Source organism: Ictalurus furcatus, chromosome 25 (assembly GCF_023375685.1).
Source record: "Ictalurus furcatus strain D&B chromosome 25, Billie_1.0, whole genome shotgun sequence".
NCBI lineage: Eukaryota > Metazoa > Chordata > Actinopteri > Siluriformes > Ictaluridae > Ictalurus > Ictalurus furcatus.
This window is the reverse complement of record NC_071279.1, coordinates 9,607,529-9,719,877: the sequence shown is the minus strand read 5'-3', so window position 1 is coordinate 9,719,877 and position 112,349 is coordinate 9,607,529. Positions and strand designations below refer to the sequence as shown.

The following is a 112,349-nucleotide window of genomic DNA, read 5'->3' as shown; positions in this document are numbered from 1 at the left end:
AAAATATACCATTATTTAAAGCTCAATAGCATTTGAAGGGAATGATGTACAGTCACACAACCAACTGTAAAGTGTTCATCGATGTGTCAGGTATGACGCAGACCTTTTAGATTTTTGAAATTCATATCTAATTTATATATGAATATAAAAAATCTAAGAGGTGTGCATTATAGCTGACACCTAGATGAACACTTTACAGTGGGTTATATGACTGTAAGTCATTCCCTTCAAATGCTATTGAAGTTAGAAACGTGTTTAACAATGTCGTATGTAACTTTAGAGACGGTCCCTTAATTTCCGCATATCCGCGAATATTGAACGTTCAACGTCACACCGACTTTATTCCAGTAAGAATTTGTTCCTATCCGGAAATAACCCAGCTGACTGAATTCATTTAATACTAGGGTAATGAGTTCATCAGATCTTACAGATAAGGACAAGCTTTATGGAGGGAGCTTAAACGCCAAATCACGCTCCATAAAAATTGTTGAGCTGTGTTGAAAAACATATGGATCCGTATTACACCATATGGTTCATTTATTTTTATTTGATTTGATTGTCAGGTTTGTTTTTCATAACCGCTGCGGTTTCATTTTCACAAAGTGTGGGCACCACTAGATGGTGGCACTTGGCTGTCATGTTGGAAACTTCCTGCCACACACACACACACACACACACACACACACACACACACACACACACACAGGTCCTCTAGGCATTGTTGACAACTTAGCTGATTGTACTGCATCCAAAAATCATGTTTTTTGTGTGTGTTATCCAAGTAACTATGCTTGATATGAATCCATGCATTGCTTTCTGCACGGGGTTTCCTTGCCATGAACTTTTACTATTTTTTTTTCTTCTAGCAGTGGTTACCACATACACTATATGGCCAAAGGTTTGTTGCCACCTGACCATCACATCCATATGTGTTTTATATACTTCCCCTTTCCTGTTATAATAAGCTGCTCTCTTCTGGGAAGGCTTTCCACTAGATTTTGGGGCGTGGCTGTGGGGATTTGTGTTCATTCAGATACAGGAGCATTAGTGAGGTCAGGCACTGTTGTAGGGTGAGGAGGTCTGGGGTGCAGTCAGTGTTCCAGTTCATTCCAAAGGTGTTCAGTGGGGTTGAAGTCAGGGCTGTGTGCAGGACACTTTAGTTCTTCCTCTCTAATCTTGGCAAACCATGTCTTCATGGAGCTGGCTTTGTGCACAGGGGCATTGTCATGCTGGAACAGGTTTGAGCCTCTTAGTTCTAGTGAAGGGAAAATTCAATGCTACAGCATGCAAAGACATACTATACAACTGTGTCTTCAACTTTGTGACAAAAGTTTGAGGAAGAACCGCATATGGGTGTGATGGTCAGGTGTGCACATAGTTTTGGCCTTATAGTGTATATAGTAACCTGGTATCAGGCTTTTACAATTTCTTCATTTAAAATTAAAGAAATTAATCTTTTGGCATAACACAATTTAGACAGCTGCTTGATTATAGTTCTGGTTGTCTCTCGCCAGACTCACATGAGCAACCTCCTGGTGTATGCGCAAATACATTTTGCGCAAAGTTAATTTGGTAGAAATGAACACAAATTGTTCTCTGAAATGCTTTTGTTAGGGTGACCATTCATCCTCTTTTTCGGAGATTAAAAAAGCGCCCGGCCGGGATTTCTAAATTTGAGAAAATGTCCGGGATTAGGCTTTAGTTTCATTATGATGTGCTTATGGTCTAATACTGCATCATCCATCCATCCATCCATCCATCTTCTATACGCTTATCCTTCTTCAGGGTTACGGGGAACCTGGAGCCTATCCCAGGGAGCATCGGGCACAAGGCGGGGTACACCCGGGACAGGATGCCAATCCATCACAGGGCACATTCACATACACATTCCCACACCCATTCATACACTATGGACACTTTGGACATGTCAGTCAGCCTACCATGCATGTCTTTGGACTGGGGAGGAAACTGGAGTACCCGGCAGAAACCCCCGCAGCACAGGGAGAACATGCAAACTCCGTACACACATGGCCATACTGCATCATGTGTGTGCATATTTGCATTGCTTTAACCCCTCTCTGTAATTCCCACCTTCTCGCATACCAATTGGTCGATTATAAAAGGCTTGCAGCATCTATTGGCCAAATTCCTGCCTCTCAACCATTAGCCTACTCTCAGTGAACACGTGAAGGCGCAGCACTGTTGTGTACAGCATTTAACAGTTGCTTGTCAAAAGCGGCAAATGACAGCTGTCCTGAGTCGAAACAATGCCCCTGGCCATATAAGGTCATTTTTCATTTCATGTTTTCACATTGCTTCGTATTACATGGTCATTCAAATGTGTAAATGATGGCAGAAGGTCCACTCGTAGCATCTGATATTTAATTTTATTCCATGGACACTCAAAAGAATGTAGGAAAAAATGTCAAACATGGGCAAAGTGAAACCAATTTTATTTATATATGTTTATGTGATGCTAATAGTGTCTCTTTTCAAGTGTATTAAAGTCTGCATTCATAGTAACGATGTTTTGAATGCTATTAATACACCCTAAAAAAAAATTTTTTTTTTAAAGTCCTCTTTTTGGAAAACCAGAATATGGTCACCCTAGCTTTTGTGATGTAATGTTACCTGCATCAGGGACAGTGATCTTTCTTTTATTTATTTATTTTATGAAAACAAATCCAAACATTGAACCTGTTTTTAACCTCTGAAATAAGCTCTAAATAAAAGCATTTTGGATCATATTGCTTTTCTCTTGATTTTATTTACTTATGTGACACTGAAATAATCCAAAAAATAATCAGATTACATTACATTCATATTGTGATACTTGGATTATGTTACTGATAACATTGTAACTGTAACAGAATACATTTTTAAAGTTACCCTCCCAACCCTGCCCGGTATATGCATTACAATATATTCCATCATAACAGTCAACGAAAATTAAGTCCTTTTTTTATTTTGTTTTAAATGCCATACATATATACTGTATTTTTAGAGAATTCTCCCAGTCTTCATATGTCTGGCTTTATGTTCTTTTCATACCAATGTCCCCGCACTAAACCATAATGAATGACAGTCAGATAACGTGTACACGTTATTTACCAGATATTTTATTTATAATACATGTTATGTCATGTTATATATTTAAGAACATTCCTTCATGTCAGGCTGAACTCTGAAACACAATAAACTCATGCTTACGTGATTTCTACCTTTAATATTTTTACCTCAGCATTACTTTTATTATGAAGTAAAGAAAAAAACACTCGTATCCCAAACCATCCTCTATTCCCTATATATACGCACTAAATAGGGTACGTAGTAACCTTACATACACCCTATGTGGAACACTGTGTAGGCAACGTTGATGTATTTGGAATGCGGCCCGTCCTCTGCTTGTCGCCTGAGAGCCGCAGTGCCCGATGGGAGTTAAATTGATTAGGAGGCGACTGACTGTTAGGATACAACATGGCCGCCGCGGTGGGCTGTCAGTAGGGGAGTTGTTTTTAAACTCGGAAGCAGTTGGTTTACTTCGATTAAAGGCAGAGAACAGAGTCCGCGCTCGGGTCTTGCCATGGCTCGGTGTGCCCAGTCCGTGCAGGAGTTCATCCAGGACTCGTTCGTGCCTATGGTGGCGGTGCTGTGCAGTGACGACGCCGAGAGACTGAGCCGCAAAAACAGCCTGAGTTTCCCCGAGCTGCTGCGGCCTTTCTGCCGACTGACCTCGGAAGGTACGAGCTAACGTTACCTCCTAGTGCTTTTGCAGACACACATAGCATCAGCAGGATTTTGTTTGTTTGTTTATTTGTTTGTTGTCCGTGTAAGCACACTTGGCTAGCGTTAGCGCTGTGCTCACTCGGGCAGGTGACAGGAACCGGAGAGAGGGCTACTGTTTGTCCGTAACCGCTCACTGCTGGACTATCTAGTGTGTCAGTGTACAGGAGCGAGCCTGCTTCTAGCGCGCTGAGTGGGAGGCCGGGATGATGTGTACTACTCGGTTTGGGACACAGCCTAGTCCTGAGCGGCCCTCAGTCTGAGACACATGATCGGTTTTGCCGGTTACCCGAGGAGCCGAGCGATATCCGATATCCTTAACTAACTTCTTTAATTTCGGTTTCTTTTTCAGGACTTTAATCAGCCCGAATATTAGCCATGTTAGCTAGCCATGTTAGAACGGCTAAGCTAGCTAATAGGCTGGCTACAGCGTCTTTACCTAATATAAACAGATGAGTAAATCAGTGACTGTATCTGTGTGTGAATTCATACCAGTATCTCTATCCGAATTTAAACAAGAAATGGGCGTGGCCTAAACCCGGACGTGTTTTGTTTTAAATGAAATGTGAGCCCTAGCACTACACCCACAGCAATAGACCCTTTTCACATGACGTCACGCAACTTCTGTTATGACTCGAAGCAGTGTATGGTTACTTCCGCTGGCATAGTGGAACGCTATGGAGTTGACCCAGTCTCTTCTACATCTGCCACAAATGCGTTCTGATTAGTGGTTCTCAACCTGGGTGCCGTATAGAAATTGTACAACTTTGTTTTTTTTTTTTTTAATAAATTGTACCTCTATGTAAGATGGGATTGTGAAAGTTTACACTATGATGTACATGAAAATGAGACATATTAATAAATGAAATCAATTATACAGAGCACACTAAGACACACACCAAACAGAGTATATCTGTTGATATACTAGTGTACAGTATTGTTAGCGACACGCTGATAAAACCTAAGACTATTAAAAATGGAAAAGTTTTTAGATGGAGGACGTAGTCTGTTATCTGAGAAAGTTAATACAGAAATTAAAAGTTAATACAAAAAACGTCAAAAGGGATGCACCCTACACAAAGAGGGCCTCACGCTGAAAAAGTTTAAGAACCACTGGTTTAGATGATGTACAGTGACTTGCAGACAAATTGTTCACTTACAACACGTTCTAAACTTGATTAATGATAGAAATTCTTCATTGAGCAGTACCTGTTTGATTATGAAGGGAAGTGTTTTTGTACTGGCCAGACCAGCTAACGTAGCGAAGGATAACAGTAGTTGTTGGCTTTCTCTTCTACAAATAGAAAGTCTTTAAGTCCTTATTTTTGACTAATTTGCTGTAATACAGACTACAAATTCTTGTTGTTATCATGTGTCCGTGTTACTGATGTTAGCTATAGATTGTGTATTGTTAGATAAAACTCAGTAATGTATTCATGGTTAATTTTGTTCTCTTTCACCAAAACATTGCATTGGAATACAGTTTCGAATGTAGTTGTCGATGAGCTGACAATCAGTATGTTCACATGGACAACAACATTAACCTGATTAAGACAATACTCTGATTAAGAAACTAGCATGTAAACAGAGATTATTGATTACCTTAATCCGGTTAAAGTCATACTCGAAGTAAACACAAATGGAATTAAGACATGTGGAGTATTCCTGTTTTAGTCACATTATCGACGTGCGTTACAGACATGTAAACACCTTAATCACACTATTAACATGTTGAAGTTTTCACCGCATTGTGCGACAGGACACGTACGCACACAGCAGTGCTCAACCGTTTGACGGCAAACAAGAGAGCACTGCTGCGTCCGAAACCGCGTACTTGCATACTATATAATTGGAGTAATACATGTATTTCAGCTACTATATAGTAGGTAAGTACGCGGTTTGGGACGCAGCCCACGGCTTCAAGCAGTCGTCTATTTGCACGTACAGCATGACAAATAATTAACTGCACTCGAAGCTTTTGTAAAATTAAAACTGAAACACCTAAAACTGTATACGGTGCCATAACGAAGACAAACTGTATGTCGATACGTGAAATTCTGGAGGGGACGGCGTGGCGTGGGGACGTAATGATGTGCGCCGTTAATCGATCCATGTTCTATAACATATAAAATGGGAACATGAAAGGAATATTCTAAAAGTGACTCATGTAAACACCTTAATCACAATATTGAGTGCTTCTTGTATACTTTGCCGTTATTGTTTTATTGTATTTTTAAAAATGTTGCTGGTTGGCCTCAAAGTGAGATAAGCATGTCTTATCTACTCCAGTGTCTCTTTGACCGCATGGATGGAGCGTGATCATATGACAACGTGACACAAACATTTGGGCTTGTAGAAAATACAGCCTGCTAGAAATTATATTTTATTGCTCTCCAGGTGCAAGATTTATCTTGTTTATATTTATCTTATTTATATTTAGGAGTCGTGTATAAAATTATATAATATATATAATTACATAGACATCCCCCTGATAAACTAATCCCATCCGAATAGGGCTGAATTTAACCCAGTACGACCCTGAGCAGAGTTACCATGGCTGAATGAATGAACTTTGTAAAAATGCATCATACATCGTCTCATGTTACAGTTATGAATGTGCTCTTTGTTCTGCGAGTGTCATATTTAGCATCTTGCTGCGTGAAAGTACTTCTTTTGTTGTTGTTGTGTCCCTTGTTGCGCACTCGAGTCTCTACCGCATTGTGAAACGTTCTGGCAAGTTTTCTAAAAATAAGAAACGGTGCCCATCCTATTCACACCATATCTGCTCATGGGTTGTAATGTAATTTATTCATATTTGGTTTCATCATTAACAGGGGCTCATCCCAGATTTCAGTTTACCAATGTCCTGTATTTATTGCTAGTGAGAAGCTACAGGTGTGGAGTGTTTGAGAGTGACATCTGGATGACAGACATCTAATTTAATAAATAAATAATTCAATAAACCTCATTTATGCATCTTGCGCATTCAGTTCACTATTTATTTAATTGAGCAACACCAGCACTATCGAAACTGTAACAAAAGCTAGGGTAACTCCCCAAAACATTACGTCAGAACACATCCTTGTGCTCATCTCTCTGATACATCATGTGAACCATCATTGCATCTGTGCAAACATCTGGATCAGAATAGGAACAGCTTCAAAAAAAGTACCATACACCCAACACATGGAACATATAACATGACGGAAATTAAACAGTGGAGCATTTATCTACTTATTTATTACTCATTATACATGTATCTACTTTTTTGCTGCTTTATAATTATACATTTGTCCACTTTTTTATTATTACTTATTATTGTACATTATCCATTTATTACTGAAATGTTAAAAGGCTAGCAAGGTCATTTGCCCATAATTCTGATACTTAAAATATTCTGTCATCATCTTTCATGAATTAATGCTAGGCCTGCCCCAGATTCTGAACAAAGTTTATCATGTATTGATTGGAGGTTACTAAATGAAATCATATCGTATCATAGTAGGTTCTGTAGTATCATCAAATGTCTAATCGTTGCCTTAACAATTGAAATTGTATGTGTATGTGTGGAGGCCTGAGGTTTAATCCTTAATAAATTCAAATTAGGAATCCGTTTCTTGAAGCAGATTAATGAACATAATGCAGGTGTTTTTTTTGTTTTTTTTTATACGACAAAGCATACTTGGGATTCACTGATGCTGCATTTAAACAACACTGTAAAAAGTTCCCTGGTACTAATCAGCTGTTTCCAGACCGAGCTTGTAACTATTAAAGAAATACTGACCATACCCTGAACATACAGTATATGGACACCTTGGACACGTGACCATCACTCCTATATGTGGTTCTTCCCCAAACCTTTGCCACAACATTGGAAGCTCACATTTGTATAGGATGTCTCTGTATGCTGTAGCGTTACAATTTCCCTTCACTGGAACTAAGAGGCTCAAACCTGTTCCAGCATGACAATGCTCCTGTGCACAAAGTGAGCTCCATGAGGACATGATTTGAGAAGATTGTAGTAGAAGAACTTGAGTGTCCTGCACAGAGCCCTGAACTCAACCCTACTGAACACCTTTATGATGAACTGGAACACCGACTAGATCCCAGACCTCCTCACCCTACATCAATGCCTGACCTCATTAATGCTCCTGTAGTTGAATGAACACAAATCCCCACAGCCATGCTCCAAAATCTAGTGGAAAGCCTTCCCAGAAGAGAGGAGGTTATTATAACAGCAGAGGGAGACTAAATCTGGACTAAGATGTTTAGCAAGCACATATGGGTGTGATGGTCTTGTGTCTCACTCATGCACAAGAGTTTTCTGCTCTGAGTGCATGTAAACTCTATGATGTAATGAATTTCCTGGTTTAGGGAGACATCAATATCGCACAAACCTAGTGTTGCTTTTCCTTCTGCTTCCAAACAGCATGAATTGAACTGGGCATGGATAATGCAGGAATGGTTTTTACCAGAGCTCACTGTAGCATCGTTAGAAACTGTACTTGCTGTGAGCAGCCGGTTCCCCCTCCATCACAGAGGAGCTCCATAAGGGTAAAATCCGGAGATTGTGCAGGCCAGTGGAGCAATATAATCTCGCCATCCCCATTCTGTTATGATGCGTGCTCTGTGACATGCTGCATTACGATGCTGGAAGTGTCAACCCGAGTGTGAATAAATCATTGACGCCACATTGACCACACCAACGTGTACTGTTCACACCACACGGGATGGTTGGGTGGTTGGCACGCCAACCTGTTGGCAGAATTTGGCCCATAATACTTTACATTTGTTGCTTCAGATCCTTGTCTCATGTTCATCTTCCACTAGATTAAGGAGTAAACTTCAAATCAGCCTACATGTGACTTGGAATTCATACTGATCATGACACGTCTAAGTGGTGTAACTGACGTTTTGTCTAACCCAACCCGAATGGACTCTGATACTGGAGTGACAGAACATATCCTATCTCTCAGTAAAACTAATGCAGCTCACTTAAAATATGACATAAGACCATTTTATTCTGGTGTGAGTATTGTTACTGTAAAATAGGACTAGGCAATATGACGATTGTATAGGATGTCTTTGTAGCATTACAATTTCTTTCTTTCCAGAAGATTCTTGCTTTCTTTAACTTCTTTCTTTCTTTGTGTATTTTTCAAGTACCAAGTACAGACACTGCATCCAGTTGAATTGATGTGAAATAAATATGTATATGTATGTATGTATGTATGTATGTATATTTTAATAACTGTAAAATGTATTTGAAAATTAAAAAAACATTTATGATGATAAATATATCAAACACATTCTTTACAGTTGTATTTTTCAATGCAACACTGTTTTTCTGGAAATTTATCAAATCTATAGTCCCCTCCAAAGTATAGAAAGGCAAGGCTTATTCCTTTGTTTTTGCTATACACTGAGGACAATTGGGTTTGAGATCGAAATATGAATATTTACGTCTAGACGTGTCAAACAACTTGGAACATGGCACCTTTTTTTGAACCCACCCATTATTCAAGTAATCAAAAATATTGCAACATGTGACTGATGAGTGTTTCTTGTTACCCAGGTGTTCCCTGTTAAATTGTTTGTTTGTTTTTTTTTTCTTTCAATTTCAACAATTAATAGCCCTGAATGTCTGCTGTGTCTTTTGCCTGTGAAGACTGCATTTGTTTATATGTTTAAGGATAAACAAACATGAAGACCAGAGATCTGTCTGAAAAGCAAGCCATTTTGAAGCTGAGTAAAGAGGGAAAATCAACCAGAGGCATTGCACAAACAGTTGGCATAGCCAATACAACAATTTTTAATGTTCTGAAAAAGGAAAAACACACTTGTGTATGAACAACCAGACATGGAGCAGGTCGGCCAAGGAAGACCGGATTGGAATTGACAAAGAAATACAGAGATGAGCCACAAATGTTCTGGAACCAAGATTAATTTCTACCAAAATGATTGAAAGGCCAAAGTGTCAAAGGATCTGCTCATGATCCAAAACATTCAAGAGGTACTGTCATAGCTCGGGCTTGTATGGCTGCTTCTGGAAATCTCATTGATATAAATCATGATGGGAGCAGCAGAATGAATTCAGAAGTCCACAGAAACAATCTGGCTGCCAGTTTACAGAGAAGTGCATCCAATCTAATTGGAAGGAATTTCATCATGCAGCAAGACAATGACCCAAAACACACTCCCAACACGACTAAGGACTTTATGAGGGTGAAAAAGGTGAAGGTTTTAGATTGGCCAAGTGAATCATCAGACTTTAACTCAGTTGAGCAGCATTTCACCTCCTGAAGAGGAGACTGAAGGGAGACACTCCCTGAACAAACAACTGAAAGAAGCTGCAGTACACACCAGGAAAAGCATCACAAAAGGACAATGCACCAGTCGATGTTGTCAGTGGGTCACTGGTTTGCTGCAGTTATTGCAAGCAAGGGATATGCAACCAAATTTTAAGTGTTCTTTACTTTAAGACTGTTTGTTCTTATGCTTCTGCTCACGAAAATGTCGAGTGTAAAGTAAAAACAAAAATGATTGGCCTTGTTGTTCCAATACTTTTGGAGGAGATTTTGTTTGTTCGAAAAACACTTCATAAATGAATTTGCCTTGAGACTCTAATGAACAGCAGTGCTTCTTTCAAATCTGATCACTTGAAGTGTGTGTGTTGAATGTAATTACATTTAGATTTATTTAGAAATGTTTTGGACAGTTGAATGAATAGAAAGCGCACTTCAGTCTTCATTTAGAAGCTATGCTGACAACAACCTTCTTACACTAGAGTATCTGTGATGTGGTTCACTGCTCTTTGTGTGTCTGTGTGCTATTGGCCTAAAGATACATTTTGCCCTGTTCAGGTGTTCAGTTTGTCATGGTAAACATAATTGTATATATATTTTCCCCCCCTGTGATGAGTGTTTACTATTATCGAACACAAAGTCTCATCTATTTGTCACTTCATTAATAATAGAGAAATCTCACTGTTCTACGGTATCATCATCCTGCAGGTCACCTGCGTGACCCCAATAACCAGATCGTGGTGGTGAAGGGGCTGAGGATCAGCGTGACCGGAGTGAACACTCGGCCAGCACACCCCACCGAGCTGCATGGACTCCTGAGCCAGTCCGTGTCAGCCTGTCAGCCTCCCGAAGGACTCGCTGCTAATGTCATCACTGCTGGAGACTACGACCTCAACATCAGCGGTGAGTCACTCTGAGAGAAAGAGTGGCGAGAGAGAAACGAGGGAAGGATGAGGAGAAAGAGACAGGCAACCAGATGTGAGGCAGAGATGTGGGAAACAAGGAAAGGGTGGACCAGGGGAGACCGTAAAAGAGTGGAAGAGAGAAATGGGTAGAGAGGGAGAGCTGGAGAGGCAGGGAAAGATGTGAAGAGAGATGTGAGAGTGGGACATTGAAAGAGGTGGGGATAGAGAAGGGTAGACAGGGAAGAAGGAGATGGGGAAGGAACGAGGAAGAGAGAGACAGGGGAAAAGATGGGACGTGAGGGAGAGAGATGGTGAGAGAAATGAGAGATGTGGAGAAAATGGTTATAAACAGGGAACAAGATGGTGATGGATGGAAAGATGGAATTAGAGCCAGGAAAAGAGATTGTGATTGAGGGGTAGATTAAGGGAAAGACATATAGAGGAAGAGATAAACAAGGTAAAGCTGGGAATAGAGAGTGAGAGAGATGGGGAGAGAAAAGGGAGAGATGGAATTAAAGACAGTAAAAAAGATGGCAATAGATAGATACATAGAGGGAGAGAAACAGGGAAAGAGCGAAGAGGATAGTGTAGGAAAGCAAACTAGAGAGTGACAAGGAAGGGGAAATGGGGTATGTAAGAGGAAGAGAGAGAACAAGGAGGAAATGGAGAAAGTGGAGGGTGTCTGAACAAATGGTGGTGTGAAACAGACAAAAAGAAAGACAGCTGTCTAAGGAGAGATGGAGAAACAGAAGGAAATGAGGAAACAAAGACAAGAGAAGAGACTGCTGCTGTCTTGTAGTTCTTTAAAAAAAAAATCTGGCGTGTGTATGTGGACTAACTATGTGCTGATATTTCTGTGTTAAGCCATAATGTGTGTGACGATAATGACACCTGCTGTGGCGTGTCCCCAAAACTTCATTCCTCCCTACACATTTCAGCCTCCGCATTCTCCAGTCCCCCAACGGACCTCCACTTCACTTATTAACGGGATCCTGATTAATAGATGGGAAGCTCGTCACAAAGTATTCGAGTCCATTAGAGTTACTCCGTGAGCTCATAGTCGTGGATGTCAGTGAGTTCATGTATATGGAAATTAGCATCCATGTGCAAGCAAGTACACTGTGGTAGTTCATTTCAGTCATAGCCTTTTCAGTGGGACAGGTAGGGACAGGCGTAGCAGCACAGCTTCGTATAAGCTACATCGCCAAAACATTGTGGACACCTGGCTGTAACACTCATGTGATTGTTGAACATCCGATTCTAGGTTTATTCCTCCTTTACTGTTATAATAAGATCCTCTCTTCTGGGAAGGCTTTCCACTAGATTTTGGGGTGTGGCTGTGGGGATTTGTGTTCATTCAGATACAGGAGCATTAGTGAAATCAGGGACTGATGTAGGGTGAGGAGGTCTGGGGTGAAGTCGGTGTTCCAGTTCATCCCAAAGGTGGGGTTGAGGTCAGGGCTCTGTGCAGGACACTCGAGTTCTTCCACTCCAACCTCAGCAAACCATGTCTTCATGGAGTAATTACAGGCGTAATTACCCACTGTTTTCTCACCAAACTCCAAGGTCGGCCGATAATTTTAGTTCTGTCCAGATACACATGCGTGTCTGTGACTTGCTGTGTGGGTGTCCCTCACACTGGAATGAAAAAGATATTTGACTGCTTCTACTTGCTGTATTTATTCTTGCACATCAGTGACCCTCCCCCAAATATTAAACACTGTTCATTTGAGAAATTTCCCTCTTTTCCCCCTCGCTTTTAAATCGCTTGTGAATACCTGTGCGGCTGTACACGTTTTACTTTCGCTTTCGAATCAGCAGCAGTTGCTTGAATGGTGGGTTCGTTATCGTTCTTAATAAAAAACACAGCAACAAAACAGTACAGTGACAAACTTGCTTATATTAGACAGAACTTTTGAAACCAAATTTTCCACCATCGTGTTGTCAGTCAGCTCGCCTCACTCTCGACTTCATTGAACTAAATGATTTCTATTACTATAAAAAGTGAAACGACAGTGAGGACGGTGCCGTGGTAGGCAAGTGATGTAATCGGTGTGCAACACCAACACCGACTATCACAGCAAGCCTAGCACCAATAAATAGAGAGGTCTGAAAGAGTGCAAAAAATACATAATAAAGTTCACTGTTACTAAAGTGTTAAAAGCTTTGATGAGGTAAACAGATTATGTGACTGAGTTTGTCTCAATTTCTTAGCACCAAGCAGCTTAAACCGCATATCAGACATTTATGTAGCGCATCTAATTTGTGCAATAATGGGTGTTCTATTAAATAAAGTTTATTAATTAAAGCAAAGCAAGTATACTTTACCTGTGCACACAGTTGTTGACTCATCTCTCCTCAGATACAGCGCTGCAATGGCGGTCCTGCACTCAGTTCTCAAAACACCCACAAGATGGCGCCATTTATTGGCGGATCCGATATTACAAAACAGATAACCGATTATGGAAACATGCTTAAATATCGGGGGAAACTATCTGTAAAACCAATTATGTCAATCCCTAATGTAAAGCTAGCTCCTGCAGGCTGATTAAAGGAGCCATTATACTTGCAGCTACAGGTATAAAGCGTTACTTAATATTGACATACTGTACACACAATATCTTTCAGTGTTCTATAAATAATGTTGTATTGTTGCCAGTTTCTTTAATATATATAATGTTAAAAGCTGCTCAGTTTATACTGTAAATGATTTAATTGTTTATATTCAAACTGCAAATCATTTCCAGTTATTAATTTATCAGCACGTATCATCAGATATTTAAGGAACTGACCGCGTGAACATCTACAAACATCCGAAATCGTATAAAATACAAGCCAACGGAAACTCACTCGTCCTGTGGTCATTTTATCGCTGTCCGCATGTGAGAGTTTTATCACTGAAGACACGAGTAAAAAAAAAAATTATTATAGTGGCTGTCTGCCTGATAAACAATCAAATTAGAGCTATAGAGAGAGATACCAAATTGGGGGGGCAAAACCATTTCTAAATGTCAATGAGAGCTTTTTGTTCTATTCTCATTGTTCTGCATACTCCTCTGCTGAGGAGAAACAACAAATAAAAGCACCAGTTGTCCACACTAGTGATTTTGTCATTCCCCGTTGCTTCTTGGACAGGTGATAGTCACCTGGACTTTAATAGTTAAAACACACCAAATAACCTGTATGCCTAAAAACCTTTTTATTCTGAACTGGCTGTTTTAAATCGGTGTGTGTTTCAGTTTTATCTAACTCAACCCTCTGGCTCTCTGACCCTTTCTCCCCCTCCTAGACCGCTCGGTCAAAGCTAGCGTTCCCTGGTACTCTGACTGGAGAGAAACGCTCAACCAGCTCAGCTCCTCCAAATACTATACAGGTACTTGCTACAGTCTGCTCCGGGGAGAAAAGGGGGAGTTGAATTTAGCTTTAATCACCCACTCCTCATCTCTTCCCCTTTCTTCCTGTAGCAAATCTGTAGCTAACTCTGCTTTTTTTTTTTTTGCTTTTTTTTTCTCCTAGTTCTATCTCTTCTCACCTCGTCTCAAGGTGTTGGTGGCGACCTTAATATGTATTGTAAATATACAGAGGCAAATGACTCATTGTGTGGGTGAAACCGTAATGTGTTTATTAAATAGAGGGCAAATATTGCGAAACAGCTTTAATAGTCTCAATTGATGACACGGTCAGATTTTTGGCCATTGTGAAAGCCGCACAGATTTTCAGGTTGTGTACTAGCTCACTTTAGATGGGAGGAAAATCGATTTGCAAAGCCTTGAACCCATGAGTCATTTCACTCGCTCTCAAACCCGCCTCTGTTCCCTAGCCCTTTCTCTTTCTAGATGTCTCGGTGCTTTAGATCCTGCTTCTGTCTTTGAGACTTTTTTGTTTTTTAAATCACAGACAGAACACATCTGACCGCTCTCTCTTTGTCCTGGTAGGAATGTATCAATTCTACTGTCCATTTTTACAAACCAGGAAAAGCCATATGCTGACGTTTAATAGGGTGCATCGGAGGAATTTTTAGATATTTACAGGGAGCGAATCAGATGTGTTCAAAATGTGATCACATGTTCTTCTATGTAATTGCTCCCCCCCCCCCCCCCCCCCCCCCGGTGAAATGATTATTGCTCTGTTTCTGTAATTGACTTTGCTACAATCACTTGTCTGTTATCTTGATTATTATTCATTTATTCATTTTCTTCACCATTATCTTGCTCCTCTCGTCTTGTTCGAGTACTCCGAACTCAATTTTTGTCAGTGAGCTTTGCATAAATTTTTGCAGAAAACCATGCCAACTGATTCAGACCTCTTTGAGGCATAGCAGAGCTCATTTAATCAGTCCAGCAAGTCAGTCTCATTATTCAGCAGATATGCAACTCTCATTTGTTTTTTATTATTATTATTATTATTATTATTATTATTATTTTGATTGACATTTTCTAGTTAAGTTTGAATTTAAATCTACAGATACAGGTCTGTTGTATTTATAAAGCTCATTATGTCCTCTGGTTTCTTTCTCCTTCCTCAAAATAACTGAAATCTGTGATCTTGTTCCTCTTTCATTAATGATATTCTCTCCTCCTGTGTCCACTGTTCACCCGTGCAGGAGGCTTCACTTCTGCTCTGTTATGCAAAAAAACATTAAGATTGTGTCTGTGTGTGTTTTAGCAACAACGCCATGGTTTGAAGCATACAGAGAGAGTTTTCTACAGTCCATGCCTGCGTCGGATCACGAGTTCCTCAACCACTATGTGGCCTGTATCCTTTATTAGTTTCTCTGTCTCACTCTCTATATATCTCTGACCTGTTTTCTTTTCCGTTGGCTTGCTTTTTCTCACGCCATCCATCACTTTTTTTTTTAATCTTCCCTGCTCTTTCTTGCTTTGGCTCGCTCCCATTCCTTGAGTGTGTGTGTCTGTTCCTTCACTCCAGCACGTGTAGGTATGTTGGTGGTATCGTCTCATGAAACCGTGCCCACCGAGCAGTTTCAGAAGCTCTCTCATGAGCAGCACAGGATCCAGCACAGTGGAGAGTACACCTACCCCAAATGGTTTATCCCCAACACCCTCAAATACTACGTCCTGCTTCACGACATCAGTGATGGGGACGAAAAAAGGTTTGGCTCTCACGCACCTGTCTACACAAAAATAATCCATTTCACATCAGGCCGTATCTCACCACCCTGTGTGGTATTTCCGAATGTTATTCCTTACTTTAATGAGCTTAAACATCTCCTGCACAGGGCAGACTCCATATATGAGGACATGAAGCAGAGGTACGGTACTCAGTGCTGTTACCTGTTGAAGATCAACTCTGGAACTGGTGCTGCTGGGCCAGATGAGCAAATGCCAGATCCCTGGAGTCAGTATTTACAGAAGAACCACATCTACAGCTCTGTGAGTCCACCAGCAACCTTTTGACATTGACACGCATTCCTTAGGCTTAAAGGAATATTCCAGTGCTTTTCAACATAAATTGTATCTACCACATCAGTAGCATTTGGTGAATTGCTACAAACAAGAATGTCATCAACATTTTGCCCTTTACTGAGAAAAATAACTGGAAACCTGTTTACATTCAGCTCACTTTTAGTGGAAGTCTAAGGGTTGCTGAACTCCATAAGCACACTTTTACAACAAATGGGACACATTTCGAAGTTCACAATCATAAAAGGTCTAGGGATAGACATGAGAGAAACTCCTACCATAGATGCACTGTTATATAATCCAACCATAGGAATACGGTAAAAAGGAATTCTAGTTACTCATCCTTTCTCTAAGGGTTTGTGGTATCCATGCGCAATCCAATCCACCCGTGTTGCCACCACAAAGTCTGATTTCTACAGAGTTAGAGCTTACTTTAACAATACTTTTGACTGGATAATTTCTAAGCTTTCTACAGAGCAGTCAGAATCAACATTCCAGCAAAGTAGTGATGCCATATGCTGCAGTATTTACAATAACTGCTGCTTTTATACTGCTATTTTTCCCTTTCTTCTTTTCTGTTGTGACATGTTAAACAACAGAAAATTGAACCAGCATGTTTGGTTCTCACTGCTACACTCACTTGTGTTTGTAATAGCCTGGTAGCTTCCCGCCCAAGCAGATCCGCTCTCCCGAAACGATGGAAAGATTTAGCACCCCCAGCCAGATGACCTGTGCCTGTGAGTTAGGCCCACTGAGATGTTGTGCAGATGGAGTACTGCGATCTAGCAGTCCAGGAACCACTCCTGATTACGCGCTCCTATTATATGGGCTGTGTATGCCCATATAAGCTGCTCCATGAGCTTGCTTTGCATGTGTTCGTGGCCAGATGAGACTGGGGTTGACCTGGGATTTTACCTTAAGGTCATATAACCAAGTTTTGTGAACAGTTGATCTTCTATCATTCTATGGTACTATTTAGACTGCATGTCCAGGGCTGTGGTAGCACAGTGGTTAAGATATTGGTCTACTGAGAAGGAGGTCATGAGATTAAATCCCAGCAGTACCAAGCTGCCACTGCTGGGCCATTGAGCAAGACCCTTAACCCTCAACTGCTCAGTTGTTTAAATGAGAAGTCACTCTAGATAAGGGTGTCTGACAAATGCAGTAAATGTAAGGGCTCCTTTGCTTAACCACAGACAGGCTTACTGGGTGATGGACATCACCACCCAGTCCCTACAATATTTTGCCACTTTGAGCACACTGTCTTCCTATTGTGCAATTCATTGAGGCATGCTTTTTTCCCAAAGTCTGTGCTGCTGCTACTTTGGCATTACTGTACACATTCTCCAGTTTCTACATGGCTAATTTCACCCTCCTACTGCGGTGAACGCGGCACCATGTCTGAACACCATTCCCATGACTCCTGAGATTTATTGGGTTCCTCTTGATCCTGTTATCCATACGATTCTCACTGCCCCTGGTGGTGAGGAGTGGTGTTATAGTAAGCTAGTTATGTATGTAACTGTGGTTCAGTGCATCGTACTTCACTTTGTGGCATTGTTGGAGAAGGTATCCAGGTAATTCAGGGTTATCCAGGGTTCATAGAACTAACTATGGGTAACTAGGGTTTCCCATAAATGTTTATTGACCGCCTCAACAACTGCTCTTAGACGTCCCTCAAAAGTGTTTCGAGTAATCTGGTGTTCTGTCGTAAATACAGGTAAATTCCTGTCATCGGTAACCAGAGATTAGGATGAAATTAGTTTTGCTGGAATTTTCCTCTAACCCAGTTTCAGACTTGCTTGCTACAGCTTTTTGTGTATGTTTAAGTCGTCCTGTGTGTAAATGATACAGGAGCAATACGAAGAAGTTGTGGTGAATAATGTTGGGGAGAACAACATTAACTCTGAAGTGGATGGACTTGACACTTCAGGTGATTTAGCATGGAACACCATTGTGGTTTTTTTTTAAAACCCATTTTTAATTGAGAAAATGTTTCTTTAATATTCTTTTGATGTTCTCCTCACCTTTACAGATGCACTCAGCAACACCCATCCATTGAAACTGGACCAGACAACTGACCCAGGTTATCCTTCCAACCTTCGCGAGGCTGTGAACAGTGTGGACCTGGATCTGTCGAGGTCACAGAAACAGACCCCCACAACATCACAGGCTCATGGTGCCTGCCTAACCCTCAACGACCATGACCGCATCCGCCAGTTCATCCAGGAGTTCACCTTCAGAGGACTGTTGCCACACATCGAGAAAAACATCCGCCAGCTCAATGACCAGGTGTTCTCTCTTATACACATGCACACATACCAACAAAAGCAACAATTTTCATTCATTAACCCTCTCTCTCTCTCTCTCTCTCTCTCTCTCTCTCTCTCTCTCTCTCTCACACACACTGTAGTTGGTGTCAAGGAAAGGGTTAAGTAGGTCTCTGTTCTCAGCTACAAAGAAGTGGTTTGGGGGTGGCAAGGTTCCAGAGAAGAGCATCGCTGAACTAAAAAATACTACAGGACTGCTGTGAGTGTGCAGATATTATGCATTCGCTTGTTTTTAAGAAATGCCCATCTGACCTTTTGACCTTTTTGTGACCTCAGATACCCCCCAGAAGCCCCTGAGCTGCAAATTAGAAAGATGGCTGACCTGTGCTTTCTGGTTCAACACTATGAGTTGGCCTACAACTGCTACCACACCGCCAAGAAGGACTTCCTCTCTGACCAGGCCATGCTGTATGCTGCTGGAGCACTGGTTAGACACACACACACACACACACACACACACACACACACACACACACACACACACACACACGCACGCACATGCACGCACATGCACAGTATATACATGGCTATCTCTGATGCTCTAGCATGTTATAAACCTTTTGTGTGTGTGTGTGTGTGTGTGTGTGTGTGTGTGTGTGTGTAGGAGATGGCTGCGGTATCTGCGTTTCTACAGAGTGGAGCCCCCAGGCCGTACCCTGCCCACTACATGGAGACAGCCATCCAAACTTATCGAGATGTCTGCAAGTATGACGTGCATACGTTTTTTTCTTTTCTTCTTTTTTTTTTTTAAATCAAATTTAAATTCAAAATTGCCATTTTTATGCATGAACAGTCCGTTTAGTAGCAGGTAGCAACAGCAGGCTCGTGTCATCTTTAGCCTGTTGTTTGTGATGTTATTTTAACTACAGAACATCATGTTGCATAGGTAAGAGGTGAATGATCAACTATTTATTTAAATATGATCTATTTAGTTGTAATAACATACAAGTCCGTACAGGATTTCGCGGATTATTTATTTTTTTTGTGATTGTTGCTTCCAAAATTGCTCGATTTGGTTGCGGCTGAGGTTTTTTTTGGGTGGTGTTTTTGCGGAAAACTACTTGAATTGTGGAAATTGCAATCCCAGGAAATTGTTTTGCATGGTCTTTCGCACTATATTGGAAAATGAGACATTTTTAGTTGTAAACATGTTCAACACACGTGAATCGAAGAGGGCTTTAGCTGAATGTGCGTTGTGATGACGTCACATGACTCTTCTTGGCCCGAATCTGCGCAAAATTTGCAGTCGTTGTGATATTCAGAGGAGCTTGCCATTTTTCAAAGAGTTTGCTTGGTTTTGCGTTCATTTCTGCGATCGCAAAATTGCGAAATACTGGAGGGACTGTTTTATAAAGTCAGATTTGGTGTTACATGTTCATAACATGTAACAAGGAAGTGATGGTGTCGTCATCTGGGATATTTATGACCTTGCATTTTGACATTTCCAGCATGGAGAAATAATGTTGGTTTTAGCAGCTCAGAGTTTTGGAGAATCGTGTGAAAAGAAATCCTGAATTAATTGAATTAGGTTTCAATTTGAGTTATTGAGAATGGAGGCAAGCTTAAGATTCTGTCTGTATTGGAGTCTGTTAAACTCTGTAAAGATGAACAGTCATTTGAATATAATAACTTAATAGATTTTTTTAGAAGTAGACTTTATAATCTGTCTGTAGTTTTACACCTTGTGTATGTCTTACAGAAACATGGTCCTGGCTGAGCGCTGTGCTCTGTTGAGTGCTGAGGTGCTGAAGAGTCAGGCCAAATACTCCGAAGCTGCAGCTCTCCTCATCAAGATGACCAATGAGGTGAGATTTTTTTTGTGAAGGTGTAAATATATGTGCATTTGCTAATTACTGAATTCATGCTCAATTAATTCCCAAGTTGTTGTTTTTTTTATTATTTTTTATATAAATGTGTTGTCTGTGATAGGATTCTGATCTGCGGAGTGCGCTCTTATTGGAGCAGGCAGCTCACTGCTTCATTAATATGCGCAGCCCCATGGTGAGGAAGTTTGCCTTCCACATGATCCTGTCAGGTCACCGTTTCAGCAAAGCCGGACAGGTGAGGCCAAGCCGTCTATTCTGAGCACCACTTCAGCTCATAGCTGAACGTCCATCTGGGCCAAACCAAAAGCCGCTGTCCGCTTTAAGGTGGTTTTAGGCTGGTGATAAAATTCCATCGTTCTGCTTCTAGAGCAGGAGACATTTCAAGTGTAGATAGACACATTCTCCAGCACTTGAAAATGGTGCCTGACTGGAACCAAGAACCATCAGTTTCAGGAGTTTGAGTGTAGTGTAAGTTTGTTACCATCACTAAGGAAATCTATGAAATTAAATGTTGTAGCCTTACCTAGTCCGAGGAGCGAACAACACTTATTCTGGTGATTGCTGTAAACTAAATAAGCGCTAGACAGAAAATTGCAATCCAAAAGTCTTTTAATCTGGTACATGCTCAGAATCAGTAGGTAGAATCAGTACAAAGATGTTCAAATTGATTCAGTTTCTTTAACATAGCGCTTCTAACAAAGGACATCGCCGCATAGCAGCTTTTACAGATATCCGGATATCCCAAACGAGCAAGCCGGAGGTGATGGTGGTAAACGGAAAACTCCCTGAGACGACACGAGAACGAAAGATCTTCAGTATAAGCATTAGGGTCATCGTTGATTTCCTTCGAGTTTTAGCTTTACGTCTGTAATATCCAGGTGATGTACTGGAACAGGTGTGTTGTCTTGCGTGAAATCACTGACTGATAATATCTTCGTGCTGTGTCTAGACACAGAGGGTAAAATGTAAGCCTTGTAATGTTTGTCAGATTCTAATGCAGGTTGTTTTAGGAAATTAGTACGTTTTACATAATGATTCTGTTCTCTAGACCTCTGTGTCAGTAAAAAATGGTGCGAGTACTGATTTTTATATCTGTCTGTACTGACATGGCTTTCTTTACATATTCCTTGTGTTTTTTTGTAGAAAACACAGAAAAAGTTTTGGGAATTCATCATTTTCCACCTCATATGTGTTATTCTTATCTTGCTCTCTCGGTTTACAGAAGAGACATGCGTTGCGGTGTTACTGTCAGGCCATGCAGGTGTATAAAGGGAAGGGCTGGACTCTTGCTGAAGATCACATCAACTTCACCATCGGCCGACAGTCCTTCACTCTGCGCCAGCCTGAGAACGCTATAGCCGCCTTCCGGCACATTCTCATCGGCGACAGCAAACAGTCCGCCTCTCAGCAGAGCGCCTTCTTCAGGGAATATCTCTATGTGTACAGGGTAAGAGGTTAATGTCTGTTACATACCAGATGAAAGAAGGTGTATAGGTAATGCCAGTGTCGTGTTTGGTTAGAAAAATGCATCATGTATTATGGCTGCTTGCAAATCTGCAATTTTGGAGAAAATCTGGGATTTATAGGAAAAGGAGAGCCAGAAGGAGAGCCATGTGTTTTGAATACTGGATATATTGAGAATTTAGATTCTACCTGAATTTACTTAAGAGTTCATTCAGCCAGCAGTGGATGATGGAAGTGAGGGTCAGTGTTTTAAACCTCTCTCCATGGGTGCCAAGTTAAACTTATGGCAGGAAGTAAGGAAGTACATCTTTTACACAAATCCCAAAGAGTTATGAACTCTGAATGGAAAACACAGCTCTGTTTTGTACCACGACAGACTGCAGAGATGGAAACTCGAGTCTGTGACTTGGACTCGAGTCGCACTGAAGTCGCAAAAAAAAGACTTGCGACTTGACTTGGACTCGTAAATAACTGATTCGAGACTTGACTTGGACTTGAAGACAGAGACTCTTAAAAAACACTTTGGTTTGGCATTCCTGGTTACGTTCTCTCTCTACTACCCCACATGACCGCGTCCAACACCACATTCCTCATTCATTCATTCATTCATTCATTCCCTATCAGTATGTGCTGCAGCAGCAAATATTGCAACACTTCATCTTTAAACACACCGAGCCAGTGTTATTATATACATGCGTGACTCATCTGAAGGAGCATATTCATCACGCATTGGAAAAGTGCTGTTATATAAATGACCAACAAACAATAACCATATACCCAAGTCTTACCTTGTGATAATCTTTGTGTCATTTCATTTGAAAAGCAATCAAATGCGCGATCAGATTTGTACGAGAAGGAGCGTCTGGAAATAACTGAACGTATTCAGTATGGTGGCAGCAGTGGGATGTGTGTGAGGTGTAAAATCGAATCTATTTTTAATAAATCCACTTTGATCAGGCGTAAGGTTTTTTTTTTTTTTGCAGATGTAATGACGTTATACAGCATTATACTTGGTCGCAGAGGAGGAAGTATCTTTTAAATTTAGAACCCTGGAAATAACACCCTTACTAATCTTTGTAGATTAAATGGCTTTAGATATTTTGTCCACTGTGGGGCACGGTGGCTTAGTGGTTAGCACATTTGTCTCACACCTCCAGGGTTGGGGGTTCTGCTTGTAGATTTATAAGGGCCCTTTCTTTGGAGCAACACGTTGTTTGAATGGGATAGATTTGGAAATACTCTCTACTACTGACTGTCTGACTTTGATTTTCCATTTCTTTATATAATTGAATCCATCACCCTGTCCATTTTGTCCTGTGCTTTCAGGGTGTGAGTCAGACATCCAGTGAGAGCTCTCTGCCTCAGCTGCCCCTGCCCTGCTTACTCTGCACCCGGACACGTGTGTTCTTTGGCCATGAGTGCAGACTTGCCGAGGGTAAGACGTGCACAAATTACATATTTTAGGTCAGGGGTGTCCAGTCTTGTCCGGAAAGGACCTGTGTGGGCGTGTGCACGCGTTTGCGTGAGCGCACGTGTGTGTGCGCAGGTTTTCATTCCAACCAAACAAAAGCCACACCTGAGTCTATTGGAAGCCAAACTCAACTAATCAGGCGTGGCTCCTGCTTGATTGGAATGGAAACCCACACCGGCCCTTTGCGGATAAGATCGGACGCCCCTCTTCTAGCTCTTCTTTGCACACACATATACATGAATATAAACACTCGAGGGCTCAAATTCAAGCAAAGTCCCAGCAAAATTCTCATCTGCTGTCAACATTTTGCCCCAGTGCAGTTTCCAAACAGCCCAGCTTAGTCACAGTATCTGAGCGTGGACAACATGGTGGAAGACAGTTTGTTTTGAGTCAGAGTTTTTTTTTATTTATCTAAATAAACCTCTTCATTAATATAGGAGTATTTTAGCAAGCTAGAAAGCAAAAGTAACACTAAGTGTACATGAACATATTCATTCTTGTATAGCATCAAATAATGGTATACATTATTTCAGACCTGGTATATCGAGAGGAAGTATGATTATGGAAAAAAAGAAGATTTTCCATAGTTTTTCTCTAGTACAAAGAAAACACCTGGTAACATTTGTCAAAGTGGATACTGAGTCAAATGTAATAATAATAGTTGCTACCGGTCAGGGTGTCTTTGTCCAGAGTCAAATATTTTTACCAGTGGAGTGTGTTTTTTTTTTTTTTTTTTTTTGTTGTTGTTGTTGTTTTTTTGTTTGTTTTTTTTTCTGCCCCAGGTTCTCATGCTTTTCAGATCAAGTGACTGTTCGAAGCTTAAGAGTGGGTTGGTAGTTTGAGATGCCGCTGATTGCAGGCATTTGTGTTTTGTTGTTCACAGGGGAAAAGCAAGCAGCCACCCATGTGTGGCTGGATCAGGAATACGACCGAGAACAGTCACAGCTGTGGGCAGAGCTGGAAGAGCAGGTAGTGGCTGTGGTCAACAAGGGCAGCGTGCCCATCAGCTTCCAGCCCACACAATACTGCCTCAGCAGCCACACCGATAACCTGCGCAACCCCCTCTCTGTAGTGGAAGGTAGGACTCCCCTCATGCCTCCAGTGAGACTTTTAATATTTGTTTCACAGCATACCCAACAATCTATATTCTCCAGCTCTATTAAATATTAACACTGCTGGGTGAGAAACCAGGCACAGAAAGTTCCTTTGGTTCGTAAACGCAAAGAGATTGTTGGGATTTGAGTTCATTCAATGGGACGGATTATTCATAGTTTCATAATTCATATATTCATATATTATCACACATTGATAACTTTTATTTCTTGAAGTTGTGGTTAAGTGTTTTAGTGAGTGGTTTTGGCATCTCTTCTGCTGGAAACGTGTGTCTTAAAGTTCCCATGAAATCAAAATGGAAGTTTTATGGCTTTTAGTATAAATATGTCAACCTTAGGGTTATCTATAAGCTAGCGTGCTCCAAAACAGTGATGCAAGTCACATTTGCAAGATATATGCATTCAAAATTTACAGTCTCCCTTTACCACTAATACGGATCAGCAAGTTTGATGACCTCATTCTGCACTTCAGCATCATCAGGTTTTCTGAATCTGGTGTCCTGCCCCCAACATTATAAATAAATCACCTTGCTGAAGATGCCATCATTGAGCGATTGACTATTTTAAAAAGAGGGAGGAGCCACTCGATATGTCCTGCCAATGTTGCAGTTAAATCATGAAAATTCAAATATAAGAAATCTCTCTTACAGTACAGAGGGGGTTGATGTGTATAATGTTGAAGTGGTACGATGCAAGGAACCTTTTTTTAAGCATTTATCCTTTAAATCTGGAAGTATGTATAAATCCATAATGCTGCCAACATGCGCCGTTACATTGTGCCTCTGCAGAGCCCATTATCCTGGAGGTGGTGTTCAAAAATCCTCTGAAGGTTCCACTGGCTTTGTCTGAGCTCTCTGTGCTGTGGAAGTTCACGTCGAATGACTTTTCTGGGCCTCAAGGAGGCACGATTGGACAAACCATCACTAATGAAAATGAGGCACCCACAAGCAAAGTAAGAAAGTCTATAGTTGTCCAGGCTTTGATTTATTAGTGTTTTAATTAGGCCTCCTGTGTTTTAATGTGGTTTCTTTGTTTCAGGCCACAGCACTTAATGACCTTATCAGCACTGAAGTCATTCCAGAGTTCCTTATGAGTCCTGAAGAAACAAAAGTGGTGAGGAGTTTTTGTTTGGTGTATTCGTTCATGTCTCAGAAATGTATTTCTTTTTATTTATTTTTTAAAAAAAAAAAACCTTTATCATTGTGTTAACTATTGATATATATATTTTTTTTTTTTTTTGTTATTTCTTCTCTCCCCTCTCAGGCTCGGCTGAAGTTACTTCCTCATAAAACAGGACAACTGCATGTGCTCGGTGTGGTCTACAACCTGGGCACTGGAGAGGAGGACAATACCGGTGAAGGTATCTAAAGCTTTCACACACTCCCAAGTACACTAATCCTCACATTCAGCCATTATAACTTTTAAAGCTACCATCCATTTCTTCTGATCCTGGATGATGAGATGAATTTTATCTGTAACAGAATAGCTACATGATGCACTTCCTTTTTACATTTATTTATTTGTATTATGGCACACATGCAGTTCCATGTAAACGTGTCACATGCAGTTCAAACGTGTCAGATGTTTTATTGTCTGCTGCAAACCGATACACTTAACACGCATCATTTGATGGTTGATTGATGAATTTTAACCTGCTCCGGTGAAATATTCTGTTTTTAGTATCCATTTCAGTGCTTCCAGAGCATTGTTGTTTCTCTTCTGTGCTCAGCAGCCAGTCGTTTGATGTGTGTCCGTGGGAGGCAGGATCTGGAAATCCAGGGGCCGAGACTGAACATGACCAAAGAGGAGAAGACCTCCGTCCAACACGGATCAGACCGTCGCCTTGAACCGGTCATCACTCCTCCGATGCCCCTGCTGGAGGTCTGTGTGTCTGCGTAGCACAGCAGCAACCTTTAATCCCTAACAGCTTTAGTCTTGTTTGCAGGCTTAAGCTACATTCATCCTGCAGCTTCCAGGCTCCTATTATAGGAGCTCTTAAAAGCTATGACCTTTATCATCTTCTCCCAGGTGTTTTTCATTAACTTCCCCACGGGTTTGCTCTGCGGCGAGATCAGAAAAGCGTGGGTGGAGTTTGTCAACGTGAGCGCCGTTCCCCTCACCGGCCTGCGGGTGGTGTCAACCCACCCAGAGTTCTTCACCTTTGGAAGTGCGACCTCTGACCTCACCCCAGTAACCCCCACGGCCGCCGAACACTGCTCCGCCTACAAGACGATAGTTACGCCCCCGTCTGTGGCCGCAGTGACTCTGGTATCTCCTGCATCGTTTGGCGTGACTGGGGAAGACCGGCCCAAAGTAGCTGAGATTCATTTAACAGGAGGAGTTCTGGGACCCGGCGAGGCACTACAGATACCACTGTGGCTCAGAGGACCTGACCGAGAGGGTGTGCACGAGATCCACTTCCTGTTTTACTATGAGAGTGTGGAGAAAAATGCGAAGCTCAGGTACCCACCAGCAGTGGAAGCTTTTAACCATATTATTATTACTATTATTATTATTATTATTATTATTATTATTTTAATATGCTTGCTGAGAATGACGGAGTTCACAGCTTCGAATGACCACTCTTCACTCTTGTCTCGTCCTCGTTCTCAGTCACCGGGTGCTGCGCCACACAGCCGTCATCTGCGCGAGTCGTTCCCTGAGCGCGAGAGTGACGGCGTGTCGCAGTAACACGCTGCCAGGAAAAGTCAGGAGAGAGGAAAGGGAGGAGGAATGCTACGGCAGCATGCTGGTGTTCGTGGATGTGGAAAACATCAACACTGTATGCCTCTTCCTACAGACACTCCTCATTTTCCCATGCACTAACAGCCTCTGTACATTCTAGTCCATCCCTATGTTTTGATCGCACACCCAAGCACCAGGAAAAAAAACACACACACAGATTTACTATATGCGACACATTGAACAACACTATTTCTTGCAGCATGTGTTTGTTTTTGTTTTTTTGCTAAAATCACTGCTAGTTTCGAATTTTCTTTGGTATTATTCCGATTAAGTATTGTAACACCTCCCTCTGTCTCGCATACAGAGTGAAGCAGGGGTGCGCGAGTTCCACATAGTGCAGGTGTCCAGCAGCAGCAGACAGTGGAGGCTACACAAGTGCATCAATCCTGCCGGAGACAAAGGTCTGAGTCCTCTACATTTTCATCTCCAAAGACCATCTCTAGATCACCAGACATTTCTTCTTTCAGACTGCCTACATATTGAGGGTCATAGTTTTCATACAGTAAATAAAAACATGCAGAATGACCTCTGTGTTGTATTTTGTGCAGGATTTATAGTGTGAGCAGTTTGGCTTGATGCTGGACTGCGGATATGAACCTAACACCTCAGCACTGAGCTGACAGTTCTCGCTTAATAACTGTTACTGGCACCCCTAGTGATTTGTTCTAGTCGAGTCTAGGGGTTGTTTCTTGAGATTACAGTATCGTTTAAAAACAACAACAAAAAAAACAAGCCGGTGGTGAAAATGAAAGGAAATAATTTTTATGAAGTCTGTACACATACCTGACGGTAAAAACTGTCCTTCGGTCTGCTAGCGTGTACATTACTGCTGTGATATCTCCTATCGGACATTAGGGGATAGAACTGTTATTGCTCAGATGGTTTGGGTCCTTGATTATTCCTTTGGACTTACTGTAACAACAGGAAACGTATGTTGTCAGTGTCCCACAAAAAAAAGCACCAATGATCTTCTCTGCGTTCTTCAGTGCTCTGCAATATCCTCCTGAATTGTTCTTTCACCATGTCACAGTAAGCCACTTATAAAGACATTCTCCACTGTACTGCGGTGAAAATTGATGAAAGTATTCGTTTTGTCCATCTATGAAAACAAAAGCTGTTTTAATGGTCATACTTTTGTTGTTAGCCCATTTAAGCTTTTCGGAGATCTGTATTCCAAGGAATTTGAAGCGCTGGACTATTTCTAAATGGAATTAGTGCCATTGAATTAGTATTGCAGGAAGGCATGTGATTTCATGAAGGTTTAGGTGAGTGTGTTAAAGAGCACTCGTTGTACCCATCTCTTCAAGAGTCTCTTGATCCAAAGGCAAAATCGAACAGCAGAGCAATACAACATGCTCAAAACGTGCTTTGATCAGCTGAACAAAACACTTTTCAACTTTAACATCATTACAGAAGAGGGATTTCGTTGCTGAAAAAAATCCTTATTTTCATGATTTTGTATTAATACTCATTACTTACTCAGTCTATTTATTAATCAATATTTGGTGTAGAAAATCAATAGAGAAAATGAAATGTGGAGAGTAGGAATTAAAAACGGCATACAAATACACCGATCAGCCATAACATTAAAACAGTTTGCCTAATATCGTGGAGGTCTCCCTTGTGCTGCTAAAACAGCTTTGACCCGTCGAGGTATGGACTCCACAAGACCTCTGAAGGTGTGCTGTGGTATCTGGCACCAAGGCATTCGCAGCAGATCCTTTAAGTCCTGTAAGTTGCGAGGAGGGACCTCTATGGATCCGACTTGTTTGTCCAGCACACACCACAGATGCTTGATCAGATTGAGATCTAGGGAATTTGGAGACCGAGGCAACACCTTGAACTCTTTCAGGTTCCTCAAACCATCCCTGAACGATTTTTGCAGTGTGGCAGGGTGCATTATCCTGCTGAAAGAGGCCACTGTCATTAGGGAACGCTGCTGCCGAGTTCTCCACATGAATGCCAGGACTCAAGGTTTCCCAGCAGAACATTACCCAGAGCATCACACTGCCTCTGCCGGCTTGCCTTCTTCCCATAGTGCATCCTGGTGCCATCTCTTCCCCAAGTAAACGACGCACATAAACCCAGCCACGCACATGATGAAAAAGAAAACGTGATTCATCAGACCACCTTCTTCCATTGCTCCGTGGTCCAGTTCTGATGCTCACGTGTGCCCATTGTAGGTGCTTTCGGGGGTGGACGGGTCAGCATGGGCACTCTGACCGGTCTGTGTCTACGCAGCCCCATACACAGTAAGCTGTGATGCACTGTGTGTACTGACACCTTTCTATCATAGCCAGCTTTAATTTTTTCAGCAATTTGTGCTACAGTAGCGCTTCTGTGGGATCAGACAAGACGCGCCAGCCTTTGCTTCCCACATTCTTCAGTAAGCCTTGGGTGACTATGACCCTGTCGCCGGTTCATTAGTTGTCCTTCCTTGGACCACTTTTTGTAGGTCCTAACCACTCCGTACGTGGAGCACCCCACAAGACCTGTCGTTTTGGAGATGCTCTGACCCAGTCGTCTAGCCGTCTCAATTTGGCTCTTGTCAAAGTCACTCAGATCTTTACGCTTGCCCATTTTTCCTGCTACCAAGACATCAAGTTTGCGAAATGACTGTTCACTTCCTGCCTAATATATTCTACCCATTGACAGGTGCCACTGTAACAAGATAATCAATGTTATTCATGGCACTGTTGGTGGTTTTAATGTTATGGATGATCAGTGTACACGCTTTGTACGAACCTCAATATGAGCTTTTATTGAGCAAACCTCTTGAGCGCTTAAGGTTGCGAAATCCGTGCAAATGAGTATTTATGATTTTGTTTAATCAGGAGTGTAAGAGAACATTCTTTAACGAGACATTTCATCCAGTATTTGGGTCCCTTTTTTCATCCTAAGTCAAGCAACAAAGCTGCGAAAAAGGCATGCGAGCGCTGTGGGAACATTGTCAAGTTACACATTTTCTTACTGATCTTAATTTTAATCCCTTTTATTTGACTATCCCTCCCTTTCCAGACTCTAAGCTGGGCAGCAGAGAGAGGGGGAAGCTGTGCTTCAGGGCAACTAGATGCAGAACACAGGAAGGTGCGAGACACCCACATACACAACATTTCAATTCTTCAACTTTAGCTATCAGATCATTACTGTTCTTCAGTGTTCTCATGTACAAGTCTACTCATTTCATTTTCTGCTAGTCAGTACTCATCCCAGTTTCAGCTGTTTGCATATCAGCCACAATCCTCTGTTAATCAGCAGTGCTAGGGCTAACCTTCTGGCTGTGAAAACATAGCATAGACACAAAAATTGCCAACTACAGAATACTTGTATACATATACACTGACCATCCACTTTAATAGGAACACCTGTACGTGTATATGGTTATCTAATTAAGCCAATCATGTTGCAGCAGAATGCATAAAATCATGCAGATACAGGTCAAGAGATTCAGTTCATGTTCACATCAAACATTAGAATGGGGAAAAAGTGTGGTCTCTGTGACTTTAACCGTGGCATGGTTGGTGGTACCAGATGGGCTGGGTTTGAGTATTTCAGAAACCGCTGATCTCCTGGGATTTTCACACACAACAGCCTGTAGAGTTTACACGAAAAACGAAAGACATCCTCTGAGCGGAGGGTCTGAGAGGAGAATGACCAGACTGGTCTGAGCTGACAGGAAGTCTATAGTAACTAAAATAAGTACTCTCTACAAGCGTGGTAAGAAGAAAAGCATCTCAGCATGCACAAAACTTTGAACAGATGAGCAGATGGGAAAGAAAGCAGACTAAAATATCTAAGCAGACTTTCCTCGTCTGAAAATATTTCCGTTGAGATGAAGCTAATTCTACCATCGTCTGCACAAGACAACGCTGGGAAAAGTTTTTATTTATTAATATTTTTAATTATTTTTTTCTTTAATGGACCGTTAACACTTTGCATGACGTGAAGGTGTGCCTAAGTAATTTTTTTATTTTATTTTTTTTTTTTTTTTAATGCCACTCCTGTAGGAATTCCTCCTGCAGTTATTTTTGTTGTCCTTCAAAGCTTAAATAAAATGTAAATAAAATCTTTGCACTGTAGCAGTGAGACCAGCGCTGTGTGAAGGAGTGTATTCGGTGCTGTGGGCTACACATTACTCTCCCATCCCTCTTTGCTAGTTAGTCAGGTCAGTAGCGCAAACTTGTTTGCACCAATTAAACAGCCTAAAAAGAGCGTTCTTCTGAAGACTTATCAAAGGAAAAGGTGACAAGATAAATACTTTTTTTATTATTATTATTTGTCTCAAAATGCCAACGACAGCCAAACAAAACCATTTCATTTGTCACCCTGTGTGTGTGTGTGGTCAAACTGCTTTGTAGTAGTATGAGGCTTTTTTTCATTCAGCATTCGATTCTCTTAATTTTTCAGCTACCTCAGACACAATAGAGAAGTACACTTTTGCTGACCTAAACCTTGGCAATGAGCAGGTAAATCATAACCCTAGTTCACTAGATCAAATACACCACACATGAATCAATTTGGTTTATATAATTGCTTTTCGCCAAGATTTGACCTGCAGTTTTGAATCGAATTCTTTACTCGATCGGCTCGTTTTTCATGCTCCTTTCTCTCCCTACGTTTAATTTTGTGCTCCTCCGTAGATTGTCAGTTCTATGACTCCATGTGCGGACTTCTTTTTCCGGAGAGGTCCGCCCTCTGAGCCCAGGAAAGGAGGCGTGTCTCCAGGTGGAGCCACGCACATGAGGAGGCAGAGCCTCACGCCTGCTGGCAGGACGGATGACGGCATTACAAGTGTCATTCGGAAATGCAGCGAAGTGGAACTCGACATCATCATCCTTTGGAAGGTACTTTATGAACGTTTACTGAAATCATTTGGCAGAATTCATTACCATATACACTCTGAACCAGTCAGTGGTCTCCAACTGTCACTACATTGTGTGTTTGTTCTATTAATCAGTTCAGCTTCCTGGCTGTTTTGTGGCTTTATGAGCCTTGCGTCATGTGTTAAATATGCGATTTACTGTTTCTAATGCCTTCTGTTCTTGCAGGCTTATGTTGTGGAGGACAACAAGCAGCTCATTCTAGAGGGACAACTACATGTTGCTTTGCAAACTATTGGAAAGGAGGCATGCTCCCTCACCCAGAAAGAGGTCTCTCTCAAAAGACTCCACACTTTTGCTCACATTCCCTCATTCTTGACTGATTTAAAAGCAATTTCTAATCGCAGTTCAGATACTGATGTAGCAGTGGGAGATATACAGCATGCATATGTAAATATTGGTATCGCAATATATTAACGTCATAGCACGTGTAGTATTATTATTCACTTTCACTTTGCCTATTATGTTACGAATCATTTCAAAGAGAGTTCAATTCTGCAAACCAGTCAACAACACTTTCAGTAATGCTTGTGTGAGGTATGAGCATTTAAGTTCCACGCTACACCGTTGCTTCTGTACTGAAAGCAAATCCGAATCGTTTGCTCCAGTGAAAAAATGGTAGGCTTCATTCTGTTCCCAGTTTTGTTACTGATTTTGAGACTCAAACTTACAACCATTTAAAAGAATTTAATAATTCTTGAATAAAGCAAAATCGTGGATAGGAAGGATGCTGTTGCTTATGCACACTCATCTCTGATGCATTTACAAAGCGCAAGAAGTAGTATTACTATAGTACTCAGTTTGCACCATGGATGAGTGCATGCTTACCCTACAGCATAATTTCCAGCATCAAAACATTTCACATTCCTTTTTTTTATTTGCACGAATGAATTTTAGGTCTTTTTGTTTTGTTGCCTCACTAATTGACATCTTTTAATCTTTCAACCATTCTTACTTTTCCATTAAACATTAGGTGTTGCTCTCTTGTTTATCTCCCACACAACCACTAAACTGGATCCCCTTGCATCTCCTTTTGAACACTGAATAATATTGTCTGTGTGTGTCAGGAAGCGCAGGAGATGGTGCTGCTAAAGTTCAAGCCTGATCCTCCACCTCCTGTTAGCAGACCCTCACTGGAACAGCTTTCTCATCTCATCAAGACTTGTCTGCACTACCCCGAGTCCTATGACCACCCTTTCCCACAGAAAAGGTACACATATGTACATACACGCACGTTTTTAGGAACCGTCTTGGAGGTTTTTCATCATTTTTGATAAACGAATTAACTTATCAAAATAATATCCATGTATCTGGAATTCGCATGTTCATTGACATGGCTGTCAGTTTTCCGGGAGGTGCAGTGAATGTTGTTGTATGTTCATGGCCTCTAACTGGAAAATAAAGTAGACGTCATTACATCTGGAGACTGAAAATGGGTTAAAGGTCAGTGCTCTGGGCAAGTGACCAGTTATGGAAATGAATAAGCCTGAGTGATGTCACATGCACTATTTTTTTACCGATCTGGTTCTTTCTTTTCCTCTCCTTTTACTGTCTGTTTATCGACCCAGAAAACCAAGAATTGCCCAAAAGAACCCATGTCACACCCCTCTTCATCTCGCCTACTCAGCGAGGCACCTTTCTAGAACCTTCAAACTGACTCTCCCTCAGTGGTGGAATGAACTTCCAACCTCAATCCGGACCGCAGAATCTGTCACCATCTTAAAATATGGCTAAAAACCCACAACTTCCGTGAACGCTTAACAAACCCTTAACTTGTTTGATATGTGAAGATGGGCGAACAACTAATAGGGGCCTTTTCCCAGTTCCTACACGCTACAATGTTCATCATTTTCTATGGTTACGTACAGTATAGACCATCTACAGGGTGTCCCAAAAGTCTCAATACTGTCGGGGACTACTATGTACACCAGCAACATGTCGGTTGTGCCTTCGTCAGTGGATTTTCATGGACATCCACGTCTCGGTTGTTCCACAACACTTCCTGTGTTTTTGAATCTGTTAATAAGTTTTGTGTGTTTGTGTAATGTTTCCTGTTAGTCTATCACAACCTTGTGACGGCTTCATAAGTATGAAAATTTTTGTATTTAATTAATGTATCCTATGTATGGAGAATTTGGGGACACCCTGTAGTTAAACGAATGGCTTGAATGGCCTACTTCAAACAAACTGTCAAATTCATCTTTGTCTACATAAATTCTGAAAGAGCAGATATTGGAAAAGAATGCATGATATTGGCAAATCTGCAGACTGAATATAAAGAGATCTACTGTGTGAACAAACTGTTTTGTTTCCTTTTGGATTATTTCTTCTAATTTCTACCACTTTATAACACTAGTACTACATCTGTCTCTCCTCAGCTTATGCATGGTACCGGTTACCTTGACTCTGTCCAACTGTTCCTTGGCTCAGGTGGATGTCATCATTGACCTGCGTCAGAAAACGACAAGGTAATCGAGACTGAATAGTGTCGTCATTCATTTAGCTCTCGTCAGTGATGGATTATATTAGACAAACTACCAGCATACAGTGAAGTTATCTTTTTTTGGTTGTGTATGTTAGTGTCTGAATTCTAGCTAACTGCTGTCTCTCTTCTCATCAGCCCTGAGTCACTAGAGGTGCACGGTGCGTTTACATGGCTGGGGCAGACCCAGTACAAGCTGCAGCTGAGGCCGCAGGAAGTCCAGCAGCTCTTTCTGAAAGCCTGCTTCTTCCAGGCTGGGGTTTATAACCTGGGCACGCCGCGGGTCTTTGCCAAGCTCGCTCAGTCAGGCACCATGTGTGAGACCAGCCAGCAGAGCGCAATGCCAGCTCTCATCATCATTAACAGTGTGTGAGCCAGTCATCGGTGCAGGCCTGCTGCTTTTCCAGCCGCAGCTCCCCACTCTACAGCAACAGTTCTCTTTCAGACTGCAGCAGTTTTCTACTACTTGTTTAAAAACAATTGAAAAACGAAATTATGGGAGGAGGGGGGGTTGGACAACAATATAATGAGGTTAATACATTTAAGTGCAGTACTGCATCTGACATTATTGTAACCTCTGGGGAGATGATAAAGACCAACATACCTATAGTTGTTTTTGTCTTAAATGCAGAGAATGGATTTGAAACTTGAAAAGGTTCTTTTCGTCTTTCCCAAGAATATTTCTCATATCAGCTTTTTTTTTTTTTTTTTTTTTTTTTTTTTTTTTTTTTTTTAAAGTCCATTTTATTTACCCAAATCAACTCTAAAGACTAAACCTGTATGTTTGGGGGGGTGTGCGTGCGTGTGTGTGCGCATGCGTGCATGCATGGGTGTTGCTAAATGAGTGTGCAGTCTCCTCATGTTGCTAGTGTTTCAGGCACAATTCTCCATTTCTGCAGTAACAAAGACTTTGCTCCATGTGGGGTCTTGAAGCTGTGTAATTACAGATATAATAACCTGCTGCAGGACTTCTTTTCTCTGCCTAACGGACCATGGCATAATTTCTTATTCAGCAGGCTGTACAAGCTGTCAAAGCCAGTGAGGTGTGAATGGCATCTGTGTGACCCAGTGAGGACGCTGTGGCATGTATAGCCCCCTGCAGTACTGTGACACGCTGTGGAATACTCTGGGCGTGTGTGGGGATCACCTGGATTGGGCTGATTTCAAAAGTCATTTGCTTTTCTTTACAAACCAATCATTTCCCCCTCTTTCCACCCATCACCCCTGATTAAACTGTTATTTAATGTATCTATGTGATTGCTTTTCAGACAAAAAAATATGTATTATATTTATAACAAATGACTGTAAATAGAATAAAATGTAACCAAATAACCACAAAGTGTATTTTTTGGTGTCTCACTGCAAGACAGGGGAAGTGAATAATTTTGATTATCTTGTTAAAATGGAACCTGTCAATGGGTGGGATATATTAGGCAGCAAGTGAACAATCAGTCCTCGAAGTTGATTTGTTGGAAGCAGGAACAATGGGCAATCTTGAGGATCTAATCCACTTTAACAAGGGGGACCTACACAGTATTAGGCAGGTTTTAATCTTCTGGCTGATCGGAGTTTGTTTACAGGATTATAGCATTGTTTCAGATTTAGCACTGGTAGCCTACACAATCCATGAAGGGCTTTGGAAATAAACTGATGCCTTAAGTCAACTGTGTTTTAAATGAAGTTGTGTGTTAAACTGCAGTGTTGTGGCCCTTCAGGACTGGGGCTGATGTTGGCTTCTAATTCACAATGGAATAAGACCAAGTGATGTTTTTCAAATTTTCAGAAATTCCAGTTTCAGTCAGTGTGCTTGCTAAAGCTTTAGATTTTTGTACTTGGCTGACAGGACTGGAACCTTTTCTTCTCATGCTGATTGTAAAGGGTGGGTCTTCCTGTCAGCTCAAACCAGTCTCGCCATTCTCTGAATTCTCTCATCAACAAGCTGTTTCTGCCCTCAGAACTGCTGCTCACTAGATGTTTTTTTGTTGTTTTTTTTGCACCATTCCTTGTCTAAACTCTAAAGATGTGTGTGAAAACTGAAATGCTTACAAAAAAAGAGAGGTAGCTATTAGTGTCTGTGTGTTTAATATTGTAACAAATTATTAATGTTAGTCACAGCTGTCGTGTGAAAGAAGAGTGACCTGAAGAAATATCAGGTAACAGGTCTGTTGACTTGGCCATGTTTCTGTTCCAACCAAGCTGACACAAGAGCTGTGAGACTGAATTTCATCCTAACTGATCTCTAATCATTTGCCATCATTGTAACCAGTTATTAACTTCAATGGAAGTTAAATGTAAACTACTTTATTGATGTTAAACTGGCAATCTTGCCACAACTAGTGAATTATATGATAATTGATGTTGCGTTGGAATCATATTTGTATTGGATTCAAGACCGATACCTATAGCTAGACATCTATATTGTACCGATTGATTCTGAGCAACAGAAACAATCACCTGGCTTGTCAGGGAACCTTCTGGGGCACTTTTACTGATCTACTGATTTACTGACCTACTATTGAATTATACTATTTATAATTAACAATATAATGTCAAGTCAAATAAAGTAGGCTTTATTGTCATTCCTCTTTGTCATGTTTGTTAGGTGTCATGTGGCAACTAAAGCATCAGAATAATGTGGTGGTGGTGGTGTTGGGCGGGGGGGGTGTAATGGCATAACTGTAATATGGAATATCCAAAATGTTTAGAATATTTTGAAATGGTTTGTCACTGGAGTGTGTTCTAGGGGAAGAAACTTCAGGAACATGAAGCTCCAATGGCTCCAATAACTGAATATTATGGTATAGTGCTTAATATTTGAAAAGTTGGGTTACCCTCATAAAATCTAAGAGTTTATTATCTTAAGAAGGTCCATGAGAAAGTGTTTAACTTCCTGGATGCAGAGAAGTTTGGAAACCTGTTCTTGCGTTGACCACCATGATTGAAGAGCTATACTGTAATATCATATTGGTGAAAAATCCATCAGATGTCACTGTGGCTGAATTCTGGAAAACATTTACCTCAGGGGATGAAATAGAGACTAATGCTGATAATCAAAGGGACAACTCATTTTCCATTGTAAATGTATAATTCTATAAAAATGTGCCGTGATGTTTTTCCATAAGCAGTTTATGTGAAAAAATTTTAAATAGGCCGGGTGTTTGCTTAGTTATGAGCTCAGGATGATATTAAAACAGGTAATTATGAGATAAGAAATGAAGACGTTGGAATAGTTTGTGGTGTAAATACGATGATTTCTAATGAATTAAAAGGTTTTCATGCAAATGACTGTTTATAGATGCTATGACATAAGTGATAACAGGAACTAACTTATCTTCCACAACATGAATTGGTTTAACAGTAAATGGTTAAAAAGCATCACGTGTAATTCTTTAATAAATAAAACATTGTAATCATTTGCAAATTGCTGTGGAATAAGTTGAGTTTTATTTTATTTTTTGCTGCTTTCAGGGTTTGAACAGCTTTTCACTTTACAGCACCCTGTTGTTATTAATTTTCCTATAATTGCACACTCTGTCGTAGTTGATTCTTTACCTATTATTTTTTTATTATGTATATCTATAGTTACATTTAAATATGTTAGGCTGAGATTAACACTTTAGACTCCAACAGTTACTAAACTGTACAATAATTAACTAAACTAAACAAAGACTCATAATTTATTGGTGTATAGTGCACACTACTCTGCTAAAAACCTGACCATCACACGCCTATCTATCATTGAACATCCATATCCAAAACAATGGGCATTAATATGGAGTTGATCACCTCTTTGCTGCTATAACAGCTATGGGGATTTGTGGGATTCAGCCATAAGAGCATTACTGAAGGAAGGCTCTAATATTGTGCGAGAAGGTATGGCATGCATTTGGAGTTCCAGTTCATCCTAAAAGTGTTCAGCTGGGAAGTCAGGGCTCTGTGCAGGCCACTCATATTATTATGCACCAATCTTGGCAAACCATGTTTTCATGGATCTCGCTTTGTGCATTGTCATGCTGGAACAGGTTTGAGCCTCTTAGTGTTAGGGAAGGGAAATTTTAATGCTACAACACACAACGACATTCTATACAATTGTGTACTTCCATATGTTTGGCAACAGTTTGGGGTGTGGTGAACAAACATCCATATACTGTTAACCATATAGTGTAGCAGCTGCCAAACCACACACTGAGCTGGTAGACCATCCCGTCTTTGAAGGCTGGTATATGGTGGTGTATGGAAACATTTTCTGAAGTACTGCTATGTATGAAATGTTGTAGATTAATTATTATTATTATTATTATTTTTAAAAAGCACCACATTAGGGCAGTTAGAAAATCTCACACGTTTGCTCAATTTAGATGAGTAATGATGACACTTAATGGCATTGATTTTGGTAGCTGGTGAGACAAAGCTGGATTTTTCAGTTGGGTTTTTATACACACATTTATTTATTTATTTATTTTTAAGTCTAATGGTTAAATAGGTGGAGTTGAATAAGAATTAAAAAATTTTTTACTCTTTGAGCCCATGCCCATTTCCAATCATGTACACAACCTGCTGAAAAAACCCACCAAAACAATAGAAGCCATCACAAGAATTTTGTTTTCCACTACAAATACCATTACAAACAATCATCTAACCATTAAAACCATTACCATTATTGGTCCTTAATAGTATCCACTGGACATATGACCAATAGAAGGCAACAAATTACCAGTAGAGACCCACAGGGACCATTACAGTTACCATTAAAACCAATACAATTCCCAGTATAAACATTACAAATTCTATGAGGGTTTCTATTGTTTGTTTGTTTGTTTTGTTTTTCCAGCAGGACTATGTTCTGCCCCCAGAACCTATGGTACTCAGTGGACTGTCATGACATCACTTTCAAGCACACACTGCTATTCAGTTGCTTGAATATCACGTTACAACTCTATAAACATGCAACTTGTCCTTCTAATGATTCATGAGGATGTGAAGAGGAGTTGGGGGCCAATCCAAACACAAACACACATTCCGGTTTCCCAGCTGTGTTTATTTTTATTATAACTATGTCATACACTTGTTCTGAGACAATGGCTCAAACTATTATTTAAAAAGAAAGATAATTTCTACATGATTTTCCACATCATTTGTACTAGTAAGAAATGAAAATATTGACTATTGCACCTTTAACAGATTTGGTAAATAATTTCTTGCTCTGCATGTAGTGCTGTAATAAAGTGAGAGGTTTCGCCCTCTGTGCTGTGGACTGGCGGTCACACCTTCCGGATAGACTGCTGCGCCAGCAGAAACAACGCCTTCTTGTTTCAGTCTTTATTTTAACCCTTTACAAACCTGTTATTTAGTCAGTTTTAGTGTCGGGAACATATTCGTAGCCAGTGTTGTCGGTGCTGTGTTGGACCGTGCTCAGACGGAGCGTGTTTGAGAAGAAGAAGAGAAGGAGGAGAAGGAGGAGGAGAAGGAGAAGTCCTCGCCGTCATCTCATTTCCTCCTCCTTTCCCACTTCATGTGAAAACATGGTGCATTGGCAGGTGCGGATTTAATTTCATGTTATTCGCTGGTTTTCTGCTCTACGGCCACACCATGAAGCACGGACAGTGTTTGCGGATTGTCTGTGAACTGATTTAACATCTGGTTTGCTGTTTATTTTATTTTGGTCAATCTGGAAATTTCTTCGGTTTCAGCAGTGCTGTTCCTTCAGCACGTTAGCTTAGCCTTATCGCTGTATCCCTTTTCTACCACCGGCCCCAGAAGCAGGCCACAGCGATGCGGACTTTACTACAGCCTTGATTATTCTCGGGGGAAATAATAATAATAATAATAACAACAGCAATTATAAATAAAATATAATAACCATTTTCGCTTCAGTGAAGGAAAGGAGGATATTTATATGGACCTGACGGATAGCTAGTAGCCGCTTCTCAGAGCAAAAGGGGGAAAACATGCTTAATTCGAGGCGGCTGTTGCGGCTTTCCAACCGCTCCTTCTTGGCCTTCTTTTTCTTCTTCTCCATGTCCACGACCTGCCTCTACTTCATTTATGTGGCCCCTGGAATAGGTGAGTGTTTTCTAATCTGCCGTATTCTTCTGAAACTTACTACTTATTATAGGGTGTCATTTCGGCTAAGCTATATACTAATTAGCAGGCTAGCGTTAGTTACAGGATGGCTAGCTAGCTAGCAAGCTAATCGAATTTTATTCAATCAAGGTAACTAACCAGGTATTGTGTTCTGTATCGTCCATATTATTATTATTATAATTATTATTATAGACCATGCACATAATTAAACATGTTTTATACTGATTATATATATTATTTCCTGTTTTCATTATATATAGCTGAAACAACCACGCTCAATAAATAATCTGCTCCGTGAATGTTTTGCCTGATTAATTAGCAATGGAAGCTACTAACAAGCTAGCTTCTAACCCAGTGTTAACCCGTTACTAACGATAATTAGCTACTTGGCTAGTTATGCTAAGCTGTTTAGCTAGTTAGGTGGATGCTTAGCAACCGGTCGACGCTTGAACTGAAACACACTGATTTGAAACAAGTGTAGTATCAGTTGTCAGTGTTCCTGCCTTGTTCAAAAGTCTGTTACACTTCCCTTGGTCCAGGTACACAGACAGACAGACAGTATTGTGAGGAGAGAGATGAAGAGTAAACTTAGATGGGAACCATGAAAGCAGACAGTTCAGTTCAGTGTTTTCAGCCTCAGAATATTTATTAATGTGTTTATTTTTCAACCACGAGTTGAGTTGAAGTGTATTGTAGCAGAGATATTAAGTACACGTCTTCAAAAGACTTCTCACAGGTTTGATTTCATTCATCTTCAGTAACCACTTCGTCCTGGTCAGTGTTGTGGTGGATTCCGGAGATACCCCCTGGATGAGATAGTAGGCCGTGGCAGGGCAACATTCGCACCTAGGGGGGATTTAGCATAACCACATGCTTTTCTTTGAAAGGTGGGAGGAAACCAGTGGGCCCAGTCGAATTAAAAGCTTAGGTTCTCGTGTGCCTTCTCTGAAAGTTTTGAAAACACGTGAAAATGTAGATGCAACTCATTCCAAGCACTACAACCCTATTCAGATTGGGTTAGTTAGGGTTTTCAGAGGGGTGTCTGTAATGTATCCCCCCCCCCCCCCCCCCCCCACACCCCCACATCTCCTCAGTGATAAAAACCTCTCATCTGGACAGCAGCAGAAAAAATGACTGCAGGAAGAGCGAGTTTTCTAGCAGGTTGTGTTTTTTCTACGAACCCGGATGTTTTGCGTCATGTTGTCATATGATCACACTCCATTTGCAGCACGGCATCCAAGAGGTCGAAAAGGGCAGCGGAGTAGAGAAGAGATGCTGGATCTAATTTCAGTTTGGGGTGAACCAAGGTTCCAGCAACAAATGCAAAAATGAGATAAAACAATAATCGCACATCTGTACAGAACATCACAGACTTGATTTTGGTGAAAAATTGTAGGATAGTTTTGGCCTGTAACTTTTTTTTTTCAGAGGAGGATGGAGAAAAACACCGACATGGCCGATCTGGATGGAAATAAAATCACAAAGGAGCACCTGTAACTCCAGCACCACATTTCACATTTAATCCATCCAGACAGGGCTCACAGTTCATTCAAGTCACGTTGAAAAGAATGTATTTGCGAGATGAACACGCATAAACACCACCACAAAGCCGTAATTAGGAGTGGGGGAAACTTAGGATTACTTTTTGAGCTCAGAGTTTCACAGTTGGAGGCATGTCAGTAAGAAAAACATGCTAGAATCAACGAAGGCAACGTCTGTGGTTGATGTTAAATTTGTTGAAATCGAATGTTTACTTGTCTCAGAGGATGTGCGAGAAAGAAAGAGAGATAATAAAAGTAAAACGTAAACCACATGACTTACGGGTATTTAGCAGTCACACGTCTTTCTCAGGCTTTTTAATTTACGATAAAGCAAGCTAATTGCCTGCACAAAATACGATAGCATTGTACAATTATTATATAATATGGAACAATAAGGTTTAAAGTGGCTTCATAAATTGATTAAAAACATTTTTAAAGAAAAATACAGCAAGGGTTTTAAGCCCACTTGTAGAAAATGAAGAACAAAGAATGTGCATCAGGTGTGCTTTGTATTTTTTTATATTAATTAAGAGAAAGCACACCTCTATCTTGCTCTGACCAACATGACTTGAATACACCTGATGCCGTGATTATGACTTCCCAACTGTTAATACGAACTTCCCCGGAGGACTTGAATGCACAGTTTTATAACTGCTTTTGGATGATAGTTGGAGTTCATGAGTCCCAAGGACACAAGCATGCACACACATTGGTGTCTATCAACTGATCAAACCGCTCACCATATTACTGTCATTCAAAACAAAGAAGCAGTTCAGCACATGCAAATGATCCAAAGGCCTTTCAGCAATTATGCTTACGTTAATGACGGCTCTTTCTCTTCCAGTTGTTCCAGTGTTTCCTGGAACACATGGCAAACAGCCACATTATTGGTCCTTGATGAACTAAGCCATTGTGTAGTACTTCAAGTCTCTGAGGTCACTCGGCCTCTGCAGATTAAACAGGGCTAACCAGCTGCAGGTGTACTGACGACTGCGCCTGAATCACAAACTCATGTTTTTAATGATTCGGTTTGATTGGCCTCCTCTCAGAAAGTCAAAATGACACTTGGAATCACTGCCCAGGTTGTTAACACTTTTAAAAGTGTTGAAATTTTGACACTAATTGGGTTAAAATTAACACTCCGTAACAGAAATGTGTGTTTTGTCTGTTAGAGAAAAATCCAGATAATGTAATGACCAGAGCAACTTGTACCAGAAAGAATGCACAGTACTGAATGACGGGGACTTGCACTTACATGGTAAAGATTAGGGCTGGGTTTGGCGGTTCGATTCGATTCTTATTTATATGGTTTCGATTAGATTTTGTTTCAATTCAATATCAATTAGTTCTGAATATTTCATTTAAAATGTTAGTTTTGCAGACTTGTAATCCATGTTTTAATATAAATGCTGGTAACTGAAACCCTCCTACTTAGCCATATTACTGAAATGCATATTTACATTAACAATAGGGCTCACACAATTATCTTTAATTACGTTTACTTTGAGTAACAAACATTGTAACAAGAAATCATAAATACGTGCGGACAGTGCAAACAAGGTAACCACAAACTGCATATTACTGTAAAAAAAATTTTCAATGTGCAAAAGTGAAATTCATTAACAACTTGAAAAATGTTTAAGAAATAAAACCGTTTTCAAAATTCAAAACACGAAAGATGGCGACATGTTCAGGACGAGAGGCGAAATACAGATAATATACGCATCCTCTCAAGTAAAGCACACGCATTAAGAATCGATTCAGGGATTTCCCAAATAGATATCGTTTCATTAAATTGAAGATCGATTATAATCGGAGCATCTATATTTTTTTTTACCCAGCCCTAGTAAAGATAGCTGAGCTGGCAGAACAGAATGTAATGTGTGTGACAAAACACGTACCGGTTTCTACAACTCGCTAATAAACACGAACAAAGTGACCCAACCAAAACGCTCCCAGAAAATGATGACGGTGTTAATGTGAACACGAAAACAAAGGCAACCGATAACAATAACTAAAGTGGCTGAGAAAGAGTTTTCAGAATACATCAATATTAGCTACCTCAACATTTCAAAATGATTTGTATTGACATAGGATGTTGTATGCACAGAATGTAATAGAATAATGCATCTAAAAAGGACCACAGAAAAAGCTCAAATGTTTCTAGACATCTGATCACAGCATCCATGTGTTTGTTGAACATCCTAATCCAGTTTTAGCCCCTTTTTGGTTTTACAAGAACCTCCTCTCTTTTGGGAAGACTTTCTACTGGATTTGGGAGCGTGGCTGTGGGGATTTGTGGTCATTCAGACACAAGAGCATTAGTGAGGTTGGGTATGGGTGTAGGGTGAGAAGGTCTGGGATCCAGTTGGTGGTCCAGTTCATCCCAAATGTGTTCAGTGGGGTTGAGGTCAGGGCTCTGTGCAGGAGACTCGCATTCTTCCAGTCCAAACTTGCCAAACCATGTCTTCAGTGAGCTCACTTCGTGGAACAGGTTTGGGCCTCTTGGTTCCAATTAGAGGTCAACCAATAATGGATTTTACCGATAACTAAGTTAATATTAAATATTTATATATTTATATATTTATATATATATATATATATATATATATATATATAACTATTAATAAATAGTAAAGTAAATAAAATATATACATCCAAACTGAACCAAAAAGTAACACTCCAATTAACAAATAAATATAGAGACATCTAAAATTAAACTCAAAAAACACTCAATAACACAACAGACTTAGTCAGTGATAGTTTTTATTTTGCCTCTTGAGGCCGGTCCCGGAGTGTTTAATGACAGCGTACCCTTCTCAGCCGCTCCCACAACGGACGCAGCCGGGAAAAACTATCGGTTCTGGATTTTTGCAGATCAGCCTTATTTCCAGCGATCGGTTTTTGGTGCTGATTGATTGGTTTTGTCGACCTCTAGGTCCAGTGAAGGGAAATTGTAATGCTGCAATATACAGAGACATCCCATACAATTGTGTGCGTGTGACTTTGTGGCAACAGTTTAAGGAAGACCCACATATGGGTGTGAGGTATATGGTATATGTCAGGAAATATATGATCAGGTGTCCATATACTTTTGACCATATAAGTATATAAGTTCATTACCATTGATTCAGTTTATCTATGCTAGGCAAGAACTGATGTTTGTTGTCAGTGTTTACAGTAGCAGTGTTATGTTCTGGCATTACTATGTCGTGTGACTTGGTATCAGTGTCACTGTTTTGGGGTTGAACTTGAACTACAGTTGCAATCAAAATTATTCAACCCCCTGAATAGAATCCCTCACAACAGCACAAATATGCAAAACCGGTGTTGTCTCAAGCACACCTGATTCAATTAATCAAGGGCTTCATTAGTTGCACCAGGTGTGCTTGAGCTGGAACACATGAAATACCTGAACTTCTAGGAGTAGAAGATGTATGAAATATCTAGCCGGGGGCAGAAAAGGGAAGCTATCAACGACTGCACCCAGATTTCTGAGAATGTGGTTCAGAATGTCATGGTGTAAACCACATTTATAGACCTTGGCATTTCCTTTTTGTATTTGCAAGATGCTCGCCTAGAGCTGCAAAGTTCATTATGTGACTGCTGTTTTGCAGATCACAATAATTAACGTTATATTATTTGGATAATTGGATAAAGAATCTGTTAAATTTGATTGTTACAGAACTGAATGAAGAATAATATATTTAATATTGTTTTTGTTTTGGTGTCTTCATTTCAATAAAAATGTGATTGTTTTATTATTAGTTTTTCAATTCAGATTCATTAAGCTCTTGCAATGAATTCAAAAGTCTAATATTAATACAATTATACAAAAAAAAATACAATTTTATTTTTAAAAATTCATTTTCTGTTTCAGTTTTCGGCCAAGTGCATCCTGAATTTTCGGTTTTGGCCCAAAGTTTTCCTTTCGGTGCATCACTATTGATAATGGTATACCTAATTTGGAATAATTATAACGCAAAATGTTGTTATACATGCATGTCATAGTGTTGACCCAAGATCATACAAAAAAGAGGAATTTCTGACCTTAAATGAAAGTAATGTTGCTTTTTAAAAAAAAAAACAAACATAAAATCGGCTCATCAGCAAGCAGGACTTATTGTAGCTTAGATTCAACTTTATTGTCATTGTGCAGAGTACAAGTACAAAGCTAATGAAATGCAGTTAGGATGTAGCCAGAAGTGCAAACAGCAATATATCAACGAGTGTTTAGTGAAAAAGACAAATGATGTAAGATGGCAGTAAATCAAATCCGAGTGGAGCAGTACATATGACATGACTGATGATGTATTGCCACTTTAAAAAATGCATCTTTTGTGCTGATCTTGTTTGACACACATGCGCTCGTCTTCCCAACACGAGGGAAGAAACATCAGACCTTGTAAGAGTAGGTTTTTAAGCTGGGAACTGGTGTGAGCTTTAGGGCTGTTTGTTTCTTTTCCCCCCATTTTTCTATACAGTGCTACAGGAATGAGTCCTGGAAACCCAGAAATGGGTTAGCATTTTAACACTTCCGGTTCCATTGTCCCGAAGTCCATCCATCCATCTTCTATACCGCTTTCAGGGTCACGGGGAACCTGGAGCCTATCCCAGGGAGCATCGGGCACGAGGCGGGGTACACCCTGGACAGGGTGCCAATCCATCGCAGGGCAAAATCACACATCCATTCATACACTACGGACACTTTGGACATGTCAATCAGCCTACCATGCATGTCTTTGGACTGGGGGAGGAAACCGGAGTACCCGGAGGAAACCCCCACAGCACGGGGAGAACATGCAAACTCCGTACACACAGGGCCACGGTGGGAATCGAATCCCCGACCCTGGATGTGTGAGGCGAACGTGCTAACCACTAAGCCACCGTGCGCCCCACCCCGAAGTCATTGTTTATTTTTGCTTAAATGCCTGAAATAAGGTCTGTGGTTAACACAAGCTCAAGATATTTTCAAGTTTTATTCTGCAACATAAAATACATCAGTAATACCCCACTCATGATTTTTTTAAAGCTGCATACACTCATCGGTCACTTTAATAGGAACACCTGTACACCTGCTTTTCCTTTCTCTGTCCACTTTCATTGAGCCTGTGTCCACTGTAGCCTTAGATTCCTGTTCTTGGCAGACAGGAGTGGAACCCCATGTAAGCTGTTGTAGCCCATCTGCCTCAAGATTTGCCGTGTTGTACATTCTGAGATGCTTTTCTGCTCACCATGGATGTAAAGAGTGCTTCTTTGAGTTACTGTAACCTTTCTGTCAGCTTGAACCAGTCTGGCCATTCTCCTCTGACCACAATCATCAACTTCTGCCGTCAGAACTGCTTCTTGCTACGTGTTTTCTGTTTTTTCGTTTCATTCTGTGTTACTCAAGAGACTGTTGTCTGTGAAAATGCTTGGAGCTCAGCAGTTTCTGAACTACTCATACCAGCATGGCTGGCACCATTAACCATGCCACAAGCAAAGTCACTGAGATCAAATTTATTTTCCCCGCATGCATGTTTGATGTGAGCATTAACTGAAAATCTTGACCTGTACTGAATCCAGGGAGTCCTGGCCAAAATGGCGGCACAAATATTTTCACATAAAACAAAACATTTTAAGAAATGCATAAAACAATGATGCATAAATAAAATGATATCCAACACTCATATGACCATAGCTCAAAGATTAATTAAAACAAGTACATGTTTCCTTCAGGTTGGTCTGTAAAAGATTAATTTTTTTTTTAAAGACTGGAGTGTTTCCAGAATTATAATACTCTGCAGCTCATTCCATAACCAGGGAGCATAAAAAAAGAAGGCAGCTTTACCACGCTCTGAATGTACCCTAGGAACATTTTAAAGAATTCTAGTAGTAGAGCTATTGCTGTTGTTTGTATCTGTAGGATTGTATGTGTTAGACTGCTTCCACATGATTAGCTGATTGGATAATTGCATGAATGAGCAAGGGAACATGTGTTCCTAATAAAGTGAGTTTATATGTACATGTGCATATTACAGCACCAGGCACAAGCGCATGTGTTCAGAATGGGTTTGTGAGCTGCATGGGAATACTGTTGAAGTGCTTAGTGCCAGGTACATTTGTTGGTTTGCTTTGCACGGTGTCTTAATTTTTAGAATCAGTGTTAGACACTATTAATATGAATAGCATAGACTCCAGGTGTGCTGCGTCTGTTTCAATGAGTATTTTAAACAAGTAAAATGAGTGTCCTGTAATTTCTTTCATTTTAGTATGAACCTTAAGTATCGATGGATATAAGGGTGGCTACAGCAAATGTGGAAAATCACTAAGCCACTACTGTAACATGGTGAAATGCTGTGTTTCAGAATAGGCGTTATGTAATACTTCTGTAAGTCTACTTTTAGGAGCAGATGACATGACTCCGTGGAAAATTGGTTAAATTAGCCAATTCATTAAAAAGACAGTGTTGCTTTCTAGCGGAAAGAAATATTAATGAAATACAATAACAGCATTTTTATTTTTATTTATTTTTTTAAAAAATTTTTTACCAGCTACATGAAACGGCTGTTGTTGGCGTTAGCCACCAAAATACGGTGGCCGGAAACAGCAAGTCATATTTGCCTATGCATAAAATATCACACCCAACCTGCCTATCTGATTGCCGTCACTGTCCTTACAGCTGTCAGTGCATAACAGATGATGATGTCTAAGTATAGCAGTGCTTTATGGTGTGTGTGTGTGTGGCTTCAGCTTGCAGTCCACAGCTTTTAGGTTTCAAGGCATGCAAAGTAAAATAAAAATTAGAGCACACTGCCTTACCGTAGAAGAATGTTTTTAATCAAGTAACTTTGTCTTGAGTCAAAATATTACCTCAGTGTTTCCTGTGGGCTAAGATGAAATATGCAGTACTGTGCAAATATTTTAGGTAGGTGTGAAAAAATGCTGTGAAGTAAGAATGCTTTCAATAATAGACATGATAATAGTTTATATTTATCAATGAACAAAAATGCAAAGTGGGTGAACAGAAGAAAAATCTACATCAAAGTACAGCTGCAACAACTAATCGATAAAATCGATTATGAAAATCGGTGGCAACGAATCTCTATCAATTAGTTGATCTGTGCGCGGCACGGGCGTGTGTACTCATTAGTTTATATTTGTAACACTCAGTTTGTGGATTAAATTTTAAATAAATGAAAAAAAATGGTACTGAAAGATTGCCCCGCCCCATCCGATTAATCAAAAAAAAATAAAATACCAGCCAACTAATCGATTATGAAAATAATCGTTAGTCGCAGCCCTACATCAAAGCAGTATATTTGGTGTGACCACCCTTTGCCTTCGAAACAGCATCAAACAGGAACTCACTAATGTGCTTGTGGCTGAATGATCACAAATCCCCACAGCCACACTGCAAAATCTTGTGGAAAGCCTTCCCATAAGAGTGGAGGATATTAGCAATATGGGTGTGATGGTCAGGTGTCCATATACAGTACTTTTGGCCATATAGGCCTAGTGTACTTATCTGCAACTCAAGGGACCAAAAAACTTTGATGTCTAACTATTTTGTTCAGCCATGGCGCTCTCTAGTCTAGATTGCAGTTAAGGTTAATCTTGAGTGCTATCTCACCTCTGAATGTAAGTCTGAAAAAACAGGTTTTTAAAGGTGTTTTTTGTTTTTGTTTTTTTGGAGACTGCTCTAAGCAGGTCACAGACAGGGTGTATCCCAAATACTAGTGTCTTGTTCTTACTAGAGTTCATTCTAACATGTTATGAGAGTATGTTACCAACTTGGAAGCCTACTGTAGAATTAAAAAGAAGAGTTGCAAGAGTTATAATTTCTACTTGTTATTTAGGTAATAACTTGCTCATAGGCTGATTATTAGTGGTTCATATGTGCTAGTGCTCTGCATAGATCAGCACATTCAGCTAAGCACAGTCCAGAACACAGAACCCAGTGATGTTAAAGCTAGCTTTGTTTTCCCATTACACAATCACTTGGTCACTAAGCTAAGAATCAGAAATGGTCTTCCTCTATGCCTTTTGTGTCAGACTGATAAACTGTACCCTTGCCCTCACTAAACTAATGAGAGAAACATGTATTACTGTGACCTCTGGAGAGTGCCCTTTGGATTTTTGATAGCTTGATCAGGTTATTGCTGGTTTCCAGAAACAACCACTTACTAAGGGACCCATTTTCACACTCTGTGTGGAGGCAGTTAGTTCTACACCGGTGTACTTCCTTGCCTGCATAAAGTTGTTTAACTACAGTACTTTGTCTAACCTCATCAGTCTTAAGGAAAATTTGATCATGTTGCTTTTGTCTTTCTTTCCCTCCCCTCCCCTCAACCCCTCAGCCAACACATACTTGTTCATGGTGCAGGCTCAGGGTATAATGTTACGAGATAACGTGCGGACAATTGGCCAAATAATCAGATCATACACCAATAAGAACAGCACTCTGAATGGCACAGGTGAGAGAAAATGCACACACCCAGATCATCCACACTCGTACATGAACCATTCTGGTATTAAGCTTAATTCTGTTCTTAATTCAATTCTGGCATTAAGTTTATTCATTTAGTCTTTTACAAGGTGGGTTGTAAATACTTGGTGATAAGTTATCTCCTTGTGTGTATGACTGTGTTCGCAGATTATCCAGATGGGAACAACTCCAGTGAATATTTTGCTCAGCCAACTACATACCTCCCTGAGAATTTCACCTATGCCCAGAACCTGCCCTGCCCTGAGCGCTTACCTTCTATGAGTGAGGTTTTCTTTTTTCTTTTCTTTTTTTTCTTTCTTTTTTTTTTTTTTTTTTAAAAACAATCATCAAGCCTAATGTGTGAGAAAGATTTGGCTGCTTGTTTGTAGAGGCTTTTCAGTTCCTCACTCGTTTGCATTAAATAGTAAGCAAAGCCATGCAGTTCTTGAGCATGTTTGTAGTGGCAATGCAATGCATTACATTCCATGGGAAAATTCTCCATATAGGAATTATATATTCAATCTGAAATTCTTGTGTTTGTGATGATTTAATTCCCACATCCTAATTCCTTTAGGTTCTTCAATTATACTTTGTAGAATGACAGTATTCAGTAAGGCTCATAATTCATCCTTTTTATTTTTATTTTAATGCAACTGCTCGGAAACTGTTGATGGTTGTTTGTTATTAGCTGTTGTGATAGAGGTGAAACTGATGTGTTGCTGATGTGTTGTGCCTCTGCAGAGGGTCCTACAGAAGTAAATATGACAGAGCTTCCTATAGAGGAGGTTGAACTGCAGCTTAGACAGCTGGGCATTCAGTTTGGGGGACACTGGAGGCCCAAGGACTGCAAACCACGCTGGAAGGTACCATTACTTTGTTTACATGAGCGCATGATTTTGAAGTGGAAAAAAAAAGTTTACGATTCTGTCCAGTTCATTTCAGCAATTGCTAATGACACACGTCGCGTCTGTGACACTCAAGCATGATAACAGTGAAAATATAACAAATAAGACAAAAGAAAAAGAATAAAATTTACTATTCTACTTATCTGCATTTAGTACTGTTATGCTAATCAGAAATTCACATAACTTGTTCAGTGAAAATAGAAAAAAAAAAAAACATAAGTCATTGGCTCAAATGCAAATTTTAGGGCAGGGGTGTCCAAATTTTTATTTTTTTAATTTTTTTAAAGGGGCCAGATTAGACCACATCAAGGGCTGGTCATAAAGCAATGAAAGAAAATCAGATTTGTTTTGGTAGATTATTAATTATGAAGTCAAGATGGACGTAACAAAAATAAATTCCAAGTAACAGCTAGTTTCATTATATTTCTGACAGGCCAGCTGGTGCAACATCAATCCTACACAATGTCAAGGTTTTGATGAGAGCTGAGCAATGTCAGACATTGCTTCATAATAAGCCATCAAGTCAAAGAAATATTTGTTTTTGTAATTAAGAGCAACTTGTTTCTCTTAAAATATCTCTCGTCTGATGTTTTGCTCTTTTATAACAGTTTACTGTGCGTTCAAAGTAGATTTACATTTCACAAAGCCATGCGTGTGGAGTCTCATCAAACGTATGTACTCATAATTGTGTGCTTAAATCGTGCACGTGCACTTTTCTATGCATAGTATGTGATTTATCATGTTATTATTGTGTGAGGATGTGTGTATACTTAAAACTTCTTGTGACCTTCCACATGCAGAAATCCCTCCTGGTAGAAAAGTGTAATTGCGGGTAAATTGATTAGCTCCAATCCCGCTTGGAGTCCATTATATCGGTGTAATAATTGCTGACTATGGTGCTAACAACAAGATGCAGCCAGGTGATGGATGAAATGTGAAGAAAAATCATATAAAAGACTTTGGGCTTGGGATGACAGTCAGTGGCTGCCCCTGTATTGCTTGAAGGTATATGGCACATGCAGCTTTGTGCAGGGAACGTGTTTAAAAGGATTGCAGGAACCTCTTTTCTGAGAGTGATGAGTGGCTCATGTTTTTTTGTATAGTGAACCTTTTAGTTGATCTCTCCCAGTAACTCGGCCCACTTTTGGAGCATTCAGCAAAATGCAGTAGAGGAGTCCCTGTGCACAGTCAAGTCCTTTCTACTGGCACATTTCAACGAGATGGGTTTCCCAACCAACCGTGAGCCGAATAATCACTTGTGTGTAAAACGAATTCCTATCACTCACGCTGCAATACAGTGGTGCTTGAAAAATTTTGTAAAATTTTCTACATTTCTTCATAAATATGACCTAAAACATCAGATTTTTGTACAAGTCCTAAAAGTAGATAAAGTAGACAAAAATATTATTCTTGGAAAATCATCCAATATTACACATCTCTGAGGGGCAAGAGTATATGAACCTTTTGCTTTCAGAATCTGGTATGAGCCACTTGTGCAGCAACAACTGCATCTAAACGTTTGCGGTAAGTGCTGATCAGACCTGCACATCGGCTTGGAGGAATTTTAGCCCATTCCTCAGTACAGAACAGCTTCAACTCTGGGATGTTGGTGGGTTTCCTTGAATTTGCTGATATAATTCAGGATTCATTCTTCCATCAATGATGGCAAGTCGTCCTGGCCCAGATACAGCAAAACAGGCCCAAACCATGATACTACCACTACCATGTTTCACAGATTGGATAAAGTTCTTATGCTGGAATGCTGCGTTTTCCTTTCTCCAAACATAACGCTTCACATTTAAACCAAAAGTTCTATTTTGGTCTCATCAAAACATTTTTTTCAATTGCTATCTGGCTTGTCCACGTGATTGCTGCAAACTGCAGACACGCAGCAATGTTCTTTTTGGAGAGCAGTGGCTTTCTTCTTGCAACCCTGCCATGCACACCATTGTTCAGAGTTCTCCTGATGGTTTACTCTTGAGCATTAACATTAGCCAATGTGAGAGAGGCCTTTAGTTGATTAGATGTTACCCTGGGTTCCTTTATAGCTTCACAAACTATTTCACATCTTGCTCTTGGACTGATCTTTGTTGGTTGATCACTCCTGGGGAGGGTAACAATGATCTTGAATTTTCTCCTTTTGTACACAATCTATCTGACTGTGGATTGGTGGATACCAAACATTTTAGAGATGGTTTTGTAACCTTTTCCAGCCTGATTGTCACGTAATAAACGTAAAGGACACTAGGATGGATGCACATGCAGATAAGAGCTTATACTTAAAGAGAGGCAGGCAGACACATCCAAAACATCAGACAATAGCATGGTCAAAAAACAGGCAATGGGTCAGGCGATTGGCAAACGGGTATAAATGAGGCAAAACCAGAATCGAGAACGAGATCAGAACAATAACACATGAACCGAAAACAAACGCTTGGTATATGGAAAACTCATGTAATACTTCGTAAAGTCATAGTGTTAGAACAGTCTCTTATATACTGTGGTTGTGCGTGTGTGTGAGATTGGATGCAGGTGTGAGATTAGAATGAGTGTGAGTGTTCTGGGAATTGCAGTCCGTGGCGGCCATGTGTGTAGGCCACCATGCAGTATGGGAAATGTAGTCACTGGTTTGCTGTAATATGATACTGAATAGCATCAACAACTCTCTTTCTGAGGTCCTCCGAAATCTCCTTTATTCATGCCCTGATATACTTCCACAAACATGTTGTAAAGCTCAGACTTTGATAGATCCCTGTTCTTTAAATAAAACAGGGTGCTCACTTAGTCATGTGAAAAAAATACGTACACCCCATGATTTTTAAAATAAAAACATATTTGGGCAATCAAACATTTATCCTCTTTGAAACAGTGCCTATTAATAAAGATGATGCACTCTGACACCGATGACGCACAGAATTGACATTTTGTAGTAATTATCACAATTTAAATGAACAAAAAACAGATCAGTCACATGGAAAAAGTAAGTACACCCCTACATTTATCAAACATTCAAATTCAGAAAATTAGACTCAGGTGTTGAAGATTGGGTGCCAGTGATTAGAACCTGCTTATAAAGTGCAGGTGGAACCTGTCTTATTTATACCCCTCTCATATCTAGAGTCTGGTGTTCCCTTTGCTATTGAGGTGTGTGGTGTCATCATGCCAAGATCTAAAGAGTTCTGTAAGGCCTTCAGAAAAAAGGTTGTTGATGTCTATGAGTGTGGGAAGGGATTTAAAAAGATCTTCAAATTATTTGAAATACATCATTCCACTGTAAGAAAATCTAGTCATTGTTCAGATTTCAAATGAAATTATGTCCAATACTGGCTCGCCTAGCAAATTCAGCCCAAGAACAGACCGTCTGATGCAAAAAAGAAGTTTCCAAGAACCCCACAATTTCATCACACAATCTGCTAGTAAGTCTTGCAACTGTTGGTGTCGAAGTGCATTCTTCTACAATCAGAAAGGGAAAAAGTCTTTGCTGTCTAGATAGAACATTAAAGCAAGCCTACAGTTTGCCAATGAACATATACACAAAGACCAGACCTTTTGGAACAATGTGCTCTGGACAGACTAATCAAAGATAGAGTTGTTTGACCACAGTAACAGGAGATGTTTGGCACTGACTGAAGAAAGCTTTTCAGGAGAAGCACCTCATACCAACTGTGAAGCACAGTGGAACATGCAAGTAAACCCTCAAACATCTTACAATTAAAAGAATATTACATGGAAGAGACTGATGGACAATTATGCAAAACGCCTACAAGAAGTTATTTCTGCCAAAGGGGGCAATACTAGTTTCTGATCTGATGATGGTTTGTCTCATTTATGCAGATATATAGAAAATTGTAGAAAAGCACCATTGTACACATTTCCAAATATGGCTGAAAACAGTAATGAGGGATTTTCATGCCATTGTATGTTAAGTTAATAAGTGGCAGGCAGTTATGAAGCTTATTGAATGCTGTCGACAAGGAGCCATGTGGAACACATGATAGTTTCATTGTGCAGAACAGCAATGTGGGACTTCAGCAAACTGATCTTGGCCATGGCTGGCTTATATTATTTCTTAGATAAACTACTGGTAAAAGTGCCAGATAAAACATTTTTGTTTTGCTTCATTTCCGGCAACAGGATCTCTTGATGGTGAAGGTTGACATGCTCCATGTTCTCTGCAATAAGCAGGGTACTGGGCTTTTTAAAGGAAAGGTGTTTACCATACATGCTGATTTGGGGGCATCACTTTAGGCAAATGCACATGGCCTTGCACGAGCAGAGCGTTTTAGAATGTGTGGAATATATCAACATTCACTGCAAGCAGCACATGTGATAAATACGTATTTTCTAGTACATAATGGCTGTTCTTATGCACAGTTATATCATGGTAACGAAAGAAAAAAGACACATACAGCATGGACGAACTTGATACCTTACTGGTGTTCCCCCTTCCTTATATTTATTCTCAACTCTGCATTGGTTATACGGGTTACATGACCAGATGATGGAAAATTATCTTGATAATAATTGTACTGTATTAACTGTCTATCTCTTTCTGTCTCTATCTCAGGTGGCTATTCTGATCCCCTTTAGGAATCGTCACGAACATCTTCCCATTCTGTTTCAGCACCTCGCTCCAATGCTGCAACGGCAACGCTTACAGTTTGCATTTTATGTAATTGAGCAGGTATGTAGACACAGAATTTCTACCTTGGTCTTTAAACCTAGACATATATACACACACATATACACGTACATATATACGGTCATGTGAAAAAATAAGTACACCCCATGGAATTGCCTTTTTTTGACGTATTTGGACAAGCAAACATTTGATCTTCTTTGAAACAGTGTCTATTAATGAAGTTAATATACTTGAACAAATCCACAAGGAAAATTAGCTTTTTCAGTCATTTATTCAACAGAAATATCAATAGTATACCCTTGGCCTCAGAAGTTAGGTATTGCTCCCTTTAACAGGAATAACTTCTTGTAGACATTTTGCATAATTATCCACCAGTCTCTGACTTTGGCTTGCTGGAATTTTTGACCGCTCTTCCATGCAATATTCTTGTGGCAAGATGTTTGAGGGTTTTCTTGCATGCTCTGCCCTTTTCAAATCCCCCCCCACATCATTTCAGTGGGATTCAAATCCTGGTTTTTGACTAGGCCATTCCTCAACCCTCCATTTCTTCTTTTTGAGCCATTCCTTGGTGGATTTGCTAGTGTCCTTTGGATCATTATCCTGCTGTAAGGCCCACTTTCAGTTCAACTTCAACTTTTGGACAGATGGCCTCACATTATCTTCAAACACTCCTTGATATGATGCAGAATTCATAGCTGAACCAATGAATGCAAGTTGTCCAGTCCCTGAGGCAGTGAAGCAACCCAAAACCATAACATTTCCACCACCGTGCTTCACAGTTGGTATGAGGTGCTTCTCCTGAAAAGCTGTCTTTGGTCAGTGCCAAACATGTCTGCTGTTACTGTGGCCAAACAACTCTCTCTTTGATTCATTTGTCCAGAGCAAATTATTCCAAAAGACCTAGTCTTTGCCTATATGCTCATTGGCAAACTGTAGTCTTGCAAAGGCTTTTTCCTGGCACGCCTCCCACGCAGGTCAAATCTCTTTCTGATTGCAGAAGCATGCACTTTGACACCAACACCTGCAAGACTTACTAGCAGATCCTGAACAGAACTCTTTAGATCTTTGCATGATGACACCACACACCTCAATAGAAAAGAGAACACCAGACACTAGATATGAGAGCGGTATAAATAAGACAGGTTCCACCTGCACTCCCTAAGCAGGTTCTAATCATTGGCACCCAATCTTGAACACCTGATTCTAATTTTATATTTTTAAAGGTGTGAGAAATATAGGGATGTACTTAATTTTTCCATGTGACTGAACTGTATTTTGTTCATTTAAATTGTGAAAATTACTACAAAATATCAATTTTGTGTCATGTGGTAGAGTGCATCACCTTTATTAATATGCACTGTTTCAAAGAGAATTGAATGTTTGATCATTCAAATATATGCACACAGTATCTCACAAAAGTGAATACACCCCTCAATTTTTTGTAAATATTTGATTATATCTTTTCATGTGACAACACTGAAGAAATGACACTTTGCTGCAATGTAAAGTAGTGAGTGTACAGCTTGTGTAACAATGTAAATGTGCTGTCCCCTCAAAATAACTCAACACTCAGCCATTAATGTCCAAACCGCTGGCAACAAAAGTGAGTACACCCCTAAGTGAAAATGTCCAAATTGGGCCCAAAGTGTCGATATTTTGTGTGGCCTCCATTATTCTCCAGCACTGCCTTAACCCTCTTGGGCATGGAGTTCACCAGAGTTTCACAGGTTGCCTCTGGAGTCCTCTTCCACTCCTCCATGACGACATCACAGAGCTGGTGGATGTTAGAGACCTTGTGCTCCTCTACCTTCCGTTTGAGGATGCCCCACAGATGCTCAATAGGGTTTAGTCCATCACCTTAACCCTCAGCTTCTTTAGCAAGGCAGTGGTCATCTTGGAGGTGTGTTTGGGGTAGTTATCACGCTGGAATACATGCTGGGATCATGCTCTGCTTCAGTATGTCACAGTTCATGTTGGCATTCATGGTTCCCTCAATGAACTGTAGCTCCCCAGACCATGACACTCCCACCACCATGCTTGACTGTAGGCAAGAAACACTTGTCTTTGTAATCCTCACCTGGTTGCCGCCACACACGCTTGACACCATCTGAACCAAATAAGTTTATCTTGGTCTCATCAGACCACAGGACATGGTTCCAGTAATCCATGTCCTTAGTCTGCTTGTCTTCAGCAAACTGTTTGCGGGCTTTCTTGTGCATCATCTTTAGAAGAGGCTTCCTTCTGGGACGGCAGCCATGCAGACCAATTTGATGCAGTGTGCGGCGTATGGTCTGAGCACTGACAGGCTGACCCCCCACCCCTTCAACCTCTGCAGCAATGCTGGCAGCACTCATACATCTATTTCCCAAAGACTACCTCTGGATATGACGCTGAGCACATGCACTCAACTTCTTTGGTCCACCATGGCGAGGCCTGTTCTGAGTGGAACCTGTTCTGTTAAACCACTGTATGGTCTTGGCCACCGTGCTGGAGCTCAGTGTCAGGGTCTTGACGATCTTCTTATAGCCTAGGCCATCTTTAGGTAGAGCAACAATTCTTTTTTTCAGATCCTCAGAGAGTTCTTTGCCATGAAGTGCCATGTTGAACTTCCAGTGACCAGTATGAGGGAGTGTGAGAGCGATGACACCAAATTAACAGACCTGCTCCCCATTCACACTTGAGACCTTGTAACACTAACAAGTCACATGACACTGGGGAGGCAAAATGGCTAATTGGGCCCAAATTGGACATTTTCACTTAGGGGTGTACTCGCTTTTGTTGCCAGTGGTTTAGACATTAATGGCTGTGTGTTGAGTTATTTTGAGGGGACCTCAAATTTACACTGTTACACAAGCTGTACACTCACTACTTTACATTGTAGCAAAGTGTCATTTCTTCAGTGTTGTCACATGAAAAGATATAATCAAATATTTACTATATAAATACTGTGTGTGTGTGTGTGTGTGTGTGTGTGTATATATATATATATATATATATATATATACACACACACACACACACACACACACACACATATATAACACAATAACCCAACAATTTCTACAAGGTGTACTTATTTTTTCCACTTGACTGTATGTGTGTGCATGTAAGTGACAGTCCATGTCTAGGTGTAAATTACATGATTTTAATGCATGACATGGAGTGAAAGAACACCCAGTGTGAAACGGAGTGCGTCTGTGGATATCATGGTCACTTATTCTTCCATGGTCACATGTCAGCATTGACTAGTTAAAGGCACCATTGATGTTTGCAGTACAAAATTTGACTGAATGGATAAACATAGCAGTTATTGTTCATTAGTTATGTTGTAAACGGTTCGTTAGATCTAGAATTCTGCCCGCTCAAAATCATACACAGAGGTAAAGTAGTACGATAAGACTATGTTTACTTAAATGAATTATAATAGTTATTAGAGAGCCAAATTGTGAATGTGTGACTTATCTAAAACATAAGTATCACGGAAATGCAGTTTTTTCATGTTTCAGTTAGCTACATGCAGGGTTTTTTTTAATACCACAATGGAGGGTTAGTCATTCTGTAAAGCTTGCTTCTGAGCAATCAACAATTTGTAGTCTGTAAAAAATTCTCTGGGGGAGGAACTAAACAGGTTCTGGGAACTGCAGCTCATTATCTAAAAGGTTGTTGTGTGAAAACACTTAAAGTATCTAAGTTTCTCCAGTAGACGTGTTTGAGTAAATAATGCTCATTTGGTTGTGCTGCCCTCAGCTGGTGTTTTTGGGCATTACCCCTCAGTTATAGTAAGTAATAGTGCGTATTTCCCCTTTTTGTGCGAGATTTCGCTTCGTAAGTTCTTGCATGTAAATGTAGTAAAGTAATAAAAGTTTTGTGAGTTGTTTGTTGTGATGACCTTTATGGAGACCTGTGTGGAGGAAGATATGAACAGCTAACTCATGTATAACAGACTGTCACTCATGATTCCATAATAGAAACTGTCCATTAACTGCAATAACTCACAATGCTTTATGTTTGGATACTTATCCACATTTCAAAGAATTTTTGGAGTTTAACGCAAGTATAAATATAAATAGAGAACCACTGCTTTATTCAGATACGACTTTTTTTTTGCATTTTTTAGCTGCAAATTCTTAACTTAAATCTTAGTGTAGATATTTGACTATTTGATTATTATTTATGAATTATTTATACATTCTGTTAACACTTTGGGCAAGATGTCCTGCTGCAGGTAGGTAGTAATGCCCTTTACAGTAATTTATTTTTCGTTCTACACAAAAGGATGCTGTTCGAGTTTATCTCTAAAGTTTGTGTTCATGCTTGTATTTTTCTCGTATCCAGATATTTTTTTTAATTTACAGTAAATTGGTTTTCAAGTGTGCACCTGTTCCCCTCTTTCTCCTTTATTGGTTTGTTGTTGTTTTTGTTTTGTTTTTTCCAGGCAGGTACGCAGCCTTTTAACCGAGCCATGCTGTTTAACGTGGGCTTCAAGGAGGCAATGAAAGACCTGGACTGGGACTGTGTGGTTTTTCACGATGTTGATCATATCCCTGAAAATGACCGGAATTATTACGGCTGCGGGCAGATGCCTCGTCACTTCGCCACAAAGCTCGACAAGTACATGTACATGTGAGTGAGTTCCATAGATGCGTACATACTTTGGATGTCATTTGTTTGAGTATTTCAATAACTGCTGATCTCCTGGGATTTTCGCGCAAACAGTCGCTAGATTTTACTCAGAATGGTGCAATTAAAAAAATAACATCCAGCGAGCGGCAGTTCTGTGGACAGAAAACACCTTGTTGTTGAGAGAGATCAACAGAGAATGGCCAGACTGGTTCATGCGGACAGAAAGGCTACAGTAACTCAGATAACCACTTGTGGTGAGCAGAAATGCATCTCAGAATGCACAACACGTTGAACCTTGAGGCTGAGGGGTTACAACAGCAGAAGACCACGTCAGGTTCTGCTTCTGTCAGCCAAGAACAGAAAGCTGAGGCTACAGTGGGCACAGACTCACAAAAACCGGACAGTTGAAGACTGGAAAAACGTAGCCTGGTCTGATGAATCTTGATTTCTGCTGAGGCCACAGATGTTGGGGTCAGAATTTGACACCAACAGCGTGAACCCATGGACCCAACCTGCCTTGTGTCAACAGTCCAGGCTGGTGGAGGTGGTGTAATGCAGTGGGGAATGTTTTCTTTGAGCACTTTTGGCCCGTTAATACAAATCAATCATCGCTTGAATGCCACAGCCTATTTGAGTATTGTTGTCGACCATGTGCATCAATTCATGGACCCAATTTACTATCTTCTAATGGCTGCTTCCAGCATGATAATGCACCATGTCACAAAGCAAAAATCACTTCACACTGGTTTCATGAACATGACAATGAGTTCAGTGTTCTTCAGTGCCCTTCCCAGTCTCCAGATCTGAATCCAGTAGAACACATTTGGGATGTGTAAGAACCGGAGATTCACAGCATGAATGTGCACCTGAAAAATCTGCATGATGCAATCATGTCATCATGGACCAGAATCTCAAAGAAATGTTTCTAGCATCTTGTGGAATCTATGCCATTAAGAACTGAGGCTGTTTTGAGTGCAAAGGGAGGCTGTACCCAGTATTAGTATAGTGTTCCTAATAAAGTGTTCAGTGAGTGTACATAGACGACCAATACAAGGTTGGAGTATCAAAAAAAGAATGGCTTAAATCATGTCGTGTGTGTGTGTGTGTGTGTGTTCAGTCTGCCCTACAGTGAGTTCTTTGGAGGAGTGAGTGGGCTTACAGTAGAGCAGTTCCGCAAGATCAATGGTTTCCCCAATGCATTCTGGGGCTGGGGAGGGGAGGATGATGACCTCTGGAACAGGTGGGCAAATGTGTGCATATGTTTATTAAACAGTGATACTGTGCTCAAAAGTTTTAAATGTCAGTTTCTCTGTGATGTCCCAGGGTGCACTTTATTGGCTTGAACGTGACCAGACCTGAAGGTGATATTGGCAAATACAAGTCAATTCCCCATCACCACCGAGGAGAAGTGCAGTTCCTGGGACGGTCAGTTTGCTCTTTGGCCATCTGTCTTTCTCATTCGTGGTCGCTCAGAAGCCGTTTAATATGTTGCATGAGCAAAATAAAACCTGCATTATATTTTCAGTGAATAAATTGGTGAGATATGAGGGAAGTATATATGGTTGTGGCCAATAGGAAACAGGAAAAGAAATGGATGAAAAGTTCAGCAAATATGTATTTGCTTTACACTTGCTTACATCATGTAGAGGTTAAACTAACAATGTGTATCTTCCCATGTTTAAGTGCTTGTAACCTCCAGTGCAGTGACCCATTGCTGACTCACCTCATTTGCAGTAGTGCAATACTGTTTATATTTGATTTGTTACCCTGTGATGTGTTGAGAGTGTGCTGTTGATTTGCATCTCTCTCTCTCTCTCTCTCTCTCTCTCACACACACTTTCTCTCTCAGGTACAAGTTGCTAAGGTATTCTAAAGAAAGGCAATATTTGGATGGTCTAAATAATCTCCAGTATTCTCCGGAAATCTCTTTAAGTAGTCTGTATAAGAACATCACTGTTAACCTGAGCCCTGAGCTTGCCCCCATAGCAGAGTACTGACACCTGCCTCCTCCTCCTCTCCACCTGGCCATCAGTACCTGAAGACGACCGACCCGGCATCGTGGAGAAGAGAGCGGCCTGAACACCGCGTACGGCCGCCAAGTAACCTTAAAACCAACAGACAAATGGTTAAAGGAGTGAATGCTAAAATGATTGTGTGTGTGCGGGTGGAGTCATACCTATGTTTTTGTGAGCGTGTGCGTCCCAATGCATGTCTCTGTGTTTATGCGGCTTTAACTACTCAAATCACATCATGCTACGAAAAAAAAAAGCAGGAAGTAGAAATTGGGGCGTGTCAGTGTCAACAATTCCGATGTTTACTGCGAAGCCTTAACTGATTTTCATAGGCTGTTATCACTCTGAGTGTCAGTTCTCATCCATGCCAACAATGTAGACCGCTCAGTTTTACAACTCAACAGCAACCTAAATGCCAATAGATATTTTATGGCACGTTTTGTATCATATAGTAGTATTTTAAGGCATATGAGGATGTATGTATGTATGTACTGTAAATGGTCTTTTTTGGCCTTCCTTATTTATTATATTTTTTTTAGTTTCTTGAGATGTACTTTCGAGCACTCCAGTGGCATGTGTAATGCGAGCGTTCCCGTTTTCTTTTCTTTCATGAAGAGTGCACAAAGGATCACGTCTGCTCACCTGATCCTGTAATGACAAGCGTCATTCCAATGCACATATTCTTACTCTTACTTTGGCAGCTAACTGTCTTTTCATTAAACCCCACCTTTCCTTACACAAATGGACACTTCAGTTTAAGGACTAAAGACAAATTGAAATTGGGGTGTGTGGTCACCAATATCAGCTGCATGCCTTATGTTTTTGCCAGTTAAAAAAAAAAAATATATATATTTAGTATGTTTTTAGTTTTTCTTTTGTGCACTGTAACAATGAAAGTGAAGAAAATATATCTTCTTTTCTTATATACAAGAGGGGAGAAAAAAATGTTATTGCTGGTCAGTCGCTCGAATAATTGTAGAGCAGTCGGGTACACAGCTGCTAAATGCTCAAATACTATAAAAATTGTGTGTGAGAGGGAGAGAGTGTGTGTGAGTGAGAGAGATCCTCCAGCTGTGCATATGAAGTACATTGTGATGTTGCACTCTAGTCATAAAACAAGTTGGGCCTGGATGAGAGAGTGATGTCAGTGTTACTCTTGAATGGCATCGGAATAAAGTTTGGGCAATGAAGACTTTATGCTGTTAAAGTTTTGAGCTGTTGGTTAGTTGTGCTTTTCTTTGTACATGTTGATTGCCTTTGTATATACAACCTGATGTTGAAGATGATTTATCATAATTTGGTATATTTTTTATGTGGTGATGTTTTTTTTTTTTGTTTTTTTTGTTTTTTGTTTTTTTTGCTAGTGATCTATTTTATTAATTTATATCGGTTCTAAATAGAAAACTGGTATTGGTATTCTTACACTCCGTGTGTCTGGGTGTGTGTGTTTGCGTGGGTTTGTCTGGGTGTGTGCGCATCTGGGTGTGCGCATCTGGGTGTGCGTGTCTGTGTGTGCGTGCGTGCGTGCGTGCGTGCATCTGGGTGTATATGTATACTTGAAGAAGCACATATCCCCTGCCACTGAAGTCAGCAGTTAGTCAGTTCTTTCCCCTGTAGTACTGACATATGCTCGTAGTCCTAACCCTGAGGTGTTCTCTAACCCTGAAGCTCACCGATGCTCTGGGTAATTCCCTCTATTTCACAGCTCGTGCAGGGTCATGTAGTGCACTCAGACTTGTTCTGTGGTTCCTCTGCGCTGAGCTCTTGCCTTTTTTTCAAGGTGCTCTGATGTGAGCTGTTCTTGTTGTGTGTTCAAGCAAAGGCCTTTGTGTGTTCTTGTCTAAGACCAGGCTGAGCCATTGCCCTCTGACAGTATATATGTGCTGAAGCATGGTTGTACTCTGTAGACTCAAGTTTCTTGTTTACAGATTTCTTCTCTTCTTAAACTTGCAGATTAAAGCCTGTGTTTGCTCATACCTAGTTGCTATGGTTGGAGGTTATATGAATATGATTTTGACCAATTGGGGTAAGGAATCTGATAGCCTGTTTATGAAATAGGGTTGAAGAAGTGAAGGTTAATACTACAGTGAAGGAGATTAGAAGTGCCAAAGTCCCACTGTGCCCCTGTGTGAAACTTTTCTTTTTTCTCTCTTTTTTTAATCCAGTCCTTCACTCTTATTGCTTGTAAAGCTTCTTATTTTCACCAGTTTTGTGGTCTTAAAATTGAGGTTGATTGGTACTTTAGGGGTTTCTGTCTAAATTGAACCCGCATTTATTTTACTTAATGAACTCTCGCCCCCTTAAGCTGTGTAGTTGGAAAACTGAGTTTTTCATTCAGTGTGTCTTGTTATGGAAGATATTAACATCAAAGAAAATACATTGTTATTACAACATATCATAAGTGACCCATCAGACTAGTAGACAGTATTCTGTTTTGGATGCTGGTCAGACACTGGGCAACAGTATTTTGTTTAAATACAGGAGATCTTTCATTCTCACACTACAACACAACGTGTGCACTTAGACCTGGCCTGCATGATGATTATCTGTTCATTATCAGTCCTTTCATGCATAAATGTAATGAACTTTCACGCATAGAACCAAAACTAAAAGTTACAAACTGTGTTAAGCAAAGTATCTTTACCAAGGTGCTTGCAAAGGGCACATTGTCAAATCTTGTTATTAAGCTACTAGTAATCTTCATAACATTCATCACAAATGACTTATGGCATTGTTAACGTTTTAAAAAAAGATTCGGTGTCCCAACTCAGGAGGTGTTTAAGCCTTCTGTCTTAGCCCTGTATTCCTAATTTGGGTTATGCTCGCAGTATGTTGTGTCCAAAATTGTATCTTCGGGAGCAATTTTTGAACCTGTGACCCATTTTTAGTTAGGTACCATCATGAGGTGGTGGCCTGTAGGTTTAAAATAAAATGTTTAATATCCAATTGTTTTTATTTTAAAATGAACTTGTTCATCTGTCTTTGAAATGATTGAAAAAAATATAAAATTTGAAAAATGTATTCACCATTACAAATTGTCATAGTGTTACATTTTTGCAGTATTCATATTTGTGCCTTGAGTTCTTTTCACATTTGCATTGATGATTGACAGTTGCAGTGTGGTGGCTGTTTTCAAAAATGAAAATAATGTAGAGTGCACATTTAGTTTTCACAAGTATTTAATTTAAATCTGGATTAAAAATGTGTAGTCTTCGAAAACATTCAAAACTAAAAAAGTGGAGCAGAAAGCCAGGGGAACACTTTCCTCTGTGTTTGTACTGTTTTTCAGGATCCATGTTTTCTGCATCAGTCTTTTTGGAAACAGGATGACAGATATTGACTGCTTTGACTGATTTTATTATTACATTTATTTTCCCTTTCGTTTTTCCGGTCTCTTCACTGTTACCGGTTTGCTCACTGCATTACACTCTGTAATGACCATTAAAAGAGTTTATAGTTGAAAACCTATTTAGAGAGTAATCTTTCTTGTCTGAATGTGTTCATCATGGTCACCTGTCAAGCTAATCGTTGTACAGGTATGAGGAAACGTGGGTGGTGTGGGTACTTGGCATACTGCGCGTATCTAATCATGTCCTTTCCCCACTACAGCTGTTGTGGTGTAGGAGAAGGGGCTCAGTAACAGGGCCAGAGTGTAATGACGATGTCCTTCTGCATGAGCCTCAAACACCACCTGCAATCATACAGTTGGTAACAAATCAGTTTATATAATCATATTCATGTAAAACTTCATATAGTGCTTACATACTTTGAACTCTGTTCTAAAACAGTGAGTGCGTTTATGACAAATGGACAGTGTTTGAATAACTGGTGGTTTATGGACAGATGTGTCTATGTGCTATGTTTGGCAAAATTGAAGCACTCGGTTGAAGTCCAAAAATGGATTCAGTTTGTCTTTCAACGATGCTATTTACTGAATGTCAGAGTCCAGTTTACACACTCATATGTAAATGCAGTCACTCATCACTATGGGCCATACTTCATACTCTCAAAGCGAAACCCATTTTGTTGTCTTCTTCAATTGGGCACAACTACAATGCTGAAAAATGGGTTTCTGACTTTTTCCTATTAAGCACATTTTCAGAATCCAGTGCTCATTTAAAGACTGTTGGGCAAAGTTAAAAATCTAGCCTCTCAAATCAGGAATGTTAATAGAGCCCAGTCTCAGGGTTGACCAAAATTCTTGGATTTTCTTCCATTTTATTTTTATTTATTTTAAACAGAAGTAAGCAGTGAAGATGCATGTGGGATCAATTTCCATACATTCAACTTGACAAAAAAAAAAAATCTGGGAATTCTTTTTTTCTTCATTCCAGGAGACTGATTAATTAGTCTCTGGATTCTCCTGTCTAATCCACGAGAGCAACTGTTAAAAACCTTGTGAATGTAAACGTGGTTCCTTACATCACTATTCTGATATTAATTGGAATTTGGCAATATTAGAGTTGGATATAAGAGTCATGTAAACACTGCAATCCGATGATTCCCACCCCTGGAATATGCCTGTTTTAATTGGAAATTTGTTGCATGTAAACACCTTATTCATAAAATCCAGTGAAAGGAGATATGCGCATTCTGCAAGGAATTGTGAATAGCAACGGCAACATCTTGAATCTCCCATGAAAATAAAAGTACATGTGTAGATCAACATACTTAAAACAACCACGCATACAGGAATATTCTGATGCCTGTACACACACAAACCGTATTTGGGATATGATTGCAACCCGAATATAGACCTTAAACGGAATTTGATTTGCATGTGAACATAGTCAATGAGCACTTCTAGTAAATTCTTTTTTTAGAGAGAATGACCACTCACTTCAGCAACTTCATGGAATGGTGTGCGACCTTCTGTTTTCCAGTAGGTTTTGCTGTCAAACTCCACACGATACACACCAGGTTTGAAGTCCTGCTCGGACAGAAGGTCATGAACCTCACCAGCTATATTTGTGTTCCTGGAAAGAGGCGATATTGAGGTTATTGAGAGAATAAGTGATGGAAGACTAAAATCTGTTACAATAAATCAGATTCCCCACAAGAATCAGTGATGAGCATCTCCACTACAGCTACATTAGCATTTTTTCAGAATTTATGGCCTATCATGAGTGTTGAATACAAAATTCTTGATTTTGTGTGAGGCTTATAACCCAGTATTACAGCTTAAGGAATCTGCTTAGAGCTTCACATTTCTGAAAAGAATGACTTTTATTTCAACAGACTTTTAGTGAAGGTTACTTTTAACCTTCAGTAACCAAACAATTCGGAAAGACTGCTTTCTCTGCTTTATAGTCTGTATGTAAAATAAATTATGTGAAATAATCTGTGTGAAGAAAATTGGTATTAATAAATTGGTGTTAATATGTATCACAACCCTACTATATGTCCTAAAATGTATCATTTTTGGATGTCATCTTACCCACTGCCAACTTTTTCCCATGTTTTATCAGCACCTTGGCGGAAGACCGTTAGTGCCACATTTCCAGCAGGTGCGCCTTTCAATGCGTCCAGTATCTTTACGTTTAGAGGACAATGTACATCTGAACTGCCATGAGGATCCTAAGAGGTAGTAAAGAACCTAATTGCATTCCCAAAGCATTTTCTGATCTTGTGTGGTTTGTGAGTTTTTCATAGACAAACACAAGGTGAACATTAACTTATCATACTCCTTTTGTCATTTTTCTTAACTGTAAATTTTCAGGACCATTTCATAGTCATCACAGCACACTAATATAAATAACAACAGTAATACAGAACAAAAATAAACATTGCTCAAAATGTGTGATTTATGATTTTATTTAGTTATTCTTAAACCTACCGAACAGATTTTAATTGCATTTTGAATGATTCTATTTAAATAATCAATGATAATTATTCTTATTATTCTTTCACTATGCTGTTAAAGTGATGCCATTGGATAATGACATTTCTGACTCTTCCAAAAAGCCAGAATAAGCAATTATATGCAACATTTAACAATGTTTTATAACAAATATATCAGCTACGAATGTCAGATTATGGCATTTTACATAATATGAGCTGATTTAAAAAGTCTCAAGTTACTTGACACAGTTTTAACAATTTAGTTCGCGACAAAACTAATAATTTTAACAAAGTCTGCACTTGGAAGTATTCTGTTGAACTCTTACCACCGGAGCAGCCTGACAGCAGAAAAGTGTTGACACAAAAAGGACAAAAGTGATAGCTCTGGCCATGGTGGAACACGAATGCATACACTGAATATATGCCTTAAATAGTTGAATTAGTTCCTTTTCTGTGCGCTCTGGTGACTCCAGGGGAAAACTGGGGCGTTGCCTTGACACAGTAAATAAGTGGGTAATGTGTAACTTCCAGCAAAAAAACCTTAGTGGCAATTTTACTTCATTCATTCATTCATTCCTCAGAAAAATTAGTTGCACAAGGGAAGCTCTTGTTTCATCATGAAACAAAATGCCTGGAACATTTATTTAGTAGTTTTTCAGATTTACTTTTCAAAGCTGCAAGGCTCATACAGTAATTCATAGTTTCTTTCTTGATAACTTGTCAAAGAACCAGGGCTTACCTCTATGTTGAAGTAGTTATTTGAGTCAACAAGGAACATTGCCAGTAGGCAAGTGTCAGTAAACACAATCATTTTGTAAATTGATCATCTTGTTCATCTTGTAATTGTATCATCTTATGTGAAATTTGTTCAGTCACACTGCGATAGACACACACACACACTCTGCTACAGATACAGACACACTCTGGGATAAGAATGTCTACTAATTACGTTGTGAATGACTCAGTGTCGGCATGAAAATCAAAAGGATCTGGAGTATTTTCTCCCCAGTTTGTCACCTGCCAGTTTCCTCCCACCTGCTAGGCCTCCTCTACCATTTGACAACTGTGAACCAGTAGGGTGAAGGTTAACACACACTTGCCTCATGTTGTGTCAAAGGGCAGTATAACACACTCTGTACTGTTTGCCCTCTTCCACAGATGCACATGATTGGCTAGTGTTGCTGTGATTGACAGGTGAGAGTGAACCCAGGAACCATGACCAATTTTGCGTCATTGGGATTTGAACTTGTGATCACCTAATGATAGGGAAAATGTTTTCTGTTGCGGCAGTTGGGAGCTGGATACCTTCTTTTGCTTGTGCGCGTTCAGTACATGCCACGTCATGATGAAATCAATGACTTCTGTTATTAACTACTACTCAACTAATCATATTTTGTGGTATCGTTTTGCTGGGGATAAAAAAGTCACGTCAGGCCTTCTTGAAGGGTAAAATGCATTATTGTATGTGAGCACAAGTGGCAGTCTAATCATTATATCTGCTGGAGAATAGTTAGGAAAGACTCAATAATTAGAACCGTCTCATCTGTAGGTTACAATGCAATTCTTAATGGTTGACTGTTTATCACATTTGATCTAGCTTGATTTAACAATAATATTCAGCCAGCTGGCTGTGTGATGTTTTTGGCTCACTGACCGACGAGGAATGAACATGTGTTTTTGTTAGTGGCTATTTGCACTGCTTTTACTACTGACCTAAAGCAGTCCAGGTGATTTATTGGTACCAAACAGAGTTTATTGCAAAGAAAATTAACATAATTGTACAGGTATGCATTACGTGTGTGTTTATTTTCTTTTATTAACTTTGGTATATTATATTGTTTTATGACAAATACAACAATTCAACCCCAAAACATCCAACAAAAATACTTGTACACTATCTGTATAGCATCTCTGAAAAGCTTTCATAGAAGCACAGAATATGGAGACATAAAGGATTTTTAAATGATTTTTAAAACTTTAAGAATTTAATTAATGGTAAATTCACATTTGCAATAATTTGAATAATGACACAACATATTGTCAATGACAAGTACATCTTAGGTCACATACATAGTAGGGTACAACAGTCTGAGACCACATTGAAAATCTGTTGCCCCCGTCCCCCATTTAAAATTTAATTTCTACTGACCGCCAAAGGCAGTGCTTTAAGCACCTGGATGTCCATCACGTGTAAGTACAGGTCGAATGTTTGTATCAACAGTCACCTGTGTCCTGGGTGATGTATGCCCTTTGCCCCGGTACTAAAGGCATGTTCACCCCTGAAGTGACCTCTTGGCAATCTTCTAGCTCCAAGCTCTGGCGGTCACCTGAAATTCATAGAACTGTGGTTACATATGTAACCATCATTCTATTTCATTTCTACTGACCGCCAGAGGCGGTGCTTTAAGCACCTGGATGAGTAATACCAACAAGGTCACGAGGAAGTTCTACATGCTATTTTAAAAAGGCTGTGAAGCCAGAGGGAAAATGGCTGTAGCCACTGGGTTGTGCGAGACCACATTAACCCAAACACTTGACCTGCACATACAAATGATAGACAATTATAGCCTGATAGTGTTTCATTATACTGTACACCCCTTGTATTGGTACTATATAATGACATTAAAGTTGATTTGAATTGAAGTGAACTGTAATGTTGTAACATACTTAGAGTGTTGCTGCAAACAATATTTTCTACCTCATCCCAAAGACGTGCAATGAAGTTGAGAAGGGTTGAGCATTTGTTCAAGCCACTGCAGAAATAAAAACAAAATGTCTTGTTTAGGGAATACTTTTGTGACTATACACGTGTTGTATGTGTCAAGAAAGTATCCATTGTAGTGTGGATAAACTGTAGCCATAAAGAGATGCAGTCTACTACACTACCACAGAGAACGGCTCTATGGATTCTCTACGGGAAGGATATTGATCCTTCCATCATCATAATAACAAAAGGAATAACAACCAGACAACTTTTTTCCACTGCACTCGGTCATCCAATTTTCCTCCAGAACTTTTGTTATTTGCTGACGTCAGCACCTGACATGCTCTTAATACATACTATTGTTCAAATTGGGTGTGTTTTGCCTGGTTAATGCTTATCTGGTTTTCACAATTCTGGCCACCCATCTGAACCACAAACTGTTATGCAACTGGTTGTTTCTTGATAAATATTTGTGCAAGAAAATTCCAGAATGACAGCGAAGGTAACTTGTCCTGACCATTTAAATGCTTTATTGAATTCTAAATGATGATCTAAAAAAAAAAAAAAAAACCTGGTCTGACTGCCTGATATATAAATCAAGGGAATATGTCCAGTTGGTGTGAAGATAAAGCGTGTATCTAATAAACTGGCAAGTCAGCGTACATATGTTCTTTTCTTTGATTTGACCTGAGACTTTGCAGGCTTAATATTCTTTACATTGCCTGACTCTACATCAGTTTTGTCCTTTGATTGCCCTGGTTGTGCGTCTTGAGGTAGAAAAACCTGGAGTTGTTGCCTGCCTTCCTCTCCCTGAACTAGCACAGAGGAAACAGCTAAGTTACCTGCACTGACACGATTTGGACAGTTGCCTAACATTATATTTTCTTGTAACATAGGCATCCCATCAATCAGATATATTCCTTGTTGTTCTACGGCATTCTGTAGTACATTACCACCCTGGAGAACTAGCCCCTGAGTTGCTGCAAGCCCATTTATTAAGTACATTCCCTGTACAGGCTCTTCAGCAAAAATCACAGCACTTGGTGCCTGATGTTCCACCAGGCAGTACAAAGGCTGCTGTTGAATCAGCAGTGTTGGACTACTACTTATGCTGCTTGATTTGTTGATAGTCTCGGTAACATTGGTGATTGTGCTTTGCTGTGGTGGTGACTGATCAGATTTCACAACCAGATCTGCACCACTGGCTATAGAACTCTCACTTTTGATGCTGGTTTCCAATGACTTGACAATATGTTCAACTTCTTCTAATTTGGGTGGTGGAGGACTGCAAATTGTTGCTAAATTCACAAATTTTGTGTCCAAGTCATCGAGGAAACCCAGGTCATTATCTGCCTCAAGGATACTGAAGCCGTCTAAGGAGTCAAGAGGAGAGTATTGGCCTTCATCGTTATACATCAACAGACTGTCATTGAGAGCAGGCCTATCAGCCAGAAATCTTGCTTTCTGTAATAAGAGGTAAGAAATGATAATCAGTATTTGTGGGATTACATGTATAGAGCATGTAAAAATAGGCCTACATATTAGAAATGTCCTAATCCCATATATATATATATATATATATATATATATATATATATATATATATATATATATATATATATATATATATAAATTACAAATATTATACAAATATTAGATTTCTAAATACTGCTGATAACTGATTCAGTTCCAATACCCACTTAGTAACCAAGGAAATATGAGTCAAAATGAATCTACGGATACTTTTATTCATGCTTATTCTTATTAAGGACATTCATATGATGGTATTTCAAATGTGCTATCAGTTTTGCACAGCATTAATATAAGTAAACGAAAGCTGAAAACCAGCCTTGAGGAGGTGGTTCAGAAGAAAGAACTGCTCTTTACTATAACATCATTTTCATTAGGCTAACTATGCAACAGACTAAAAAAAAAAGGGAAATAATTCTTGTGATGGTCATAAGCCATGTCCAATCAGCAACAAGCTTGCAATGTTTATTAAGCACCTACGTTACCATTTTGAGCTCAGGTTCTGCAGTTTCTGATTTGCTGTTGCGTTTTTGTTCTTTGCACTTATTGGCCACTGTAGCGTTAGCGTTGATGATGTTTCAGCATCAGTTCAGAACATCCCTACTACATATGAATAAGATGTATTTGATTTCCTACCTGAGAGAAATATTCATGGAGATAGCAATCTGGCAGTGCAATCTCTTCATAAATATTATGCACCTTCTGGCGAAATGATGCAGAGTGGAGAGTGTTTCTATGGGTAGATTCTAGAGCGTGCTGAGCTTGTAGTGTGTTGTGTTGATATTCAGACATGCTGTCAACCTCCATAACCCCCCTTTGGAGCTTGTTATTGAGCACCCTGGTATCAAAGCCCTGTGCGCTTTGCACCATGGAGGCCTTGTTGAAAGTGCTACCAACCGCTGCCACAGTTTGTTGGTCTGCCACAACGGGAGCAAACATCAGAGGCACCGACTGCAAAGAAGCAATAAAAATGTTACTAGTGAAATGTATGTTATGGTAAAAGTACAGTATTGTTTCAGTGTTGCCAGATAAGGGGTTGTCTCATGAAAAATACTTTGGGTATGAAGTTTAATCACTAAGTTGGCAAGCAATTTGGCAGACAAATTTTAACCAGTCCCTCCATTTTGTTTGTCACTTTCTATACTAAGTTCAGTTGTTGCAACCAAAATCCACATTTATTATTTCTTTGAATGCTGTAGCTGCATCATAAAAATGTGTGAAGTTATAATAGTAATTTACCTTGTCTTCCCCCTGGCCTTCAGTGTGGTATTCGATAAGATATTCTTTTGTATCAAAAGGCAGCTGTGAGAATTCCCCAAATGTCCCACACTGACAGAATAACAGCAACAGTGGAATCACTGAAAACATTGCAAAAAATTGCAAAACATGCTATCTGTATCGAACAGAACAGTGAATTCTGTGCATATTGTAACATCGATGATAGGCAGTGGTCTATAAAACAGGAGGAAACATGAAAATTCTGTATGAATGTTTTTGATTCAACTCACAGATGAGCAGAATTAGTGCCACAATAAGCACTCCAATGGCAGGAAACCCCAATTTGGCTGAAGAACCATGCTGATGGGCTAGTTTGAGGTCACATGTGCCACCTTCTTGACAGGTGCACACTTCTAATTGAAATTTTTGTTTGTCTTTACATCCCAAACCCTGCCTGTCAAAAATCTCCAAACTGAGCTCATAAAATCCTAGCCACAGAAAATCCTTAGCATGGAAGCTGACTGTTGTTTCTTAAAAAGAGAAATCAGTAAATGAGTATTACACATTTTAGAAAATAATATACATATCTTCGTTTTAATAGTTAGAATGAATATAATAAGTTAGAATAACGGCTGTCTGCTTTACCATTTACAGGAACCATCTCCCATTTTCCATGAGTCTCCTCCTCTACCAGAACAAATTTATAAGGCTTTCCATTGGGATAGTCATCCTCATCGAATGCAGTCACGTTTACCACATTACTATCAGAACAAATACTCTGGAAGGTGCTGGTCAGTGTAGGACAATGGTCATTTGAATCCTGCACCTTTAGAGCTATTGTTCCAGTAGCTGTCTTGGGTGGCACATCTAAGTTAAAAAAAAAAAAAAAAAAAAGGACTTAAAATTCTATTGCACATGTAGGGCAAATACAGTATAATGAGAGACACAGTACACTCACAGGAGACTCATTTTAATAGGAACACCTGTACTGCTGCTCAATCATGCAATTATCCAATCATGTGGCAGCAACACAATGCATAAAATCATGCAGATACAGGTCAAGAGCTTCAGTTAACGTTCCCATCAGCCATTAGCATGGGGGAAAATGTGATCTCGGTCACTTTGACCATAGTATGGTTGTTGGTGACAGATGGGCTGGTTTGAATATTTTTTTAAAAAATCACCTGCTGATTTCTTTGGATATTCATGCACAACAGTCTCAGAAGTTTATTTAGAATGGTGCATAAAACAAAAAACCATCCAATGAGTGTTAATTTTGCAGATGGACACAGGCTTACCGAAACTAGACGGTTGGACAGGATTGGAAAAACACCACCTTTTTTGTTCCAATTATTCACCTGCCTAGTTTCAGTGAGTCTGCGCCCACTTTAGCCTCTGATTCCTGTTCTTGTCTGACAGAAGTGGAACCTGACATGGACTTCTGCTGTTGTATCTCATCTGCCTCAAGGGATGTTTTTTTTGTTTGTTTGGTTTTTTTTGCAATTCTGTTTAAATTCTATTTACTCGTGTGGGAAAATCCCAGGTGATCAGAAGTTTCTGAAATACTCAAACCAACATCCATGTCCCTGTCAAAGTCACATTCTTTCCCCATGGTAAGTGTATATATCATCCCTATTAAATGAAATACAAAATTCTTATTTTCTTGAACAAAATCTTAGCACAGTCTGTCTTGCCTCGTGTCATGCAGAGGATTTTTGCGATGTAGGATCCATTAACGAGGGACTTTGACTCTCGATCTGGTATCTTCATCAATTTAATTTCTGATGTCTCCTCATCAATGGATAGCCAGTTCTCTGGATCATATCCTTTTGCATACCTGTGTTTGCAATTTAATATATGTCAATAAAGGCATTAAAAACTTTCCAAACACTACATTCAGAAGGTTTAATCTCTCAGAACATTCTTCTCACTGCTATAAGCATGGGATTAAATGTAATCTTGTTTTAAAGACTGCTGAATATAGATCCTGAAGTTGATTTATCAAATTTATCTTCAAACTTGCCTGACATTTTCAGCAATTTGTCCAGTATCAAGATCCAAGGCAGGAAAGGAACCAATGACCATGGGAACATGCATTTCCTCTGGGTTCTCTGACACAGGCAACTCCTTCACTGATGGTAAAAAGCCTGGGCCTTCAGGCAAGTTGTTTACGGTGATTTTTACTGGATAGTTCTTTCCTCCTGGTGTTGGCTTTTTGCCTGGTTTAGAACCATGTTTAATTCCAGGTTTGGAGCCAGTATTGTCATTAGGTTTAGCTCCAGGCTTGGTGTCAGGTTTGACACCAGGTGCAACTCCTACACCAGCACCTGCATTTGCCCCAGCATCTACACCTGCATCTACTCCAACATCTACGTCTGTATTCACATCCAATCCAGCCCCTACACCTGTCCCTACACCTGTCCCTACACCTGTCCCTACACCTGTCCCTGCCCCAGCTCCTGCCCCAGCTCCTGCCCCAGCTCCTGTCCCTGCTCCTGCCCCAGCTCCTGTCCCTGCTCCTGCCCCAGCTCCTGTCCCTGCTCCTGCCCCTGCTCCTGCCCCTGCTCCTGCCCCTGCTCCTGCCCCAGCTCCAGGCCCAGCAATGATTCCAGGTCCTTCAGGCCTGTCGAAATCAAAACTGAGACCCAAGGACAGTGCAGTTCCATTTATAAAAGGAGCTACGTTTGAAATGGCCAAGTCAAGATCCAGCATTTTGACCTTTTCATAATCCACAGGCTTCATGCATCAAATAAGATAGCAGAGATGAGGAAAAGGGAAAAAAAGAAAATATGATTAGAACAATTGAAATTCAGGAGTGTATCCCCCCCCCCACCCCCCCACAATAATAACAACTACAACAACAGCAACAAACATTTATACCTTGACAAGCTTTAAAATGCCCTCATTTGTTTTGGGGTCTGTTTCTATAGTGAAGAGTTCGTCTTCATTACCCTTCACAATGTCAAAGACGGCCAGCCAGTTATCAGTATTCTTCAAATCTTTATCCAGAGCTTTGATTCTCATCACAACCACATTAACTGCACCTTCATCAATAGCACCAGTATACTAAAGTAGGGGACAAAAACATAATTGTCATAAGTAGCTCAACATAATTCTTTGGTAGAAAATTAAGCAACCTTTTCCCTGTCAGAACTAGTCCCGGTTTGTTTAGCCAATATTTACAGTTCATGCAGTAGACAATTTCTTATGCATAAATATTTAAGCATGCATCATACCTATTTATAATTTTATTCATTTGTAATTGTACAAGAGGGAAAATCGCATGTTGGTACCTTGTAGCTTCATACATTGGCCTATTTATCAGCACAACTGCCATAAAGGACATTTTGTACATGTACAATAACTGAAAGTTATTGGATAATCCTCTGCTTCAACCTTTAGTGAAAAGGAACCAATATAGTACTACTGATAAAAAGATTTATTATTGCAAAATTGACAGTGATATTGGCATGTTAGTTTGGGAGGAGCTATGAGAAATAATGAAAAAAAAAAAAAAAACTCATCAGGTGGTAGGGCTTTTTGCTTTTAGACCACCATTTTTAAATGTAATTACCTACCTGAATCTTAAAAACCTCAATCACAACAATTAAAGATACAATAAACCTACGATATTTATACAACCTCATATTTACACAACCACAATTCCAAAATATTTGGGACGCTGTGTAAAATGTAAATAAAAACAGAATGCAATGATTTGCAAATCTCATGAACCCGAATGTTATTCACAATAGAACATAGCAAACATATCAAATGTTTAGACTGATGAAATGTACCATTTTAAGAAAAAAAATAAGGTAATTTTGAATTTGATGGCCGCAACACATCTCAAAAAGTTGGGACAGGGCAACAAAAGGCTGGGAAAGTAAGTGATACTAAAAAGAAACAGCTGGAGGAAAATTTTTCAACTAATTAGGTTAATTGCCAGCAGGTCAGTAACATGATTGGGTATAAAAAGAGTATCTTATTGAGGGAGAGTCTTTCAGAAGTAAAGATGGGATGGAATCTGGATGGAAGTATATGTTGCTCTAAAACCTGTGTATACCTTCCAGCATTATGACTGCATATTGATATCTGACTAATGCTTTCAGAATAATGAATTAATACCTGCACTAGTCACTAGTGCATCAGGAAATAATGTGTATATATGTACATACTGTATTTACAGTCTTTCAGTCATATATTAATAGCCAATAATTATAGTAATATTTAAGTATTAACATCTTAAGTAATTCTGTTAATGATCTTGACAAAAATTGCTTTTCTATTTTTTTTGTTTTATTATTACTGTTCAAGCAAACTGTATTTACATTATTGGCTTTCTGTAGAAATAGAAATAAAGCTGAAATAAAGCTGACTTGAGTGGCAGGTGTAGCTGATAAAATGGTCAATGAGTATAGCTACCAGATTGGTGAACATATTGTATTTTAAAATATTATAAATCTACTTTGTTACCTCATCTTTTTCAAGAGTAGGAACATTGTCATTTATGTCCAAAACCTTAATCTCCACCGTTCCAGTTCCTGTGTTACCGTTCAGTGCTCCGTCCATATCTACACCTTGCACTATTAAAGTGTATGAATCATATACCTGTAGGAGATAAACCAGAGGTAAGAGACTTCCATTCATTAGACAATGTTACTTTAAAGTTAAGATTGCTTAATTGGCAGCACACAAACACACACACACACACACACACACACAAAATCATTTGTCGGCAGATTATCTTAATATCACATACCTCCCTATCCATGGTGTGTTCTTTAACATAGATCTCTCCAGTATCTCTGTCAATGGTGAACATAGGGCCAGATTCTTCTGGAATTTGCTTCAATATACTGTATGCAATCTTTGCATTGGGTGTCCCCTGTTCATCTGCATCCTCAGCAGTTATCTGCATGACAGGGGTTCCTACAGTGGTGTTGGAAACATGCTATTAGGTATTAAAAAATTTTGCCACATTTTTATATAAGGAGGAAAAATCTATCACAGTCTGTTTTACAGACAAGGGGATTTTAGTTAAGGGAAGGATTCATAGTGCATACATACCTATTTTGCTGCATTCTGTTACAAACCCTTTGAATAGCTTAAACTTTGGGGGATTGTCATTCTCATCTTCAACCTGTATTCTCAGCTGAATTTCTTCCTCAGCCAGTCTGCCATCTTTGTACTTAGCAATCCCAGTCAGCTACAGTATGAGTGTGTATCACACAGATATCACTCAGTCAAGATTTTAAATAATGCTCAGACTTGTAAATAACTGCAAATGGAAATTGCAGGCATAATTTCTGCAAGAATAAAAACTTCCAACTCACATTGTACTGTGCTACATTCTCTCTGTCCAGAATCCCTGTGATTCTGACGAAGCCGTTTTTGGGGTTGACAACAAATAGGTTAAATGGCTCCTGGTCAGCACCGGGCCCTCGCAGTTGGTACTCAAATGGTTTGCCTTCAGTTTCTTTATCAGACCTTATCTAAACAAATCAAAACAAATCTATTCTTCAGCCATCTATCTATCCGTGCAAGCATTAAACCCTTATGTATCTGGCTTGTCTCACCCACTCAGTCACTCAAGTTTAACAAGAGGAAGATCCTCCACAAGGTGGAGCACTTACCATGAACCCACGCCAGCATGACTTGAAAAATAGACATTTCTTCACACTTAGATTTCCCAAATAAAGCCAGACAAATTCGTTTGAAGAATCTATTTAAACCCACAAATAAGGTGATGGCAAATTTGGAAATCTGGAAACACAATTTTAGCGTGAGTCAGTACATCCCCTTTTTGTTGATTGTCCATCTGACTTTTTGATTCTCTTTGTAAAGAAATCAAATGCTAATTTAAAATTTTTAATTAAAATTTATGTAATGTAATATAATGTTACTTTTTACATAAAAATTTAGATATTGACTACATTGGGGATGTTATGATTTAATGGAATAATACTGTATACATAAGCCAGTTTACATTATCCCAAAATGTAATCTTTCTAAAATAGATTTGGTCACACTAATAACCATCTTTAGATGACAGTTAGACAGACAGTTTTGGTGAATGCCCACATTTATGATGCTTTTGTGAATGTCACCTTCTTTTAAATCACCTTTTTTCTCACCTTTTTAAAATCTTTTATGAATCTTGTCTTTGTCAACCCTATTTCCTTTTTCACTACTTGGAATTTGTCTACATTGTGTAAATGAATTTTTTGTATTAAAAAATTTGCTTTGCATCAAGGTTTAGCTAGAATAGTTTTTCAAATTAGGAAAATAGGAAAATATTGTACCCATAAAACATCTTCCTTTATGTTGTTGTTTTACCTTCATTACCATGTTGCTGTGTGAAAGCAAACCAATTCTGGCATTTGAACCACAACAGGCTTCAATTATGCTATGAGGAAATATTCAGGTGATCCTCCCCTATAATCCTGTCTACTTCACCCAGGGTGTGAAGACAAACCAAACATCTCATCACATCACATAAATGATGCTTTGTGTCCTTGTTATTGTAAAACATGACAGTTATTAAATTACTCACCGTAGGACTAATCATACACTCCTGAGCAAAAAATGTGCCAAGCCCAAATGGCGAAATATTAAGCTTTTAATGGTCTTAACAGCACACCGTTGGTCAGGAAATTAGCAAGAACTTAGTATGTTATAGCTTTTCCCTTAGATTTCTTGAAATGTTTAAGCCTTGTGGCTAAACTTGCTGACAGCTTTTTATTTTTATTTTATTGTATGTATTTAGTACACCCAGACATGTGTTAGTTTGAATTAGGTCAAAGTAGTTGTTCCCTGCAGCAAATGTAAATGAGCAGATGCTGGCACAGGTCTTAGGAGTGCATTTGTTTAAGTCTTGCTGATTTTCTGACAAATGATTTGTTGTTAAGACTTAATATTTTACCATTTTTAGCTTGGGCCTTGTTTTTGACCAGGAGTGTAGTTCTGTCTCATATATTTGGCCAAATGAAAAAAGTAAAACGTTTGTCCTTGTCCTTTAAGTTTGAAAAACTTGTAAGTCAAGTTCCTCTCTGATGTCCCTAGGGCGTATTTCATAGGCTGAGTCTTGCTCTGAACTCTAAAACTGATCTTAACATGTCAAAGTTATGTGAGAAAACTGATCACTGTCTTCTTCCAGGCTTTTCTTTCATATATGTTCTCAAACCTAGATTTCACTTACAAGATTTAACAGTGTATGCTTACCTTTGAAACGAATTCTTGCTTTGTGTAGTCTACATTCTCTCTGAGTTTCATTGGTGGGAGAATCCATTCTCGCTTCTTTCTCTTGAACCCTGTTGCAGTTTTTGTTGCCTTAAACACAAATATTTAAGTTATTTCTACATTTATAAATGTGATTGTGTTTGTGTGTATTTGTGCGGCTATCTTCACTACAGTTCATAGAAACTTTTAGTATGTCGCTTGGCAAGTTTGTTGGTAGTTTGTTGGTAGTTTGTTTTGGCTTAGACCAGCTTTTACAGAAAAAGGAAAAAAAAAGAATAATACAGCGATGACTAACTCAGTTTTTGGAACCGTCTCCTATTCAGGGTGTATATTCCTGCCTTCCGCCCAGTGTTCCTGACACATGCTCCATCACCATCACCCTCATCACCCTGATAAAGCACTTACTGCAGATGACCGATTCAATTTACCAGCAGGTGTGTTACATGGAAATCACCAAACTGTGTTCACTATGCAATTCTATATAATCGTTATTCAAAATACCATACACTATTATAAAAGTATGATGAAAGAATGGATTAAGTTGTTGATAATAGGATAAATTCTTCTTTTATGCAAATTGTGGACACTTTTTTAGCTACCTACATACAGTCTGCCTTTACTGTTTACTCTCAAACACAGGAACACACCTTACACCCTATCGATGTCCTACCTCAAAAACATGTGCCCTAAATGTAAGTCAGTAATACTGTACTCAAAAAATTTACCTGCAAATTTCTCACTCAATGTATGTGACATCTCACTACATGCAAATGCCACATGAATGCTGATCTTTGTTTTCTTATGAAACAGCTGCATCTCTTTGACCATCTCTTTGTTGCTAAGCTTGCCCTAACAACAGGGTACATCAAACAGTTTGTAGCACTAATTGAATAAATTGTCTGATTACATATGCATATGAGTTAAGCAAGGACATTTTTACTTTGGCTTCTTTAATTTTAACTACTAGTGTTTTCCCCCCTATAGGTACAGGCCCAGGATATATATAGGATAATTATGTAATAAATTTAATAAATAACACAAGAAAATTCAAGAATATTTCAAACTTGCACAGGTGTTAAATGATTGTGTTCTTCTTTATTATTTAACATTCACATTTAATAGTTTTAATACTGCTTCTACATTGATGAGTTAAATAAATTTTGAAATGCAAATGCTCATTTTGCCATTTTATGTGTTTACAAAATATATACTTTGTTAATTCAAACCAAAAATATTAGGAAACATTCTGACTTCTGTGATTGTTCAATACAACTGACAAGTTTAAGACTAATTAAAGTACAAAATAAAAGTAGTAATGCTGTAATAAGTGAACTAATGTAACTCACCACAGCCATGAACATTAGCAAGAGCAAACAAAGTCTTCCAAGCTTTAGGAAAGCCATGATTACTGAGGGCCTGCAGTTAGTAGCAAGCACTCTCCACTCCTGTCTCTTCCCTCCCCTCGTTTGCTTCTGGCTGATAAGGACTGGTTGCTTGCTTGTCAGTTACAGTAGGGGAGATGCTAAGAATCAAGCCTGTGAATTAACACTTTCGGTTTAGTTACACCTACAGGTACAAGAATATTCATTTCTATAGGATCCCTATGCAACTCCCCTCTATGAAATACCTATACTATGAACTGTCTTCCTATACACATACTTTTATTCTCACTCTATCATTAGTTTGCCAAGTAGTTTTATCACTTTGTCATTTGGCATATCATTCAAAATATCCAAAAGCAGAGTGCTATTTTCCAGACTATATATATATATAATTCACCTATAACAAATGCTAACAACTGTAGGCATGTCTTCAGCTTGTCCTCTTGAATCTAAAACTTACTCTCTAGCATTTTACTAAAAAAAATTCCCGGTGTATTTATTTTTTAAATCTTAATTTCCTCATTAAATAAGTATTGTGATTGAGAGTCCATTGAAAAAGCTTCTTGCCACAGTTTTCGCCGAATTCAACAGTCTAAAATACTATAAAATACAGTGTTTGCTATTTTGACTTGACTTACATTTAGCCCTACCATTTTTTTCATCCATCCATTCAATCTTATTTTCAAAAGTAATCATCGTACAGCTGTTATCAATGAAACTATTCTGATTAACCCCAAATAAAACCAACTGTTCCTGTAGGATTTTCTTCACATCTTCATGGTTTCATCCGACCTTCATGGTCCTCAAAGAGCTTAAAAAGCATGCATGGCATTTCACTTGTTGAAAGGTATCAATCATGAGAATGATATAAAAGTATTTCCAAACCATTAGATGTACCATGGTACACTGTAAAGACCATCAAATAGAGAAAATAGAGCACTACAATGACATCACCAAGAATAGGAGATCCTTCCAAAATTTATAAAATGACAAGACAAAAACTTACCAGGGAGGCTGCCAAGAGACCTATAGTAACATTAAAGCAGTTGCAGGAATATCTGACAAGTACTGATTACTCTCTGCATGTGATAAGTCTCTTCTATTCTTCACAACTCTGGGCTGTGGAGTAGGTTGGCTAGACAGAAGCCCTTTATCACAAAAAAATCCAAGCCCAACTAAATCACACCAAACCATGTGGCAAAATGTGTTATGGTCTGATGAGACCAATTCCAAAAGGCTGTTTGGTGCAAAAAAAAAAAAAAACCTGCACCAAAAGAATACCTTACAGCACCCATGGTGAAGCATGGTGGTGGCAGCACCATACTTTTGGGCTTCTTTTACTTTAACTGGAACTGGGCGTTTTATCAAGATGGAGGAATCATGGATAGTTACAAATACCAATCTATTTTAGTGCAAAACCTTCAGGTGTCTGCTAGTAAGTGGAAGATGGAAAGGAATTTCACCTTTCAGCATGAGTGACCCAAATCATACATCCAAACCAACAAAGGAATGGCTTAACCAAAAGAAGATCAATGTTTTTAAATGACCTAGCCACCGCCCAGACCTGAATCCAACTAAATATTTGTGGGGTGACCTGAAGCAGGCGGTGCACAGGAGATACCCTTTGATGGATCTAGAATGTTTTTACAAGAAAGCATGGGAAAATATTGCCAAGTCAGAATGTGACATGCTGATAGACTCTTACCCAAAAAGACTGAGTGGTGTAATAAAATCAAAAGGTGCTTCAACAAAGTTATAGTTTAGGGGTGTGCACACTTATGCAACAAGGTTATTGTAAGTTTTTTATTTTCCTTTTTCCGCTAAATCACGCCAAACCATGTGGCAAAATGTGTTATGGTCTGATGAGACCAATTCCAAAAGGCTGTTTGGTGCAAAAAAAAAAAAAAAAAGCACCAAAAGAATACCTTACAGTACCCATGGTGAAGCATGGTGGTGGCATTATTGTAAGTTTTTTATTTTCCTTTTTCCCCTAATTATTATTATTTTTTTTTAATATTGTTTTTCACTAAATTTTTATATAGTGTAATTTTACATTGAGGGTTGAAAAAGTTCTGACTTGATTTACCTGATGATTAAAACCTGCCATTTTAACAAAGGTGTGCAGACTTTTTGTATCCACTGTACATTTAATAGATTTTATCTATGAAATTTTATATACACATATACTTGTTACTTCGCAGTAAATCAAGCTTTGTTATACCGCTTGATCAACTGATTCGCTAAGAAAGATATTAATTGTAAAATTTAGATCTGAGCATCCCATAAACTGAGCAGCAATGTGTTAAATTTACATAATAAACAGTCCCATATTATTATCTTTTAAATATTGGGTATTAGCTTCTGTAGTATTATAAGTCTTCTGAAATGTGTGGTGTAATACCAAACCTCCTGGGTGTGACTGAAACATTGGCGCTCATTTTTACAGCCACGTTTGAGGCCTGTCTGTACATTCATTCCTTCAAATACTAAACTTGAGTAGTCATTAGAGGAACCTCCTCCAAAAGGTTTATTTATTGTGCTTTTCATGTGAGAATAGAAGTCATGTGTAGGAAAATAGCATAGTAAGCATTTTTTTTTCCTAGTGGATTGAGCAATAAGTTAAAAGTTAAATGTTATAAATGCTAAAATCACCACATGAAGAAAGAAAATGTTTTCACATTTCTTCATGTAGGCAACTGTTGCTAAAAATGACATGCAGCTTCTTTGGCTTTTGGTGTTTGTATCACTCAGTTAGACGGATCACTAATTTAATGTTCATGAGAAATTGTGAGAATATTTTTGTTCCTCAGTGTGATATTAAGAGATTAAGTATTCTTTCATGTCAGGCAGATAGCATGTCAATCTTGGATATCATCTCTTCCACCTCCCTTCCGACATCATCAAGCCACTACTACTAACAATAAAAGCACACTCCACATGTCAGCATAGAAATATACACTCATTCATCATTCATTATACATTACATTAACATCTACAAATAAAATAAATACACTTCAAAGTTAAAAGTAACGATATTTTTTATAGTAAAATGAACTAAAAAAAAACAGGTTTCAAAAGTAGCAAATAGTTGCAGCCTTAGTTCCAACTGCTATCAGGGCTCATTTTATTGCGTTGAACATCTTCACAACATGTGCCAAGCAGGAAGATGATGCCTCAGGATAGGAGGATAAGTTGACACTTGCAGTAGTTTCATTACCATCGTGAGAACTTAGAGCTTATAAAACAAATCTCCACCCCTTTATTTCCAATATGACAACTCTTCTATTCTCAGTCCTGCTTTTGACTTAAACTCTGATATGTGACATATTTACTAAATTTTGTACATTGATTGGCCTTTCTATAATTTCATTTACCATTTTCACCCCAGCATAAAGATTTGCTACAGAGGAAATATTTCTCAAACAAACCATGAACCGGTACTTCACAGAGAATCCAAAACCAATAAACAAGCATCCTAATGAGATAGAGGCAGCAAATTTGGTTTATGAATGATTGCTACTCTGTTACTCTGCTGATTGACTACTACCTTGCTTTGTAAATACCACAAGCTCCATATCTCAAGCAGGTGCATAGACTTGTTTGGGAAAACATACCAAAGCCCTCAAATGTACTTCTTCCATGGTAGGACCCAGGCCACATACATTACTGTTCCATCCAAGTGGTATCCCTGATAGTAAATTGGTAATGGCCCAATGATGACACGCACTTCATCTGGTCCACAGCGTAAAATGCTGCATTTCATCCTTTTTTGCGCTCAGATTCCAAATGTCATTAAAAAAAATTAAAGGTGCCTGCTTTTGGCAAACAATATACTTTTAATTGCCAGAACTGCCTCCTAAGTGCCTAAATTAATGATGTTTGTCCCAGATGCCATAGCTATCTGAAATGGATCAATTAGAGACATGATAAGGACCTTTGTGTTTATTTGGGGTCATAGTGTGGGATTGAATCTGAAATATTTTAGTATACAAAATAATTTTACAAATAGTTTAAGGATGGGCCATAACCATGAAATCTGTGGTCAATAATTCAGAGACTATACTACTTTTAACTATTGTTTGTTTTTAAATGACCATTTGTCATCTGCACCTTTCATGTCTTTCCTTTCAAAATCACGTTTTCACTTCTTCAAAATGACCATGCTGAAGCACGAACAGTCTAGACTCTAGAAGAATACTAAGCTAAAGGTTTTCGCAACTAATGAACTTGGTACTATTAGAAGAGGTGAATACCACAAACATGGGCATATCATATACAGGGTGTATTAAAAGTCTCTATATATTGGAAAAATGATCACTTTTTAGCAAAATGTAATTTTACTTACAAAACATCCTGTACATGATTGCCATTTCTTTGTAAACACACACATAGTCGTCTCTCTCACTCATGATGAACTCATGTTAACACATCTGGTGTTATGCATGAAACTGCATGTCCATCGCAACCTTGTGACTGCTTCCCAGTCCAGCCATTTATCATTCTTAAAGTCAAAATCATTCCTAAAGACTATCCATCCATCCATCCATCTTCTATACCGCTTATCCTTCTCAGGGTCACAGGGAAACCTGGAGCCTATCCCAGGGAGCATTGGGCACAAGGCGGGGTATACCCTGGACAGGGTGCCAGTCCATCGCAGGGCGCAATCACATACACATTCACACACCCATTCATACACTATGGACACCTTGGACATGCCAATCAGCCTACCATGCATGTCTTTGGACTGGGGGAGGAAACCGGAGTACCCGGAGGAAACCCCCACAGCACGGGGAGAACATGCAAACTCCGCACACACAGGGCCATGGTGGATTTCGAACTCCCAACCCTGGAGGTGTGAGGCGAACATGCTAACTACTAAGCCACCGTGCGCCCTTAAAGACTATCTGAACAAATATGTTAATAATATAAACTATGTAAGAAAAATTTTGTTGGACATTTTGCTAAGAAGTGTTAATTTCCCCTATGTATGGAGAATTTTTGGACATCCTGTAGTATCAGCTTGTAAACACGGTGATCATAACCCCATTTGAACACAGCAATTCACACAGGCTTAGCATATGGACTGTACCTAGGGCCACTTATCTTTTCATACACACCTTTGGAGATTATGTCACACTTGCACTAGGCCCTAATGTTTCTGTCATGATTAAACCTACAGCTCCACCTGCTACCTGCCCTGTAGACATACCCCCCCCATGTCTTGCTTTCAACAACCACACCCAAATGTAGGGTGAAGTTCAGCCCAAGCAACAATAAAAAGTGAGACATAATAGTTAGTTCACTAGTCTGAAATGTAAACATATTATATGGCAAAAATCGATTTGTTCAATTAAATCTTTCTAAAATGCAGGTTGTAGCATTTGTTATGTGTTGTTTTCCACACACTTCACAGCACTTTCTTGTCTTGTCTAATTATCCAGCTTCATTTTCTTTGAAACATATGATTTTGACATTAGTGCAAGACACTACATAATAAGAAAATCATTGGCCATTAAAACTGTTATGTTTCTCAATGGTTTGAGGTACTACACAGTATGTATGGCAGATCTCTCAGAGCTATTGAATGCCTTCATGAATGTTTACAAGTGGGTTATCCGTCTAGACAGGGTACATATAAGTGCTATACGGTGCTGCTACTATTTGTGCAGTTGCTTTGGAAAAGCTTTCAGCTAAGTTTTAAATCAAATCAGAATTTTAAAAAATAGCATGGTTAGATTTAGTTAATCAGCAGGGTCGGGTTGCAACAGTATAAAAGCGACTCTGTTTATGTATTCTGAATATCACTGAAGTGTCTGCATTCATCAGACTCTTTAAAAGAACCCACACTAATGCCTGTTTGTGAACTGTTTTAAAATCACCACACCCAGTCTTTCTCAACTGCTTTGCGCACTAGACAGCAGCTGTAAGTGATAGTGATGACAGCTCAGATACAACCATGACAGATATTGACACATTTGGCTCATGGGACTACAAACAATTTTAATTCCAGCTACCATACTTTGATTATCAAATGGTAATTCACTAACTCTATGTACAGAGTAACTACTGTGTTCACCATCCAGAACATAAAGAAAAGTGCTGACCAGCATAAACGATCAGAACAGTGTTTATATTAAAATTACAGAACAATGATACAGCACCATTGGTTCCAGTATGTCTTTTCAGGCTGTATCCTAAATGTATTCTACCTTTTTAAAGTTACTTTTTATGTTATACAATAGGATTCATTAAGGAAGGTGTATCCAGTGTTCCTCCATCAATACTTTTTAAAGTGTACTGGCCAAACTTGCAGTGATAGTTTAACTCAGGGGTTCCCAAACTTTTCCAGGGCAAGGCCCCCCAAATGGCATTAACATTTGACCGAGGCCCCCCTTTTTCAAGATGTCTTTAAAACACATTAAAAATACAGACTTCTGAATATATCCCCTTTTTTTTATTATTAATAATTAATAACATCTTACATCTTTACATTACATTACCTTAGGAATTGATTATATGTGTGTGTGGTTGTCTGAGAGTGAGAAAGAGAAAACATACTAGTGGGAGGGATGGGCACACCAAATAGTTGAGGCCCCCCGGGCGCCCCCTGGCGGCCCCGACTTTGAAAACCACTGGTTTAACTCATTACAGTCTTCTCTCTTTTCACCAGTGGGTCTAGACTTGTATTTCTCACTTACTCCACTTAACTTTCCTATTAGTTTGACTTTAGTTATAGAACTCCTAGTAGTTACCAAACAATGTATTTTAAGATCAATAACTAAATAGCCATGAGTTAAAAACAAGTTTGCACCTTTAAGAACTGACAGTGCTGCCCTTAAGCATAGCTATAATTACATAGAGGCATTTACATGTCATTTACATGTATTTATTTCTCAAAATTTTCTTGTTTCATCACAACATCAGCATATTTTTGTGCTCTTGCAACAATACAATACCAAAAAAATACAATAACCTAAGAACACTTATTATATATATATATATATATATATATATATATATATATATATATATATATATATAATATTAGTGCTGTGAAAAAGTAATTTGACCCATCCTAATTTCTTCTGTTTTTGTGTATATGGAATGTTCACAGCTTTATCTATTTATTTTTATTCACAGACACTTTGAGAACCACTGACTGATAAACAATTGATCAAATTGATCAACAAACCAATACAGTGGTTTGTATTAGTCTACCCAGTTACCTTCATTGGACACGTTCTGGTCAACATCACACCTGAAGCCTTCTCTTGTCTTGTGTGAACTTGAGCTTATTTAGTTTTTCCTGTGAATGGACACCCAGTGTAGAGACTAGAAAGGGTTTATGACCCCTACAAAGTAAGCTGTTGACAGACTTTAAAAGCAATTTGATACTGTAAGAAATATAAAAGAGTAAAATAAAATCTCCAAGGTATGTTTGTCAGATTTATTCACAGAACTCTTCCTATATAATGTTTTGTTGCTTAGAAAAATGTAAACATAAAAGAGAAAGAAACTTTATAACTTGAAGATTTAAAAAGTCAATGAAAAATCAGTATCTTCAAATCAAGTTTGAATTAAGGACTTTCCCCTCTGTTTAGACGTACTGGACAATAAATACACTCAACAGTGCAGATAAGTACTGTATTTACATAAAATGCCACCTAATCAGGACACTGAAAGTATTTTGATTATTGGATTATTTTCCTATAACAGCACACCCTATCAAGTTTTATTCCTTACTTAAGATGATTATTGTTGAATAACAAGTCTAATTACTCACTTAGGACTCAATATTACATGAATAAACAGTTTGTGTCAAGGCATAATACAGAGGTGTGTCACTAGTATAATTTGCATTAACACATTAAGATAACGGACATCTGGGAGGTTTGGCCCAGTTCTCAGAGCCTGCAAAAAAAAACAACAACAAAAAAACAACTCAAACAGCTACATTCCCAAACATTACTGAGTGTCTGAGGCTGTAGAGATAGTGACAGAAGCCGGACCTTTCACATACACTTTTAATAGATTGATGTGAAACAATTTTCATTGCTTTTTATTCCTTCCCATTCTCTGGAATGCTAATTTATACAAAGCAGGGCTACATTTGCCTATGATGTGAAATGGCCATGCCCAATTTACCTCACATGGCCCCACCAAAATGTATATTATAATCAATCATAGCCTCCTCTCCCATTTTAACTAGTTCCACTGTTTGTTATACTATTGCTATTTTTTTCCACTGAATTTGTTGTTCATTGAAACATTTCTTTCAGGGAAGTCTGAAGCTTTTTCAGCCAGCCAGGTGTGCCCATTCTAGGTGTGACCATCTCTGCTAGCAGGTTTAATAACAATCACATCTACTGTCCTGTAATTAACTCATGAGGGCTGTAACCTGTCGCTCTGTGTTTCATTATTTGTCATTGCAGCCAGATGCTCCACCTGGTTGCACTATTTTTCCTGGACCACTCCCTCACTCACTAGCAGAAATCAGTTTATTCTGGTCAGGATCACAGTGGATATAGACCCTGTCCAGTGAGCACTGGACATGAGACGGAAATACACCTTGGATGGGACACCATAAAGTTTTTATGGTTCAGTTTAGCCATTCCACTATTCCTGCTGACTACCCCAGATCCTCGCCTCATCCAGAGATTTTTCGTTAAGGTAATGATAATGAGTCACATATACAGTAGAGCACAGTGAAACTGTTTTCTTCGCCTGTCAGTAAGTTGGGGTCAGAGCGCAGGGTCAGCCATGATACGGCGCTCCTGGAGCAGAGAGGGTTAAGGGCCTTGCTCAAGGGCCCAACAGTGGCAGCTTGGCAGTGCTAAGACCCCCGACCTTCCGATCAGTAACCCAGAGCCTTAACCACTAAGCCACCACTGCCAAGGTATAAGGTATCCTAAGAGGGGGTCCATTCTTTTCTTATATTGGCCACCATTTTGGCTGATGCATCGGCTTTGGCGAACCAGGTTTTTGATGTCCTTGTGACAAGCACAGTTCTCTGTTGGATCAATAAGCCAATTAACTTTAAAGGCGTGGCATGGGCTAGGGGTATGCCCTCTGTTGAGAAAAATGCTTTTTTCTCCAGAATTAGGAGACCATGTAAGAGTTCTTTGAAGAGAAGAGAAAGTGTATCAGGAAACAAAAAGAGAGGCTGCATATCTCAATTTGTGCTCTGTCCAACCCTGTACACATACAGCAAAACCAGTCCAATACTCCATGCTTTCAACATCCAGAAATCAGACTCCATCGACAAAAACAAAGTTACTGCACGGGCAGGGCAGAACTTTTACAAAGGGCATCCTGGAAAGACAGAGGTTCTGAATGACAATGATGTAGTTCTCCCATTTTAACCATTATGCTTAGGTGAAACTGATGGATAGGGGTATGTATCAGGTGCATGATGACCTTGTTGAATCCAATCACATGTGAAAAATGTTTATTTGGCTAGTATACCACAAGACTGTGTTGAGTGCAGGCATCATAGGTCTGTTCAAACAAAGCATGCTCTTCAAAGTCTGAAGTGCTGAAAACATCTCCTGAGAGTTGGTGGATTGCCATTCAATATTGCTTAGTGAGGTCTTGCTAGTTCATTAAAGTTCTCAAAAAAGTTAAAATGTCAAAGTCAAGAGCTACAATTCACAGGATCCATCTCTGCATACAAACATGGCCGACCAGGACTACACATCACAACTCACACACACTCTTTGCCACATTCAGGACCACCGGATTTCTCATTGCACGCACCTGGACTTAATTACATCCATGACTATATAACACACAGAAACGGACTCACACTGTGAAGTATCGCTCAGATTTTTCTCTTGATGGTACCAAGCCATTGTGAATGCTGTTTGTCTAGTTCTTGTTGTTGTTTCTGGTTGCCTGGGGTCTGTTTCATGATGCAAGTTGAACAAACTCAGAGTAACAGGGTGTGTGCGAGAGTATGATAGTGTGTGTGTGTGTGTGTGTGTGTGTGTGTGTGTGTGTGTGTGAGATGAATTATTGCCTAAACTACCTTTCCTATGAAAGCTTTGACTCACTTGCATAACATTGTGCAACCAGCAATTAAAATATTTTTTTAATATTCCAAAGGTTTGATAGTGTATGTGAAAGAGATCATTATATTAACTACTGAGAGGGTTTGACAGTGTGTGTGAGTGTTTGATAATCTGTGAGAGTATGGCTGTGTATCTATGTGTGTTTTAGAGAGAAGAGTGAGTGATAGTGTCTATAAGAGGGTGTGGTTATTTGTGTGTGTGTGGCTTCAAGTTTGAATTATAGTTTAAACGGCTTACTCTCTCAACATCCATTGTGCAACGCAGTAACCAAAATAATTATATAACACAAAAAATGACTAATTTATAGTCAAAACCTATATTTAGAGCTCATTTTGATGGTCCAAAATGGCTTATCATAATAATATTAAATGAGGCATTAAAATAACAAATATTTCTCAAAACATTGTTTGTTTGTTTGTCATTTTATTGTATTAAAATCTACAATAAATGAGAAGTTAAATCCAAGCAGTTCCAGTTTAACACCCACAGATCAAAGATAAAGCTTTCTCTTTGATAGTAAATGGCAGTTTACTATGAAGCACATTCATTTCGCTGATGCAAGTGTTGAAAATCTATACATTAAAAAAATTAACACAATAAAGTAGTCCCATTTTTGAGTTAAAGCTCCCCTTAAAATATTTAACAGCAACTACTATTTGACCTCAGGAGAACATTACATTTCAGTGTTCCCACATTAATCCAGTACCCAATATCGCTTCATCTCTTGTAAAAACATTACAAAGTACAAATGGACACCCGTTAGCTAGGAGTTATAATTGGACATTAATTCATAACTGAAAAAGGAAGCTATAAAACTACCAGCATTTTATGGTTTAAAAAATCTCTTTACATTCTGATATTTTAAAGGAAATGACCTCAAACTAACATTATAAAAGTTTAGAAGAGCTAAATTGTTAACATGATTGTCTTAAGAAGACATCAAATGTAAGGTCACAGTGTCCTGTTTCTTTCTGTAATAAATGCAACAGGATATTGTGAATATTTAGTTGTATAAAAGCAGATATAGTACAGTTAAGCCCTTGTGTTTATAGTTTGTGAACACATGCCTCATGTGTTAATGTAAAACATGCAACTGGTTTTTATATCAGTGTCCAAAGACCCTGTGTCTAAAGCACCTTAGTGACTTATTTATATCAGTGATTTATTTATATTATGTGATTTTAACATCACAATACTGAACATTTAACTAGCTTAAGTACAAGTGGTTTCCTCAAAATTGTGACCAAACATATAACTCTTTTGCAGTGCAGTTACAATTCTTTTTTGAAAACACTCCAAACCTAGTACACATTTTTCATACCTCTATGAGAAACTTGTTACTTTCTAAATTAACCCTACACTGATCAACAGTCTTTTGCTATTTTTGTTTTCCATTTTGATTAGTTTCTCTTTTAACTCCTCCTAATATAATGGAGGGTCAGTCTGCTGTTCTTAAAGCATGGAATTCAAGTTTGTTTATTTTTTGTTTGTTTGTTTTTTAAATAAATTCTGAGTTTTCTTTAGGAAATATGCTCTGACAATACAGAATGATAAAACTACTTTTTTTTTTTTTTACAGATTGAAACACTGAATTTGCATAGTTGACATAATGTGTAACCTTTAAGTTGTGTTATGTGATATGACTTTTCATTACACAGTAACCCTAAAATCAACGTTAAATGTAACAAAAGAAGAAAACACAACAATGACCAAATACACCGATAACTTTAGAAAGAATAACAAGACGTGTACAGTTTTTGCACTAATGAATATAAGAACCTTTTGAGTATCAAAATGCTTGTATTTTTTGCGTTAAAGCATTGAGGACGTTACCTCAGACTACTGGTGTTGTGTTCAGTGTTAGGAAAATGTATCCATCATTACAGGTTGGTTTTCACAACCTTCTTCTCTTGGACAACAACCTTCTGTGAGCTGGGATGTCCATGTACAGTGCTTGTGTTCAATCCAATAGTCCCATTCTGGGACATGGCAGTGGATATTACCCCACCCTGTACAGATCCATAAGAGATTCCTGAAGTCCCTCCCTGCCTCTCAACTAAATGTAGCATACTCTGAGATGCTCCGGACACAGGAACATTTCTGTGGAGGGATCCATGAATTGCAGACCCTCCTTGCCCTTCCACCAGCATTATGCCTTGAGATCCAGACATGCCCCCTGTCTGCAGTGTTCCTTGGAGGACCTGGCCACCTTGTGCACCTGAATCAACCAGGAACAGCTGCGATCCAGACAAATGAGCGGACTGGAGCATGCCTGTGTTCAGTGCCGTGGTGGATCCTCCATGCGTTTCCAACAACAGCACTCTGTCGCCACCACCAATCGTACCTTGTGCTTGCCCAGCACCCTGGACCAGGACTCTTTCGTTCATTGGAGCTCCGTTCAGCACATACATCCCCTGGGTCAGTCCCATGCTGGGCCTCTCGGCCAACAGCACAGTGTTGGAGACCTGCGGTTCCACCATGTAGTACATTGGCTGCTGCTGCACCCTCAGGGTCTGGGTGGGCACATCAATCAGAGTCTGGACTGGCATCATGTCAGACACTACATGGGTGTTTGTAACTACCACATTCTCCTCCGAGTGCATGGTAGAGGGTGCTGCAACGGCAGCCATGTTGACAGTGTTGGCAATGTTGGTGTGCGTGGAAATTGATTCATGATGCTCATGATGTGAGTGATCCATGATGGGTTTTGGAGGAGGAGGAGGGGTGGGAGCAGCCATTGTGAAGTTTGTGCCTCCACATATCTCAGCTAGAGTAGTGAACTTTGGCCCCAAGTCATTAAGGAAATCCAGTCTGTCATCAGATCCCAAGTCACTGCAGCAGCCTACAGAACCAGCAGGCGAGCCCTTACCCTCAAACCCAAATAGCCGCAAATTGTCTTCAGTTGTGGTACATAAGTGCTGACTTTTCTGCAAGATACAAATAGGCATGTTAAAGCAGTAAACTTCATATGCCATCTTACAATAATTTAAGGCACTTGACATGCTTTACTGCATATAAAATTATGGTTTTGCAGCACCAATCCTAACATACTAAATGGGACTTTATGTAATTTATACAGTAGATTGTAGACACTAACACATTAGAGTTGTGACTGATAGGCCAAAATTATTGTATAGATGGAAAGATTACACACAATAAGTGACACCCATACTACTAAATGTAGATGATAATATTATTGGCACCCCTGAAGAATATTTAAAATTAATTACAAAACTTTTACAAAAATTAATACCACCATAAATATATAATAATTGTAATTTGCCTTTTTATTAAAAAAAAAAAAAAAAAAGCCAAATTCTCCTAGGACATTATGCAGTTTTCTAAGGAAATTGGCTGGTAGGTTGTTCCAGGCATCCTGGAGAACTTGCTACAGTTCTTCTCTGCTTTACATGTAAAATTCCACTAATGCATTATTTTTATATATATATATATATATATATATATATATATATATATATATGTATATATGTATATATATATATATATATATATGGTAACACTTTATACCAAGGGGAACATTTTTGGTATTATACTTCTCACTACACATGCACAACAGTCATTATTGTTATAATCTCTAAATGACTATGTTCCAATATTCTCAATTAGTCTGGACCTCTGTGTGTTATCCATTCCAGAGCAGAAAATGATTTGTGAAACATCATTTACGAAATTGCAGTTGTTTTTCTCAACTAATGAAAATAAAACCATACATGACAGTCTCAGACTTTTCTAAAAACTACTAAAAGCAGGCAAATTTATGTAGTGCTGTGCCCCTGCAGCTCTGGGGTTAGTTCCCATACTTTGGGTGATGTCAAATTCCAATCTTTCTTTTTTTGTGTGTTTACTTTCTAATATGTCTCCACTTACATTTGAGTAGTAATGATTCAAGAAGTCTTCGTTAAGAGCCATTCCACTGTCATACGTGGAATACTCATCCCTCATCATCCCAAGGTGTCCTCCACTCATCCCCTGATCCATAGAAGTCATTTCCATCTGATTATAGAGGTGACCTCCACCGTTCATGGTGGACATCATGTAACCAGCACCTCCTGCAGCTCCAAAAGCAGCACCTGCCATGTTGGCCCCAAAGCTACCTTTTGAGGCCATGTTCATCATTCCAGGACCATCAATTTCACTCATGAGTAAGGGCACATCCTGTCAAAGATAGAAGTAATTTGATTTAAATAGCAGATGTTACTTCAATATTTTGTATTGCAGCTGAATTTTAACCACTGCATTAATCATACCATTACCAAACTATGATTATTGGTAACAATTTATTTTGATATTGTCAACAAACCATCTATAGACTGTCAAGATATTGTCAGGTTGCTGTCATAAAAAAGCTCCTCAACTAATACTAAACAATGTCAACAGTTTAGGGATTCTGATGTTTAATAGATAACCTATTTTTGCTTTCACTTTTATTGGATAGTCCAGTTTACAGCTTGTGATGTTTAGTAGATCAGTTATAGACTATCAACTCATCTTGTCCTATCACAGTTTCCAATTCAGATCATGTGAACTTGTGTTTCACTTTATGACATGTTGAAAGGTAACCAAACATCATTTGGTTCATTGTTGAGAATCAGGTTGCTGAGATAGGCTGGTTCAAGGCAGACTATAGATGGCTTGTAGAGTGTCTTCATTGGACTATACATATAAAGTGTTACTGGAATAACCAAATGAGGCTGAAAATTGAATGAGCGGTTGAGTTATCTCTCTTACCCGGTCTTCTCCTTGCCCTTCTGTATGGTAGGAAATCAGATGCTCTTTAGTGTCATAGGGCATCTCAGTGAAGGCTCCGCTCATGCCGGCTGCTCCACACTGACATAGCAGCAGTAGGAGTGGAATAACTGTAAAGACAGGTGGATTTATCACTCTCTGCTAAAATATAGTGACCATCTACATAGTTCTTTGTCCTACAGGGTGCATCAGTTGTTAATGCAGGCTTCTGTTACAGTCATTCCTTTTTTGTAGCACTGCAAGGAGGCCAAACACCTACTGGTTACCGCAGTCATAATAAATCAATATTGCTTTGAAGCCATTTTGGTCCGGGAGAATGCATCATTATAGTCTTTACATGCTTGGTGTAACTCTCTAATTTAAAAACAGTCCAGTCAACACAGATGGAACAGAGATGAAAGTATGCTTACGTAATAGCATGAGGAGTCCCAGTAAAAGCAAACCAATTCCAGCACCGCCAAGTTTCGAGCTCTTCTTTTGACCCAGAATGGAGCCACATGTTGCTGATTTATCACATGTGCATACATCCACCTTCAACACTTGCCGGTCTGGACATGACAGTCCCTGTTGGTCGCGAACTTCCAGAATCACCTGATGAGGGCCTGGCCACAGTGTGTCTTGGGGCTTCAACATGGCTGATGTAGCTACAATAACATGACATCATGTAAGGAGCAAATAATGAGATACTGTCCACATTCATTTTCCTTAATAGATCAATTTACTTTTGCATTAATATATGTTGCAATAACAGACAAAAAACAAGATGCTAACATGACAACCTACTTCTGCTATGTGTTTTACCTAAACCCAAATCTCTGTAAGAAAAAAATCACCATCTAAGGGTTTTACAGTAACTTTACTATGAAATATGACCCTTTGCCCTGAATGTCGGCAGATTACTAAAAATATATACCGTTTAAATGCTCCACACTCCATTTTCCATCTGTCCCTTCAGGGATGACGAGGAATGTGAAGGGACCTGCATTTGGAAAAGCATCTTTGTCCTGTGCAGTGACATACAAAACTTCCTGAGTGGTGCATATCGTCTGTGTTTCATTGATCAGAGTAGGGCAGTGGTCATTAAAATCCTCCACCTGGATGGCGACAGTGCCCGTGGCTGTCTTAGAGGGCATATCTACAATGACAGATGGAAAGTATTACATTTTGAATAGCACATTTTGATGCCCTTTTATAATGCAGGTAATTTTTTTTAAAGGATATATTGAAAAATAAATTTAAGAGATCAAAAAAACTGAAAAACAATATGTTAACAAAGGTGTAAAGGAGATAATTTAACATTATTATTGTGTGATCTATCGTAATACATGCTATCATAAGTCGTTTTATGGCTCCACCTGTAGGACAAGTGGTGCCATAATCCCTAGAATAAAGTTTTATTACTATTTGCAAAAGCAGTGCACATATGCTCTACTAGTGATTATATAACTGCCCCTGCCTGGTCTTCCAGAAATCTACTTATGCTATGTGGAGAGGCCAAATGTGTTAATAGTTTATCAAACTTGCTTTCTTCCTACACTAATAGAAGAAGAAACACTTTTATGTATCTAGTTATCATTATTTGCTATTTCTTTTGTCAGATAAATAAATTGCTCCTGATACAATACATGGCACTTTAATTGCCTCCCATCAGCTTTTGTAATGCACTTAAGGTACATTCACACACAGAGCGACTCGCAGAGACCGGAGACGTTCATTTTCAATGAGAGCTGGCGACATGAGCGACGGCGACAATTGGCGACCGGATGTGGGCGTGTCCAGCGACTTAGAAAGTTGAGGAAAGTTTAACTTCATGCAAATTTGGAACGACTTGTTGAGGTTACTACCAATGGGAGTGAAGACAATAGAGTGCACGGCAGCCGTGGCCACCCCCTACTCACTAGCAGAAGCAGTGCCATTATGACAGTAGCCAATTAGCTTAGCTTAGGATTTAAAGCAAAATAAGTCAATAAAATAAATGAAAAATAATGAAACACTCACTTTTTGTTGCAATCGAGCAAAATCCCAGTGTAGCTCCTATCTTGGGTGAAGTATCTGGTTTGTCGCTGCTTCGGCGCCTGGGAATGAGCAGCACCAAGCCGGACACTTCACCCAGGAAGCTTCCCGATCACCATCAAACATATAGTGAATGACACACCGATGGTGACGCTCACTTACTGAGAAAGGAGCTACACCAGGATTTTTCTTAATTGCAACAAAAAGGAAGTGTGTTTAATTATTATTATTTTGCTTTAAACACGCTAAGGCTATAAGCTAAGCTAATTGGCGCTTGCGCTTTTGCCGCTGAGAGATGGCCGCAATGGCAAAGAGCACACACTGCTTCTCCTTCATCTCGTAGGATATGATGTGTGTGTGTGTGTGTGTGTGTATATATACACTGGTGAATTTTATATAAGATTGCTCTCCCTCCACAATGTTTTATTTTAGCAGCAACAAAACTGGTTTGTTGTGAAAAGTGGAACGCTAGTTGCTATGGCAACCAGTGGTAGGAAACCCAAACCTTTCTAAAATCTATAAGTAAATTTTGGAGTGATACATACTGAACAGGTTAAATATACGCACATACAGTTAGGTAAAAAACCCGAGACCACATTGGAAAATCTGGGACTTATTTTTTATTTATTTAAAACTAGAAATTCTAAAACAAAAAGGAAAAGTGTAATGTTTTGACTATTCAGTATTCAAGATTCTGCACTGTTTGTAGGTCCCTATTTAAATGCAAGCAAATATGTGATATTGGCCATGTTAGCTGCTTTGTACAAAAGTGACATCTTCCTCATGCCTAATCTCTTCTATTGAAGCACCTGTTCAGACGACACTGGATTTGGATTTGATCTAAAGCGGATCGTAAGATTTGGCACAAACTTGTGGAGTCCATGCCGGCTTGAGTGAACACTGTCATTAAAATACTAAGAAATTCAAGTAAATATTTCCAAGATTCTACTTTTCACTCAGGTGGTTGCTGATAATATCACTTGTAATGAAAACCTTTGTATTAAATTGAAAAATAATGCCAAACAGAAGCATTTTCACTAGTGCTCTCAGACATTTGGACCCTGTGTTCTTTATCTTGTAATACTGGCTAATATTCAGTCTTTCTAAAAGAAGTAAAATATCTACAGTTTATGTTATGCAGATTGAAGATACACTATAACAGTTTATAAGAAAATTATTAGTTAAGAGTTAGGAACCTTGACTAATACAGAGGATTTCTGCCATGTAAGTCCCATTGACCAGGTATGGAGACTCTCGATCTGGGATTTTGTTCAATTTGATTTCACCGGTTTTCTCATCAATGTATAGCCAGTTGTCTCGGTCAGACCCTTTAACATATCTGAGAGAGGAAAACCAGAAGTAAAGTTCACATACAGACATTTTAAATGCAGATATTCCCAGACTAATACTGCCATTAATTAAGCCTATCATGTTATGTGGTGTTACCTATTTGCATGTCAGAATAGCTCAAAAAAGATTTTGTTAATGAAATATGTAGGGGAAAAAATAATAACGGGGACTCACTTGACTCTCTCAGCAGGCCGTCCTGTATCTGAATCAGTAGCAGTGTACGTTGTAAGGACTTTTGTTATATCAACCATCTTGCCATTTTCAGAAATTGGAATTGCCTTAACTTTGGGAATGAAGGCCGGGCCTTCAGGCTGATTCTTTACATTAACATGCATATTGTAGACTTTACCAAGACTTCCTCCTGCCCCACTGCCAAACATTCCCCATGATCCTCCTCCACCTCCACCTCCACCTCCTGCTCCTCCTCCTCCTCCTCCTCCGCCTCCTCCTCCTCCTCCTCCTCCTCCTGACACCACCACTCCCGTTATCCCTGAAGACCCAGATCCTTCATAATATGGAGCCACATTGTTCACAGTGATGCCCAGATTCATGTCTTTTACTTCCTCATAATCTACACCCTGAAAGTAAAGTTAAAATATAAAATATTGGTTACTTCTGCACAGTACAAGCACTCATACTAAGGCAAAGTAACGTTATAAATGGCATATTTGTCCTAATTTATAGCAATATAAGTGACCAGTGACAAGTGACCCAATGACCAATACAGGAAAATTGGGGAAATAAAACATTGACAACCTTGACAAGCATCAGGACTCCTTCATTGGTCTTTGGATCAGTGACAATCTTGAAATGCCCACCACCATTGCCTGACACAATGCTGTACTCGGCCTGCCAGTTATCAGTGTTTTGCAGGTCCAGATCAGTGGTTTTAAATCTCATCACCTCCACGTTTTCAGTGTTCTCCTCAACACTGGCTTCAAACTGTACACAGAAGGAGAAACAAATAGGTATAACTGTCTCACTGGCCCATCTATAGTGATATATTTCTGTGTCTTGCATATTACATATTCTAGAGAAGCACTGTCTAATTTCACAACACTGGAACAAGTAGGAACACAGGGATTAAACAGGTGGTGCCTTACAGATTCATGCTCCAGTACTGGGACGTTATCGTTGACGTCCAGGATCTGGACATTGAATGTTGCCATCCCTGAGTTGCAACCTGGACCCCCATTGAGGTCTGAGGCTCTTACAGTAAGTACATATTGGTCAACTGTCTGTAGAGAGATAAGTATGATAATGAGACGTTCATCTTACCATCTTATGGTGTATGTAATAATAAAGATAAACTGTCTGCTGTTTTATATTGTGTTTACTGTGCTAAAATTCATAAGGAATAAGACAGAGATGTTTAAAACAAAAAATACTAGCAATTTATTTCAATGTATTTATCGAAACAGGTTTGTTATGGCTTTCTGTACAAATTTCTAGTGCCTCACCTCTCGGTCCAAGTTTTCATTGTTAACAATCACTTCTCCCTTCTGATTGATTGTAAACATATTTCCTGGAGGATTCTGATCAACAATCTCATAGAGGATCTGAGAGTTGACATTTCCGGGTTCATCAGCATCGGTCGCTGTTATTTTCATTACGGTCGTACCTAAACATTTCATTAGCAATGTTAACACTGGTATCTATCAATATCCTTCTCATCTCATCAACCCCTTGTGTATTTCAGACCTACTAATGTGCTGATTTTAAATTGTTGGAAAAATAAATCATCTGTTAGTGTTTCAGACTTGCCTACAGCGCTGAGCTCACTGACAGATCCTGTGGAGATGGGCAAGAAGATGGGCGCATTGTCATTCTGATCTTTCACCTTTATTCTCAGCTGAATATCATTCTCTGCCACTGTGCCGTCAGGGAATGTAGCAACTCCAGAGAGCTGTGAAGCCCATCATCATCAGAAAGGTAACATCATTATCATTACTGCCATCAACATCCAGTTTACAGTTTATATCAGTGCTCAGTGGTTCTTAACTTACATTGTACTGGGCAATGGTCTCTCGGTCTAGGATCCCAGTTATTCGAACATTGCCAGTGGAAGGCTCCACAACGAACAAGTGATAGGGTGGCTGGTCTGCACCAATGCCCTTTAAGGAATATCTTATTGGGCCCTTACTTGCATCTTCCTTGTCTGAACGAATCTAAAAGAAACAGAATCATAACAAAATGATTGTCAATGAGTAAATAAAGATTAAGTCTGTAATAAAGTAGCAAAATGTGATTTCTTTTTCAAATGTCTAAGAGTAGAAAACTAAAATTAATGAATGAATTAATTTAAATTAATTAATGAAAGCATTCTCACCCTAGCAATAGAGTTCTGTTTACTGTGGTCTACATTCTCCTCCAAAATTTGTGGAGGGACGATCCATTCTCTCCTGTGCCTTTGGAGGGATACAGAATGGTCTGCTTTGGCTTCAGTGTCAAACACACACTAGGGGAAAAGACAGAGGCATTCACAATGTAGTTAATTTTTTAATTATAACAGATTTGTATGGTTGCTTAAAGCCTTTATTTATAGTGAAGTTAGTGTCAGTCTTCTCTGTTCATACTGTAGCAAGATTGTTTTTCTTACACCAGTATAATGTCAGCTGCTATAAAGGCTGTGGCCTGTTACTTATATTGTGCTGAAAATGTAGATTTTGTTTAAAGCGCATGAACCAACATTACGCGTTTTGGTTGCCACGACACAGACGGCATAAAATGGCTGACAAATCCAGAACCGCCACAGTCCTGTGTGAACAAGCGGCTGCTTGCCTGGATATTTGTCTATTACAACACTGTGTTCATCTCATCCAAATGTCTCTCACAGAAAATACCACCCAGCACACGAACAAGCCAGACTAGTGCTTAGAGCCCTATTCACAAACTGCTAAACCTGATGAAACACCAGCACAACACAAAAATCAGCACGCATAGTATGATACGCGTTAACATTCCACATTTTAGCTGATATACTGACATTAAAAAGCCATGGTTGTTGTATTTCCAAAGCAAGGCAATTACAGAAGATTCTAAGGTTTTAATGTGAATATATAGCTTGTAAAGCTTGTGGTCTGAGACTACATTGAAATATATATTATATATACTGGAAATAAACGGAAAGTTTCAGAATTTTGAATAAAAGAGAAATGTGCAGCATCTTGACTATTCAAGATGTTGCACAATTTCTAGGTCACTATTTCAGTTTAAGTTTGTGATATTGACCATGTTAACTTTTTGTACAAAAGGTCAGATTATCATGAGTCTAATCCCTTCCACTGAAGCATGTGTTCAGACAACACTGTGATGGTGTCATGGTAGCACAGATAAGGGCGCTGAACTACAATACCCATCAGCCTCTGCGTGTCACCTGATTATGGATTGCACACACCTGGACTCTGCACATTACCACAACACGTATATAACACACTTACAGCACAATTCTTTGTTAACAGTTTTGTAAGCTTCGTTTTCGCTAATCATGGTTTATGAATGCAGTGCCAAACTTTTCGTTTACGTTTGCCAATCCGGCACAATCTCTTGTGTGGGCGGGGCTTTACAGCGATTTACTCTCATTGGCTAGTGATATTTGGATCGAAAGCTCCCTCATCAGGAAGTAGAGTCTTCAGTGTCATGAATTTTGGAGAGCGTTATGGATGCGGTTCTCTGTATAGTAATAGTGTTTGTACTATGTAGTGGAAATCACTTACTTACTTACTTATTTAGTCAGTATATTACTGTCTGACAATGAGTGGAGGTGCACTCCTAAACGCACCTCCACACACACACACACACACACACACACACACAGACGCACGCGCACACACACAGACGCACACAAACTTTATACTCGGAATGCAAGCATTAGTTTAAATTCACTGATATGGTGGCAGGACAGAAAGATTTATTAAAAGCATGAACATTTAAATAATTATTAGTGACATTAGGCTACATTTAGTTGACAGGACATGGGCTGAATGGCGATGCACAGAGGCCCATTCGGAGGTAGTTTGCAATGCGTTAGCATCGTTAACAAATAACTGGCTATCGCTAACATTACATGGAGCATAACGTTAGCTGGTTTCACAGCCACAATGCCAGCTGCCTCAAACAAACATAATATAGGACCGTCTTTCAGGTGCTTCACCAAATTCCATGTGTTTCCTCGCTTTGTTTGAAATGAACGATAGAATTGGTTGTACACCGAAACCGATATTAGTTGTCCTCTCTGTTCCTCTCAACGAGTTGGGGCGGAGCTAAACTTGTTAAGCTAAGCTAATCTTCTGTAGTTTTTCCCGTGTGCTTGTAGGCGTTCTTCTTCTTCTTCACCACTTGTGGAACGACTAAAACACTTGTGCGTATTTGCTGCCCCCATCAGGTCCGGAAGAATTGCAACCTCGGTACCTCCATTAGACCCGGTTTGAACGCTAGTGCAGAAAAACAAGTACCATCACGTTTTAAGAATGTTGGTACCGACTTGGTACCGAAGTATCGGTTCTCGTGACATCCCTAATTGTCATCTTCATCATCATCATCATCATCCTCCTTAGCTGGACACTCGATCTGTCAATCTAAATCTCACCTGCTCTGTTAAGGCCGCCCACATATTCTGGCAGCGCATTCATAAATTCATAAATATTCATAAAAGATTATCAAAAACAAAGCTTAGAAAAAGAATGCAGTTTATTTGAAGACCATGTTTAATTTTTGCCATTGAGTTCACTGTTTTCAGTTTCAGTGGTTTTTTTTTTTTTTTTTCATTGTATATTTTTCTTCATTTCTTGAAAAGATAAGTTCAATACTTTTGGCACAAATTTAATCTCATATCTCTTCTGTCTGACAGTTGGATTTGATCAACAATGGATCATAAGGTTTTGCAAAAACTTGTGGAGTATCCCTGCTGAAATAAAAAATAACAGAAACCCTTATAGAATCTGTAATGATTTTAATGGTTATAATGGGAATTCTATTGGTTTTACTGGAAACTGTAATGGTCCCTGTTGGTCTCTACTGGTAATTTGTTGCCTTCTATTGGAGGCCTGTTTTGTCTAATAGATACCATTTAGGGCCAGTGGAACACGTTTGACATTTGATAATGATTTTAATGGTTAACAGCTGATGGTTTGTTATGGTATTTGTGGTGGAAACCATTCGAACTTCTGTGATGGTTTCTATTGTTTTTTTCCATCAGGGCTGTCTGTAACTACAAAGAATGACATGTCGTGATCTAACAGCTTGTGAGCACACTGGAAAAACCACTTGAACTGGGTCAATAGTAGGAAACAAAGCAATTCTAGTGAATTTAATAAACAGGCTGCAGCCAATTTACCTTTTGGCAATAGGATGATGGGAATGTTAAGACTAGTGGGAATTTTTGCTCTTTTCAGTAAGCCACTGTACTTGGCTCAGCTCACTAAAAAGCACCAACACTTTCGTCTTCCTAATGCTTAATTGCCAACATTTTTACTTCTGCAAAATTAGTCAGTGTTATTGTTTTTTGCATATCACTAGTGAATCTCATTGTGATTATAAAAATAGTATTATACTTTGCATTGCATTTGTTATTTTAAATACATGTAAAATAGCAAAGTGCTACATATTTGCATTGATTACTAATAGACCTAAGGCAATCGTTCCTGCATTAATTTTATTGTGCTGCTGTCCCTGCTGGGGGAAAAAAAACCCCAATAGAAATCCTCATAGAATTTGTAATTGTTTTAATGGTTATAATGGGAATTGTATTGGATTTAATGGAAACTGTAATGGTCCCTGTGGGTCTCTACTGGTAAATTGTTGATTTATATTGATGGTCTGTTATGTCTAGTGGATACCAAGGACCAATAATGGTAATGGTTTGGATATATTATTATTAGTATTTGTAGTGGAAACCATTAGAATTTCTGAGATAGTTTCTATTGGGTTTCTAAGCTCAACTTCCATAAGACACTGAAAAAAAAAAGATTCCTGTCCTATTCTGATATTTACTTACTCATTATGATACACTACATATTATAACAATGTAACGGAAATGCGCATTAAACACGTCTTCTTGCTAAAACTGGCTCTACATGATACAATTCACTTTTCAATTACACTTTTACCTTATGCTATTAATAATATTGACTCATATTCAGCGAGTTCATCACTTGATCTAATCGTCCTGTCCTAATTAAAAAACAACAACATGAGAGTCGACTCCCGACGTTCAAAGAGCCGACTCAAAGAGCCGACTCGTTCTCGATCGACAAATCACTAGTTAAATGTTAAAACGTAAAAACAATCAGATGATGGTTGTTTTAACACAAACAAGGCAGTACTGGAAACTTTTGTAGACTTGTCTAGGCTACATATGCAGACACTACATTGTTAAAAAAAATAAAATAAAACTAATATGGAGAAAAACTTACCCATATAACAAAAGAAAACAGAAAGAGAAGTGGCACTGAACGCCATAACCGGGCCATTTCCGGAGCGCGAGCTCGCGTCAAATTCAGCGCTCTGTGTAGAAAGCGCTGTTGTCTGTAGTATATCTGGATGGCTGAATGTGTCCACAACAGATACTGTGCGAATACAAGAGATAGAATGAAGTCAGTACGTTCAAAACCACCACACACCCTCACCTTTAGAGGAGTTTAGAGGAGGATCCAAACGCAGAAAGAGGAAGGTGTGGGACTGACTCTCTCTCTCTCTCTCTCTCTTGTTTTGTGTGTGTGTGTATGTGTGAGCGAGAGGGTGCGTATCCAAGTTACAATTCACAAACATGCCAGCCTCAAACATGCCAGCCTACTTAGCATTAAACCCATTTTACCCGACAATAACATTTACAAAATTTATGCTATCTTATTTACTGAAAGCCAATTATATATAGCTGTGTATTAAAGCATAGGGCCATACATTCATTAATGTTCCATCAGCATTTCATGGTTGTGGTCACAATGGCAATGACAGACTGAGAAGGTCGGCCCAGACTTCTCCATCCTCAACCAGAGATTCAAGTTCCTCTTCGGGGATCCCCAGATGTTCCCAAGCCAACTGTGAGATATAATCTATGAGATATGATTATGTTCACTGGTAAAAAACCCCTCAGCTTGATATTGTCCATCGCATGCCTACTGCCCAACTAGCATTGCACCTGATCCCCACCCTTCGTCTTGCTCACACGTTTGTTCTGTTGCTAGTTCAGAATCAGCCTGATTTGGGTTATATGGGTGCCACAACTCTGTAACAATGAAACAATTCATTATCTCTGTTAAGATCTCCCAATCACTCATGCACCCCTATGATAAGGGATAATAATTAAAATGGTATGTCATATTGCAAACTAACAACTGATCTCATACATTTCAAGGAAGCTTGATTTGGCAGATTGTTGGTTTTGCACCTGGTTACGGTGTTTCCTTTTGTTTTTTTTTATACAATTATTCAGTGGAGTTTGCTTCATACCATCTTTTACACTATAAATAAGAACATACAGAACTTAGAAGAACATAATTTTTTACACTGCATGTAATGATTAAATTACATATGAGTATGTGCTCTACGTATATTGTTTATTTGCTAGCTTTGATTCCTTTGCATGAGCTTTGTCTCCTGAGCTAACGATGTGTAACATACTTTGAGAAGACATGGCTGTTACGTATATAAACACATGTCCTTAGTTTTATGAGTGACCACGTCTTAAACTGTGTGGTGCGTCAGTTTGGTGCGGCACGCTTAAGGAGTATTTATTTTAAAGCTTGTCACGTAATCTCAGGACAGAACCCACAAAGGCAATGCACAATCTCTTAAGCTTACATTTAAAAATGCATCACTATTTTACTGCTTTATGAGGACCAGGGCCTAAACAGATTCAGTGTTCAGACAGAAACTCGACACAGTGAGATCATTAAAAAGTTATATTATAGTAATATTATAATTTCACATTCTCATGTCATGTCACCAGAAAAAATTAATCAAACCTAAATTAATATTTGTGGCTCTGTATTTTGAAAAGACAAAAAGTGTGTGTGTGTGCGTGTGTGCGTTAGAGAGAGAGACAGAGAGAGAGAGAGAGAGAGAGAGAGATTCTGACAGAGATCATATGAGTATGGGAGAGAGAAAGGGTGCAACTCTGGGCGTGCCCTGGTGCATTTAGGTGGTATCTGCTTGCTGGAGGGACTTGGCTGGGAAGGGAGACAAGCGGAACAGTTAAGGGAGAAAAAAGAGTGAAAGACATGAACAAGGCTCCTACTTGACCTGCCCTGCCTTTAGGCATGCTGAGACAGACAAATTTTACTTTCTGCATTCCCTTCCTCCCTTCCCTCTCTATTTTCTCTACAAACACACATATAGTATCTGCATACCTCTCTTAGTCCTTGTGTACTTGTTTAACCCTCCCCAGTATAGCCATTAGAATACACAAGGTCTTGTTCAAAATGTATTTTACCAGAACCGCACCTCAGCAGCTAAAGGAGGACAAACTGAACAAGAGCTGCATGTTAACTAGGGCTGATCCTCCATAAATTGGTTCCCAAGAGTTAACTTCAGGACAGGGAAATGAAAGATAGTTAGAGAAGAGCAAACAAAGCTGACACAGACTCATGGAGAAAACCAGTCTATCAGGAAACTCCCTTGTTCGAGCAGTAAACAGCCACAAACACGGTCAGGCCTGCCCTTGCCGTCAGCATACAGGCATGCCTTTAACACATTCAGAATGTCGCGATGACTCAGAGTATGGCTGGGAAGAATTGAAGTATAGAAACAGAGGGTGGGTGTGGCAGGTGACTTTCAACTGGGTGTGTGTCCAAGGGTGTTGCTATAATTACATACTGGACAGTGTCCCATGTCAATCACTGTGATTCAAATTTTGGTGGTTACTTTACACTACTACACAGATGAATCATGTTTTCAGATATTATAGACCAAAGGTGCTTCAGATTTACACTCAGACAGGTGTCCAAAATCCACATGGAATAAAATCTGCCAACACTGGAGATAGATAACTTGCCTGAACAAGATCCTTTGTTGCATTTAAAGTAAAAACAAAAATGGTAATGCTATGCCTTTGGTGTTATCATTTGAGGTTTAGGACTTAGTCACTTGTTTACTTAGTGTTTAACTTAGAAAACATTATTAAAAAAAATATTCCGCAACTTTGGAGCCAAGACGAAACCTTCCTATAACCTTTCTATTCACTCTGCTGTGTACAGATACATCCAAACTGATTGTGAAGACCGTGGTACTTAAATGCCAGTCACTTTGCCATAGTAAGGTTTGCTTTAAATCTGTCTGCACATAATCATTTATTGTCTGAGCAACATGCAGTCAAAAATACAAGTCAAGCAAGTCAAGGCAGTTTTTTTCCACAGTTTTCTCATCTGTGGCACATATGTAATTTTTCCCAGAACAGACAAGACCAGACATTACAGGTGCATGACAAAGACTGGCAAAAACACAGTAGTGTAAGACAATTTCAAAGATAGTAAGTAAGCTAGTGGAACTAACTAAATAAATACGTAAATAATTAAATAAATGCACATTAGTTTACAATGTCGATGTGTATAACACCATTTGTAAATTAGTCATAAACAGCAGCATACAAATGCTGCAAAAGTTGACGTAAAAATATGGGTTTACAGTATATCAGAGTCACAGTTCATTGTCTGTTTACAGAAGGTGTTGTACTGAAGCTGCTAAATAATGTATTGGCTTAGACGTATCTATGTGTGCAAAATGCCTGCTGGTTTATGAGGTTCTTTGGCCTCTTTAGTAACACCCACACTAGAACACTGTCTTTTGACTCCTTCACCCCCTTCTGTAATCAGTCTCTCACTCTCCCTTTTCTCCCAGTTCTAGGTAATTTAAGATCAGGCAAAGTTTATAGTAGGTAGTAAATAGTAGAAGCAGGTCAGTATGCTGATCTAACTTTTTAAAGGAGTAGATATGGGATTTAGGAATATATGGTATTTGAAATTGGTAAATGTAACCAGAAAAAGCACTTTGAAAACACAATGTGACCATTCAACCAGTTAAAATCATCACGGTAAGTTATTTATGATGTAGCTAACAAGTTGTTTTTTGTTTTTTTTTACATTTGTTTTTGTCTACAGTTTTGGCTACAGAAGTTTACATTTGAAGGATTAAAGATTACATAGTCTGTCATTAAATGTACTGTATGTTATTAAACAATGTTTACAAAAATATTAGATCCTATTACTTTTTAATTTCTTTCTCCTGTTCGTTCTCTCCCTCTCTCTCTCTCTCTCTGTGTGTGTGTGAGTGTGTGTGTGTCACTTTAACAGCACCATTCAACACAAAACAACCCCAGTTCTCCATAGCAACCGCAGGGAGTGAAACTTGAGCTGGGTGATAAGGAAGTGAGAGAGAGAGGGAAAGAGATGGGAAACAATGAGAGAGAGAGAGAGAGAGAGAGAGAGAGAGCGAGAGAGAAATGGCTGAATTTTTCTGTTATGCCCCCTGAATCCAAATAGAAAATTCTATAAAAGATAAAATATTAAAAAGTGTAGCACAAGTTAAATCAATGGATATCATTCACCGCCAGTCCTGCAACATTTTTCTTGTTTCTGAAAGCTCAAGAGCTCTTTTAGAGCTTCATTCAAATGGCTCATATGATTAAAAAGTATAAGTAATCTGTTAAAGGCAGGTTTAATTACATGGGTTCATGTGAAGCTTCTCGTCGAGTTTATTCGTGAAAGGGAAAATAAAATAAAAGACCACAGTGTACAATAAAGTACAACGGTGTTTTAGAGCCACATAAAATATAAAATAAATGAAGATTACGAGAATAAAGTTGAAATATTTTGAGAATAAAGTCAAAATTACAAGAATCAAGGCGTAGCAATACAAAATTAAAATCGTAGCTTTAGAGATTAAGCTCGTAATATTTTGAGAATAAAGTCAAAATTACACCGTGGTAAATTTGGTTTTATGTTGGACATTCACAGATTCGAGATTCAATCTACTATTTCTCAATAAATAAACACACAAAAAGGACAGAATGTGTATTAAAAATTATATTCAGTTTTACTTTGTTGTCTGTCCACTCCAGAGCAAGAAAATACACATTTTGCCATTTTGGTGTGTTTATTTGGGGCAGTGGTGGCTTGGCAGTTAAGGCTCTATGTTACTGATCAGAAGGTCGGGGGTTCAAACCCCAGCACTCCCAAGGCCCCCAATTCTCTCTGCTCCAGGTTGCATCATGGCTGACCCTGCATTCTGACCCCAGCC

The 112,349-nt window shown here is 39.2% G+C and overlaps 5 protein-coding genes across 9 annotated transcripts; 2 read left to right on the top strand and 3 right to left on the bottom strand.

Moving 5' to 3' along the window:
• Positions 1–3,380: 3,380 nt before the first annotated feature.
• Positions 3,381–37,157, top strand: trappc8 (trafficking protein particle complex subunit 8). Of its 4 annotated transcripts, none has more exons than XM_053614019.1 (30): positions 3,382–3,740; positions 10,797–10,991; positions 14,283–14,366; positions 15,659–15,748; positions 15,932–16,106; positions 16,233–16,386; positions 18,271–18,349; positions 18,452–18,708; positions 18,830–18,945; positions 19,023–19,173; positions 19,351–19,451; positions 20,446–20,551; positions 20,676–20,807; positions 21,795–22,019; positions 23,363–23,471; positions 24,391–24,585; positions 25,408–25,571; positions 25,658–25,732; positions 25,883–25,979; positions 26,352–26,500; positions 26,648–27,081; positions 27,233–27,401; positions 27,669–27,765; positions 30,383–30,451; positions 31,772–31,830; positions 32,005–32,208; positions 32,413–32,514; positions 33,312–33,454; positions 34,623–34,712; positions 34,865–37,157. In XM_053614019.1, the coding sequence occupies exons 1-30, from the start codon at positions 3,584–3,586 to the stop codon at positions 35,097–35,099; spliced, it is 4,413 nt and encodes a 1,470-aa protein (XP_053469994.1). In that variant the 5' UTR covers positions 3,382–3,583; the 3' UTR covers positions 35,100–37,157. The 4 variants fall into 4 exon arrangements, with proteins under 4 accessions (XP_053469996.1, XP_053469994.1, XP_053469993.1 ...); XM_053614018.1 differs by having other exon boundaries at positions 26,349–26,500; XM_053614020.1 differs by lacking the exon at positions 14,283–14,366 and having other exon boundaries at positions 3,383–3,740; positions 26,349–26,500; positions 34,865–37,156.
• A 2,813-nt stretch (positions 37,158–39,970) lies between these two features.
• On the top strand, positions 39,971–63,641 carry b4galt6 (UDP-Gal:betaGlcNAc beta 1,4- galactosyltransferase, polypeptide 6). The gene is made up of 9 exons (XM_053613850.1): positions 39,971–40,789; positions 50,691–50,807; positions 50,987–51,100; positions 51,560–51,681; positions 56,291–56,407; positions 60,801–60,988; positions 62,106–62,228; positions 62,312–62,413; positions 62,838–63,641. The coding sequence occupies exons 1-9, from the start codon at positions 40,675–40,677 to the stop codon at positions 62,983–62,985; spliced, it is 1,146 nt and encodes a 381-aa protein (XP_053469825.1). The 5' UTR covers positions 39,971–40,674; the 3' UTR covers positions 62,986–63,641.
• Positions 63,642–66,161: 2,520 nt separating this feature from the next.
• Positions 66,162–69,324, bottom strand: ttr (transthyretin (prealbumin, amyloidosis type I)). Its single transcript, XM_053613852.1, has 4 exons — positions 69,168–69,324; positions 68,438–68,577; positions 67,841–67,976; positions 66,162–66,691 (listed from the first exon to the last, which is right to left on the bottom strand). The coding sequence occupies exons 1-4, from the start codon at positions 69,249–69,251 to the stop codon at positions 66,584–66,586; spliced, it is 468 nt and encodes a 155-aa protein (XP_053469827.1). The 5' UTR covers positions 69,252–69,324; the 3' UTR covers positions 66,162–66,583.
• Positions 69,325–70,529: 1,205 nt separating this feature from the next.
• On the bottom strand, positions 70,530–83,528 carry si:ch73-74h11.1 (desmoglein-2.1). Of its 2 annotated transcripts, XM_053613848.1 has the most exons (14): positions 82,882–83,528; positions 81,518–81,625; positions 79,630–79,788; positions 79,364–79,502; positions 79,056–79,225; positions 78,770–78,904; positions 77,174–77,359; positions 76,317–77,029; positions 75,988–76,130; positions 74,939–75,160; positions 74,584–74,823; positions 74,315–74,433; positions 73,712–74,026; positions 70,530–73,009 (listed from the first exon to the last, which is right to left on the bottom strand). In XM_053613848.1, exons 1-14 carry the CDS (start codon positions 82,936–82,938, stop codon positions 72,200–72,202), a joined length of 3,516 nt encoding a protein of 1,171 aa, XP_053469823.1. In that variant the 5' UTR covers positions 82,939–83,528; the 3' UTR covers positions 70,530–72,199. The 2 variants fall into 2 exon arrangements, with proteins under 2 accessions (XP_053469823.1, XP_053469824.1); XM_053613849.1 differs by lacking the exons at positions 81,518–81,625; positions 82,882–83,528 and adding an exon at positions 79,930–80,106.
• Positions 83,529–93,373: 9,845 nt separating this feature from the next.
• Positions 93,374–107,802, bottom strand: dsg2.1 (desmoglein 2, tandem duplicate 1). The gene is made up of 14 exons (XM_053614254.1): positions 107,531–107,802; positions 103,447–103,575; positions 103,124–103,285; positions 102,882–103,023; positions 102,578–102,738; positions 102,221–102,355; positions 101,874–102,059; positions 101,292–101,695; positions 100,964–101,106; positions 98,668–98,889; positions 98,165–98,398; positions 97,737–97,864; positions 96,876–97,163; positions 93,374–95,914 (listed from the first exon to the last, which is right to left on the bottom strand). Exons 1-14 carry the CDS (start codon positions 107,585–107,587, stop codon positions 94,868–94,870), a joined length of 3,438 nt encoding a protein of 1,145 aa, XP_053470229.1. The 5' UTR covers positions 107,588–107,802; the 3' UTR covers positions 93,374–94,867.
• Between the last annotated feature and the right edge of the window lie 4,547 nt (positions 107,803–112,349).

What these genes read in the sequence shown, in the direction of transcription:
- trappc8 (XM_053614018.1), top strand. Translation starts at nt 3,584, where the DNA reads ATGGCTCGGTGTGCCCAGTCCGTGCAGGAGTTCATCCAGGACTCGTTC. An exon ending in CTGCCGACTGACCTCGGAAG is followed by an intron (nt 3,741 to 10,796) that starts GTACGAGCTAAC and finishes ATCATCCTGCAG; the next exon opens with GTCACCTGCGTGACCCCAAT. An exon ending in TCATCAAGATGACCAATGAG is followed by an intron (nt 20,552 to 20,675) that starts GTGAGATTTTTT and finishes TGTCTGTGATAG; the next exon opens with GATTCTGATCTGCGGAGTGC.
- b4galt6 (XM_053613850.1), top strand. Translation starts at nt 40,675, where the DNA reads ATGCTTAATTCGAGGCGGCTGTTGCGGCTTTCCAACCGCTCCTTCTTG. An exon ending in TTATGTGGCCCCTGGAATAG is followed by an intron (nt 40,790 to 50,690) that starts GTGAGTGTTTTC and finishes TCAACCCCTCAG; the next exon opens with CCAACACATACTTGTTCATG. An exon ending in CATTTTATGTAATTGAGCAG is followed by an intron (nt 56,408 to 60,800) that starts GTATGTAGACAC and finishes TGTTTTTTCCAG; the next exon opens with GCAGGTACGCAGCCTTTTAA.
- ttr (XM_053613852.1), bottom strand. Translation starts at nt 69,251, where the DNA reads ATGCATTCGTGTTCCACCATGGCCAGAGCTATCACTTTTGTCCTTTTT. An exon ending in TGGGAAAAAGTTGGCAGTGG is followed by an intron (nt 67,977 to 68,437) that starts GTAAGATGACAT and finishes GCCTCTTTCCAG; the next exon opens with GAACACAAATATAGCTGGTG. An exon ending in CATTCCATGAAGTTGCTGAA is followed by an intron (nt 66,692 to 67,840) that starts GTGAGTGGTCAT and finishes GTATGATTGCAG; the next exon opens with GTGGTGTTTGAGGCTCATGC.
- si:ch73-74h11.1 (XM_053613848.1), bottom strand. Translation starts at nt 82,938, where the DNA reads ATGGCTTTCCTAAAGCTTGGAAGACTTTGTTTGCTCTTGCTAATGTTC. An exon ending in CAAATTGCTGAAAATGTCAG is followed by an intron (nt 76,131 to 76,316) that starts GCAAGTTTGAAG and finishes TTGCAAACACAG; the next exon opens with GTATGCAAAAGGATATGATC. An exon ending in AATCCTCTGCATGACACGAG is followed by an intron (nt 75,161 to 75,987) that starts GCAAGACAGACT and finishes TTTTTAACTTAG; the next exon opens with ATGTGCCACCCAAGACAGCT.
- dsg2.1 (XM_053614254.1), bottom strand. Translation starts at nt 107,587, where the DNA reads ATGGCCCGGTTATGGCGTTCAGTGCCACTTCTCTTTCTGTTTTCTTTT. An exon ending in ATGAAAACTTGGACCGAGAG is followed by an intron (nt 102,356 to 102,577) that starts GTGAGGCACTAG and finishes ATCTCTCTACAG; the next exon opens with ACAGTTGACCAATATGTACT. An exon ending in AAGGGCAAGGAGAAGACCGG is followed by an intron (nt 97,164 to 97,736) that starts GTAAGAGAGATA and finishes TATCTTTGACAG; the next exon opens with GATGTGCCCTTACTCATGAG.